Source organism: Phacochoerus africanus, chromosome 14 (genome assembly GCF_016906955.1).
Source record: "Phacochoerus africanus isolate WHEZ1 chromosome 14, ROS_Pafr_v1, whole genome shotgun sequence".
In the NCBI taxonomy this organism is placed as follows: Eukaryota; Metazoa; Chordata; class Mammalia; order Artiodactyla; family Suidae; genus Phacochoerus; species Phacochoerus africanus.
In genome coordinates, this window is record NC_062557.1 from 6,088,631 (window position 1) to 6,209,182 (window position 120,552).

The following is a 120,552-nucleotide window of genomic DNA, read 5'->3' on the forward strand; positions in this document are numbered from 1 at the left end:
TAGCCCTACTACTGTACCTGGTCGCATGCCTTTAAGTTGAGAAATAAAATCATTGTAAGTATGACAAATTATTATTGGAGGAGTTAAAACTCCTAGCCCTGTGATCCTCAAACTTGGTGAACTTCAGAATTATCTAGAGGGCCTTGATAAGCCATTGACTCCTGAGATTTCTCCCCAGAGTTTCTAATTCAGTTGGTCTGTGGTTGTGCCTAGAATTTGTGTTAGAATTTGTACATCTAACAAGTTCCCAAGTTAAGGTGATGTTGTTGCCCAGGGGACCATCCTTGGAGAACCATCCTTTCAACTCTGTCTTCCCTACCTTAGGGTGAGAGTACTCAATCACAAATGGGAGCTTGGGAGTTCCCGCCGTGGCACAGTGGAAACAAATCCGACTGGGAACCATGACATTGCGGGTTCGATCCCTGGCCTTGCTCAGTGGGTTATGGATGTGGCATTGCCCCAAGCTGTGGTGTAGGTTGCAGACAAGGCTCAGATCCTGCGTTGCTGGAGCTGTGGTGTAGGTTGGCAGCTGTAGCTCTGATTCGACCTCTAGCCTGGGAACCTCCATATGCCATGGGTGTAGCCCTAAAAAGAAAAAAATAATAATAAAAATGGGAGCTTGAAGAGTACAGCTATTATCTCTTTTTGGCACAACTGCAACATATAAGCTTTGTTCAGTTTGTTTCTGTTCATTTTATGAAACACACAATCTCACGTCACTGGGCCCTTCTTGAATCTAATAATGGACGGAGGAGGAGAACTGGAGCACTTCATGGGGTTAGATGAACTTGAAATTGTCATCCAGTGTAGAGATTACTTTAACTGGCAGAGTACCTGACAGGAACCCCAGTTTAGGAATTTTAGTTTTGGTATTCTCATGCCAAGTACAGTTGCATCAATAGGGCAATGAACAGTTATCAATCACTAGCTCTCAGGACCTTGTTATTTGCTAAGACTACGAAACTGAAAATGATGCCTCCGCATGACTCGGGTACGGCCCTTTGAGACAAAAGACCAAAAAAAAAAAAAAAAAGATACCTGCCCTCGAAAACCTTATAGGACTACCTTCTAAGTTATGTTTGTGCAATATGTACATTAATATTCAGTGAACGTATTGTGAAATAGAACAATACTTCTCTACATTTCTTTATGGCCATACCTGCAGCACATGAAAGTTCTTAGGTGCTGCGCCTGTGACCTAAGCCACAGCTGTGGCAAAGATGGATCCTTTAACCCACTGTGCTAGGCCTGGGAATTGAACCCTCACCTCAGCAGTGACCCAAACAACTGCAGTTGGATTTTTTTTTTTTTTTTGCTTTTTAGGGCCGAACCCACAGCACATGGAGGTTCCCAGGATAGGGGTCGAATGGGAGCTACAGCTGCTGGCCTATACCACAGCCACTGCAACACAGGATCTGAGCTGTGTCTGTGACCTACACCACAGCTTGAGGACACCGGATCTTTAACCCACTGAGCAGGGCAAGAGATCGAACCCACATCCTCATGGATCCTAGTTGGGTTCGTTAGCTGCTGAGCCACAAAGGGAACTCCTGCAGTGGATTCTTAACCTACTGTTCCACAGAGGGAGCTCCAATATTTCCCTACATTTTATACCTTAGCTGACACACTTAAAGTGAAATGTGCAAGGTTCTTGGCTGCCACTGCTGATGCAAGTCTGGGTCCCATCTTCTTTGCCATGACCCAAGGATAGAAACCTGGGAGTTTTCCACAGCATCACCACTCTGTCTCCAGATTTCCTACAGTGTTCCGAAAGAGTATTCAGGGAGTTCCCATTGTGGCTCAGCGGTAACGAGCCCAACTAGTATCCATGAGGACGAGGGTTCGATCCCTGGCCTTGCTAGAAGGTTAAGGATCCGGCATTGCCCTAAGCTGTGGTGTAGGTCACAGATGTGGCTTGGATCCCATGCTGCTGTGGCTGTGATGTAGGCTGGCAGCTACAGCTGGGATTTGACCCCTAGCCTGGAAACTTCCATATGCTGTGGTATGGCCCTAAAAAGACCAAAAAAAAAGAAAGAAAGAAAGAAAGAAAAAGAAAAAAAAAGACACTAGTATTCAGTACTCCTGCAATACTCAGAGGTTAAGTACTCAAATAACCTTTGTTAGAACAGAAGGAAATTTGGAGTTCCCGTCATGGCGCAGTGGTTAACGAATCCGACTAGGAACCATGAGGTTGCGGGTTCGGTCCCTGCCCTTGCTTAGTGGGTTAACGATCCGGCGTTGCCGTGAGCTGTGGTGTGGGTTGCAGATGCGGCTCGGATCCCGCATTGCTGTGGCTGTGGTGTAGGCCGGTGGCTACAGGTCTGATTAGACCCCTAGCCTGGGAACCTCCATATGCCAAGGGAGCGGCCCAAGAAATAGCAACAGCAACAACAACAACAACTACAACAACAAAAGACAAAAAGACAAAAAAAAAAAAAAAGAACAGAAGGAAATTTGATGGTATAAACTACTTACCAGTTCATTGTCTGTATTATAAATTCAGTTATGTGTTTCTCAGGTATTTTGGCAAGGATTTCAAACTCCAGACTTGCTCTGTGATTCTTGTTTTCCTGCCCCTTTTAGGAATGATGGGTTTTTTTGGCACTTGACCCTAAAGAGTACATTCTGGCTGGTTCCCCCATTGCTACCCTTGACCCACTGATCGAGGCCAGGGATCGAACCTGCATCCTCATGGATCCTAGTCAGGTTCGTTAACTGCTGAGCCGCTACAGGAACTCTGAATTAAGCCCTTATTGTCCCAGCTCCTAGTTACTCCTAATGAAGAAAACTGCTCAATACACAACTCCTTCATTTATTCCTTCACCTGCCCATTCGGATCCAAGAACTGAGCTAGGCACTCAGAATACAACTAAACAATACAGACAAGTCTTTGCTTTATAAGGAACTGCCATTCTGCTGAAGGAGACAACCAAACAAAATTAAATCAACTTGACTAGTGCTCCCAGCACTATTCAAGGATTTTTTTTCCCTGCATATTTTCTGTCTGAGGCCTTCCATAGGAGGCTAGATGCAATCCTATTTATTTATTTATTTGTCTTTTTGCCTTTTCTAGGGCCACTCCCACAGCATATGGAGATTCCCAGGCTAGAGGTCGAATCGGAGCTGTAGCCACTGGCCTACACCAGAGCTACAGCAATGCAGGATCCGAGCCACATCTGCAACCTACACCACAGCTCATGGCAACGCCGGGTCCTCAACCCACTGAGCAAGGCCAGGGATCGAACCCGCAACCTCATGGTTCCTAGTCAGATTCGTTCACCACGGCGCCACAGCGGGAACTCCTGGATGCTGTCCTAGTCATAAAGTTTTACCTCGGCTTTGAGTCAGAAAGCCTGAGTTCCACTGGCTCTGCCACTCCCAGTTGGGTGACAAAGTTACTGGACCTCCCTGTGTCTCAAGTTCTTCATCTGTAAAGTGTAGACAATATGATAGAGGTTTTGTGAGGATTGAAGTCTTAACACAGAATCTTCACATAATAATCAGTCTGTCACTATTCTTCTTTTCTGTATGTACTAGTCCTTACACTTTCATTTTCCAAAGCATCCTCTTCCAGGGCACCCACCCCTGTTTCCACTCCTGTGAATATGATAGAGGGAGAAACTTGATGTTGGGAAATTTCTGTTTCTTCACAATTTTCCCCCTGGACATTGGAGAAACCCTCTGTATACACTCTTAGTAGATTCCCTAGGCTCAGCTCATAGAACTCCAGCTTGTTGTTGGAACATGTATTGCTCACACGTTTGAATGCACTTAACTACTCTTTCTAGAACTCCTCCTTTGTCTGAAGGTGATTTTGAAACTTAGCACAACTTGTGGGGGTGAAGGGAATATTGTAGGACACACTTGTCATCCAGAAGCTAACAACTAAACAACCATTTGCTTGCTGGAGGCCTCCACTTATTACTGAAGGTAAGTTTAGCATGACATGTGCACCTGCAGCATATGGAGGTTCCCAGGCTAGGGGTCGAATCAGAGCTGCAGCTGCCAGCCTACACCACAGCTCACAGCAACATGGGATCCTTAACCCACTGAGCAAGGCCGGGAATTGAACCCACAACCTCATCATTCCTAGTCGGATTTGTTTCCACTGCACCACGATGGGAACTCCAACCTATTCCTCTTTGGTGTTTCTGCAGTCCTAGGACAATACGTGATGGCAACAGAAGACCTAGGTTCAAAAAACAAGCGTAGCATCACTTTTTCTTTCTCTACAGTACCTGTCACAGCACCCAGCATGTTCATTCTCTGGCCTATAGTAGGAGCTCAATCAACACTACTTGCCATCTGTGTGACAATGGGCAAGTTACTTAACTCTCCTGAGCCTCGGTAGTAAATAAATACTAATCCACTTGGAAGGACGTGCATAAGAAGAAAAAGAGCTAATATTAGTGAAACCCCACTCAGTGCCTGACACATAGCAGTTGGTGCTCTTCCCCTTTCAGTTCTTGTATATTTCCTACCCTTCTCCACTGCCGCCCCCACCATCATAAGTTATGTCAGAAAGTGTCTTTACCCTTTTTGGCTGCCTGATACCTAGCACAGGATCCTATGTATAGTGATAGGTTCAATTTACTCAGTCATTCAGTGAATCTTTACACATCTCTAATGCACAAAAGCTTAGAGTAGAGAGGGAGCAGGTGCATTCAGGAAACCCAAGTAAACGTATATGGCTGAAGCAGACTCTTCCAGGAGGAAATGATGAGAAAGAGCTAGACGGTTAGCCCAGATAAGATCTCAAAGGGCTTTGTAGGTCTTATATGAATTTTGGACTTTATCCTGTAAGGCAGAGGATTGCCACTGATCCAAAGACTAGGAGAAACTTCCTTTATTTTATTTTATTCATACATCTGTAAATTTTTTTTGGCCACCCTTGTAGCATGCAGAAGTTCCTGGACCAGGGATCGAACCTACAGTGACTTTAGCAATTGTGGTAACATTGCCAGATACTTAACATGCTGAGCCAAAAGAGAACTCCTGTTTGTTTGTTTGTTTTTTTAACCTTTTCAGGGCCGCACCTGAGGCATATGGAGGTTCCCAGGCTAGGGGTCAAATTGGAGTCGTAGCTTCTGGCCTATGCCCGAGCCACAGCAACTTGGGATGCCACAGCTCACAGCAATGCCGGATCCTTAACCCACTGAGCGAGGCCTGGGATTGAATCCACATCCTCATGGATGCTAGTTGGATTTGTTTCCACTGCGCCATGAGGGGAACTCCAGGCTTTAGTGTGCTTAAGAATCACCAAGGAAGGAGTTCCCGTCGTGGTGCACGAATCCGACTAGGAACCATGAGGTTGTGGGTTCAGTCCCTGCCCTTGCTCAGTGGGTTGACGATCTGGCGTTGTCATGAGCTGTGGTGTAGGTTGCAGACATGGCTCTGGTCCCAAGTTGCTGTGGCTCTGGCGTAGGCTGGCAGCTACAGCTCTGATTCGACCCCTAGCCTGGGAACCTCCATATTCCGCAGGAGCGGCCCAAGAAATAGCAAAAAGAGGAGTTCCCGTCGTGGCGCAGTGGTTAACGAATCCGACTAGGAACCATGAGGTTGCGGGTTCGGTCCCTGCCCTCGCTCAGTGGGTTAACGACCCGGCGTTGCCGTGAGCTGTGGTGTAGGTTGCAGACGCGGCTCGGATCCAGCGTTGCTGTGGCTCTGGCATAGGCCGGTGGCTACAGCGCCGATTCAACCCCTAGCCTGGGAACCTCCATATGCCAAGGGAGCGGCCCAAGAAATAGCAACAACAACAACAAAAAAAAAAAAAAAAAGAAAAAAAGAAAAAAAAAGAAATAGCAAAAAGACCAAAAAAAAAAAAAAAATCACCAATGAAGCTTGTTAAGAAAGAGGGATCCCAGGAGTTCCCGTCGTGGCTCAGTGGTTAACAAATCCAACTAGGAACCATGAGGTTGCAGGTTGGATCCCTGGCCTTGCTCAGTGGGTTAAGGACCCGTCGTTGGAGTTCCCGTCGTGGTGCAGTGGTTAACGAATCCAACTAGGAACCATGAGGTTTCGGGTTAACGATCTGGCGTTGCCGTGAGCTGTGGTGTAGGTCGAAGACTCGGCTTGGATCCTGCGTTGCTCTGGCTCTAGTGTAGGCGGGCGGCTATGGCTCCGATTAGACCCCTAGCCTGGGAACCTCCATATGCCGTGGGAGCGGCCCAAGAAATGGCAAAAAAACAAACAAACAAAAAAAAAGGATCCGGCATTGCCATGAGCTGTGGTGTAGGTTGCAGGTGCAGCTCGGATCCCACATTGCTGTGGCTGTGGTGTAGGCCGGTGGCTACAGCTCCAATTCGACCCCTAGCCTGGGAACCTCCATATGCCGCGGAAGCGGCTCAAGAAATGGCAAAAAGACAAAAAAAAAAAAAAAAGAGGGATCCCAGAGCAAACTGCCTGAGAATATCCATTAAAACCAGCATCTTAGAGATTCTGATTCACTTAAATATTCAGACAGGTGGGGCACACCCTAAAACAAAAAGGTCAGTTACGAGGCTGTTGCAGTAACCCTGGGGTGGAGCTGATTTGAATTTAGACTTCTACTGCCTTCCCTGATCAAGGCCCATCGTACATCTAAGGCCAGAGTTCCCGTTGTGGCTCAGTGGTTAACGAATCCAACTAGGAACCATGAGGTCGCGGGTTCGATCCCTGGCCTTGCTCAGTGGCCATGAGCTATGGTATAGGTGGACTCGTGGCTCGGATCCTGTGTTGCTGTGGTTGTGGTGTAGGCCGGGGGCTATAGCTCCGATTAGACCCCTAGCCTGGGAACCTCCCTGGGAACCTCCATATGCCATGGGTGCAGCCCAAGAAATGGCAAAAAAAAAAAAAAAAAAAGAAAACAGAGTGCAGCCCAGGGACTGAACAGAAGCTAAGGAGAAGTAGACAGATTTGATAGGCATTTATAATTTTTTTTTTGGTCTTTTTGCTATTTCTTGGGCCGATCCCGCAGCATATGGAGGTTCCCAGGCTAGGGGTCGAATCGGAGCTGTAGCCACCGGCCTACGCCAGAGCCACAGCAACGCGGGATCCAAGCCGCGTCTGCAACCTACACCACAGCTCATGGCAACGCCGGATCGTTAACCCACTGAGCAAGGGCAGGGACCGAACCCGCAACCTCATGGTTCCTAGTCGGATTCGTTAACCACTGCGCCACCACAGGAACTCCCTTGATAGGCATTTAAAAGGTAGAATAGGAGTTCCTGTCATGGCTCAGTGGTTAATGAATCTGACTAGGAACCATGAGGTTGCAGGTTGGATCCCTGGCCTTGCTCAGTGGGTTGAGGATCCCGCGTTGCTGTGGCTCTGGTGTAGGCTGGTAGCTACAGCTCTGATTCGACCCCTAGCCTGGGAACCTCCATATGCCATTGGAGCGGCCCTAGAAATGGTAAGACCAAAAAAAAAAAAAAATAAAGTAGAATAGGCAAGATTTGGAGATTGCCTTTATGAGGATCATGTAAAGGGGTCAAGGATTCCCCCTGGCTTTTTTGCTTGGGGCAATGTTGTAATGGCAGGTCATACAGTGAACGAGGAACTTGCAAGAGAAGGGCAAGTTAGGGAAGTAAATCAAGGAATTTTAGTTGATATGTGCTGAGTTTGAGGTGCCTCCTGGGACATCCAAGTGCAGCTGTTCAGAAGTCAGTTGGATTTATAGACTGGACATTCAGAGAAAGATTTGGACTAGTAATCTGGACTTGAGAACCATTAGCAAATATAAAGTAATAGAAGTGAGTGAACTCATTCCAGGAGAGGGAAGAGAATGGAAAGAGATATGGTCTAGAACAAAACCCAAGGAACATTTAAGGGAAGGGCTGAGGAAGAGAAAAAAAAAAGGCAAACTGATGAAGGACAGGACAGAGTCAGCCCAAAGTCACAAGGAGTGATGAACTGGGAAGCATCCTGGATTCAGCAAAGAAGTCTGTGGTGACCTTGCAGAAGGTTTTTGTGGAGCCAGATTGCAGTGGATTGAGGAGTGAGTGGGAGGTGAGGGAGGGGAGACAGCTGGAGTGGACATTTTTCAAGACGTTTGGCCAAGAATGGAGAGAGATATGGTGATAACTTCAGAAGGAACTAGAATTGACAGTCATTTTCTTTTCTTTTTTTTGATCCTTTTTTTTTTTTTTTTGAGGGCTGCACCCGTGGCATATGGAGGTTTCCAGGCCAGGGGTCGAATGGGAGCTACAGCCGCCAGCCTACACCACAGCCACAGCGACTCCGGATCTGAGCCCCATCTTTGACCTACACCACAGTTCGTGGCAACATCCATAGAGCAAGGCCAGGGATCAAACCTGTGTCCACAGGGATGCTAGTCGGGTTTGTTTCTGCCGAGCGAAGATGGGAATTCTCTGAGTCTTTTTCTATCCTAACGTAGGAGTGGAAGAAAATACAAGAGAAAGGAAATAATCGAACTTCTGAGAGGAGCAGGAGAGATCCAAGGCACAAATGTCAGGATTGTTCCTAGGACAGGAAGGACCTACTTCCATTTCTGAGCCAGATGGATGGAGGAAACGATGGCCTGGTTTGGAGCCTTGGTAATGGGTACCTCTCTCTCTGGATTCTGTGGCCCCTTGGAGGTTGGAAGCCAGGCTATGCGTAAGGAGTCTGTAGGAGGAACCTTTTCCCTCAGCTAGTCAAAGTATAAGGTTTCCAGCACGACGGAAGTAGTCACGGCCCTAAGGCAAGAGCCCGGTGGGAAGCGGGTTGAGGCTGAGGATTTAAGATTCGAGGGATGAGAGGCTGACTGGAAGTGGGATGTCCCTCTGACCCTGAGGAAAACTGCATCTGGGCCACCGATTGAGAGGGTTTTTTTTTTTTCCCAGAACTTCATGCTGGGCTCTGATTTAGGCTCCCCTTTCCTCGTCTAGGCAGCCTGCCTTCCCCGGCTTGTGCCTCACGTCTAGGCCTCAAGCCTCCTCGTCCCCACCGAGGACCAGCTGGAAGCCATTTTGATTAAGCTCCACCACAGAAGGAGGACAATACAGCCCCGCCCAGAGCCAGGCGCGCCCCCGCGGCGGGCCGGGTGCGCGTGTCCGCGCCTCTTCCCGCCGGCCTGGCGGGCGCCGGGCTCAGGCCAGGGCGGCGCGGGGCGGGGGGTGGGGGTGGTTATGTAAGCGTTGCGCGCTCCCGCGAGGCGGCAACCAATGAGAAGCTGCGGAGGCTCGTGCTCGCGCACGCAGGGTGGGGGGAGGGAGCGCACGACGTGCGCGCGCCCTCTCCCTCCTCCACCGCTGCCGCCTCCTTCTTCTGCCGCTCCTGGTGCTGCTTGTGTGCTCGTTCGGTGCGGACCTGGTACCTCTTTTGTGAAGCGGCAGCTGAGGAGACTCCGGCGCTCGCCATGGCCGACGAAAAGCCCAAGGTGAGCTCGGCGCCGGCCTCCTCGCCTCGCCGCGCGGCCGGGGTCACGGTGCGGGCCGGGGTCCGGCCCGAGCCCGCCGCGGGCTCCCCGCGCCTTCCCGGGCCCCCCACGGGGCGGCCGCGGCTCAGGCCCCGGCGCTCCGCGCCATTTTCCTCCCTCCCCTCTTCCTCCCTCCCGCGCCGGAGGAGGCCCCGCCGCCCTCCCCCGCCCCCGGCCGCCTCGGAGTGCGCGCCGGGCGCGAGTTGGGCGGGCAAATCGCGGACGCCCGCGGGCCCACCGGCCGCGAGCGGGGCTTCTCGGGCCCGGCCGGGCGGGCGCGCGTGACGAGGGGCGTTAGGGCGCGCGGTGTCCCCACCCTCCGCGGACCCTGCGCCGGGCCGCGGCGGGTGTTGCCGCCTCGGTGGTGGCGGGGAGTTCCCTCCGCCCCGGGCTTCCCCCCTCAGGGGTCGGGGCCGCGGGCATCTGGGGACCCCTGCCCCGGGCCGCCCTGGCCGGGTGAAGGCTCGGGGCGAATCAATGAGCTGCCGATGGGTTGGAAGCCGGATGCCCGTCTGGCCGTCGTGAGGGGCCGGGGGTTGGGGATTCCCGGGGAGTATTTCCCACTTTTTTGGTGAGACTGGGCAGGGGCTTTTCCTTGGGTCCTAGATAACCCCTAAGCTGCCGAGACCATGTGGTTTTGAGAAGTTGGAGGCAGATGTACGAGCAGAGAGACTTTGTAGGGCTTAACTTTTTAAACGCGGGTTTTGAGGCACTGGGAGGCTTCTCCCTGGAGGACTAGGGCACACACTTCTTCCTGGCACACGGGCTACTTTCTTTGAGTTTGTTTTGTGACACCGCCTCCCTTCTGAAGAGATTTAAGGGCAACAGAGTTCCTTCTATACTTGATTTTGGTAAACTTCAGATTGGGTCGAAATCTACAAGGAAGACTTGCATATAACAGCATTTGACTCATGACAACAAAGGGGAGGGGAGAATAAGCTCCCAACTAAAAATAAACAAAAATGAAGCTGCTCGTAGAGGCGAACAATAATAGTGGTTCTGAGTTATTACCGTTGCTTCGAAGAGAATCAAAGGATATTCTTCAATTAAGGTGGTTTTTTTTTTTAATCTACTTTGAGGTTTGTTATTAAACTGAATTTGGTAACTTTTTAACAGAGTCGTCGTAGAGTTTTGAATTGCAAGCTCTAGATTTTTTTCTTGCATTCTGTACTCTTAAGTACTTTGAAGAGAGAGGATGCTTGTTTTTAATCTTTTTAGAGGAAAGGTATATTCTGAGAGAGATGAAATATGTCATTAAAAAAACTCAGATTCAAGAGGGCATTGCAGTAAATTGAGTGGGACCTATCTTCGAAGATCGATTGTTGACAAGGATAGTATTGGATGTAGACTGCTTTTGTGTTTCTCTGACAGCTGTTTAATATTGTTGCTTTGGGATTTCTCATCTTTCAGACTGATTTCAGCAGCTGAAAACAACTGTATTCTTTTATCATAGAGAATGAGAAACCTGTTGATTTCCGAAGCAACTTGGGCTGCTGCTGCTGCTGCTTTGTATGGTGTTTGTTTTCCACATTTTCCAAATTATGCTTTTTTTTTTCTTTCAACAGGAAGGAGTCAAGACTGAGAACAACGATCATATTAATTTGAAGGTGGCGGGGCAGGATGGTTCTGTGGTGCAGTTTAAGATTAAGAGGCATACACCACTTAGTAAACTAATGAAAGCCTATTGTGAACGACAGGTGAGGAATTGACATGTGTACTTCCACTGAATAAAGCTTATTTTAAAAGAACAAACCTTATTTTCTTAAGAATAGAAACTAGATTAGCGTAATATGACAATAGACTGTCTTTGCTAGAATGAATAGGTACCTATATACTTTACCCATCAGTTTTTATCATACACTTGGTTTGCTGATTCTTCATGAAATCCCTTAGGATGTTTTGGTTAATAATCATATATGATGCTGATTCTATGCCAGAATTGGATCAAGTTATTTTCACAACACGTGCTTTGTTCCCAAGGGCATGTAATTTTACTTTTGTGTCATATTTATGTTTGGAGTATTTTAGCCAATTTGGAAATAACGTTAAATGTGAGTTAAGGACATTGCAGTTTTCCTAAAGCATGTAAAACTGTAGTATTTTCTTTTTACACTAGTAGTAGGGATCAAGACATTTAACCACCTGAGCGTGCATAAACATTCCTATATTGTAGGGACATTTGAATTTGACTCAGAAAATAGTAAATTTTTTACATTAAGAGGAAGTAGAAATGAACAGATGCTGGGAGGTAAACATTAGCTATAAGACAAAGATGCTTCCTTTTGTGATGTTGAGTCTAACAATACAAAGACAACTTTAAAGATGAATTTTGCAGGTATAGCAGGAACTCTGGTAGAGGAGTTAATCCAACAGTAACCTGTCAGAAGTATTTTTTTCTTGTTCCGCCCTGACTGTATAATGTATAAAAATTTGGAAAATTATTTTGTTAGATGAAAACAACTTATCTACATTGTAGTTTGTCCTCCTGAAAATAGGTTCAAAATGGAATAAGGTTAAAACCTCTACAAATTGGGGAATTGCGTTTCAGTTGATAATTGTGCTTCCTCCATGAGACTGAAGGGCATTTTAATGAAACTGAAGTTTTAAACTTCTTTTTGAGTTTGAAGCTTTATTTATAACGTAATAAAATAATACTGTGGTTTTAATTTCTTAACGTCATACATAAACTTTTCCTCATAGTTCCTAACAGATACAGTCTTAAGTTGTATCTCTTAAAGAATTTTGATGAAATCCTTTTTAACAGTAAATATGTACTTATTAATTGTGCTAAAGAGTTTCTGTGCTGACATTCACTGTATTTGAACACTAGTGCCCCTTCAGGTTACCGGGGGATTTTAAAACGTGATCATTTTGTGGGATTTTTATGTGGCAAAACCTTATACAAAATAGAAACTGGTGCTTAGATTTGGTGGCTTTTAACAGAATTCTCTGCATATCTTGCTTAACTTTTTTCTAATTGCTACTAAATTTTAGTTTTTCAGTGGTCATATTTTTTGATGTTGACCATGAAAATTTTCAAATTTAGAGCAAAGTTTAAAGAACTTAACATTGAATACCCATGAGTCTGCCTAGATTAACCATTAAACGTTTACTGTACATGTCCATTGATAACCTTCTACCCATCCTAAAATGGTCATATTTCAGACTTCCTATTTCTTGTAGAGGCCCCAAAGGAGCTTTTTAATCATCTGATATTTACCAGATGACTTTGTGCCGGAATATTATACTTGCGCCAGAAAAACAAATAGCATATCTGCTGTATTCCAGATTATCCTTATAGGAAATTTTCCTGTAAGATCTAGTCAGTAAGTCCATTTTTTTTTTTTTTTAGTTTTCCTGCTATGTTAAATTTACTGTATGACCCAGTGTAAATCGCGTCTTCTTTGAATTTTCTCTTTGAATTAGGCATAAGGTTGGGGGATTAGTTGGGCCACTCTTCATTTGCACTAGAGGTAAAACAACATTGGTAATCCAGAAAAAATATAATTCTACTACATATCTGTTGGAATGCAAATATGATTGGAAAATATTATCCAGGAAGAATTTGGGAAGATATTTATTCCTATTTTCCTGTTAAATTGAGGGTAACCTCAGTTTTGAGTGAAACAGATTCCTGTTTACTTTGCAAATAGTTTCTCTGGTTCTGAGGTGGAACCAGTTGAAGTGTCTAATTGGGCTTCCCTCCTTTTTAAGTGTAGGTAAAGCCATTTAAAGCCTAAAATATTTATCTGGCATAATTTGCACAGCTAAAGTTTTTTTGGCAGGTGAGAATTTTTGACAAAGGATTTCCTATCAAGGTTAATTGAATTGCTCGTATTTACTTTCTAATGAACTTATTTTGCATTGATCTCTGGAGAAATTCCAGTGAATGGCTAATAGTCATCTCAAACTAAACTTGAAGAGGATTCTTATTCTACTAGTTAATCTCTCTGGTGTCCGCACTCACTAAATAGCACCATTCTACATCTAGCCGTGAGGTCAAAACCTTAAGAGTCTTTCTTGATGCATCATAACTCATGAAATACATCAAATTCTGTTTTCACTTGTGCTGTCCAGTAAGTAGCCACAAGCCACATGTGGCTGTTTGCCACTTGAAATGTGGTTAGTCCAAATTGAGATACACTGTAAAGTGTAAGATATATCCAGACTTTTGAGAACTGTGTGAAAAAAAATAAACATCTCATTTTTTATTTTTATTTTTTTTGTATTTTTTAGGGCTGCATCCAAGGCATGTGGAAATTCCCCAGGCTAGGGGTCAAATTGGATCTGTAGCTGCTGGCCTACGCCACAGCAAAGCGAGATCTGAGCTGCATCTGTGACTTACACCACAGCTCATGGCAACGCCAGATGTTTAACCCACTGAGCAAGGCCAGGGACCAAACCTGCATCCTCATGGATACTAGTTGGGTTTGTTAACTGCTGCGCCACCACGGGAACTTTGTTTTTTGTTGTTGTTATTGAAATATCTCAGTTTTTAACGTGTCGATTACATGTTCAAATGGTAGTATGTTGTGTTAAAAACGTTTTTATTAGTCATTTAGCTATTTTTAACTTTTTAACATGGCAACTAGGAAAAAAAATTATATGGCTCGCATGTTTTTTTTTTTTTTAAGGGCTGCACCCACAGCATATGGAAGTTCCCAGGCTAGGGGTTGAATTGGAGCTGTAGCCGCTGGCCTACACCACAGCTCACAGCAATGCCGATCTTTAACCCACTGAGTGAGGCCAGGGATCAAACCTGCATCCTCATGGATTCTAGTCAGATTTGTTTCCACTAAGCCACAACGGGAACTCTCTGGCTCGCATATTTTTATCTGATAGTGCTGAGCCATCCGTTTTATTCTGTTTTTGATCAATTATCATCTCACACATCTCTGATTAATTCAAAGTGCCCCTGTTCCCATTACTCAGTCTTCTCACTCTTTGGGGTTTTTTGGTTTGGTTTGGTTTTTGCATTGGTTATTTTCTTTCTGTGCTAAAATGGAAGCTCCACAAGCAATAGGGCCTTTTTATTCACTATTTCTCTAGATCCTAGACCAGTACCCAGGATATAGAATGTGTTCAAACGATTGTAGTTAGAGAACATTCAAACTGGTATCTCCAAAGGTTGGTTTCTCGTTAAGTTTTTCATTCACATGTAGAAATAGTTTGTATTAGTCACACATCCTTCAGTTAGCTGATTGAGACCAAAGTGTTCATTCTAGTGTGGATTTACATTGTTTACTGGAGTGTCACATGGTTTCAGGGAGAAGAGAATAATTGGTTTAGTCCAGTTCATTTTTGTGAAATGAGAAATGGGGACCTGAAGAGATAACCTCATGCAGCTCTTGAGGGGCACAACTCTAAAGCTCAGGGATGAGATTTATCAAAAAGAGGAAACCAGGTACTGCTTTAAGGCAAATTCATTGCTTGAATTTACATAATTTATGGTGTTTTTAAAGGCAAGTTTGCTGAATTTTTGGACTCGATCTCTAATGAAATAAGAGCTTTTATTGATCAAGAAAAGTATAAAAATGAGTAGCAATAAAGGAATACAGTTTGCATGTGTTCTGCGCCCCCCTCATTTTGAATGGCCACACTGTTGACCTTGTGACCTTACCAGTGGATATAGTGAAGGAAGAATCCAGTGTGTAGAAGGTACTTACTAGTATTTTGCTGAAGCAAGGAACCTCCAATGGAGTGTTTGTAAGTATATAATACTTAATATTACCAGGTTGGCATTGAAATCTTTTTTTTTTTTCAGCGATTTAAAAAAATTTTTATTTTTTCACTATAGCTGGTTTGCAGTGTTCTGTCAATTTTCTACTGTACAGCATGTTGACCCAGTTACATATACATAATATAGATTCATCCGAAGTGATTATGATTTTTTTTTTCCCCACTGTACAGCAAGGAGATCAAGTTATCCTTACATGTATACATTTTTCCCCCACCCTTTGTTCTGTTGCAATATGAGTATCTAGACATAGTTCTCAATGCTACTCAGCAGGATCTCATTGTAAATCTATTCTAAGTTGTGCCTGATAACCCCAAGCTCCCGATCCCTCCCACTCCCTCCCTCTCCCATCAGGCAGCCACAAGTCTATTTTCCAAGTCCATGATTTTCTTTTCTGTGGAGATGTTCATTTGTGCTGGATATTAGATTCCAGTTATAAGTGATATCATATGGTATTTGTCTTTGTCTTTCTGGCTCATTTCACTCAGTATGAGATTCTCTAGTTCCATCCATGTTGCTGCAAATGGCATTATGTCATTCTTTTTTATGGCTGAGTAGTATTCCATTGTGTATATATACCACATCTTCCGAATCCAGTCATCTGTTAATGGACATTTGGGTTGTGGCATTGAATTCTTGGTTACTTCGTAATCACAAACTAAATTTGAAAGTCATGAGGAATGAATTAAAGATTATGTATGTCACCTGCCTGGTGGGGGATTGCTTGTATTCCTCAAGACAAGGGCTGGTCTGAAAGTGGTATGTGTCAAGTTTTAAAGGAAAGCAATATGACACTCATGTGATAGGTAGTTTTAAAGACCAAATCAGTAAATCCCTATTAAATAAGGGAATACAAATCTTAAGTGTTTATTGAACACTTTATTTCAATATTTTTAGTCCTAGGAATTCAGTTTAATTTTCTCTTAAATAGCAGTTAAAGCAGGAGTTTGTGTAATAATAATTATAGTTTATAATTTGAGCATGATAAAGGAATGACTAAGATGCTTCATAGGAAGCAGTTTTTCGAGTTAAAATAATTCACAGCATATCTCCAAAGGTACTTTGTTTTACTCTGTTCTCATTTGGCTGCAGTTACCAACAGTTTATGATTGTGCTCCTTTTCCCTTTTTCCCATCCTTTTTTTTTTTTTTTTTCCTTTCTGCCATTTCTTGGGCCTTTCCCGTGGCATATGGAGGTTCCTAGGCTAGGGGTCAAATCGGAGCCATAGCCGCCGGCCTACGCCAGAGCCACAGCAACGCGGGATCCGAGCCACGTCTGCAACCTGCACCACAGCTCACAGGAACACCAGATCCTCAACCCACTGAGCAAGGCCAGGGATCGAACTTGCAACCTCATGGTTCCTAGTTGGATTCGTTAACCACTGTGCCACGATGGGAACTCCCCTTTTTCCCATCCTTATGTGAGGTAGATAATGCTTGATAAATGAAATATTGGCGTCCCTTCTCTACAAGGGCCATATTTAGGCTCATTCGTCTCCTTAAATGCATATAAACATTTCTTGAAACTGTAGTAATAGAATTTTTAAATACCCTTTTTTTTGTAATAAAGCTCCCCAATTTAGCTTTACATTTATTTTCAAATAAAAGTAGAAAATGAACCATAGTTAGATGGATATTGCTTTTCCCATCAGGGCTTAGTACCTATCATGTGCAAGAGGTATAGTATATAACTAAGTCTAGGTTCCTATCCCTCCGAAAACTTATTTTTTAGTGTAAGGTTGACAGATAAATTGCAGGTTTGGGTAAATCCAAAGGAGAAAATGAAAAAGCAAGTGCTTTTGAGCTATTTCAGGATTTTCATGGATGTGGATTGTGGTCTTATCAATGATTTTAGGAACCAGTTATTGCCTTGTACTCTGGTGGAAATGTCCTGACTGCCCAAGGATGAGAATTTTTGAATTTGCCTGTGGTGTGCCGGGTTAGGACAAAGTTTTAGTCATACCTTTTAGGTGACTTCAGTTTTCATTATTATTAAGGGTTTTGTTTTTCTTGGGAGTGCTTTTTAACACGCATTGAGGAATGTTGCTGTGTGCATTTGTTGCTTTTCAAAAGATTAAAGAAAAAACATTATTTTTCCAATGAAAATGAAATACTTTAAATAAAAATTACCCCAAATCATTTAGCAAACATAGAAATGTTAACATTGTTGATGATCATTTATTTAGGACTTTCTTTTAATACATTAATGTTTATGGCCAAATATGCATGTAGTTTTAGTTTCTACTATTTTTTGCATTCTTACTGCTTTTTAAACTTTTTATCCAGGGTTTGTCAATGAGGCAGATCAGATTCCGATTTGACGGGCAGCCAATCAATGAAACAGACACACCTGCACAGGTAAAAATCTCTTTGTGCTAATTAAAACCAATGTTTTTTAATAGTTTTTTCAATAGCTTTGTTAATTTGTGAACTCCTAGTCATTGGAATATAGTTCTTTGCCATAGTTCAAAGCTGTGTAAAATATGGCCAAAAGGGAATAGAAAGAAAAAAATAGAAATAGATTCAGGGAAGTGCCAGTGGTTTTTATTTATTTATTTTTTGTTTTGTTTTGTCTTTTTAGGGCCACACCAGCAGCATTTGGAGGTTCCCAGGCCATGGGTTGAATCGGAGCTGCAGCTGCCGGCCTACACCAGAGCCACAGCAACACCAGATCTGAGCTGCGTCTGTGACCTACACCACAGCTCACGGTAATGCCGGATCCTTAAACTGAGCAAGGCCAGGAATCGAACTCGAATCCTCATGGTTGCTGGTTGGTTTCATTAACCACTGAGTCACAATAGGAACTCCACTAGTGGTTTTTAAATATCTGGTTATAACTTAGTAAAACTAGTAGGTCACTTTACTTTAAGCCATATTTTTTCTCTTGTGAGCATTATTTGGATAAAAAAATTCTTGTCTGTTGTTTTAGGATATTGTTTTCCTTTTGTTTTCATTACAGTAACTTTAATCATGCTCAAAGTTCCCCACAAGCGATTTGTGGCTGTTTTGCTTTTGTTTCTGTTTTTTTTTTTTAGGGTCGCACTGGAGGCATATGGACGTTCCCAGGCTGGGGTTGAATCAGAGCTATAGCTGCTGGCTTACGCTACAGCCACAACAGCGCTGGATCCTTGACACACTGAGTGAGGCCAGGGATCAAACCTGCATCCTCACGGATACTAATTGGATTCATTTCCACTGTGCCACAAGGGAACTCCCCAGTTGGCTGTTATCCTGATCATTTTAGCTCTTCACACTGAATTCTCTTTTACCTGTACTTCTGAACGGAAGGGAACTCGTGATTGCAGCTGCAAGTCTCTTGATAGTTTATGTTTGACAGGGCTGTTGATAATAGGTAACTTTCCAAACCCTTACTATAAAAGATGTTGCCCAAAAAAAAAAGAGTTCCCATCATGGCCCAGTGGTTAATGAATCTGACAACTAGGAACCATGAGGTTGCAGGTTCCATCTGTGGCCTTGCTCAGTGGGTTAAGGATCCGGCATTTCGGTGATCTGTGGTGTAGGCTGGCAGCTACAGCTCTGATTAGACCCTAGCCTGGGAACCTCCATATGCCGTGGGTACGGGCCTAGAAAAGTAAAAAAAAAAAAAAAGATGTTGCCTGATCCCTTAATCTCCTTACATATCTCTTCAGTTGTTTGTTCACTTTGTAAGGGACCCACTGAGCTACCTTCTTTTTTTTTTTTTTTTTGTCTTTCTTCAAAAGGGCTGCCCTCAGGCATGTGGAGGTTCCCAGACTAGGGGTCTAATCAGACTACAGCTGCCAGCCTACACCACACCCATAGCAACACAGAATCTGAGCCACGTCTGCGACAAACACCATAGCTCACAGCAGTGCCAGATCCTTAATCCACTGAGCGAAGCCAGGGATCAAACCCACAACCTCACGGTTCCTAGTTGGATTCATTTCCATTGCGCCATGATGGGAACTCCTGAACTACCTTCTATAGCAGAAGCTTTTTGTTTCTTTTTACCTTCTGAAGTTCCCTTTAAGGCTTCCAGTTTTGAAAAATACATATTTTGATAGCAGAAATTTATTTTATTTCTTCTTTTTAGGGCCACACCTGTGGCATATGGAATTTCCCAGGCTAGGGGTTGAATCAGTCAGCTATAGCTGCCAGTGTGTACTACAGCTACAGCAACACAGGATCCACACCTTACATGTGACCTTCACAACAGCTCTTGGCAACACTGGATCCTTAACCCACTGATCAAGGCTGGAGATTGAATCCGTATCCTTGTGGATACTAGTTGGGTTTATTAACACTGAGCCACAGGGGAACCCTTTGGTAGCAGAAATTTAAATTGGAACCCTCGTACTTTTAAATTTGATTTATCATCCGATAAAAACTAAAAAGTGGAGTTCCCGTCGTGGCACAGTGGTTAACGAATCCGACTAGGAACTATGAGGTTGCGGGTTCGGTCCCTGCCCTTGCTCAGTGGGTTAAGGATCCGGCATTGCCGTGAGCTGTGGTGTAGGTTGCAGACTCGGCTTGGATCCCGCGTTGCTGTGGCTCTGGCGTAGGCCGGTGGCTACAGCGCCGATTCAACCCCTAGCCTGGGAACCTCCATATGCCAAGGGAGCGGCCCAAGAAATAGCAACAACAACAACAAAAAAAAGACAAAAGACAAAAAAAAACTAAAAAGTGATTGAAGTTCTCCACTGGCCTAGGGGTTAAAGGATTTGGTGTTGTCACTGCTGTGCTTTGGGTTCGATCTCTGAACCGGGAGCTTCTGCATGCTATGAGCACAGCCAAAAACTACCCAGAAAACTAGAAATGTGATAAATATAGTAGAAGGGAAGCAAAACATCCAAATTATGTTGTTGATAATCTTCAAAATTTTGAGATGTGTGTGTTATACTTGAGGGAAGAATACTGTAAAGAAAATTCCCTTAGCCAGTCTCTAAGAAGCAGTTATAATATGTGGCCACAAGGAGGAGCTGAATTCTCACAGTGAATGGGAGAGAGCTCTCTTATCCTTTGATGGCATTTTAAGTTTCACTATAAAACAACTCTCCAGTAGTTTAATTTCTCAATGAATAGGCTGAAGACCAGAATTGATGCTTTTAAAATATTAAAGAAAAGCCAGTATGTAAAACTCTGATGATCAAAATGTATGCATTTTCTGTCTTTTGAAGCCTTAACCTATCACCAAAAAAAGTTTTGGGACTTGTCTGTTATATTAGCTACAAATAAAGTATGAGGAGGATTTGTTCAGAACGGCATTGATTAAAATCTAACCAAATTTGTAATTGAACGCATTTTATTATTATCACTATTATTGTTATTGCTTTTTAGGGCTGCACCTGCGGCATATGGAGGTTCCCAGGCTAAGGGTCTAATCGGAGCTACAGCTGCCGGCCTACTCTACAGCAACACCAGATCGGAGCCACATCTGTGACCTACACCACACCTCGAGGCAAGGCAAGGGATGGAACCTGCAACCTCATGGTTCCTAGTTGAATTTGTTTCTGCTGCACCAGGACAGGAACTCCTAAAAATCTGTTTTTGCTCATCACCCTTTCCTTACTGCATAGTGGTAACCACTGTCTTGTGCATAGGCAGGGATATCTTCATGTACAAATACACACAAATCTTTTTTTTTTTTTTTTTTTTAGGGCCTCACCCTTGGAATTTGGAGATTCCAGGCTGGGGTTCAAATCGGAGCTGCAGCTGCTGGCCTACACCACAGCCACAGCAACACCAGATCCATAACCCACTGAGTAATGCCAGGGATCAAACCCAGGTCCTCATGGATATTAGTTGGGTTTGTTACTGCTGAGCCACGCTTGGGAATTCCCACAGACTTTTTAAAAAAGTGATCGTATGTATTTATTTTTGTAGGTGCGGAATAGATATGTTAATATAGGTTGCTTGTGAAGGATATAAGCAGGTAGGCATGAGGGCTCTGCCCTGAGAACTAAATGGGCTACATTTTCATAATCAGAGGAAAGGTGAGGGAGGGAAGACCACTTTCTCCCTCTTCCTTTGTAAAGATGTTGCAGGAAAGTGGGGCGTGAGAAGATGGTCATGTCCCAGGTCTCATTCAGGTTTTATGGACAGGCCGCAAGAAAGGATTTAAAAAAGCAAGCCAAAAATAAAAAATAAAAGAGCAAGCCATGGGAAGTTCCATCACGGCTCAGCAGTAATGAACCTGAGTATCCGTGAGGATGCGGGTTTGATCCATGGCCTTGCTCAGTAGGTTAAGGATCCAGCTTCAGACCCTGCTTTGCTGTGGCTATGGCATAGACTGGCAACTACAAGACCCCTAGCCTGGGAACTTTCATATGCCTCAAATGCAGCCCTAAAAAGACCAAAAAAAAAAAACCAAAACAAAAGAAGAACAAGCCATAGTAAAGTGAAAGCAAGTTTATTTAGAGAGATACCATTCCACAGGCAGAATGCAGTCCATCTCAGAGGGCAAAAGCAGTCTGCTACCTAGTTTTTAGATTATGTTTTTAGCCTAATACTGTATTTCCATTTCTGTATATATAAATCTACTTGTTCTCTAATAATAGCTACATATATTCCATGTATGCCTTGCTATATTTCTTTGAGGTTTTGATAGGTTATTTTCACATTTTGCTCATCTAAACATTGCAAGGAGAGCCTTTGTCTATATCGCTCTTACTTTCAGTAGTTAAAATTGTGATGATTTGACTCTTGGCCATCCTCAGCTTTTTAACTTAAAAACTCAGTTTTCTGTAATCTTCAAAAAAGACAGAGGAGTTCCAGTTGTGGTGCAGCAGAAACAAATCTGACTAGTAACCATGAGGTTGCGGGTTTGATCCCTGGGCTCTCTCAGTGGGTTAAGGATCCAGTGAGATGTGGTGTGGGTCACAGACTCGGCTCAGATCTTACGTTGGTGTGGCTGTGGCACAGGTCGGAGGCTATAGCTCTGATTAGACCCCTAACCTGGGAACCTTCATATGCTGTAGGTGTGGCCCAAAAAAGCAGAAAAGAAAAGAAAAAAAAGATGAAACCTAGGTCTGGTGCTACTTTAAGCTGTGGGACATCTAAAGCAATGAGCACTGGGATTTCTCCTTGTGGCACAGTGGAAATGAATCCCACTAGTATCCGTGAGGATGTGGGTTCAATCCCTGTCCTTGCTCAGTGCGTTAAGTATCTCATCTTGCCATGAGCTTTGACCCCTAGCCTGGGAATTTCCATATGCCACAGGTGCCTAGAAAAGCAAAAAATTAAAATAAAATAATGAACACTGGATTGGGTGGAACTTGTGCAGTTTCTGTTTAAGTCTCAGTTATAAATTTTAAGAGCTGAATAAACAATGGCTGATTTGGTTTTTTTCTCATGCTAGTTGGAAATGGAGGATGAAGATACAATTGATGTGTTCCAGCAGCAGACAGGAGGTGTCTACTAAAAAGGGAACCTGCTACTTTACTCCAGAATTCTGTTCCTCCAGACCAAGAAGACATTCTCAATTAGAAAAACACAATTTGGTTCTACCACATCCTGACTACTACAGTATAGTTTTCTCTATTCTTTCATTTTCCCCTTCCCCATTCCTTTATTGTACATAAAGTAACTGGTGTATGTGCACAAGCATATTGCATTTTTTTTTTAAACTAAATGGCCAATGGTATGTTTTGATTGACATCAAATGGAGATGGGATGGGGAAAAATACTGGTTCTGTGAAAATACCCCCTTTCTCCATTAGTGGCATGCTCATTCATTTCTTATCTTTATATTCCAGTAAGTTATTTTGCTCTCACTGTTTAACAAAAAAAAAAAAAAAAAAAAAGAACAACATAAAAATCCTTGCATATCTTGTTCGATTGGAGAATTTTAATGTTTTTCATTTATCATTGTAAAACCAAGGACAATTTTATAACTTTTTTGTACGTAGCTGTTACATGTAGGGCAATCTGTCTTTAAGTAGGGATAAATTACTCTAAAAGAAATGAATCCTAGATAGTTTTCCCTTCAAGTCAAGCGTCTTGTTGTTTAAATAAACTTCTTGTTTAAAATGAGCTGTTTTCTTTATTCGGAAGAATATCAAGTAGAAAGTTGGAGCTTAGAAAAAACATGAAATAGGCCTGCTGAAAGTAACATTTCAAGAAAAAAGAAGCTACATTGCGTTTCTGATAAGCTAATATAAAAGAATAATGAGGTTATTGAAATAACAAGGGATGTTTCAGCCTTTTTTTTTTCCAAAAAATTTAGGCAGTCCCAAACATGCAACTTTATTAGCAAAATAATTGGGTCATTATGTGGATTTATTCCCAAGTTCTATGAGTTTTTTTAATCTTTTTAGGGCTGAACCTGCAGCACATGTACGTTCCCAGGCCAAGGGTTGAATTGGAGCTACAGCTGCTGGCCTACACCACAGCCACACCAGGTCCAGGCTGAGTTGGCAACCTACACCATAGCCTTATCCTTAACCCACTGAACAAGGCCTGGGGTTGAACCCATGTCCTCATGGATGCTAGTCAGATTCGTTTCCACTGAGCCATGACAGGAGCTCCCTTGAAATGATTTTTTTGAGGTGGAAAAAGAGGTCTTGTGCTTGAAAAAAATTTTGAGAAAGATTATTCTTAGGCAGTGGTTTCCTTTGGCTGTGGGCAAGTCAATTTACCTTTCTGGGCCTCATTGTAAAATGATAGTTGGATTAGGTCAGTCCTTCCTAACCTTACATGTATCATGAAACATTTAAAAATGTGTATATTGCGGGAGTTCCCAACCTTGCTCAGTGGGTTAAGAATCCAGCATTGGCACGAGCTGTGATGTAGGCCAACAGGAGCATCTCCAGTTTGACCCCTAGGCTGAAAATGCAGATGCCGTAAAGACAAAAAAAAAAACAATGCATATATAGCAGTTTCCACCATGGCGCAGTGGAGACTAATCTGACTAGGAACCATGAGGTTAGAGGTTTGATCCCTGTCCTTGCTAGATGGGTTAAGGATCCGGCATTGCCATGAGCTGTGGTATAGGTCAGCTTGGATCCCGCGTTACTGTGGCTCTGGCGTAGGCCGGTGGCTACAGCTCCGATTAGACCCCTAGCCTGAGAACGTCCATATGCCGCGGGAAGCGGCCCTAGAAAAGGCAAAAAGACAAAAAAATAAATAAAAATAAAAAAACCTTGAATTTCCACCCTTATTACCAGTGTGGCATTTTTGGATCTAGTCCCCATGAACCATCCTGTGTTGTCATTGATTTAATTCACTCTGAGTCTGTTGCAATATGGTTTTTTTTTGGCTTTTTTGTTTTGTTTTTTGTTTTTTAAGGCCACACCTGCTGCATATAGAAGTTCCTAGGCTAGGGGTTGAATTGGAATTGTAGCCTTCAGCCTCTGCCACAGGCACAGCAACGCAAAATCTGAGCTGAGTCTGCAACCTACACCACAGCTCACGACAACACCAGATCCGTAACCCACTGGCCAGGGATCCAACCCAAGTCATGGATACTGGTTGGATTTGTTCTGATGCACCGCAATGGGAACTCCTTATATTTCCTGTTTCTATAATGAAAGCTTCCCTAGAAACAGCAAGAATTGTGTAGGTTTTTGGCTCTGTGTGTATATGAGTTAATCTTGAATCAACTAAAGTTTTATTTTCCTATATGTATAGCACTACCAACCTATTTTTACAATTTATATTGTGAAATAGTGTGAGAAGCCTGCCCCCAGAAATTCTTAGAAGAGATCAGGTAAGTATATTTCTCTTGACTTGTTGATCTATGTTCTGTTTTTTTGTTTTTTGGGGGTTTTTTTTTGTCTTTTGTCTTTTCTAGGGCCGCACCCATGGCATATGGAGGTTCCCAGGCTAGGGGTTGAATCAGAGCTGTAACTGCTGGCATACCCCACAGCCACAGCAATGCCATATCTGAGCCACGTCTGCGAGCTACATCACATCACACAGCAAAACCGGATCCTTAACCCACTGAGTAAGGCCAAGGATCAAACCTGCAACCTCATGTTTCCTAGTTGGGTTCGTTTCCATTGTGCCATGACGGGAACTCCCTGATCTATGTACTGTTAAGTAATAGAATTTTGAGTCCCGAAAATGAAAGTTAGGATTGAAATTCAAGGCAGAGAACTTTATCATGAAAAGATTTTTATTTTATTTTATTTTCGTATTTTTTAGGGCCACACCTGGGGCATGTGGAGGTTCCCAGGTTAGGGGTCAAATCGGAGCTCCAGCTGCATGCCCCAGCCACAGCAACAGGGGATCCGAGCTGCATCTGCAACCTATGTCACACCTCCATCCAGATCCTTAATCCACTAAGCGAGGCCGGGGATGGAACCTGCATCCTCATGGATACTAGTCAGGATCATTACCACTGAGCCACGATGGGAACCGCATATAATGGAAAGATTTTTGAATTTTTTTGGTGTTTAATCAGAAGAATTTAAAATACTTTAAAAATGCTGAAAGTAATTTTAGTATTTGAAGTTTTTTGGCTTGAGAGGAGAGTTTCAAATGATGGGAGTTAAACTGCTGTTTTGGTTAAGTATAACAATTTAGCTAAATTCTTTCAGACTGAGCTTACACACCCCACATGTTTATATACTGAAAAGAGCAAATAGTATCTAAGCAAACAGTGTCTGTATAGGGAGATAATTTTTATTCTCTTTTTTTTTGGTCTTTTTTTGTCCTATTTAGGGCCACACCCGGGGCATATGGAGGTACCCAGGCTAGGGGTCAAATAGGAACTGCAGCTGCCATCCTGCACCACAGCCACAGCAACACATGTTCTGAGCCTCGTCTGTGACCTACACCACAGCTTATGGCAAAGTGGGATCCTTAACCCACTGAGCAAGGCCTGCAATCAAAACTAGTCGAGTTCATTAGTGATAAACTGAGCCACACGGGGAACTCCCAGCTTGTACCTTTTATTCTATTCATTTTTTTTGTTTTTGTCTTTTTGTCTTTTCTAGGCCCACACCTGCAGCATATGGAGGTTCCCAGGCTAGGGGTCTAATCAGAGCTGTAGCCGCTGGCGTACACCACAGCCACAGCAACGCCAAATCCAAGCTGCGTCTGTGACCTACACCACAGCTCACGGCAACGCAGGATCCTTAACCCGCTGAGCGAGGCCAGGGATCGAACCTGCAACCTTGTGGTTCCTAGTTGGATTGGTTAACCACCGCACCATGACAGGAGCTATGATGCTTCAGCATTTTGATTATTCAAGTGATGATTTGAGAGTTAGTCCTGGCTGTATTAAGAAATATATGTGTTGGAGTTTCTGTTGTGGCTCAGCAATTGACGAACCCGACTAGCATCCATGAGGACAAGGGTTCAATCCCTGGCCTTGCTCAGTGGGTTAAGGATCCAGTGTTGCCACGAGCTGTGGTGTAGTTGCAGATGTGGCTCAGATCCCTCGTTCCTGTGGCTCTGGCATAGGCCAGCGGCCACAGCTCCAATTGGACCCCTGGCCTGGGAACTTTCATATGCCACAGGTGTGGCCCTAAAAAAAGGCCAAAAAAAATATATGTGTGTGTTTTATGTGACTTTGGTCTGTGTAGTGGTTAACTAATGCAACAAGTTCCTCATAGTGAAACATAGAGTGTATATAAATAAGTTAAGAATTTTATCTTTTATTTGGAAAGTGGAGTGTTATTTCCCTGTAAACAATGACATGTGTGTAGGTATGAGATCATTTCAAAGTTTCCTACAACCTTAGGCCCTCTGTGAAAGTTTAAAGTTCAAGAATTTTCATGTAACATTTATTTTCTTTGCAATTGGTGCTTTTTCTTTCTTTCTTTTTTTTTTTATGGCCACACCCTCAGCATTGGGAAGTTCCCCTGCCAGGGACTGAATCTGAGGTAGCAGCTGTGCAAGGCCAGAATCTTTAACCCACTGCCCCAGGCCTGGGAATAGAACCTGGCCCTCTGCATTGACCCGAGCTGCTGCAGTCCGATCCTTAACCCACCGAGCTACAACCGGAACTCCTGTAATGGATACTTTGAAGACATATTATGTGGCTTACATTGCAACAAGTTACAGAATTTGGAATACAAGAGAATTTTCCCATTCTTTTCTGGGATGCCCTTTTAAGTTACTTGATGTGATTTTAGCAGTTATTTTTGCAAAAGTGGCTAAATTCACCCAGAACAGGACAGATAGATTAGATTTTTTCCCCCACTTGTTTGTTAAATAGAGAAATAGCTTGGAATTGGGGAAAGAAGACAGACTTAAACCAAATGATCTCATTCAGCCCCTAGTCTGAGAGGAGGAGGAAAGTATAGACAGATGAATGAAGTTCTCCCTGTGTAATTCAGGAGTGACCAGAGGAGTCCATCAGACCTTAGTGTGTCATAGAGTGTATGTGCCATTTTGTGTAACTTTGGTTTATATATATATATATATATATAAAATGATTTTTAGTTTTTTCATTATAGCTGGTTTACAGTGTTCTGTCAATTTTCTACTGTACAGCATGGTGACCCAGTTACACATACATGTACAGATTCTTTTTTCTCACATTGTCATGCTCCATCATAAGTGACTAGATATGGTTTCCAGAGCTACACAGCAGGATCTCATTGGTTATCCATTAACCAAAGGCAGTATTCTTTTTTTTTTTTTCTCTTTTTCCTGTCTTTTTGCCTTTTCTAGGGCCACTCCCGTGGCATGTGGAGGTTCCCAGGCTAGGGGCCAAATCAGAGCTACAACTGCCGGCCTACACCACAGCTCATGGCAACGCCAGATCCTTAACCCACTAAGTGAGGCCAGGGATCGAACCCGCAACCTCATGGTTCCTAGTCGGATTCATTAACTACTGAGCCATGACAGGAACTCCCCAAAGGCAATATTCTGCATTGATTAACCCCAAGTTCCCAATTCATCTCACTCCCTCCCCCTCCCCCTTGGCAACTAGACCTCTATTCTCCAAGTCCATGATTTTCTTTTCTGTGGAAAGGTTCATTTGTGCCGTATGTTAGATTCCAGATAGAAGTGATATCATATGGTATTTGTCTTTCTCTTTTTGACTTACTTCACTCAGTATGAGAGTCTCTAGTTCCGTCCGTGTTGCTGCAAATGGCATTATTTTGTTCTTTTCTATGGCTTGGTAGTATTCTGCTGTGTATATATACACACACATCTTCTTAATCCAATCATCTGTCGATGGACATTTAGGTTGTTTCCCATTTTGTTTAACTTTGAATAAAGAGAAGACAAGAATACGAAGTCAGAGTTCCCATTGTGGCGCAGGGGAAACGAATGCGACTGGCGTCCGTGAGGATGCGGGTTTGATTCTTGACATCACTCACTGGGTTGGGGATCCAGTGTTGCTGTGAGCTGCTGTGTAGGTTGCAGATGCAGCTTGGATCCCACATGGCTGTGGCTGTGGTGCAGGCCAGCAGCTGTAGCTCCAGTTTGTCCCCTAGCCTGGGAACTTCCATGTGCCTCAAGTGTGGCCCTAAAAAGCAGAAAAAAAAAAAAAAAACAAGAGTATGACAAAGTCATTTCTTATATATGAGACCTCGAGTTTGGTTCATTTGTTTTATTTAATGGCAAGTGAGTTTTAAGAGGAAATAAACTCCTTGCCCTGTCTCTGTCAGTGGCGTTGATCTTTTTTTTGGTGAGGATACAGCTAAGAAAAGAATGGACAGATGCACGCTAAATTTGGCTCTAGGAGTGACGGATGCAGAATGTATGTGTGAGTGATATACTTATGGGGCACCCGGCGGTACTGGGGTCGAGAAGTGAAACTTGTTCGAAATATTTGTTGGGCCGTTCATTAATTAAGTCGCTTAACCAAGTTCAGAAGCACATGACTAGTATTTTCTTTTAATAATAAGGAATGGAGGAGTTCCCGTTGTGGCTCAGTGGTTAACAAATCCGACTAGGAACCATGAGGTTGCTGGTTTGATCCCTGGCATCACTCAGTGGGTTAAGGATCCGGCATTGCTATGAGCTGTGGTGTAAGTTGCAGACTCGGCTCGGATCCCGTGTTGCTGTGGCTCTAGTGTAGGCCGGTGGCTACAGCTCCCGTTAGACCCCGGGAACCTCCATGTGCCATGGGAATGGCCCTAGAAAAGGCAGAGACAATAATAAAAATAATGAGTAGAAAATGTTAAAAATATGTATTAAACTATGGCTGAACATAAGCAGTTGCTATTCGTGTAAGTGAAAAGTAGTCAAATATCTGCAATTTTATAGGGTTCAACCTTATATGTGTGTATTGGATCACAATGAAAGATGCTATTCTAAGAGATTGGTTCCAACTGCGTTGTAGAAATCTAGACATAGTAAATCCCAGTAAGGTGGCCATTGTAGATTGCCTGTTTCCTCTGGAATTTTGGAATAAATAGGGTAGGTTGAAATTACGGGGAACTGGAGTTCCCGTCATGGCTCAGTAGTTAACGAATCTGACTAGGAACCATGAGGTTGCGGGTTCAATCCCTGGCCTTGCTCAGTGGGTTAAGGACCTGGTGTTGCCGTGAGCTGTGGAGTAGGTTGCAGATGTGGCTCAGATCTCATGTTGCTGTGGCTCTGGCATAGGCCAGCAGCTACAGCTCTGATTCGACCCCTAGCCTGGGAACCTCCATATGCTGCAGGAGGGGCCCAAGAAGTGGCAGAAAGACAAAAAAAAAAAAAAGAAATTATGGGAAACTTAAAACACTTTGTCCTGTAGTAGGAAAGCTGGTACCGCTCAAGACAGAAATAGTTGCTTGGGAGCTAAGAGATGCTGCGTTAGGGAGTTCCCTGGTGATCCAGTGGTTAGGACTAGGTGCTTTCACCTCTGGGGTCTAGGTTTGATCCCTGATCTGGGAACCGAGATCCCATATCAAACTGCTGCATGCCGTGACCAAAAAAAAAAAAGAAAGAAAGGAAGAGATGCGTTAGTGCATATTATTAGTAGGCACAAGTGGTGGATAAAAACTTACAGATTGTTCTGAGTAAGTTGTACATTGCATTCTTGAATAAAACTGTCCACACAGTCTGCAACAAATGTAAAACCAACAGAATTCCTGTCTCTATTAAAGCAAAATTAATTAGGGCTTTAAACATTTCCTGACATCTTTTAAATAGTAAAGTGTTTTTGCCACTTGCTTGAGAACAATAGATTATGTTCTGAGGAACTTTGAGAATATCGGGTTTACAAAAACCTCTTGGGAAAGCTGATTACGAAGCTTTCTGAATTATAAATGGAAGAGTAATACTTTGAATATAGTAGGCAAGTGGCAGTGTGGGACTAAAGGAAGTTGAAGAGGATCTATTGCTTTTATTTATTTTGCTTCTTTTTTTTTTAGGGCCGCACCCACAGCATGGAGAGGTTTCCAGGCTAGGGGTCCAATCCGCGCTACGAATGCTGGCTTCCGCCATAGCCACAGCAATGCCAGATCCGAGCCTCATCTGTGATATACACCACAGCTTATGGCAATGCTGGATCCTTAACCCACTGAGTGAGGCCAGGGAGCGAACCTACAACCTCATGGTTCCTAGTCAGATTCATTTCTGCTGTGCCACTCCGGGAACTCCTGCTTTTATTTTTTAATTTTTATTTTTGTCTTTTTAGGGCCACACAAGCAGTGTATGGAAGTCCCCCGTCTAGGGGTCGAATCAGAGCTACAGTTGCTGGCCTCAGCAACACCAGATCTGGGCTGTGTTTGCAATCTATAACACAGCTCTTGCGGCAACCCTGGATCCTTAACCCACTGAGCGAGGCCAGGGATCCAACCCCCAAGTCCTCATCGATACTAGTTGTGTTTGTTTCTGCGGAGCCACAATGGGAACTTCCAGGAAAAGCACTTTACATCCGTTACCTCGTCCACTCCTCACAACTATGATGTCCAGACATTAGTCTATCCTTATTTTACAAATGAGGGAACTAGTGCTCAGAAAAAAAGTTAAGAGTGGAGATTAAAACCTGGGTTTCTCTTTGAGGACACTGAGCGAGCAACCACCATACTCTACTACCTCCTAGTTAGTAATTATGTGACTTTTTTTTTTTTTTTTTAGGCCTGCAGGTGTGGCATATGAAAGTTCCCAGGCTAGGGGTCGAATCAGAGTTTCAGCTGCTGGCCTGTACCACAGTCATGACAATGAGGGATCTAAGCCATGTCTGCCACCTAAACCGAAGCTCACGGCAACACTGGATCCTTAAATTACTGAGTGAGGCCAGGGATTGAACTCTCTTCCTCGTGGATGCTAGTCGGGGTCTTAACCTGCTGAGCCACAAGAGGAACTCCCAATAATGATATGATTTTTGAGCCGGGGATGCATGCTGGGTTGGCCTGAAGAGGTTTGTTTTGTTTGTTTGTTTTAAGGTTTTGGAAATTTAGGCTTAGCCTTTAACAAGGGGGAGATTTTAATCCAAACAAGTGTGTGCTTCAAGCTTTTGTGGTAAGCCCTTAAAGACATGATCCTGCCTTATAGAAGAGAAGAACTTGTCTTTGGCTTTTCATGAACGTCTAGGAGTGGGTAACCAATACAGACTGCCTGAAAGGAGGCGGCCACACAAAAAGGAATGTAGTTCACTTATGGAAATACTGAAATAGAATAGAGATCTGCCTTGAGTAATCGGCATGACGGGGAAGGCCTACCCCCTTGTTTGCCCAAGACTTTCCTATTATGATCTTGTAAACAGTCATTCCTGAACCCTCCAAGTGTGTCTGCATTTGTTGCAGGGATAGATTTAGCCAGACAGGTGGAAGAGTCATGACTTAAGGGTTATAAACAGCTGCAGAGGCCTGGGGTGCTTCCATAGTCTTAGCAGTAAGGGATGTGGCCATTCCCCAAAGCCGGGCGTTAACCAGACTTATTAAGCACAGGTCCTCAGATCAGAACGACTGTAATTTTGGTCTAGTGTATGCACCACCCATTACAGCTAAAGAGTAACAGTAAAATGTAAAGAATTTCCAATCGTTTTAGAAGGGATCATCTTCGCGTGCTTTCTGTTGCTGACTCATAGTGCTGCTGCTTTGGGACTGTCAGGTTTCCAAACAGGACACTTAGTAGGTATTCAATTGTATACATGTCAATGTGTAGCAGTAATTTTCATCCCTTGGGGAGCATGACCTTGCTACCCACCTTGAGAAAGGCAAATAAAAGATAAAGATAAATTTGCCCTCGGCTTGCGGATTTCAACTCGCACACAGCGAGCTTTTCGCTTTATCAGGTAACTTTTTTAAGTGACAGGGAGCACAACTTGTACCGTGCGCGGGGCAGGTTTGTCCTTTATCCAATCATCACCGAGATTTGGGGGTGGGGGAGGGGAAACGTCCCTAGCTCTTCTCTGGCCAGGAAGGAGGCGGGTTTAGGCTGAGCAGGAGCAGCCTCGGCCTGTCGGGACGCCGCAGGGTGTTTGGCACTCCCAGGGACCAATGGAAGCTTACAGGTCCATTTGAATCGGCCAATGATGTCGGGGAAGGGGCGGGGCTTGGAGGCCCTATAAAGGCGGCGGCCCAGCGGGCTGTCGGTGGCGGAGGTTCCTGCAGCGGTTGCCGGCTTTGGGCTGGCGAGCTGCCCTACGCTCCTCAGACCTGACCCTTTCGGCATTCTGCTCTCTCGCTCGCTACCTCGCTCCTTGGCGCCATGACCACCACCACCACCTTCAAGGGCGTCGACCCCAACAGCAGGAATAGCTCCCGGTGAGGCGGCGGGGCTCATTGGGCTGGAGGGCCGCTGCCCAAGGGGGCCGGGCGGGTCTGGCGGCCGGTCGTTGGCTGTAACGTGCCCCAGGCGTTGCGCTCCTTCCCAGCTCGGCGGTGGGGCTCAGGCTACCGGCGCCGCCTTTGTGCCTCCGGCGAGTCCAGCGCGCCGGCCCCGCCCGATTCCTGCTCCTCTCCCATTCATTCCTCCCCCGGAGCGAGGGGCTGTGAAGGGCTGGGGCCGCTCGCGCTCGGAGCGCGGAGGTTTTTTTTGCCAATACGAACGTGCCGAGAGGGTTCGCTTTTTCCTCTTTGCGGCGTGGCCTGCCTGGCCCCGGGGAGGTGGTCTTGGGCTCCGGGTGCCTGGGTAGCCCGCGGGGCACCTCGATCCGTGCCCATTGTCCCATTCCTGGCCACGCGCTCGTGACTCTGGCCCAGGGCAGGTGGCGGCCCTGCGCCCGGCGTGATGGTCAGATCCGCAGCCGCAGTGATCGGGTCTGTCGAGCTCCTACCCACTCGGGTCCGCATGGCATGTAGCATTTGTGTTCGGGCGGGGCCGGTCATCGCGACCGCCACCTCTATTCAGGACCCAGCCGTCAGCCCTCCGCGAAGTGCCTCTCCTTTGCTAACAAAGAAAAGACCCCTGCTCCTTCCCCTCGCGCGCCCACCTCTGAACGGGAGGGGGAGCGAGTCGCTCCGAGTGGGTTTTCTGCGCTCAAACCTTCGGACCTCGGTCTTTGCATCCCACCTCTTTGCCTTCCCCGTTTGACGTTTGCCAAATGAGTTCATCTCTGGCCCTGGTTTGCTTGCAGGAAGAGGTTTCCTGTTCTTGGGCGGGGCCGGAGACATCCATTGTCTCTTCCGTACTATCTCCACCTGCGTATCTGGGGCCTTTCTGGTCACTCTTGCCACTGTATTTGTCGAAGAGGGCCCTGGGCACGGTGTTTGAACTGGGACCCTTTTCCAAGCCCTTGCCTAACTTGGCGGAAGGGTTTGGATGCGGTGGGGGTTATCCACATTGTCTTGGCTAATTGCATGCACGCTGTTCTTTAAGGTGGGATAAAGGCATCTCTGGGATCCTGCTCAAGGCATGGAGGAAGCTTAGATTCCACTTTTTCTGAGCATCTCTTTATTGATCATGACTCGCAGTCATGTGCGGCCAGCTTTGGGGTCCTGGGCAGGTGGCACAAAGGGAGCCATTTTGTGGGGCTAAGAAGACAGCCGTGAAATAGCAGTGTCTCACAGGAGTTGGACAGCTTGGGGACAAAAAGCAGGCTCTTCAGTGAGTCTTAGGAAGGAGAGTTGGAAATGACATCCCTTTTCAACTCATTCCTTTCAAAATGCAGAAAAGAATGGGACAGATTTAAAAAACTCAATTAGTGGGTTACTGGGAGGAAGGGGAACTTGAGCAGGATAGACCTACGAAAATACTGGTCACTCCCTCTTCTGTTGTCATCCTTCCAATGAGATCATTTTTTTTTTTCAGAGGACACTGGAACACATTGAATCTTGGGTTTTTTTTTCGTTTTGTGCCAAGAGGTCAACTCTATGCTGGTCAGACTAGCGATTGGAATGTGAAAATTTACACATTATATTAAAAAAAACCTTGAGTTTTTTTAATCCTTTGGGATTGTGTACAGTTTAGTGTTTCACAAAGAATTTAACCAGGTCGAATGAATTCTCATACAAATTTTTTTTGATCTGTGTTTTTGACGTGTAAGACTGAAATGGTTTTTGGTTCTGCAAAAAAAATGTTTCAAGTTGCCTTTTGTCATCAATTTCCTCCAGTATTGTGATCTCAAGACTGTGGCATTGTCCTTTTATTTACTTCCTACCTTTCCTTGTATAATCTCACCTCATTCTGCTAAACTTCTTTTCTTCAGTAACATTTTCCTGGCTCCAAAAACACCTTATAAATTTAGTCTGGTAGGGAATGATCTGCAAAGATCATATGGGAGCTCTAGGATTTAAAGAGAGAAGAGAAGAAGAGTAATATTTTGAAAATTGCTCTCCTCGGTACCTAGACATATTTTTGTGGCGTCTCAGATAATGTAATCCTGATTTAGTTGTCATACGCATGGTCCAGAAAAAAAATAGCAGAATCTTAAAAAATAAAATTGAAATAATTTCTGTCTTAGGATCCAAGTCCTTTGTTTGGGGATGTCTCGCTGTTATGGGCTCTAAAACACTGACGTCATCCGAGTAGGTAGTACCTGCTATTGCGGGAGGAACACAGACCTTTAAAAAGTTGGGCTGGTCAGAGCTTCGACTTTCTTTTATGCTGGTGACTGGGTTCTAGTGTCTTTTCTTTTTTTAAGGCCAAAAAATATTTCCTGGCTCTTGAGGGTTCTCAAGATTTCCAGCTGACTAAAATAATTCATGAGAGTTTAATTATCGTAGTAAGGAAAATCATTCAGTCTCTAGGGAATGAGGGAATGACAGTGAAGCCAGTTACTTTTGATTATAATATTTCAAATATCTGTTGATTTGAGGCATTAAATGCTAAAAACCCAGTGGCTTCCAACTTTAACATGAAAGCCTATTAAGTATTTATAACGTACCTTTAATTAGGAGTTAAGCAATTTAATTAGCAAACCTAAAATTATCTTTATAAGGGGTATGCCTGAACACATTTTTTTTTTTTTAATTGGCTCTGCCCGCAGCATGTGGAAGTTGCCCGGTCAGGGATCAAACCTGCGCCATAGCAGTGACAGCATTGGATCCTTAACCCTCTGAGCTACTGGGAAACACCCTAACACTTTTATCTTAATTCATATAATAAATTTAATCTGAGTGGATATTTAAAACCTGAGACTTACAAACAGTGGGGGTTTTAAATGTTTTACGTTATAAAAGCATCCACAGTGGGGCTTCTCCCTTACAGGGAAAATAATGAAATTTTAATCTAGTGTAAATTGAGTATTGAATTTTACTATGAATAGACATGAATTATTAGGTTTAGGGGAGGATGAGAACCTGTATAAGAAATATATTCAGGGAGTTCCTGTTGTGGCTCAGTGGAAACCAATCTGACTAGTATCCATGAGGACGCAGGTTCGATCTCTGGCCTTGCTCAGTAGGTTAAGGATCACGTTGCCATGAGCTGTGGTGTAGGTTGAAGATGTGGCTCGGTTCCCGAGTTGCTCTGGATGTGGTGTAAATGTTCTTCAGCGCTGATTCAACACCTAGCCTGGGAACCTCCATATGCCGTTAGTGTGACCCTAAAATGCAAAAAAAAAAAAAAAAAAACCCAGAAAGAAATATATTCAGGAGTTCCCATCATGGCTCAGAGGTAACGAACCCCACTAGTATCCATAAGGACTCACGTTTGATCTCTGGCCTTGCTCTGTGGGTTAAGGATCAGGTTGCCATAAGCTGTGGTCTCAGGCATGGCTCGGATCTGGCATTGCTGTGGCTGTGGTGTGGACTGGCAGCTGCAGCTCCGATTGGACCTCTAGCCTGGGAACTTCCATAACAAGAAAAAAAAAAAAAGAAGAAGAAATATAGTCAGTCTAAGACTAAAAAGTAAGAAGAGTAATCAAAGCACCAACCACATAATAGCTTAAAGAGAAAAATGGGATTGAGTGGTTTTCCTGTTTCAGCACTTATGTGCCTGCCAGGGACTGGAGGATTTGGGTTTTGGCCCCATTTCTGTCACTTAACTCATGTTGAGTAGTTTTTTTAGAGCTTCTCACGGCCTGACTTTGTTCTCCTAAAAAATAAGGCTGTTGAACTAGACAGAACAGAGCCCAGCATACTATCTATCGCCCAAGAACCAAGCCCAGCTGGCACCTGATTTTCACATTTAGTTTTTTTTTTTAATGAAGTATTTGTTAAGAATAGTTGATTTACAATGTTTCTTCAATGTCTGTTCTACAGCAGAGTGACCCAGAACACACAGTTCCCCGTGTTGCACAGTAGGACCCCATTGCACATCCATTCCAAGGGTAACAGTTTGCCTCCATCAACCCCAAACTCCCCGTCCGTCCCACTCCCTCCCACCTCGTCTCTAGGTTTTTTACATTTCTAAATGGGCAGAAGAAGAAAGAAGAATCTTTTTCATGACACAAAAATAAGATTTTAGTGTCCATAAATAAAGTTTTATTGGAACACAGCTGCACTCATTCATTTTCATGTTGTCTTTGCACTAGTGGCTGCCTTTGCACTAGGTGACAGAGCTGAATAGTTGCAAAAATGACCCACGAGCCAAAAATACTTCCTCCTTGGCTTTTACAGGAAGAGCTGGTGACCAGGAGAGGGTGTCTAACATGCTTTCCTCTAAATATCCTACGTTTTAGTTGTTCAAGATCCAGGAGGGCTTCATGGAAGAGGCGGAGGTTTAAGAAATGGGCTGGAGTTTGACATAGCCACCGAGGAAAGGGTGGAGAGTCCTCTGGGCAGGAGGAAATATGGGAGTAAATACTCTGAGAGTGGAGATAAGCCAGAACAGTTCCTGGAACAGTGAATGAAGTTGCCTGACTAGGTTGGAGAAGATGCTAAGAACTGGATACAGCTGAGAAGTGAAGTTTGATTTCCTTCAGTTCTGCTTATTTTGCTTAAGCTTAACCAAGCCTTTCATCTGCAAGTATCCTTGTACATATATATCTGATTTCCTACTTAGGATAAGTTCTAGAAGCAGAAAGGTTGGTTCATATAAGATGCAAACATGGGAGTTCCCGTCGTGGCGCAGTGGTTAATGAATCCGACTAGGAACCATGAGGTTGTGGGTTTGATCCCTGGCCTTGCTCAGTGGGTTGAGGATCCGGCGTTGCCGTGAGCTGTGGTGTAGGTTACAGATACGGCTCAGATCCCGCGTTGCTGTGGCTCTGGCATAGGCCAGTGAGTGGCTACAGCTCCGATTAGACCCCTAGCCTGGGAACCTCCATATGCCTAGGGAGCGGCTCTAGAAAAGGCAAAAAGACAAAAAAAAAAAAAGATGCAAACATGAATACTTGATATATTTCATCAAAAGGTTCTTTAGAAAGTTTGTGCAAATTTATATTCCCACACTTTAATTCATAGTAGAAATTGGCATTTTTTTCATCTTTACTAGTCTAATAGGCAAAAAAAAAAAAAAATCCTTTTGCTTCAAACTTCATTTATTTGCTAATTTGAATTTTTAATGTGGAGAGACTATCCATAGTTTTAAATTGTCCATTAGTACCTTTTGTCTATTTTTCTCTTGTGATTCTTTTAATAATTTTTTTATTTTGGTCACACCCATGGCATGTGGAAGTTCCCAGGCCAAGGACTGAGCCCTAGCCACAGCAGCAACCTGGGTCGCTGCAGTGACAACACCAGATCCTTAACCTGCTGTGCCACAAGGGAACTCCTCTTTTGTTTTTAAAAGCATTTGTATTATCCTTTGTCAAAATGTGTGTTTTTGTCAGTTTTAATCTGTCCATTTTTCATGGTTTCTGGCTTTCATCTTGTACTCAGAAGGAAAGCCCTTTTCTTTAAGACTAAGACTATATTCGTACATGTTTTCTTACAGTATTTTGAAATATTTGATCTACCTAGTCTTTAGCTTGAAAAAAAAATTATTGGAGTGTAGTTGGTTTATAATGTTGTATTAGGGAGTTCCCATGTTGGCACAGCAGAAGCAATCCGACTAGTAACCAAGTGGTTGCATTTTCGACCTCTGGCCTCAATCAGTGGGTGAAGGATCTGGCGTTGCCGTGAGCTGTGGTGTAGGTCGCAGACATGGTTTGGATCCTGCGTGGCTGTGGCTATGGCTCAGGCCAGTGGCTGCAGCTCTGATTCGACCCCTAGCCTGGGAATCTCTTATGCCACAGGTGCAGCCTTAAACCCCCCCCCCCCAAAAAAAAGTTGTATTAGTTTCAGGTTTTAAATTTAAGTATTTGGCCTAGCTGGAACTTATTTTGGTAAATGAAATGAGTTGGGAATATATGTTTTGTTTAATCAAAATGACTAGCCAGTTAAACCATGCAGTTCTGAACTGAATAAAATACTCCAATGGTGGAGTTCCCTTTGTGGCTCAGCGGAAACGAATCCAACTAGGAACCATGAGGTTGAGGGTTCGATCCCTGGCCTCGCTCAGTGGGTTAAGGATCCAGCCCTAAAAAGCAACAAAACAAAACAAAAAACTCCAGTGGTAGTCTTTCTGAGATCGAACTCTATCTTGACAAAATCCTAAGGAGAAAACCCCCATTGTATAATAGAGTTGGTAACAGAATCTCAGTAATCGATAAAACATATTTATAAATGAGTAGGTTTGATGGAGCTCCTGTTGTGGCTCAGCTGGTTAAGAACCTGACATAGTGTCCATGAGGATGCAGGTTTGATCCCTGGCCTTGCTCAGTGGCTTAAGGATCCGCCGTTGCCATGGCCTGTGGTGTAGGTTGCAGACTCAGCTCAGATCCCGAGTGGCTGTAGCTGTGGTGTAGCCTGGCAGCTACAGCTCCAATTTGACCCCTAGCCTGGGAACCTCCATATGCCATGGGTGTGGCTCTAAAAAGACCCCCCAAAAACAATCTATGGTGTAGGTCGGAGACTTGACTCGGATCCTGAGTTGCTGTGGCTGTGGTGTTAGGCCTCAGCTGCAGCTCTGATCCGACCCCTAGTCCGGGAACTTCCATATGCCCCTTAAAAAAAGGGAAAGAAAAAAAAGTAGATTTGAACAACTCAATTAACAGCCTTCATCTAATAGACATATAGAGCATTGGCAAATACCCATTCTCTTCAAGTACATTTTCAAGGAGTTTTACAAAATTGACCACATAAAGCACATCTTATCAAATATCAAAGGAACAATGTCGTACAGACTTTGTTGTCTGTGTTATAATGAAAACCTGGAAATCAGTGAAATAGAAACATCTTAGGTTCGGAAAATTACAAACTTTTAAGTTATTTATGGGTCAAAGAAGGAAATAATGGAAATAAAATATTTAGAATGGAAATATGGTGAAATATCAAAATGGGAAGGCCTCTGGAGGGGTTCTCTGAAGAGAATTTATACCCGAAGTGTTTAATTTTTCCTTTTTTTCCTAATATAGGGATCTGAGTTTACAAGTGACAACCACATTTATTTGGAAACTTGAATGAAATGGACACCTTCCTGGAAAAATGTTTCTTACTCAAAATGATTTAAGAAATCCTTTAAGAAAAACAGACCAGTCCCATCACCGATGAAGGAAGTGAATCTGTAGTTGGAAAATCTTCCCATGAAACCATCTCCATTTTCTGTGTTTTGAGTGGTGTTGGGACAGATTAAATTGAGTTTTTCCAAGGAGGGGAGAGGTTGGTTGACCTGTGGCGGGAAGACTGGAAACGCGAGAGTGCTCTATTTCCCTGGAAAAAAGCCATAGATGGGGAGTCCCCGTCATGGCTCGGTGGTTATGAACCCAACTAGTGTGCATGAGGACATGGGTTCGATCCCTGGCCTCTATCAGTGGGGTAAGGATCCAGCGTTGCCGTGAGCTCCAGTGTAGGTCGTAGACAAGGCTCGGATCTGGCGTTGCTGCGGCTGTGGCGTAGGCCGAAAGCCTAAGCTCCAATTCGACCCCTAGCCTGGGAAATTCTATATGCCTCAGGTGCGGGGGGGGCCCTCCCCCCAAAAAAGGAAAAAAAGCTATAGATGGTGCCTGAAGCTGCATGGGTACAGCGCGTGCTGCGGAGTCCTGCACTTTGTGTCTTGTGGCCTCCTCCCCGGCCAGTCACTCATGGTCATCACCGAGCATGATGAGACAACTGCATAAAAGGCTTGTGAGTGATGTGGAGACAGGAGAGACACCAGCAGCCTTCCCTGGACTTCTGAATTGATCAAGTTAACTTTCTGTGTATATTCTTCCTTATGTATGTATGTATGTCTTTTGGGGGGCTGCACCCTGGCATATGGAAGTTCCTAGGCTGGGGGTTGAATTGGAGCTGCAGCTGCTGGCCTGCACCACAGCCACAGCAGTGCCAGATCCAAGTCACGTCTGTAACCTATGCCGCAGTTTGCGGCGGCGCCGGACCCTTAACCCAGTGATTGAGGCCAGAGATTGAACCCACATCCTCATGGATACTAGCTGGGTTCTTGACCTGCTGAGCCACAATGGGATCTCTGTATTCTTCCATTTTTATTTTTTTGCTTTTTTAGGGCCACCCCTGTGGCATATGGAAGTTCCCAGGCTAGGGGTACCATTGGAGCTATAGCTACTGGCCTGTGCCACAGTCACAGCAATGTCAGATCTGAGCCACGTCTGTGACCTACTCCTCAGCTCATAGCAATGCCAGATCCTTAAACCCACTGAGTGAGGCCAGGGATCGAACCTGTGTCTTTATGGATACTAGTCAGGTTCGTTACCACTGAGCCACCATGGGGACTCCCATATTCTTCTGTTTTTAAAATTTCGTTGAAAATTGGAGTTCTCTCGTGGCACAGTGGGTTAAGGATCGGCATCACTACAGTGGCTTGGGTTACTACTGTGGCGCAGGTTCAGTCCCTGGCCCAGGAACTTATACATGCTCAGAGCACAGCCAAGGAAAATTATTTTTCTTTGAAAATAAAAATGTATATCCCTTCATGGTGCAGCAGAAACGAATCCGACTAGGAACCATGAGGTTGAGTGCAGCCCTAAAAATGCAAAAGACAAAATAAATAAATAAATGGGGGTTCTCTTTGTGGCTCAGCGGTTAACGAACCCAAGATCCATGAGGATGTGGGTTTGATCCCTGGCCTCACTCAGTTGGTTAGGGATCTGGCGTTGCCATGAGCTGTGGTGTAGGTTGCAGACATGGCTCCGATCTGGTGTTGCTGTGGCTGTGGTGTAGGTCAGCGGCTACAGCTCTGATTTGACCCTTAGCCTGGGAACCTCCATATGCAGTGATTGTAACCCTAGTGCGACCCTAAAACGCAAAAGCAAAAAAAAAAAGATCCAATTCTTAGTTATTTACTTTTGGCCATGGCATGTGGGTGTTCCTGGGCCAGGAATTGAACCCGAAGCACAGCAGTGACCAGAGACTAGTTACAACATTGGATCCTTAACCCACTGAACCATAAGGGAATCCTGGAACCACTTTTTTTTTTTTTTTTTTTGCTTTTTAGGGCCACACCCGTGGCATATGGAGGTTCCAGGCTAGGAGTCGTATGGGAGCTGTAGCTGCCGGCCTACACCACAGCCACAACAACACAGGATCTGAGCCACATCTGCGACCTATACCACAGCTCATGGCAAGGCCAGATCCTTAAGCCACTGAGTAAAGCCAGGGATCGAACCTGCGTCCTCATGGATGCTAGTCAGATTTGTTAACTGCTGAGCCACAATGGGAACTCCCCGAACCATTTTTTAAATAAATAACAAGACGTGCTTCTAAACTTCGTAGATGTGTCCAGCTGAGCCCGGTAGACAAGCTCCACTAGCCTTTGCCATTTCTTCAGAGGGGATGCCAGCAGCCTGTTACTGGTGTGATACACAGCCTCACCACAGATGGAAACCAGCATTTCATGTCTTCACACCCAGCGCTGAATCTATACCATGATAGACTCAATTGCTAATTTTCCCACTCTCAGCTCTTTCAGAGGGGGCAGGTGGACTCAACGGGCGAGGGAATGAAACGAAAGGTGTTTGAAAACATTTATGCCAAGAAATGCTTTGACAGGATCTGAAATTGATGTCTTGCCATCATTCCTAGGGTTTTGCGGCCTCCAGGCGGAGGATCCAATTTTTCATTAGGTTTTGATGAACCAACAGAACAACCTGTGAGGAGGAACAAAATGGCCTCTAGCATCTTCGGGACACCTGAGGACAATCCCCCTTCCTGGGCCAAGTCGGCAGGTACTGCTTGTGTCTGATCACTGGTCAAAGGGATGGACCCAGCAGAGCAACCCGACAGCTGCTTTTGTTCTGATGAGCAAAATCTAGCTTAATGACGAGATAAATGACCATTAAAGCTTGTCACTGGCGGGAAGGCCGGGACTAAGGAATGGGACATTCCGGGAGTGTGTGCGATGGGACAGAATAAGGACTGCCATCAGGTCGGGTTATTTAGCCCCACTCTCGAATTTTTAAGCCATCACTTTACCTCCCTAACACTGCTCATTTTGTAATATGAGACTAACTTATTAAATAGTGTTTTGCTGCAAGTCTTTCCATTATATTCGTCAAAAAAGTCTGTTCTGATTCAGGTGCCAAGTCTAGCGGTGGCAGGGAAGATTCTGAGTCATCTGGACCCCAGAGAAGGAACTCTTCTGAAGCAAACTCTGGAGACTTCTTAGAGCTGAAGGTCAGTGTCACGGTTTTGATCACATGTCTCTCCTGCTATTAGGATTAGTCTCTGTCCTCGAGTATTGATTTTTGAAACTGGATCATACCCACTTCCTATGTATCTCATACATAACACGTCTGAGCTCAAGGACTGTTTTAGTTGTTGGCAAATGTTGCCCAGCTGTTTTGAGCTGAACTCCAGGCGGCTGCAGCACAGGTGTTACCATTGCTTGTCTGCAGGTGGCAGTGGCCCCTGAGTCCCAGATGTGTCTGGAAAGCCTGGCAGGGTGTCCTCCTGAGTAGGGATCTCAGGGCACGTGAAGGCATCAGTCCTCTGAGTGAGGAGGCTTGTAGAAGGGCTTTGGAATTGATGGAGGCCCTTCAACAGCTCGGTTTGAACAAAGGAGGTGGGGGTGGAAGTACAGGTGTTCCAGTTTCCCTTCTGATGGTCAAAGATCCTCTGAAGTGCTCATTGATATCAGGTCATCAGCGTAAACGTCAAGGTTTTTGGTGTATTTGGAATGTTACTGGCACTGGGGCAATTTGTCCAGCAGCATTTTTGCGTAGCATTGTCCCAAGTGAAATAAAGGTTGCTTATTGTAATGGCAGCCTGGCCCTGAACCTCACTGCATCAAAATGGAATTTCAGGATATCCCACTGTGGCTCACTGGGTTAAGAATCCAACTGCAGGGAGTTCCCATTGTGGTTCAGTGGTTAAGGAACCTGACTAATAATGAGGACACGGGTTCGAGCCCTGGCCTCCATTAGTGGGTTAAGGGTCCGGTGTTGCCGTGAGCTGTGGTGTAGATCACAGAAGTGGCTTGGAGCCTGCATTGCTGTGGCTGTGGTGTAGGCTGGCAGCTGCAGCTCCAGTTTGACCCCTAGCCTGGGAACCTCCATGTGCTGCAGGTGAGATCCAAAAAGACAGAAAATGACAAAAAAAAAAAAATCCAACTGCAGTGGCTTGGGTTGCTGCAGAGATACAGGTTCAATCCCCAGCCCAGCACAGTGAGTTAAGGATCTGGCATTGCCGCAGCTGTGGTGTAGGTCACAGCTGCAGCTCAGATTGAATCCCTGGCCCAGGAACTTCCATATGCTGTGGGTGTGGCTGGTGGGGGGCGGGACACACACAGTTTCACCTTTGGCTTCAAATAGACAGTAGTGTGTCTGAACTTTGACTCGTTTATTTGTGTGCTGCAAAATTAAAACCTGAAGTAAATTGAATTTTTTTCCCCCCCCAGGGAGAAGGTGACATTCACGGTAAGTACTTTTGAAAGTGTTACAGTTTCTGGTCTGTAAATGGTTTTAGAATAGATTGGAACTTCAATTCAAATCATGTCTGAGGAAAGAGACTGAGGAGTGAACCTGGCTTTGCCCCAAGTGCCAGCAGCCTCTGGGTGGAGAGGAAGGGGAAAGGGTCTGGAAAGCTCCTGGGTATGGCCACCCTTGGCATTGGCCTGCAGCGAGGGCAATGCTAGAAACAGGCTCACAAGGAAAGCCACCAGGGAATCCTTGAAGGGCACAGGCGGTCGGTCAGGTTGGTATTTGTTATACTCATCGATAAGGTTTTAGTAAAAGTCTCTGGCATTTCAGGCTCAGCCCACAGCATGTAATTTACAATGCGCGTTTCATTTAATACCCGAGGTGCTTAGTCAGCGCCACACCGGTATCCCTGTGACGTCGCGAGTGCCCTCTGCGGGCAGGTGTGCATTTTCAGTGAGCACCCGCATCGCCACGTATGTGTGCAAATGAGCCGCAACCATTTATTTAATTATTTCAAATCTCAGACACTTCTTTAACAAGTGCTAGAGAATTGCTGTGGGTGCGAGAGGTCTGTGTTTGTTGGCCAGTAGCAGTCAGGGCAAGACGGATGCAGTGAAGCAGCGTCCGGGGCTCTGGTCCAGGAGGACGAGGCTGCTTCCTCAGGACGTTTTTCTGCCATTACCATTTGTGAGTCATTCTTCCAGGGAGGCAGAATGTTTAATAAGAACCACTCCTGTCCTCTCAGCGTCTGTTGATGGACACGGTGGGAGGAAAATCCGTGGACCTTCCGTGAGCGTCGCCTGGGCTTTCTGCCCACGGACAGGTTATATTCTCATGGAGGAAGGTGTATTAGTTATTGTTCCTGCACCGTTTGTCCCATTTTATTTTTTGTGTTTTTAGGTCCACATCTATGGCATGTGGAAGTCCCCAGGCTAGGGGTTGAATTGGAGCTACAGCTGCTGGCCTACACCACAGCCACAGCAACATAGGATCCGAGCCGTGTCTGTGACCTACACCGCAGCTCACGGCAATGCCGGATCCTTAACCCACTGAGCGAGGCCGGGGGTTCTCACGGACCCTATGTTCTTAACTTGCTGAGCCACAGTGGGTACTCCTGTCCCATTTTGAAAGACTGTTCTGGGAGTTCCTGCTGTGTCTTTTAAGGGGGTCGGAGGCTTCTCTGGAGTTCTGGAACGCACGTTCAGTCCCCGGCCTGGCACAGTGGGTTAAGGACCTGGCATTGCCACTGAGGCATAGGTTGCAACTGTGACTTGGATCTGATCCCTGGCCTGGAATGCCGTATATTGAGGGGCAGCCAAAAAAGGGGAAATAAAAAAGACTGTTCTGGAGGTTTTAAAAAAAAGTCTAGGCTTTTTGATTCCACTGCTTTTTGCATTCTGAAATATTTCCACCATCAGACCTTTTTTAGCAAGAATCAGCTAATCATTATGCACTAATTTTGGCCAATGGATATAATTAGAAATTGGGGGACACAGAGAAGTGTGAAAGCCCTGAAGTTATGAACAGACGTGTCATTTGTCCTAATGGTTAGTCCTGTCTCCCAGCCCCAGCTCAGGGTGTTATAGATTCTTCAGGTGAACTCTAAGGTGACTGATACTAAAGTCCTTTTTTTAAAAGATCATCAGTTTTGCCACCTGATTATTCTGTGGTCCTGACTGCTGCTGTTAGTTGATCTGTCATGAAATGACAGGGGGAATAAGCATTCAGGACTCATCTGCTGAGTGAACGTCAACTCCAGTTCTGTGGCCAACTTCACTGTAAAGCCAAGCTGCTCTGCTCAGCTGAAGTAAAACAGATTTGGGGAGCTTCTGCCGTGGCGCAGTGGATTAAGAACCCAGCTGCAGTGGCTCGGGTCACTTTGGAGGCATGGGTCCGACTTCCAGCCTTGCACCATGTTTTGAAGGATCTGACATTGTCATTGCTGTGGTAGGTTGCAGTTGTGGCTGGGATTCAGCCACTGGCCTGGGAATTTCCATGTGCTGAGTGTGGCTGAAAAAGAAAAAAAGAAGAAGAGATGGTTTGGGTATATTGCCTTCATCTTTGGGGTAATTAAGCAGGGGTGGCTACAGGGAGGACTTTGGAAATCTTTCAGAAGGAAGAAGGTCCAGGAAGTTCAGGCACAAGTCGTTGCCTCCCTTTGGGCAGCTTCCAAGGTCTGCTCTGGTTTCTAGAGGCTCTGCTTCTCTGACCCTGATGACAAGTCATTTTTTCTTTTCTGACATTGGTGTCTGTTGGGTTGCATTATCGATGTGCCAAAGACAGATAAGTCAGGAATATATAGAATGTATGTTATGGTGGATGTGTCTTTGTTTAAGCCCCACTTTTTTTTGATGATACAGTCACTGCTATTTTTATGCATCTTTATAGGGCCACACTCATGGCATATGGAGATTCCCAGGCTGCTGGCTTATACCATGGCTCATGGATCCTTAACCCACTGAGCAATGCCAGGGATCGAACCTGCAGCCTCGTGGTTCCTCATGGTCAGATTTGTTTCCGCTGAGCCACAAGAACTCCAAGCCCCACTTTTTAATTATTCAATTGACAAACGCTTTCTCAAGTCCTAGAGAAGTTTCTACCCTTACTCTCAATTCCTGTACTTATTTCAGACGAATGAGATGATGTATGAGAGAAAGCTCCATTTCTCTGGCTGGAGTGTTTCTGACGGGACAAGTGAGCGTTTAAGTCAAGGCCTGCTGTCTAGTCTCCACGTGTGCCTTTTTCCCTCCCCGTTTTCTTTTTTGGTGTGTTATCTAGTTGTGAAAGACAAAACAGTTCTGTTAATAATGAGAGACAAATGCAAGACTGGTGAGAATGAGCTTATTTATGTAGAAATCGTTTTATGGAAATAAACTACCACGTTAGAGCCACAAGGTAATCTTGGGTCCTTTAGAAGGACTCATTAGCTACTCAGTCCAGACTGGAGAGGTCAGTTAGACCCTGTGCCGTGGGGGCTGTGTCCTCGCAGCAGGAATGAAACAGTTGATATACTGGTTCCGGCTGAGTTCATGGTCTGTATCCGTCTATCTTGGGTTGCTTTAAAATGTGGGTTCTTGGGTTTTGTTTGTATTTGCAGTAAATTGGACATACTTCCCTAGGTTTTGTAAGGACTTGGGTATTTAATGTTGATGCATTCGATCCTATTTCTTATGTAACAGGAAGCTGAGAGGCTACCCTTTCTCTCCAAGCTTTGCTTCGTAACCTTGAGTGCTGTCATTTTGGAAAACTGCACACTAGGTTTTTACTTGCAGCTGCTCAGTACCAGGACATTACATGCCTTAGACGGCAGTACTTTCAGAGTTCTCTTGTGGCGCAGTGGGTTAAGGATCTGGTGTTGTCACTATACCAGCTTCGGTTGCTGTTGTGGCATGCGGCATGGGTTTGACCCCTGGAGGAAGAGCCTGTGTATGCCACCGATGGCCCCCCAAAAAAAGTCAGTTCTATCAAATGTTCCAAAAATTCATAAAATGAAATGTTAAAAGCAGCAGTAAGCACAGTAGAAAATTGACGGAACACTGTAAATCAGCTATAATAGAAAAACTAAAAATCCTTAAAAAAAAGGCGGGGGGCAGCAGTAGCGTAGTTCTGAGATCTGTGTTTCTGATCTAAGACTTCCCCCTTGGACTTCTCCCTTTGGGTTGGCTAAATCAAAACTTGCTGCAAGTGGTTTTAGGAATGTAGACTTCTAAGGTTTAGTCTTTGAGGAACTTTAAGAAAGTACATGTTTTCGAAATGAGTACGTTAAGTCAGTGTCCAGTGTAGTCTGTACAAAGCTCGTATATACCACATGTCACAACCAGTATCTCTGCTTTGCTACTTCCTGGGTTTGGGGGCTTCTAAGTTAGAGAAGGGCATAAATGTCTTTAAACCTTAAGGTAGTTTTCCTTCCAAGTCTTATAAATTAGTATTTCATTTTTTATACTAAAAATGCCTGTGTGTGTGTTGGGAGGGTGGAGTTAGTCTAAGGCAGGTGTTAGAATATGCAGCTAAATTTACATTGATGATTTAACAATGAAATGAGACCTGGCATTTTTTTTTTTTTTTTAATTAAGTCTAACATGCCTTGGAGTTCCCGTTGTGGCACAGCGGAAACGAATAGAACTAGGAACCGTGAGGTTGTGGGTTTGCTCCGTGGCCTCGCTCAGTGGGTTAAGGATCCGGCGTTGCTGTGAGCAGTGGTGTAGGCCGGCAGCTACAGCTCCAATTAGACCCCAAGCCTGGGAACCTCCATATTTAGCGGGGGCAGCCATATATTAAAAAAAAAAAAAAAAAAAGTATATCCTGCCTTAAGCTATTAAGCTCTTCAAAGAAATTACTTTTCACAGAAAATCCAGTTTTGTTTTGTTTTTGTTTTTTTGTACTAAGTCACTCTTGACTTTGAATCAATGGAAACTACCTGGTTAAGACTATATGCTTGTTGGGAATTTCACAAATCAGTCCATGAATCAATCAAGCAATATTTAGGATATTGGATAAGATAATAATATACTAATTAAGGTTTTAATGTGGAAAGTGCCAAGTTAATACAACGGAAGTGAGAGGATTAAGCTGTCATTACAAATCAGTAGGGAAAGGTAGATTCCTCAATAAATGCCTGTGTAGAGAGTTCCCATCGTGGCTCGGTGGTTAACCAACCAGAGTAGTGTCCATAAGGCGTTGCCATGAGCTATGGTGTAGGTCGCAGATGCAGCTTGGATCTGGAGTGGCTGTGGCTGTGGTGTAGGCTGACGGGTACAGCTCCGATTGGACCCCTAGCCTGGGCACCTCCATATGCCGTGGGTGTGGCCCTAAAAAGACAATAAGTAAACAAACAGACAAATAAACAAACGTAGAACTGCTTATCTGTACAGTTTAACAAACAAATCAACCTCACCCCGTAATCATGGAAGTGTAACATAAAACAGGAATGAAATACTTTTCTTCTGTCAGCTTGGCAAATATTAAGGTGCCGTGGCGATCAGTGGGGGAAAGGGCAAGCTGCGAGGCGAACATACGGTGACCCGGGCAGCAGGGCAGGACTTGGCACAGCCACTGGGGAAGGTGGTGTGTGATATCTGTTCAAATTGAACAAGACAGCTCCTGTCCACATGGGCACATGTTCCAGAGTATCTGTTACGGTTCTGGAATGGCTGGGTTGGTTCTAATTTTTTGTAGTCAGTAGAGAATTAATCATATATACTCTCTATATACTGTAAGGCAATTCATAAAGCAAGGTGAATTATAACCATGTGTGCTTAAATAGAGGTAAGTTTCCAAAGGTTTAAAAAAAATTTTTTTTGAGGAGTACCCTGGTGGCGCAGGGGTTAAGGATCCGGCATTGTCACTGCTGTGGTGCAGGTTCAGTTCCTGGGCCGGAACTTCTGCATGCTGTGGGCACGGCTTAAAACAAAGTTGATATCCTTTATGTTAAATACAACAGAAACAGTAGTCTCTGTTACTTGCTGGGAATAAAATACACAAATTATGAAACAAACGGACTAGAGGAACGCACCCAGCTGGTGGCAGCGCCTCTGGGAATTGGAGACCCACACAGAGGTGGGTTGGTCAGGAGCCTGGCGCTTACCTGTAACGTTCGCATTTAACATATTTATGTCTTCACATATTTATGTCATTTAGAAAAGAATATACACAGCAAAAGACCTGGGGCAAATATGGCAAAACATTAACAGTGGTGAATTCTGGATAGTGGCCACATGGTTGGTGATTGTTGGTTTCTTCTTTGTAGCTCTAGGTATGGTATGAACTCTCCTCAAAACAAAAACAAAACAGAAACAGGGAGTTCTCTGGTGGCCTAGTGGGTCAGGCCTGGGTCTTGTCACTGCTGTAGCGCAGGTTCCATCCCTGGCCCGGGATCTTCTGCCTGGCACGGGCACAGCCAAAAAAAACCCCCCCAAAACCCATCTTAGACTTTTCATCTTCCCTGGGAACAGTTATTAGCCTTGATTTCATTCTGTTTCCCTAGAAAACGTGGACATGGACTTGCAGGCCAGCCTGGGGCAGAGCGAGGAAAAGCCCGTGCCCGCCGCCCCTGTGCCCAGCCCGGTGGCACCGGCCCCCGTGCCGTCCCGGAGAAACCCCCCTGGCGGCAAGTCCAGCCTCGTCCTGGGTTAGCTCCGTCTGCCCAGAACGCTGTCGTTTTGTTTCTTTGTTTTCTCCATGCTTGTGAACTGCACAACTTGAGCCTGACTGTACATCTTTTGGATTTGTTTCATTAAAAAAGAAGCACTTTATGTACTGCTGTCTTTTTTTTTGTTTGTTTTTTGGAAGAACAGGTTCTCTGTCTGTCCTGATTCCTCTGGGTCCATAGGCCATGGCATGAGTGTTTTCTAGTAGTAGACTGGAGGGAAAGCTTTGTGACACTTAGTACCGTGTTTTTAAGAACAAACAATTGGGTTTCAAATGTGTTAGAGGATCTTTTGTACTGAGGTTTTAAAAACCCTTTTCTTGTCAGCTTTACTTGGGTTGACCAAGCCTGGATTGGACAGACCAGTAAACAGTCCCCAAGCGCTGTCCCTTCAGGCCCCCAAACGAGGTGGTCCTGATGCCCACCCTACCTGGGGTTGCCCTCTGTGCCAGCGCCCTTTGCGCAAAGCCTCTTCCTGTGCCATATGGAGCGATAGCGGCCTGCCTCTCATGCCTTGCTGCCTGCAAAGCAAAAACAAACAAAAAAAAGATTGCCTTTTATTTCTGAACCTTAAGAAATCTTGAAGCCAGATACTAACTTGACTGGCTGAGCAGAGCCTGCTGCTCCCACGCAGAGCATGGCTCCCGTGTTCACTCAAACTTACGCGTTCCGGGCGGTGAAGCAAGGGCAGGACCACGCGGAAGGAGGTGGGTCCTCTCAGCAAAAGGACCGCCGCGGGCAGTGCTCTTCTTAGATAACCTTGAAGCTGTGTGCATGATGCTGGTGCTTGACCACGAGTCGAAAGTCTCATCCTTACAATGTGTGTTGTATTTCCGATCCTGGACTGTTGCTTAAAGTAAACAATGTACACATTTTGAAACACTGTGTCCTGTGTCATCTTTCTGGGATTGTTTCAGCAGTTCTGCCTCTTGAGTTGCCTTCTGCTTTGTGACTGTCAGCCCTGCCGCCCAGTGATCTGATGAGCCATTCAAGTTCAAACAGACTAATGAAGGCCCAGAGGGAAGTAGGCTCCTCTCTAAAGGAACAGGTTCAAAGTCAGAGCACAGGAGTTCCCATCATGGCTCAGTGGTTAATGAATCCAACTAGGAACCATGAGGTTGCGGGTTCGATCCCTGGCCTTGCTCAGTGGGTTAAGGATCCCACGTTGCTGCGCCTCGACGGCTACAGTTCCAATTCGACCCCTAGCCTGGGAACCTCCATATACCATGGCAGCGGCCCAAGAAATGGCAAAAAGAAAGTCAGAGCATAGTTCAAAATGCCAAAATGATAATTAATGGATACATGGTAATAAAATATAGGGATAATATGGATAATTGGTATCCAAAATAATGATTAGCCAGCACACTTGCAACTCTTCGACCACCTCCCCTCCTGTGCTGGGCAGTAACATTCAGGATCTGAAGTCCTCTCATGCTTAGAAGGTGCTTCTCAGTGGTGGGTGGTCAAAGAAGAGGACTCCAGAGAAAGGGCCCATGTAAATAGAAGGGGATAGGAGCATCTGAGTCCCCTCAGGTAATTCAGCAGACAGAAGATGGGAGAAAGCTCCTTGGGTTCTAGGCAGAAAGTTCCAGATCAGCATGCTATATTTAATGTCCAGATTGAGCAATGCAAGACCTACTTTCTTGGCTTTTTAGGGCCACACCTGTGGCATATGGAGGTTCCCAGGCTAGGGGTCGAATCAGAGCTGCCGCTGCCAGCCTACCACAGCCACGCCAGATCTGAGCTAATGGCCACGCCAGATCCCTGACCCACAGGGATGGAGCGCACATCCTCAAGGATACTAGTCAGATTCATTTCTGCTGCACCGCAATGGGAACCTGCAGACCTGGTTTTAGTCTAGCTGTACTCCTTGACCAGCCAGCCACATTCCTTGGGCTTGTCATTTGTGAACTCAGTGTCCTAAATGAAACTTCTGGAACTCGCCTATGCTGCTGGTGGGAATGTAAATTGGTGCAGCCACTGTGGAAAACAGTATGGAGGTTCCTGAACTAAAAACAGAGTTGCCACTCCTGGGCATATAGCCAGAAAAGGCTGTGTAATTCAAAAAGATACATGCATCCCTATGTTCATAGCAGGACTATTCACAATAGCCAGGACATGGAAACAACTTAAACATCTATTGACAGAAGAACTGATAAAGGTGGTGTACATATACACAATGGAATACTACTCACCCATAAAAAGGAATGAAAATAATGCCATTTGCAGCCACATGGATGGACCTCTAGACTATCATACTAAGTCAAGTATATCAGAAAAAGACAAATACCATATGATATCACTTATATGTGGAATCTAAAATAAAACACAGCAAGTTCCCTGTGGCACCGAGGGTTTAAGAATCCAACTTTGGGAGTTCCCATCGTGGCGCACTGGAAACTAAGCCGACTAGGAGACATGAGCTTGCAGGTTCAATCCCTGGCCTCACTCAGTGGGTTAAGGGTCTGGCGTTGCCGTGAGCTGTGGTGTAGGTAGAAGATTCAGCTTGGATCTGGAGTGGCTGTGGCTGTGGTGTAGGCTGACGGGTACAGCTCTGATTCGACCCCTAGCCTGGGAACCTCCATATGCCACAGATACGGCCCTAAAGAGACCAAAAAAAAAAAAAAAAAATCCAACTTTGCCACAACTGTAGCACAGGCTGCAACTGGGGGTGGGTTTGATCCCTGGTCTAGGAACTTATACATGCAGCCAGTGTGGCAAAAAAGACACAAATGAACTTATTTATGAAACAGCAACACACTCACAGACAATGGAGGACAGACTTGTGGTTGCCAAGGGGGTGAGAGGAGGGAAGAACTGGGTGTTTGGGATTAGCAGATACAAACTATTATTTGTAGGATGGCTGAACAACAAGGTCCTACTTACCGTATAGCACAGGGAACTATATTCAGTATCTGGTGCTAAACCATAATGGAAAAGATGGAATTCCCTGCGCTGCAGCAGGTTAAAGATCCAGCACTGTCACTGCAGCAGCTCGGGTTGCTACTGTGGTGAGGGTTCTTCTCAGGAACTTCCAGGCTCCACAGATGCAGCCACAAGACAAATACTACAAAAGAATATGAAAAGATATCTATAACTGGGTTAATTCCTGTACAGCAGGAATTAACACACATTTGAAATCAACTGTACTTCAATAAAAATGTTTTTAGGAGTTCCCGTCGTGGCGCAGTGGTTAACGAATCCGACTAGGAACCATGAGGTTGCGGGTTCAGTCCCTGCCCTTGCTCAGTGGGTTAAGGATCCGGCGTTGCCGTGAGCTGTGGTGTAGGTTGCAGACGCGGCTCGGATCCCGCGTTGCTGTGGCTCTGGCGTAGGCCGGTGGCTACAGCTCTGATTCGACCCCTAGCCTGGGAACCTCCATATGCCACGGGAGCGGCCCAAGAAATAGCAACAACAACAACAAAAGACCAAAAAAAAAAAATGTTTTTAAAAGAAAAGGAACTTTGAACGAGGTCACCTCTCAAAACCCCGCCCGTGATTGAAATGACTCAAGCATAATGTCTAACCACCAGCTCATTTGACCTATGGCCATTCCTTTGGGAAGAATGAGGGTAATCACAGATTACTGGGCTAAGTTTTTCTTCCTTATTGTGTAAAGCGTTTGCAAAATGGAGAATTAATTGCTGTGCTACAGAACGCTTCCAGTTTCACTAAGACAGGTTAGCCCTACACATAGCCTGAGTTGCGGTTTCAGTTAGGAGTTCAGAGGTGGAGCACCTGCACCCTTCTAACAATGGAGCTCTGGGAAAGAGATGTCCCCCATTTGTGTTACAACTTGTAAACTTGGCTTTTGTCTTTATTCCATGAAGGTAAATGCCTAGTCCAAATGTGCTCTGAGGGACAGTTCTGCCAGTCATTTTGGTACTATTTCACATTTCAGAAAATTCTATATAAACATGTTTGCTAAGGGTGTTGAACTTTCCCCTTAGAAGGCTTAGGGTTTGGGGTTCCCTTCCTGGCTCAGCGGTTAATGAACTCCACTAAGATCCATGAGGATGCGGGCTCTGGTCTGGTGTTGCTGTGTTGCTGTGGGTGTGGCACAGGCCAGGGGGTACAGCTCTGATTTGACCCCTAGCCTGGGAACTTCCATATCCTGCGGGTGCAGCCCTGAAAAGCAAAAAAAAAAAAAAAAAAAAGCTTAGGATTTACAAAGTGACGTTCAATGATCTTAAAATGATGACAGCAGGAGAATCAGCATTTTGTGGACTTTTTACACAATTGTGTGACCTCAGTGGCTTTGTATTTATTGCTAATGCCCATTGTAGAATTTTAAAATTGATCACCAGGTTCTCCTTCCTAAAGCTTCTTCTGTTCCATTTGGAAGTACTGGGGTGCTCAATTGGGAAACTACAGGAAGATGGGTGACTTACTCAAATCTGAATCTAGTTTGTAGGTAAATACATTTATACGTAGTCAGGAAATTTACACGTGAAATCTACAAAAAGGATAATCAATAACATACGGTCGTTCAGCATTTTCTAGAGGAGGATATAACTCCGATTCTAGAAGAGTGTCAGTTCCACAAAAAGGAGGATGGTCTGGGTTACCTGAGTCTCCTCCTCCAGGTGAACCGGATGCTTAAAGCAGATGCTCCCATGTTTCAAGCCAGCTCTGGTTTATGAATTGGTGTCTGAGGAGCTCTGTTCACAAGAGCCTGCTGTCTTCAGCAGATTCATTCACTTCGATCACTGGGAGTCCCCATGATTTGAGCCTTGGGTTGGTGCTGCCTTGACGTGGCGGGAGCTCTGCTCCAGAGTCCCCACAAGCAGGGAGGACAGGGATGGATTCTTAAAAGGGGGCGTCAGCTCACGGGTTTAAGAAGCCTTGGCTCCGTCTCAGAAGCCGTTGATCAGTATTTAGGAGAGACCTTCTGCCGGGCCCCTGGAAGGTCTGCCCCAAGAAACGTCTGAGGTGAGCGAGGACGTCTGCGACCGAGCGCTGGGTGGCTGGGATGCACGTAGGTGCGTCCTCAGACCAGAAGAGCAGCTCAGGCCACCTCCACGCCGGGTGCTGGGGAACTGGGGGAGGCCTGGGGCTTCCGGGGGGCGGGGCAACCCCGGCGTCCATGCAAATTAGCCCCGCCCCGCCCCGCCCCCCTCCCGGAAGCCGAAGTCCCGGCGCGGAGCTCAACTCGGCTCCTGCCCGGGTTTCCGCGCGCGTCCACGCTTCCGGCCCGTGCCTCGCGGTGATGGCGGCAAGGTACGCGCGGCCCGTGCGGGTGCTGGTGGACATGGACGGCGTGCTGGCGGACTTCGAGGCCGGCCTGCTGCGGGGCTTCCAGCGAAACTTCCCCAGGGAGCCGTACGTGCCGCTGGAGGAGCGCCGCGGCTTCTTCGCCCGGGAGCAGTACCGAGCCCTGCGCCCCGACCTGGCGGTAGGTGGGGGGAGAGGCGAGGATCAGGGGGAACCGGGAGCCCCGACCCCAGCGTCCCAAACGGGAAGCCCCAACCTCCTGGGCACCTGGGAGTGGGAGTGGGGCGCCTTCCCCCTTTGGGTCAGGACCGCCTGTGCTCCACGTCCAGAGACAGAGCTTTCACTTCAGAATCCACACTTCGTCCCAGGACAAGACAGTCTGGAGGAGTACTTACCCCTAAACAAAGTCCCCTACCTGAGGCTCTGATGCGGGGATCGAGGCGCCCCCCTTCCCCCAGGAATCTTGAGAGTCCTCGCTGGGGCTGGCGAGATCGGCTGGGAGCAGAGCCAGGACAGGAACACTGTATCTTTCAGGACAAAGTGGCCAGTGTGTATGAAGCCCCAGGCTTCTTCCTAAACTTGGAGCCCATCCCTGGAGCCTTGGAAGCCATGCGGGAGATGAATGACATGCAGGAGTGAGGAAGGGTCGGGAGGGAGGTGGGGGGGAGCAGGGGCTGGCACCACCCTGTCTGACCCGCGCCCCTTCCCGCAGCACTGAGGTCTTCATCTGCACCAGCCCGCTGCTCAAGTATGACCACTGCGTGCGCGAGAAGGTGCGGCACTGGCGGCACACCCAGGATCCTAAGGCCCCGGTCTTTGAAAGAAACCAGCAGAAACACACAAAGTCGGGGGTGGGGGTGGGGGGAGAGGAACGATAGCTTCAAGGGCGGCAGACCCTCCCACCTACTTGCTCGCTGGCCTTGAATTCCGGGGTCCGTCCGGCCCCCCTGACAGACTTGTGCCCACCACACAGTACGGCTGGGTGGAGAAGCACCTGGGGCCCCAGTTTGTGGAGCGCATTATCTTGACGAGGGACAAGACCATGGTCTTGGGGGACCTGCTCATTGATGACAAGGACACCATTCAAGGTAGGAGCCATTTTCCCTGGCACCCTCCGGGCACTGGGCCTGCTGGGATACGAGGGAGGGGGTAGAGATCACCACGTCACCCACTGCGTCCCCTGCCTTCCTCTGCGTCCTGTCACAGGCCAAGAGGAGACCCCAAGCTGGGAGCACATCTTGTTCACCTGCTGCCACAACCAGCACCTGGCCCTGCCCCCGGCCAGGAGGCGGCTACTCTCCTGGAGTGACAACTGGAAGGAGATTATAGAAAGCAAGCGGGAAGCCCTGCGGCGGGGCCCGCCCGGCCTGGGTCTGCCGCATGCATGAGCCAAGGGGCAGTGGCAGTGGACAGGATCTGGAGGAAGGGGAGGCAGGCCAGCAGGGAACCCCGGCACAACTGGGTGCCAGGGCAGCATGGTGGCAGGGACCCCTCAGCACTGCCCCCTGGAACCTCCCGGGGTAGCTGCATGGCCACCTAGTGGGAAATCAGGAACCTTTTAAATAAAGCACTACTCACTGCTCTTAAGGCCTTTTATTTGGGAAGCGAAGGGGCAGGAGCCCTACGGGGGCTGGAACAGGCTGAGGGGGTGGCCCTCGCCTCCCTCCTCGCCTCCTTAGTCCCTTAGTCCCATTCCTCTCGAACCCGCCTTTCCTTGGCCATGTACAAGGTCAACCTTGAAGGCGTGCTGAAGGGGGGGCCAGGACCTTCCACTGGTCCCGAAGCCCACTTTCCATGAGGGCCTGTGCCTCTTCCCTGGGCTGAGCCGCATGCACTGGCCTCAGCCTCATGCTTTTGTCAGAATCCAGCCCCGTCCCCTGGAGCACGGAGCATCCCTGAAGCCAGGGGCGGGGACTCGCCCTCGCTAACCCTGACGGCAGAGGCGGGCAAGGGCTTCCAGGCAGGGGCCTTGGGGTGGGGAAGGGAGAGGACACAGCTCTGGGAGTTTGTGCCTGTATTCTGATGTGCCACCGGCCTCAGGGCCTCCGTCTTCATGCCCAATGGCCAGGTTTGCAGTCAGGCGGCTGCAGCACCCAAGAGCAGGGACCATGTCTCAGTCTTCGAAGCCCCCAGCATGGTGGCTGGCTGACAGGCCTGTGTGGATAAACAGTTAACTCTGGGCCTTAGAGCTCCAGGTCAGCATCCATGTGCCCAGCCTGGCAAGCTTGTGGGGCAGGTACCTGGCCTCCAGCACTGGGCGCAACCCCTCCCCAGCTTCCCAGGGCCCTGAAATACTTTGGACAATAAAGCTTCCATTATGGAAAAATGCCTGGTTCCTTACGCTGGGAAGTGCTAAGCCCCAGGCCCAGCTGCTCCTCAGGAGAGACGCCTTCTGCAGAGCCTCTGGATCTAGGGACACAAGGTGAGAGCTGGCAGTGGGGTGGCCAGGAGGCAGGACCTTCGCCTCCAGCTGGTCAGAGTGGCAGCCGGTGAAAATGGCGCCTTCAAGTTCCTTCTTCATGTGTCTCGGGGTCTGTCTGGCTTCCTCACTCATCTCCTGATGCCTTTCATCAGAGTATAAATAAATACGCTCACCTTTAGCTGAAAAGTGCCAGGCGGGGAGAAGGTGCTCAAGGGAGCTCTGCTGCTCCTGCTCCCTGGCCCCCGGGGCACCGCCCTGTCTCCAGCACGGTGGGTGCTGTGGCCTGACCTCCCCTTGCATCAGGGCTGCTGTGGGGCCTCCGTCCTCGGCAGTGGGATCCCCAGGGCAGAGTGAGCCTGCCAGCTGCGGGCTTCAGCCACCTGGCTCGGGGAGCAGAAGTCTTCCAGGAAGATCTGGGCCAGGTTCCGCAGCCTGGTGCTGGCTGAGATGGAGAAGCGCAGCATGCACTGCACCACGGGCACGGCGGTCAGCTCCGGCTGGGGGCCCAAGCCTGGTGAGCTCAGCAGGTACATGATCGTGGTGACGGCGGACAGCACAGTCTCCTCGTTGGGACTGGACAGGCAGTTGATGATGAGTGGGACGCCCCCTGTCTGCAGAATGTGCTCCTTGTTGGCCCTGTCCGAGCACAGGTTGCAGAGGCCTCCTGGGGAAGAGCAAGGTGAGGGATGCCTCAGCCCCGGGCCTCCCCCCATCCCTCCTCTGCCCACTGAGGCCCAGGCCCGTGAGAAGGTGGCCCAGGGACAAGGGATCTGAAATCTATTCTCATCTCCAGCCCTCCCTTTTCAAGGTTCCAGAAAGGCCTGCCTGCCACTGCCCAGCCGTCTGCAAGTAGGCACTGATCCCTCTTGGTTTAGCCAGTTTAATAGCTGATAAGCTTTCTTTTTTTTCTTTTTTGTAGGGCTGCCCTGCCCCCCGCCCTGCCCTAATTGGAGCTACAGCTGCCAGCCTACACCACAGCAACACCAGATCCGAGCCACACTGGTGACCTACACCACAGCTCAAGGCAACGCTGGATCCTTAACCCAGAGTGGGGCCAGGGATTGAACCTGCATCCTCACGGATACTAGTTGGGTTCATTAATGCTAAGCCACAACAGGAGTTTCCATGCTTTCCTTTTTTAAAAGTAAAAAAAAAAAATTTTTTTTTTTTGGTCTTTTTGCCATTTCTTGGGCCGCTCCCGAGGCATATGGAGGTTCCCAGGCTAGGGGTCGAATTGGAGCTGTAGCCGCCGGCCTACGCCAGAGCCACAGCAACTCGGGATCCGAGCCGCGTCTGCGACCTGCACCACAGCTTATGGCAACGCCGGGTCGTTAACCCACTGAGCAAGGGCAGGGACCGAACCTGCAACCTCATGGTTCCTAGTCGGATTCGTTAACCCCTGCGTCACGACGGGAACTCCAAAAGTAAAAAAATTAAAAAAAAATCCCACAATATATCATCACTTTACAAGAATTAAGAAATAAATATAGGTAAGGTGACAGTGTCACGGGTGTATATTTATGTCAAAACTTATCAAATTGGGAGTTCCCACTGTGGCATAATGGGATCAGCAGCATCTCTGCAGACTGGGACAGTGAGTTAATCAATCAAGTCTCAGCCTAGCACAGTGAGTTAAGGATCCGGCATTGCCACAGTGTAACATAGGTTGCAACTGCAGACAGGATCTGATCCCTGCCTGGACACTCCATATGTCAAGGTGTGGCAAAAAAGAGAAAAAAAAAAACAAAAAACTTTCAAACTACCTTTTTTGGTTTGTCTTTTATCACTTGTAGGGCCGCACCTACGGCATATGGAGGTCCCCAGGCTAGGGGTTTAATTAGAGCTGTTGCTGCTGGCTTACGCCAGAGCCATAGCAATGCCAGATCCGAGCCACACCTGTGACCTACACCACAGTTCACGGCAATGCCAGATCCTTAACCCACTGAGCGAGGCCAGGGATCGAACCCACAACCTTGTGGTTCCTAGTCGGATTCATTTCCGCTGTGCCATGACGGGAACTCCCCAAACTGTACCCTTTAAATATGTAGTTTATTATATATTAATTATAGCTCAATAACGCTGTTGAAAATATCAGAAGCCAAAACAAACTATCTTAAGTTCACCACACAGACATTCAACATTTGCTTTTCATCCCACCAACTTAAATGTGTAACTACATTTAAACATTTAATGAAAAATGTAATCCTCTCCTTACTGTTGCGTAAGCCAGCTCCTTTCATTTAACAAGGCACTGTGAACGACTCTCCATGCCAACGAATGTACAGGCATGGCATCATTTACTAGCTACATACTTTATTAAGGGGTTAGAGCATTTCAGCATCATTCCCACATCACTGAGAGTAGGATTCTGGGGACAAAAGAAAAGGCCAGAGAGAGAAGAGACACTCGTGGTTCTGCTCAGGTAGTGTGGCAGCCCTCCCCATTCTCTTACTCCACGTGGGAAGCTGACTTCTGTGGGTCCTGCCTGAGCTTCCTGCCACCAGGGTATCCCCAGCCTTAGTTCCTACTCCAAGCCCAGAAAGGGCTTCTCGCTCATTTGCATAACATGGCCGAACAGTCCTGAGGGGCCAATCAGGAGTGAGTTCCAGCCCACCCGCTTCCCCTGCATCTCCAGAGAAACTAGCAGAGGAAGGGCTCGAACCCTTCTAGGGCATCCTTCCCAGCAAGAGGGGGCAGGTGCTGGGAGGTGGGGGCCAGGCCTGGCAAAAAACATTCCTCCTCCTCCAGGCACAGCCCCCATCCCTAGCGGTACCTAGGTCAGTTAGAGTCCTGCTGTAGGGAAACATTTATAAAGGTTTTATCCAGTCAGCCTCCAGGGACTTCTCACTGCATTTGGAATAAAATCCAAACTGCCCTCCAGGACTTTCATTTGGTGCCACCCTCTTACTGGTAACCAGCACTTCCCTGCTCCTTGCCCAGTGAGGTTTCCCTGGAATACCCCCGTCAGCCACTCCCTGCCACATCCAGGCACTTCCCTCATCACGCTGTTTCATTTTCTTCATGTGCTTAGGACTTTGAGAAATCACTTACGTGGATTTTTCCTGCTTACTGCCTGCTGAGTCCCAACAGAAGGTACACGCCCTGAGGCTGAGACCTACGCTGCCTTATTCCCACCATGTCCACGGTGCCAGGCACAGGGGGCACTTCGCAAATATTTGTTGCAAGGATTTGAAAGCAGTGAGGAGGGGGGAAGGGTGGCCCTGCAGAGGGCTCGGGGGCTGGATGGGCTAGCTCCCTGAGACCTGCCCTCCTTGGACTTCTCTGGCTTTGGGATCTCAGACAGGGCATCTCTGAGGGATGGAAGGGGCTGAGTGGTGTTCCTGGAGTCAGAGGAAGATGAGCAGCAGGAGAGGGACACAAGGCACTGATGGAGAGGCCCTTCCCTGTGGGACACGCAGGGGGCTTCCCACCAAGCTCCAACTCAACATGCGTTCACCCCAGTGGAGCCCTCAGCACAAGCTGGGGGCATTCAGCCGACTATCTTTACTTGCTGTCTGTCCCCATCTCTGGGTGTGACATGGCAGTGATTTACTTGTGTATCCCAGAAGGCTGCAACTGTGGATTCTCACCGAACACATGCTGGGGACATGACTGCACCCCACGATTGACTCCATTTCAGGAAAAGAAGCTGAGGCTATTGAGTAACTTGCCCAAAGTTCCAGAACATGGGAGCCTTCTGCCACTCCCTCCCTGGGAAAGGGTGTGCCTCTGAAGCCAGGAGGACACTAATCCTACCAGGGACAGATGCCAGGCTCAGCCAGGAACAAGGACAAGTGGAAGTGCACTGGCTCCTCAAAACACTTGACACCATCTCTTCTGAGCTGAGAGTGGACAACCAGCCTCCTACCCACACTGCAGACACTCAATTCAGGGGCGGGGTGGGGGGGACGACTTACCTCTGCCGTCAAGTGTGATAAGATAAAGCCTGAGTCATTCTCTGGCTGGTGAGTTGCCACCCCACCCAGGTATGCCTGGGCAGGGCACTGCCACAGGTCAGAGGAAAATCAGGTGGCATCTGCTAGAGAATGGGGGCAGAAGGTGGCCTCAGGACAGCCAGCACCCCCTGCTCCCTGTTTGCAGGCCTGGGAAGCCTCCAAGGATGGATCAGGTGCCTGCCAGAGCTCACCCACCTGCGCCCCTTCCACCCAAGAGCACCCCTATAGGAGGCTGGGGAACTCCTTTAGCCCCTCTGGCTTGCTGGCAGCCACCCTCAGAGGCAAGCCTGCAAAGAGAAGTGCCTCGGGGGGTAAACGGCTGAGCAAGAGCACCCAAGATGGACCCAGAGGAACCACGAGCAGCTGAAGGGACGCCACAGCTGCTTTGTACTCTCCTGAGCCACCTCTGTGGACCTACCCTGAAGAACTAACGAGGGCTGTCGAAAAAGCAACAGAACACCTGGACACTTCCTAAATAAAGCTCAACAGCAGCACAGTGATCAAATAAATTACAGTACATTTGTATAATGAAAACCTATACAGTTCTAAAAATCATGTTCTCAAAGCACATTTAATAGAGGAAAACGCCCGCAATATAAGGTTAAGAAGAAAAAAAGGACAAAGAAAAATAGAGAAAAAAAGGACAAATTGCTTAATAAAACTGCAATTAAAAAAATACATCCAAGAGTTCCTGCTATGGCTCAGCGCATTAAGAACCCAACATAATATCCGTGAGGATGTGGCTTCGATCCCTGGCCTTGCTCAATGGGTTAAGGATCTTTCATTGCCACAAGCAGCGGGATAGGTCTCAGATGCGGCTCGGATCTGGTGTTGCTGTGTTGTAGGCCGGCAGCTGCGGCCCCGATTCCACCCCTAGTCTGGGAACTTCCTTATGCCGCAAGTGTGGCCATAAAAAAAAAGAAGAAAAAAAAAAAAAGATCCAAAACAACGAAGTCCTACTACATATAGCACAGGGAACTACAGTCAATAACCTGTAATAAACCATAATAGAAAAGAATATGAAAGAAAGGAGTTCCCGCCGTGGCACGGTGGGTTAAGAACCAAACTGCAGCAGCTTGGGTCTCTGTGGAGGCACAGGTTTGATTCCTAACCCAGTGCAGTGGGTTAAAGCTGCAGATGTGGCTCATATTCAATCCCTGGCCCAGGAACTTCCATATGACATGGGGTGGCCAAAAAAGGAAAAAAAAAAAAAAAAAGAGAGAGACAGACTGGAAACACACCAAAATGGTACTAATAGTTGGTTATCTCTGTGCAGTAACACTATAGGAAATTTTTTTTTTTTTTTATGTCTTTTCTAGGCCTGCTTCCTGTGGCACATGGAGATTCCCAGGCTAGGGGTCAAATCAGAGCTGTAGTCACCGGCCTACGCCAGAGCCACATCAATGCGGGATCTGAGCCACATCTGCAACCCACACCACAGCTCACGGCAATGCTGGATCCTTAACCCACTGAGCAAGGCCAGGGATCGAACCCATAAGCTCACGGTTCCCAGTCGGATTCGTTTACCACTGCGCCACGACGGGAACTCCTATAGGTAATTTTTATTTTCTTTATTCTTTTTTTTTTTTTTTTTTTTTTAAGGGCTAAACCTATGGCATAAGTTCCCAAGCCAGGGGTTGAAACAGCTGCAGCTGCCAGCCTACACCACAGCAACTTGGGATCCAAGCCACGTCTGCGACCTACATCGAAGCTCACGAAAACACTGGATCCTTAACCCACTGTGCTGGGCTGGGGATCAAACCTGCATCACTACAGAGACAATGCTGGATCCTTAACCCACTGCACCACAGCAGGAATGCCAAGCTATTCTCTTTAAAAAATTTCTTTCAGAACAACTTACCAAATCACACCACCAAAAAAAGTAAAAAAGCAAAGAAAATGTTCACAGCTGACAGAGGACTCACATCCAAAATATATAAGGAACTCCTGCAGATCAGTAAAAGATGAATAGGAGTCCCTGTTGCGGCTCAGCGGAAACGAACCTGACTAGGGTTCAATCCCTGGCTCTGCTCAGTGGTTAAGGATCTGGTGTTGCCGTGAGCTGTGGTTTAGGTCACAGATGGGGTTCAGATCCTGCATTGCTATGGCTGTGGTGTAGGCCGGCAGCTGCAGCTCTGATTTTAACCCCTAGCCTGGGAACTTCCATATGCCATGGGTGCAGCCCTTAAAAAAAAAAAACAAAAAAAAAAAAACGGAGAAATAAACAATAAAAAGAAAATGAGTAAAAGACTTGGATGTTCTTTTTTTTTTTTTCTCCCCCCCTTTTCAGGTATACCTGTGGCATATGGAAGTTTTCAGGCCAGGGATCAAATCTGAGCTGCAACTGCAACCTATGCCACAGCTGCAGCAATGCTGGATCCTTAACCCACCATTGTGGGTCGGGGCTCAAACCTGCAATAAGCCTGCACCTTGGATAAACTCTGCACAAAAGGGCCAATATATGAACACATGCTCAACATTCCTTAGTAGAGAAACAAAAATTAAAACCACGATAAGAGGTTACTACATACCCATCAGAATAGCCAAAAGAAAGAAACAAAAATACAACAGTAGGTGCTGGCTAGAGGTGGAGCTACTGGAACTCAGGCTGGTGGTGAGGAGTGCACAGTGGCGTAGTTATGCGGGAAAGCGATTTGGCAGCTTCTAATAAAGTTCAGTGTGGAGTTCTCTTGTGGCACAGTGGGTTAAGGATCCATTGCTGTGGCTTGGATTCAGTCCATGTCCTGGCAACTTTTGCATGCTGTGGGCACAGCCTCCCTCCCCACAAAAGGTAAGCACATTATCTACCCCACGACTCAGCAATTCCACTCCTTTTTTTTTTTCTTTTTAATTTTCTTTTTAGGGCCACACCTGCGGCATATGGAGGTTCCCAGGCTAGGGGTCAAATTGGAGCTGCAGCTGCTGGCCTACACCACCGCCACAGCAATGGCAACACTGGATCTGACCTGCATCTGTGCCCTGTGCTGCAGCTTGTGGCAATGCCAGATCCTTAACCCACTGGGCAAGGCCAGGGAGCGAACCCACATCCTCATGGATACTATGTCGGGTTCTTAATCCTCTGAGCCACAACCGGAACTCTAGCACGTTCACTCCTAATCCAAAGCTATCTGAGAAAAATGAGTACATACTGTACAAGAAGACTTGTATCAAAATTATGACAGCTTTACTCACAAAGCCTCCAAACTAAAAACAACTCAAATCTCCATCAACAGGTGAATAGATAACAAGTTGTGGCAATGTTCATACAAAGACAAGAACTACTGATGGTGCAGCATTTTTTTTTGTCTTTTTTGTCATTTTCTTGGGCCGCTGCCACAGCATATGGAGGTTCCCAGGCTAGGGGTCTAATCGGAGCTGTAGCCGCCGGCCTACACCACAGCCACAGCAACGTGGGATCTGAGTCGCGTCTGCAACCTACACCACAGCTCATGGCAATGGCCGGATGCTTAACCCACTGAGCGAGGCCAGGGATCGAACCTGAAACTTCATGGTTCCTAGTGGGATTTGTTAACCACTGAGCCACAAAGGGAACTCCCCGATACTGCAGCAATTTGGATGTGTCTCAAAACCATGTTGAAAGAAAGCAACCAGACACAAGGGTATATCCTGTAGGATTCTATTTATACGAAGTTCAAGTATAGGCAGAACTGATCCATGGGGATAGAGGTTAGAACAGTGATTACTGAGAGGTGGAAGCCACCAATTGGCAGAGGGCGTGACCTTCTGGGGGAGAGGGAACGATTCTGGTTTTGGTCCATGTTGTTTGCCACAGCATGTGGCGGCTTGATGTGCGCTCTCGGTTCCCAGACCTGGGATTGAACCCTGGCCACGATGGCAAAAATGCCAAATCCTAACCACTCCCAGAAATATTCTTTATCTCTTTTTTTTTTGTCTTTTTTGTTGTTGTTGTTGCTATTTCTTGGGCCGCTCCCGCGGCATATGGAGGTTCCCAGGCTAGGGGTCGAATCGGAGCTGTAGCCACCGGCCTATGCCAGAGCCACAGCAACGCGGGATCCGAGCCGCGTCTGCAACCTACACCACAGCTCACGGCAACGCCGGATCGTTAACCCACTGAGCAAGGGCAGGGACCGAACCCGCAACCTCATGGTTCCTAGTCAGATTCGTCAACCACTGCGCCACGACGGGAACTCCTCTTTATCTTAATTTAAGTGCTGGTTACACATATGTATGTACACCTTAGTGAGTTTAAAAATTCATCAAACTGACACCTAAGCTATGTGCATTTCACTGGATGCTGATCATGCTGCAATTTAACAACTGGTTACCAAACGAAAGGGAGAACAAGTTCTGACTGGCGGGTGAACATGTTTTGCACAAACCAGGCAAGACCGAGAGAAAGAGAACGAGAGGCAAAGGCAGGGCCCTTCCAGACGCAGAAGCCACAGAACCCCCCGGGGAGATGCAAAAGAAAAAACCGCCAACGCAGCCTGGGATGAGAAAGCTGGCGGCTCAGAGAGGTCAGGGAGGTGACTGCAGGTCACACAGCACATAGGGCATCATGCCAGAAGGGACAGGAGGGTCTAAGCATTGTCCCAGGGATTAAGTTAAGTCATGCTGACAAGTGCTTAGCCAGCACCTGGCGCCTCGCAGGGCTGGGCGAGTCCTCAGAGACAGAGGCTCAAGACTTATCCTCCAAGGACCTGCCCACCTCAGAGGGGTACTGGGCTGGCCGCGGTCAATGCCAGGTCAAAATCTTTGTTTGGGACTCTCTTTTCTTTAGTATCTTGAAAATGGTTCTCTCTGAAATTTCAGGACTGAAATTTGAGGGACAGAATGGCATACAGAGAAAGCTCCTATTAGGTGTAAGAAGGTGGGGGGCGGATTGAGAAACAGGTAAATGCTCCCGTTTGCTTGTTCCATTTGAACGGTGGGCCTAGAGTGGAAGACACAGGAGTGGAAGTGACTTCTCTGAAAATACACTGTAGTCCGGTTTTGTATAATGTAAAAAAAATAAATAAAAGGAAAAAAAAAAAGCATGGCTTTTCACTCTTCGGACCTGTATTTCATTCTAGAATTTGATGCTATAGGTGTACTCCCATGAGTGAGAAAAGACGTACAAGTAAGGGTGTCCACTCAGCACTGCTCGCGAGCACAGAAGGGAAACAACCTAAATGGCCATCCTCGGGGGCTGGCTTCACCCAGTCCCCTCCCTCCTCGGACATCATGCAGCCTTTCCAAAGAATGAGGCAGCTCTTCCTTTATGAGCTGATACTGCAGCTCTGCCAAGACATGGTGCCAAATTAAGGGGGGGGGGGCAGGGAGTTCCCTTGTGGCATTGGGGGTTAAGGACCAGGTATTGTCCATTTGATCCCTGGCCCAGGAACTGCCATATACCTCCTACGAGGCCAAAAAAAAAAAAGGGTGGGGGCAGAATACAAATAAAGTATACAACAACACGTACAGGACATGAAAAAAGGCACACACAGTATACATATAAATATACACATATTTGTAAATCCTGAAAATCTCTCTGGAGTTACCTCTAGGAAATCCACAGAGGGACTTCTGTACGATGTCAATCAATCATGTATTCACATAAATTAATAAAACACGCAGGCACACTTGCCTGTGTCTAGAACCAAGAGGAAGAGGGACTGGTCTCTGCAGGTCGGGGGTGGGGAGACGGCGGAAGTGCCTGGAGCCAGCCTTCTGAGCTAGTGTGGAAGCCAGCAGTCGGCTGAGAACCTTGACTCCTCCCTTTCCTATTAGGGGACTCCTGCCACAGGTGGATGGCTGAGGAATTTCTTTTTAAACAGAAAGATGTGTGACCCCAGGGCCCAGAATGACCAGTGAAAGGAGGAGGTACAGGGGAACCCCAGAGCACAGAGGATGGAGCGAGGGCTCTGCGGCGGGTACATCCGGCTGGAAGCCCTGGGGTGCCTCTGAGGACCTAGGTGAGTGCAGCAAGCGACTCCATCTCTTTAGGCCTCTATCTCTTGGGGCAGAAAGAAGGAAATGAGGTAAGACCCCTCCCCCATCCCCGGCACACAGATGTGGACCAAGCACACATCTGTTTACAGCTGCAGAAGCTGGCCCTGGGAGTACCTGCAACTGACACACACAGAAATGGCTGGCACATCCAGGCAGGGGAAGCAAACGCTCTCGTAACCAGCACTGAGGTCAAGGTCTGAAACGCTGTCAGCAGCCCAGAAGCCTCTGCCTCTTCCTTCCTGATTCAATTCTCTCCCCGCTGCAGAGGTCAACACCTTCCTGACTGGTAACAATTTAATAATTTTAAGTCAATAAGCAAGTCCTCTCAAGTTTTTGTCTTATTTTGTTTTTTTTTGCTTTTTAGGGCCGAACCCACGGCATATGGAGGTTTCCAGGCTAGGGGTCCAATCGGAGCTGTAGCTGCCGGCCTACACCACAGCCACAGCAACGCTGGATCCTTAACCCACTGAGCGAGGCCAGGGATCGAACCCGCAACCTCATGGTTCCTAGTTGGATTCGTTTCCGCTGCACTGCGATGAGAACTCCCAAGTTTTTTAATAAAAAGAACTTTCTACCACCCACAGCCCCCTATAAATACTAGAATTCAGTTCTGCCTCTTTTTGGACTTTATAGAAATGGAATCACACCATACATATTATTATGTGTCCAGCATCATTTGCTTAACATGATGTAAGATTATCGGAGGCATATAGGGAGGTAGGAACCTCCCTGTAGATGGTTCATTTGCCTTGCTAAGTAGTGTAAATATCCGTAACGTGGTTATTCATTCCACTGCTGACTGTTTCCAATTGGAATGTTACTGACAATGCTGTTAGTGGCATTTCTGCATATCTGTCTGGATGAATGTCACTGCTGGGTCACCGGGCATGCCTAACTTCAATTTTACAAAATACTATTTTCCAAAAAGAGGCGGCTCAGGAGTCATCTACCAGCCTTTTTCTGTACACCACCACCATCTGGTGGCAGCTACAAGTATTGCAGGAAATAGAACCCAGGAAGGCCATTTAACCTGAACTGTTGGGGGTCACCTACTTGAACTGTTTTTTTTTTTTGTTTTTCGGTTTTGTTTCTTTTTTTTTTTGCCTTTTTGCCTTTTCTAGGGCTGCTCCCACAGCATATGAAGGTTCCCAGGCTAGGGGTCGAATCGGAGCTGTAGACGCTGGCTTATGCCATAGCCACAGCAATGCCAGATCCGAGTCGAGTCTGTGACCTACATACACCACAGCTCACGGCAACGCCAGGTCCTTAACCCACTGAGCAAGGCCAGGGACCAAACCCAAAACCTCATGGTTCCTAGTCATATTCGTTAACCACTGCACCACGACGGGAACTCCTTGAACTGTTTTGGTAACAAAACTGCCAAGCATTCTGCGATATGTTATGATTCAGTCTGTTTCGCATGAAAGCAGAGAATTACCTCCTGGTTTTGTTTTTGTTTTTGTCTTTTCTAGGGCTGCTTCCTGTGGCATATGGAGGTTCCCAGGCTAGGGGTCGAATCGGAACTGTAGCCACTGGCCTACGCCAGAGCCACAGCAACTCGGGATCCGAGACGCGACTGCAACATACACCACAGCTCACGGCAACGCCGGATCGTTAACCCACTCAGTGAGGGCAGGGACCGAACCCTCAACCTCATGGTTTCTAGTTGGATTGGTTAACCACTGCACCACGACGGGAACTCCTTTCGTTTTTTTTTTTTTTTAAGACTGCACCCACAGCATATGGAAGTTCCCAGGCTAGGGGTGGAATCAAGAGCTACAGCTGCCAGCTTACGCCACCGCCACCGCCACGCACAGTCTGAGCTGCATCTACAACCTACAAAACCACAGCTCACGGCAATGCCAGATCCTTAACCCACTGAGCGAGGACAGGGATAGAACCTGCATCCTCATAGATACTAGTTGGGTTCATTATCGCTGAGCCACGATGGGAACTCCTCCCGATTCCCTTACCTCTCCCTAGAGTATCTAGAACAGTGCAGGTGTGCACACACAGCAGAAAGGAGGCCACAGAATCAACCACTGGGGATTCAGGCCAACATTCCCAAGTTAATGCCAAAGCCCGCCAGAGTATTTGCTTGTGCCATGACCTCTGAATTCTTTCACTCACTCGAAAATTTACTGAGATCCTGGCTTTATATCTGGTTCCTGATAACCCACCCACTTCCCATCCCGAACAATGGCAGTTCTGGCCTGACCAGCGCCTGTCTGCCAGGGGTCCTTCCCCCTAATACCGCGCAGACACCCACTGCGAGGCCAGGGATCAACTTCCATACCTTTTCCTATCATTCAATGATGTTTTTCCAGAAGGCAAAACTCCCTGGAGCAGATGGGTGATTAAGACACCATCCCATTCCACCCCACCTCTCTGGGAGAGGAGCGCACTGTTTATCTCAAAGGGGTCGGGCGAGCTAGGGGCCAGCTGCAGACACTTCATCTCATCTCATTCTCTTGACAACTCCGTGAGGCAGATGCTGACCCTGCCCCACCTGAGCCTTGGTGGGAGAAGGGAAATCTCGCGCCCAGAGTTAAGTGGGGGAGTGAGAACTTGAAACCAGGGCTGCCCGACCTCAAAGCTCTTACCAAAGTCACTCTATTACTTTTTTTTCTATTCTTTTTTTTTTTTTTTTTGCTGCACCCACGGCATGTGGAAGTTCCCAGACTAGGAATCAAACCTGCACCACAGCAGTGACAACGCTGGATCTTTAACATGCTGTGCCACAAAGGAACTGCCACATTCACTCTATTCCTTGCCAACAAATCGACAGTGGTTTTGGTTCTGCCAGGTCAAGGCCATGGGCAATCTAACCCAGCAGTTATTCCAGAAGCAACCCCACTCAGGGCTGCAGCACCAAGTCATGGCCAGTAGCCTGAGCCTTCCCTTCACCCCTATTCTCTGCCCCAGACTGAAAGGCCCAAGCATTCCAGACATAACAAAGATAAGCCAGGCCCTCTGACCTCATGAAGATCAGAATCTCAGACCTGCCACCAGAGGTAAAAGATTCAAAGCTACAAAGCGCAGCACAGGATAAGCACCAACAGTGTTTTCCATTTAGTGCCACAGACCTTAACAGAAAAACAAACGCCAGCAGTAATAAAACAGGCTTCTAAGCACCACTGGGCCCTGCCTTTTAAGTTGATGCACAATAAATAGAGGAGAAATTTAATCTGCAGAGGATCCCACGGAGGGATTCAGTGCTGAGAAAGCTGTTGCTCTTGGGATTGGGGACCTTAGGGAGGAGAAAAAGAGAAGGAAAAAGTGGTTGTGAAAAGTAAAACCCGTGATAAAGACACTAACAGTTCTAAAAAGTAACTTCCCGGAGACAGGGACATGCGCACAAGCTTCTGCTCCCCCACAGTCCTGCGAGGCTGGCAAGGCTCAGGTGAGCAAAGGAGGCTCAGAGAAGGGACAGGACTCACCCACAGGAACCTGCCACGAAGGGGAGAAGTGGGGACCGTGGACTCCTGGGCCAGGGTTTGGCCACCCACTCTGGGAAGCTGCCCAGGGGAGCAAGGCTCTGCCCTCGTCTCTGGCAAGGCTCCCAGCTCGGCGGGCCGGGATCTCAGAGCACGTCTGCCTTGGGAAAGCTGCTTCTGGATCCTCTAAAACCCTGTCTTTGGGTGACGGCTCTCTTTGCTGGTTTTCTCGAGTTAAAAGCTTGAGTTGGAGGAGCTCTATCCCTCCCAGGTAGAGGGTTAGCCACGGGCATCTGCAGGGGCCACTGTCACCCCTCAGATGCCAGAAGCTGTGGAGCAGAGTCCCAAGAAGGGAGGGATGGAGGCCTTACGCTGGAGAATAGCTTTCCTTTTTTTTTTTTTAAGGGCCGCACCTGTGGCGTATGGAAACTACACGGGTCAGATCAGAGCTACAGCTGTGGCCAACACTATAGCCATGGCAACACCGGATCTGGATCCAAGCCACATTTGTGAACCATGCAGCAGCTTGCGGCAACACCGGATCCTTAACCCACTGAATGAGGCCAGGGATCGAACCCACATCCTCAGAGAGACAACGCCGGGTTCTTGACCTGCTTAGCCACAACAGGAACTCCAAATGGTTTTTATTTCCTTTAATTTTTTTTTTTTTTGTCTTTTTGCCATTTCTTGGGCCGCTCCCGTGGCATATGGAGGTTCCCAGGCTAGGGGTCGAATCGGAGCTGTAGCCGCCGGCCTACACCACAGCCACAGCAATGTGGGATCCGAGCTGTGCCTGCAACCTACACCACAGCTCACGGCAACGCTGGATCCTTAACCCACTCAGCAAGGCCAGGGATCGAACCCGCAACCTCATGGTTCCTAGTTGGATCTGTTAACCACTGAGCCATAACAGGAACTCCTACTTCCTTTAATGTTTATTTATTTAGTCTGTGCCCACGGCATACAGAAACTCCTGGGCCAGGGACTGAACCCAAGCCACAGCAGTGACCAACACCAGATCCTTAACCTGCTAGGCCACCAGAGAACTGGAGAATATTTTAAAGTAACCAGCCTTTCACAATATTTATTTAGCATGACAATCATCCAGAGGGGCAGAGACATGAACTAGCACCACTCTTAGACCTGGGCAATTGGGCTCCTGCCCCAGCCCGGCTTTAGAGGGCCTCACTTTGGCCTCTCCACAGGCTGAAGAGTCCAGGGAGCCCACCCAAAGCCCATCCGCCTGCCCCCATCCCCTGAGCTCCAGGCCCTAAACCTGCCCCCATAATTGCATGACCTCTTTCCTGCATCCTGACTCCCTGGAGTGAACCCCACTGTTGGTGTGCACACCAAGTCCAATGACTGGCCCCTGGGCAAGTGTTTGTGGGGCTGTGAACACAGCTGGGATGTCCACGCATGTGTGCGAGGCCTGTCCCAAGAGGAGGAGTCCCAGATACCATAAGTTATGGGCAGACCTGGATGGTCTTTCAAGGTAAGAGTGGAGTTCCCGTCGTGGCTCAGCAGTGAATGAATCTGACTAGCATCCATGAGGATGCAGGTTCGATCCCTGGTCTTGCTCAGTGGGTTAAGGATTCGGTGTTTTGTGTCTTTTTGCCATTTCTTGAGCCACTCCCAAGGCATATGGAGGTTCCCGGGCTAGGGGTCGAATCGGAGCTGTAGCTGCCAGCCTAGGCCAGAGCCACAGCAACGCACGATCCGAACCGTGACTGCGACCTACACCACAGCTCACAGCAACGCCGGAACCTTGACCCACTGAGCAGGGGCAGGGATCAAACCTGCAACCTCATGGTTCCTAGTCGGATTCGTTAACCACTGCGCCACGACAGGAACTCCTGGTTACTTGATTCTATCGAGGCTTTCATTCTAATTTCTAGGTCATGGGAAATAAAGGGGATACAGGAATGAATGAACTAACACCATAAAGAAGCAACCAGAGAATTCCAAGGCTGTGACATTCTGCAGGGTTGGTCTGGATCCTTCCACAATTATTGGTGGAGAAAGAAACGTCAATTAGTGATGAAAAGAGACAGACGCTTAGGTATGTCGTTACTTCCTCCCAAAGAGCACAATACGGAAAGGCTGGGGTGGGGGATAAAGAGCATCATTACAGTGGAGAAACCTGGCACAGCCTCCTTCAGCCAGGTGATCCGGGTTGCTATCGACAGGGATGTCGATAATACAACAAGCCGTGTCGGAGTTCCCATCACGGCTCGGCAGTTAACGAGCCCGACTAGTGTCCATGAGGACGCAGGTTCGATCCCTGGCCTCGTTCAGTGGGTTAAGGATCCAGCACTGCCGTGAGCTGTGGTGTGGGCCGCAGATGCAGCTGGATCTGGCGTGGCTGTGGCTGTGGCTGTGGTGTAGGCCGGCAGCTGTAGCTCTGATTTGATTCCTAGCCTGAGAACTTCTATATGTCTCAGGTGCAGCCCTCAAAAGACTTAAAAAAAAAAAAAAACCCAACTAAGTCATGTTGACAGCATACACCCTTGATATGATATAAATGAAAAGGACCCTTTACCTCTGTGGTCGTTCTCCCCCCCCCCAAACCCACATCCCCGTCTAACCATGAGAAAAACACCAGAAATCCCACTTGGGGGAAAAGCTACAAGACACCTGACCAGTGTTCCTGAAAACTGCCAAGGTCCTCTGAAACGGGGGAAAGTCTCAGAGAATGGCTCAGCCCAGAGGAGCCGAAGGAGACATGACAACGACACATACTATAGTGTCCTGGGCGGAATCTTGGATCAGTAAAAGGCTATCAGGGAAAAAGTAAGGAAACGTGAATAACTATGGCCTTGAGTAAATAATAATGGTTTATTAACTGTAACAAACGTATCTTAAACGAATGGAAGACATGAACGACAAGGTAACCAACTGCGGGTGGCACACGTGCAAACTCTGCCCTATCTTTGCACTTCTTCTAAAATACAAAGTTTGCTTAAGGAGAGACAGAGGAGTTCTGGCTGTGGTGCAGAAGGATCAGTGGCATCTCTGGAGCACTAAAACGTGGGTTCAATCCCCAGCCTGGCACAATGAGATAAGGATTGGGTGCTACCACAGCTGCGGTGTAGATTGAAACTGTGGCTCAGATCCGATCCCTGGCCAGCGAACCCCATATGCCAAGAGGCGGTCAAAAAGAAAGAAAGAAAGAAAAAAAAAGAGAGAGAGGTCAAGAGCTAAGGATCATAACAACCACGTTAAGTGCGTGGATCCTGGCGTGCATTCTGGTTTAAACAAAGCAAAAAAAATTGCACCCTTCTGGTAACTAAAAAGAAATTTGCATAACTGGGTATTTGGTGATAATCTATGTTGATGAGATTCCTCTCACTATACAGAAAAATGTTTCTTCAAAGATACATGTGGGAGTTCCCTTCATGGCTCAGCGGTTAGCAAACCCCACTAGCAACCACAAGGACGCGGTTCAATCCCTGACCTCAATCAATGGGTTGAGGATCCCGCGTTGCAGGGAGCTGTGGTGTGGGTCACAGATATGGCTCGGATCCTGTGATGCTGGATGCTGTGGCTGTGGTGTAGGCCAGGAGCTATAGCTCTGATTCGACCCCTAGCCTGGAACCACCATATGCCCTAAAAAGACAACAACAACAAAACAAAGATACGTGCTGAATAAAGAACGTCTGTCCTCAGAATAAACTCCAAACTCTTTCCTACCACCTAGATCTGAGTCGAGGAGCTGCCTCGAGCTCTTGGACCTCATTTGGTACCTCTCTCAGCTTCATTCACCACAGTCCCACATCAGCCTTTCCTTCTGCCTCCTCCCGCTTAAGGGTCTGGGCCCATGCTGTGTCTCCGCCGAGAACGCCTTCCCACGATGGCCAAAACAGAAGGAGCGTCTACCTCCCCTTGCTCCACCTCATCAGCCTGTTTATTTTCTTCAGAGCCTCAGCTTTTGTTCAAACACCTGTCTCCCCCTACCAGAGTGTAAATTCCTCGAGGGCAAAGACCTTTTCCCCAACCTGCCTGCCATCTTCCCAGCATTTAGAACAATACCTTATTCACACAGTACGTGCCCCATAATACCTGTCCAGCGAATAGTTCGATAGGTCCTAGGCATAAGCCATTCCAAGTCACCTCTACTTCTCTGGATATTAAAACATGAAGATAAAGCTGTTTAAAAAGAGCACTCCACTCCCCCCCTCCCGACCCCACCGGCCTTCAATCCATTTCCTCATTTATGCCCACACCTGTAAGCAAGCAGCGGGCAGACAGGCACGCAGAATGAGTGCTTCGCAGCTGAGGGACTGCTTAAGATTCCTTTCCCCCAAACTCACTTCTAACTCACTGATCTCATTAAAGCCCATCACACATCTAGGAGTTGCACCCCATCCTTACCAATAGCAAACTCCACCAGGGTTTCATTCTCTTCCGACAGTGAATCAAGGAATAAATCCAGGACCTGCAGCTGCCGCAGATACTGGTAATTACTGGGGTCATAGGCGAAGTTAGCGAGGTTGGCCAGTACTTGCTCCTTGGCGTCTGCAGTGGAAAAGCAGCATTGGAACCAGGTCTGGGGCGGCGGCGGTGGCCGGACCCCTGCCCCCCGCCCTGCTCCCCACCCTGCCGCTCTCACCTTGGCTCTCTGTCTCCTGGAATTCCGTGACCAGCGCCTGAAGATATCCTAGCCGGCCGACGTGAGGGTCTACCTTAGGCTTCTGGGCCATGGTCGGGCGGCGGAGGGCCCCCGAGGGAACGGCAGGAGTGTGGAAGGTGAGGCCGGAAAGCGGGGCGAGAATCTTACCCGGGGCTCCACCGGCCCGGGGAGGGGAGGACCGGGGCGGGAAACGGGCTCCTCTCCTGGCTTCAGGCTCTGCGGTAATTTGCAGCTGAAATTGGGGTGTGGGAAATGGGATGGGGATTCAGGACTCGGTAAGAGTTAGGAGTGGAAAAATCTAAGGACGGGCGCAGGAGACAAGCACACAACTGCCCGCTGTGGAAGAGAGGAGCAGGAGCAGCACCCGGCAGAGCTCGGTTTTCTTCCAGGTTCCGGATTTCCGGGAGAAGCCGCGCCTAGCCCCGCCCCTGGGCGGAAGGGGCGGGTCGAAGGGGCCAGGGGAGGGGCCCTCGCAGAGCTTAGAGGGCTTGCGCGGAACGCTTGCTGCTTCTCAGCTCTAGCTGCTGGCGATCCGCCTGGCCGGCGATCCTGGAAGGTTGTGGAAGCACTGAGGAACGCGGCCAGAGCCTTTAAGAGCTCAGAGGTGGCGGGGGGGTAGGGACACCCACGGGAGAACTGTCGAGGCAGAAGCACTTCCAGATACTTCTGCACTTGAGGGGGGGCGCAGCCCAGCCTTCTTGAGCAAGGGACGCTCCTCTGGAACTTGGGTGTCCTCTGCAACTCTGGCTCCCAGTGTCCTCCATGTAGGTCCTTTAACACTACCTTGTGGCCGGCTTTTTCTGGCACCCTCTGCTTTCCAAACTCGTGCTAAGTCTGCCACCTCTGGCCAGAAACCTCAGGAACTGGGTAATGTCCTAAGGCATTTTGTCAGCCAAGTGGACGGGGAGCACCAGGGGCAGCACCATCAGACCCTAGAAGGAGCCTCAGTGCACCGCTCTGGCGGCTTTCTGGGTTGTGGAGCCAGACAGATCTCACAGGCGCAGAGGACAGAGCACCAGGGAGGAAGGTGGCTTCTCGCACTCAAGTCATGCTTGAAAATGGGTGGATAAAAGAGGCTTGGGCTGTGCGCTGTTTTGTTTTGCTTTTAAGAAAAAAAAAATTTTTTTTGCTTTTTTTTATATTTTAGGGCCACACTCGAGGCATATGGAGTTTCCCAGGCTAGGGGTACAATCAGAGCTACAGCTGCCAACCTACACCACAGCTCTCTGCAACGCCAGATCCTTAACCCACTGAGCAAGGGCAGGGATGGAACCCGAAACCTCATAGTTCCTAGTTTCTGCTGCGCCATGAAGGGAACTCCCAAGCTGGCTTTTTTTTTTTTTTTTTGGATGGAACCTGCGCCACAGCAGCAACCCAAGCCATGATAACACTGGGTCATTAACTAGCTGAGCCACTTGGGAACTCTTCTGTGAGCTTCCTGAGGGCAAGGGCCATGGGCCTTTGGCCCTGGGCCTGGCATGAGGGCAGAGTGGCTGCCATACTCCAGCCTGCCACAGCCCCACTGGGAGCCCCTCTGTGGTCTCAGGTCCTTGTGATAAGCCCCTGCCCTATGCACACACCCCAGGCCAGGAGTTTTGACCGTAGTATGGATGCTTGGGCCCCCGCTCCTTCTTGAAGGGTGGTGGTCCCAGGCCACTCAGCTTGTGAAGGAAGCTGATGCGGCCCAGAGAAGTGCATGTTAGCCCAGGGCGGCCAAGGGGGCTTCTTTGCTTCTGGCTGGACAGAGGAGTAAAAGCCTGGGAACAGTGGGCTTCACCCTATGCAGGTTAGGAACGGCTCTGCCCACTCTCTAAAAGAATCCCAGATCAGCTAAGAGTGAGTTCTGGAATCAGATAGAAACTTCCGCCATCACCTGTCCCCTCCTAAGGCTTCAGGGGCCCTCATCTTTTGGGGAAGAATTCTTAGTCCTTGGTTTTGTGCTGAGGGCAGCGATCTGGTCTTACTCCTCTCAGCCCAGTTCCTGACACACAGTAGATGCTCAATAATATTTGTGGGAGGAATTCTGCTCAGAGATTATTGCCACTCTTGCCCAGTGGGCAGAGAAGGTGGAAGTTGCCTATGCTAAATATTTACTGATCTCTTTTTTCCTTGAGAGAAACAAGTTTTCAAGAAATGGACCTAACGGGACACATGTTTCAAAGCCTTGCAGCTACTAGCACCAGAAGCATTCATCTACCGGTCCCAGCGCGCTTTCTTTCCATTGAGATGGAGAGGAGACAGGACCTGGTGAAGTGTGTCCAGCGGTGCATTCTCCCTTCAGTGCTCAAGCTGTGGATGGTGACCACGTACAGGACAGGGATGGGAACAGGGACACCAGGGGTCTTCAGGGTCAGACCTTTCAAACTGGAAGAGACTTTAGCTTTTCAAGGCCCAGGGATGGTGAACAATTTGCCCAAAGTCACACAGCAAATTGTGGCAGAGTTGAACTTGAATTCCACGCTCTATCCCAGCCCAGAGCCCTTTGCTTCATTTCTATACTACCGCCTTTGGCCAGAAGGGGGCACTCATGGGTCCTGGAGAAGGATGTTCCCAAGGGCATTTACTCGTGCCAGCTGGAGCGCGCAGGAGGAAGGCAGGAGTTGGGTCACAGAAGAAAATCGATTCTCCTGATAAGGTTTTCTTGTTGGAGCCTGGGTGCGCTTGAATCAACAAACAAGGTCCTGGGTGAGAGTAGCCCTGAAGGGGAACGAGGAAAAACTGACTCCAGGCCTATTTTCCAGCTTCAGGGGTCACAGGGTTTATTACCTGCTGCAGAAAATGTTTTCGTGTGCAATGCAAACAAACCTTGTTTTTCATTCCCTCAGTTGGTCGGTATTCTGTTGGGACAAGTCTGGGCTGATGACAGCCAGCCCTCGGGTGATGACCTCGGGGAAGGCACCAGCCCAGAAAGCATATGGGAGAAGCTGTGACCTCCAGGGCAGCAGCACAAGCCAATGGGGAGCAGGGGTGGCTTGGAGTAGGCCCAGCCGGCTACTTACCCCAAGGGTTGACATCTCTGACACAGCAGGGGGGACAGGATGACAGGAGGGGCTGTGAAAGGGATTCTGCTGCTAAAACAGCTCCATTTTCAGAGATCCTGGGGCCCTGCCCTGATTTCTGCCCTACCCACAACTCCTCTTCCCAGCCAAGATACAGGTTGGGGCCAAGGAAGGAGGAGACCCTAGGGCAGACGCCACTCATTCTGGGACCCCAGCCAGGGGTCCCTGCACAGATGCCAGGACAGGTACTCCAGCAACATTTAATCTGTCCAAATCCTGCATCCAGGTTGGCCCTTCAGCCTGGCCCCCAGCACCGTGACTCAATTGCTCACAGGCCCTTCTTCCTAAGGTTCCAGCCAGCACGAGGCTGAGGCCTAGCAATCTGTGCTGGGGGCAGCTGTCAGGCAGAGGTGGGGCCAGCTGGGAAGGGGTGGGGGACTCGGGGGAAGGGTAGGCTCTTTGGCATTGTCTGGAGGGTGAAGGACAAAGAGATCACATCGGAGGCATCCAGGCTGGACTTGAAGGTCCAGTGTGTTGAGCTGTAGCAGCAGCGGTAGGCAGCCAGCTGAGCCGGGCCGGCTGTGACAGACCCGAGCCGGGCTCAGACCCACTGTCCCAGGCCCCAGGTACTCTGGTGCCCAAGGAAAAAGCCAGGAGGACCCGCTCCTGGAGTCTGGAAGGTTGGAAGGAACCCTGGGTCTTTGGAGGTCAGCCTCTGGGGGCCCAGCTCCTGGCTGAGTCCAGACGTGCAGAGCCCGGGTGGCCTTTGGTTCAGGCTTCCTGGGCAGCCCTTCACCCCAGCCCCTGGCCAAGCAGCCAGACACCCCATTCCCGGGCTGAGGCAGGACCCCCTGACTTCGGAGCAGAGTCTGGTCACACGTGTGAGTGACCCTGGGGCTCAGACGCTGGTCACATACATGATCTCCACGCGTGGCTGCTTCTTGGGACCGTCTGTGTCCCCTCCAGTGAGGCCCTGCTCTTTAGTGGCCTCCGGGATGGCCTCTTCAGCCTCAGCCCTCTGGCCGTGCCTCTCCTTCTTCCCCAGGGCCCAGAAGCTGCCACCCATGAAAAGGGCGGCAGAGATGAGGAAGAAACTCGACATGTAGAAAACGTAGCTGAAGTTGGTGGTGGTGTCCAGGAGGAGTCCTGGGGGACAGAGAGCAAGTTAGGCCACTGCCTGGGGCTACGAGGCCTCCCCTGACCCCCACTGATCTGTGAGCCCTGTGACCTCAGGGGGTTTGTGTCTTGGCTGCACCCCTGGTACCAGGACCTGTGGCTGGCATCCGGTAGGCCCTCGATGGGTGTTTGTTGAATGAAAAAGAAGGCAACACTAAACCAGTCCTGGCCCGGGTCTGGGAGAGTCCTTGGGCTGAAAATGCATTTAAGGTCATGTCTCCCTCACCCTTAGTGGCAGGAAGCCAAGGACTCAAGGGCCAGTGGCGCTAAGATATCTGCTCAGCCACACCCCAGCCGCCCGTACCCCCCTCCTGGAGAGCTCGCCCCACTTGCTGGCCTGGAGAGCTCCCTTGGAAACTGGGACTTCCAGGGCCACCCTCGGAGTCCCCACCGTCCTAGTGAAATAACCACCGGCCTGTTGACGCCCGCACCCCCACCCCCACCCAGGGCCATGGGCTTCACACGCCTTCCCCTTTACTCTGAATGTCACACTCTCAGCTGCCCAGCGAGTCCCCTCCCGGCACAAATCACCATCGTGATCACAAAGGGGCCCCTTTGCTTTAACCCCCAACTCTCACCAGAAGGTGAGCCCCGAGTGGGGGGACTAGAACTCTGTATTCAGCCCCGCCCACCCCGCTACCTGTGCGGGTGTATATCGGTGGTTATGACAGGTAACCACCTGTCAACCACAGCGGTGATGACGCCGCTGTGGCTCAGAGAAGGAAAAGGACTTCCCTGGGTCCCACACACAGCAGGTGAGAGAACCAGAATTTTAATAACACCAAACACGTGCATCACACTTACCATGGGCCAGGCTCTCTACTAAGCTTGTATTTTTTTTTTTAGGGCTGCACCCACGGCATATGGAGGTTCCCAGGCTAAGGGCTGAATCGGAGCTGCAGCTGCCGGCCTGCGCCACAGCCACGGCAATGTCAGGTCCAAACCCCACCTGTGACCTACACCACAGCTCATGGCCACGCTGCATCCTTAACCCATTCAGCAAGGCCAGGGATCGAACCCACATCCTCATGGATATTAGTTGGGTTCTTAATCTGCTGAGCCACAACGGGAACTCCTCCACTAAGCTTTTTGCTCTATCACTTGTGGTCCTCACAGCAAGCCTCTGAGGTAGATTCTGTTATCATCCCCACAGAGGTACAGAGGGGGAGGGCTCGGGTAAGTCTGGTGTGAAAATCCTTATTATTTTTGTTTTGTTTTGTTTTGTTTTTGTCTTTTTGCCTTTTCTAGGGCCGCTCCTGCGGCATATGGAGGTTCCCAGGCTAGGGGTCCAATCAGAGCTGTAGCCGCCGGCCTATGCCAGAGCCACAGCAACGTGGGATCCGAGCTGCATCTGCGACCTACACCACAGCTCACGGCAATGCCGGATCGTTAACCCACTGAGCAAGGGCAGGGACTGAACCCGCAACCTCATGGTTCCTAGTCGGATTTGCTTAACAACTTAGCCACGACGGGAACTCCTGAAAATCCTTTTTTTTTTTTTTTTTGGTCTTTTTTGCTATTTCTTGGGCCGCTCCCACAGCATATAGACGTTCCCAGGCTAGGAGTCGAATCAGAGCTTGTAGCCACCAGCCTACACCAGAGCCACAGCAACGCGGGATCTGAGCCGCGTCTGCAACCTACACCACAGGTCACGGCAACGCCAGATCGTTAACCCACTGAGCAAGGGCAGGGACCGAGCCCGCAACCTCATGGTTCCTAGTCGGATTCGTTAACCACTGCTCCACGACGGGAACTCCTGAAAACCCTTATTTTTAACTGTTTCTACCTTGAGCGTCAGTTCCCCGAGGTGCCTGAGAAGATCCCAGATCCCAATTCTCTATGCCTGGAGACCCAGACAGGGCCCCCGTCTCCGGACGGTTCCCGTGTGCCTCCCGCCCCGGGCTCACCAGCCAGTGGCGGGGAGATGAGGATGGAGATGCTTTCGAGGATGGTGAAGAGGCCCAGGGCGCTGGAGAAGCGGTCCATGGGGACGATGTCCATGAGCACCTGGAAGAGGAGGGCCCCGATGCCGCTCATGGACACGCTGTACACCAGGCAGTAGCCGACCAGCACCCGGAAGTCGGCGGATGCCGCGCACACCAGGTTGGTGAGCCCGTTGAGCAGGGCTGCCAGGCTGAACAGGTACTTGCGGTGACCGGCAAAGACCTGCCGGCCCGCCACCAGCCCGGCCAGGGGCCGCAGGAAGATGTTGCTGAAGCCGATGATGGAGATGAGCAGGGCCGCCCTGTGTTCGTCCAGCCCGTGCCGGATGGCGTACGGCACCAAGAAGACGTGTGGCAGCGGGAAACCCATGATCATCCACACGACGCCCAGCGTGAACACGCGGTAGCCCGCGTTCTGCCGCAGGACGTCGAAGGCCAGGTGGCGCTGGATGGCCCGATCGCACGCTGCCCGGCAGCTGTTCGCGGGTCTCGTGGAAGGTGGAGGGGGGCCTTCCCTGGTCTCAGGGGTCACGCTGGTGGCCACGGGCCGCAGGATGGCCCCACACACGCAGCAGTGGAGGAAAACCCCGCCGAAGATGAGAAAGGTGCCCCTCCAGCCCAGGTCCTCCAGGAGGTAGCGGGAGAGCAGGGGCCACAGCGTGATGCCCAGGGAGACGCCTGTCGAGGCCAGCGAGTTGGCCAGCACCCGCCAGCGGGTGAAGTAGAGCCCCAGCACGGTGATGCTCGACTGAAAACTGAAGCACATGCCCAGACCTGCGGAGAGAGGGGGGGACCAGCTCCAGGGGGGCACGCAGCGGGCGACCCCAGGGTCAGGTCCCACGTCTGTTCTTCCGTTGCAGCCCAGACCCACTTCCAGGTCCCCGGGGACTGAAGGTGGAATCAGCCTTTCTTGCTAACTCCCTAGAGGCATTTCACTCTCCAACCTGCCCTCCAGGGGCGGGGCTGTGCACCCCCGTTCCCGCTGGCACAGCACCAGGGGATGGTCAGAAACCCACATCAGGTTAAGTCTCCCTTGCTTAACACTTTCCAAAGATTTCCCATCACGCCTAGAAAAAAAAGCCAGAGTACTTACTGGGCCCTGCAAGGTTCTGCACGGTCTGGCCTCTGGTCTCCTTCTCAGGCCCCGCTCCCTGTCACTCACCAAAATCAAGTCCCATCAGTTTCCTTCTCATCCTCCGGACACCAAGCTGCCCACCTCTGTGGACCTTTGTAGCTGGAATATGCTTCCCCCAGACTTTCCTGACAGCTCAGACGCCACCTCCCACTCCGTGCACAGCCGAACATGCTGGAGAGAAAGTGCACAGCCACACCATGACCACTGGCCTCAGGGGTGGCCTTGGGCCACCCAAGTGCCACTACGGTTCCCTCGACCATCCACTCTCCCACCCTCTCAGATGAGCACCAGGCCTTGGTCCTCTGTGCACCTGGCACCGCCCCCCGTCCCAGCTGACCTCCTGCCTTCCCGCCCGTGACAATGGACAGTCCGGGACCACCCCTTCACCCCTGCCCTGCATGCTGTCTACTCAAAGGCACATCCTTCCAACTATGTCCCTCTCCCGCAGCACCCATCTTCTCTTTTTCTGGACCATTCTCCTGCTTATTTCTCCCATTAAAATGAAACAAAGCTCTTTTTGACCCCAGTTTCTTCCAAGCAGCCAGCCCATTTCTCTGCTCCCCTTATGTCAAAATTTTTTGTAAATATTGGCGCTCCCATCGTGGCTCAGCGGTTAACGAACCCGACTAGCATCCAAGAGGACACAGGTTTGATCCCTGGCCTCGCTCAGTGGGTTAAGGATCTGGCATTGCCATGAGCTATGGTGTAGGTTGCAGATGCAGCTCGGATCCCGAGTTGCTGTGGCTGTGGCGTAGCCCGGCAGCTATGGCTCCGATTCGACCCCTAGCCTGGGAACCTTCCATATGCCCCGGGTGTGGCCCCAAAAAGACAAAAAAAAAATTTTTTTTGTAAATATTGTTTATCTCCACTGTCTCCAATTTCCCCCCTCCCATTCTCCTTTGAACCTATTCCAATCAGACTTTCATCTGTACCTCTACTCCAGAATTCCTCCTGTCAAGGTCACCAACCTCCACTCTGCCAAGCCAAAGATGGGGTCTGGTCCCCACTTGGTCTGATCCAACAGTGGCTTGACAGTCCCTCACTTCCTTTCCCAAGAAACGTCACTTTCCTGGTTTTCCCTCTGTCAATTCCTTCCCAGGCTACTAATCACTGGAGTGCCCGAGTTCTGGGCCTCAGGCTCCTTCAGCCATCCTCTGCCATCCCATGTGGGGGCAGCAGACCATACCTCTGCTCGGCCATCGCAGGAGTCTCCAGCTGCCTGCTCCAGCTCAGGGTCTGTTCCCTGCACTCCAGACGGGGTAGGTCCAAACCTGCTCCTCCCCTAGGTTCCCCATCCTAGTTAGAAGCTCCTCCATCCTCCAGCAACACTGGGCAAAAAAACCTCAGAGTCGGCCGTCTTGGCTCTTGGCACCATGAGCCATCCTTGTCTGTCCTTCTCTGTGCCTCACCGGGCCATCCTGGACCCCAACCCCTCCACCACGCCCCCCTGGGTTTGAGTGTGGCGCCTCCAGCCTGGGAGATGACCACCCCCCTACCTGTTCTCTGCCGCTCCCCCAGCCCCAAAGCCAGAGTAGTGGCGGCTGGATGACATCATCCCCCCTCTGCCCAAGCCCCCGATGGCTTCCCATCTCACTACAAAACCTTTTAGGGGAGTTCCCGTTGTGGCAGAGTGGAAGCGAACCCGACTAGTATCCATGGAGACGTGGGTTCCATCCCTGGCCTCACTCAGTGGCTTGGATCCCGCATTGCTGTGGCTGTGGCTGTGGCTGTTGCTGGCAGCTGTAGGTCACGATTTGACCCCTAGGCTGGGAATTTCCATTTGCTGCAGGTGTGGACCTAAAAAGCAAAAAGCAAACAGACAAAACCTTTTAGGAACTAAACCCCCGCTCCGGCCTCCCCCTCACCGCTTTGAGCCCTTGCTCATGCCCCTCTACCCTCTGGACCACCTCATCGCTCCTTGAGCCCTTGCGGGCCTTTGCTCTGGCTGTTCCTGCTGCCTGGAATGAGAGCCTGGTAGCAACTCCCTCACTTCCCTAAGCCGGAGTGTCACCTTCTCTGCGAGGCCTTCCCTGACTGGCGTGTTGAAAGCAGTGACCTCTTCCAACCCTGCTTTGTCTTCGCAATTGGCTGGTCTAGTTTTTCTACCTCTTGTCTCCTCTCTGCCACCCCTGCCCGAGCCAAGACACTATCGCATCAGCTGTCCTGTCTTCTTAGGCGTTTGCCGCCATAAGATACAGTCCTTCTCATTGAATCCTCCACTGTTCCTCTCTCCCACGTGACGGTAAAGCAGCCACAGATCAGGAGCTTTGCCTGCTCTCTTCAGTCCTGCTTCCCCGGTACCTTTTGTAATTCTCGAAACGGAATGACAGTCACCTGTGATGAATCCTGCCGTGAGGTAGAGCTGGCCAAGGGTGCGGCAGAAGGAGCCCGCCACCATGCCCAGGCTGGCCAGCACGCCTCCCAGCATCATCGTCGCTCGGCAGCCAAAGCGTCCCACCAGGATGCTGCACAGGGGTCCTGTGGGGAGGAGGCATCTGGCAGGTGGCAGCTGAATGAGGAGGTCGGAGGGAGGAGGGGAGTGGGTTTGAGGGAGGGGTTCCACAGGAAGAAGCCTGTGGTGGTTTTTTTCCTTTTTAGGGCCGAACCTGTAGCATATGGAAGTTCCCAGGCTAGGGGTTGAATCGGAGCTACAGCTGCCGGCCTACACCACAGCCACAGCTACGTGGGATCCGAGCCACATCTGCGACCTACACCACAGCTCAGGGTAACGCTGGATCCTTAACCCACTGAGCGAGGCCAGGGATCGAACGCACATCCTCATGGATCCTAGTTGGGCTAACCGCTGAGCCATGAAGGGCTTCCCTAGCAGTGGTTTAAAGGGCACAAGCCTGGAGCCTACAGGCCTGGGTTCTGATCCTCACCCTGCCACAGATGGGCTACGGGCCAAGCAAAGGCCATCCCTCTCATGCCTGGACTGCCCCAGAGAACGAGGGTTCAGACTGGGTGATGTCTGGCCAGCTGTGAGGTGCGGTGCTGCAAATACCCTTGACCCTGACAGGGAGGCCCAGAGGTAGACTGAGGCCCTTGACTGCACTGACCCAGGCCGCTTCCATCCAGGTGAAAGAGGCTTGGCTCATGACCTGGGATGCCCCTCACGGGGGTCTGTCTCGATGGGCGAGGGTCCCAGGGCAGCTAAATCATGGTGAGCCCCCCCAGCCCCTGCTCCCCGCATCCTCAAGAAGACTGGCCCAGTCTTCCCGCCACCCTCCGACCTGTCCAGTGTGGGCCAACTGGGCCTCTGGGCTGCTCTGGAGAAAAGCTGGGGATCCTGCTCCCGCCTCTCACCACCCCCAGCCACCACCAAAGTCTTGACTCAGACGTCTGGCTCCTGGCGGAGAGGGCCCTGTTCTCCTCTACCCCACCCCCGCCCCGAGCTGCCTTCCTTCCAGCCCAGACCCAGAGCAGACATAAAGCCAGTCCTGGCCGGCTGCTCCTTGACACCTGGCAGGCCCCGTGTGCCAGGCGCCCTGCTCCCATGTTTCTCTAGAGCTGCCCTCCCAGAGTGCAGCCAAAGGGACAGGGCGAGGGCACGCACAGGGGTGTGTTTGCGTGTTTAGGGGTGGAGAGGGGATGTGTGGTGTGTGAGCCAGGAGCAGTAAGGGAACAACAGGGAGTGAGCGGTCCATCCTCAGAGGGAATCAAGGAGAGGCGGCCACAGAGGGGAGGCCAGGCCTGGAAGTGGACATGACCACCCACCCACATATCTTTCTCACCTGCACTTTGGCCTGACTTTGGGAAGCGACACTGGGGAAAGGCCTGAGTCACTGCACTGGGATATGCACCAGCTGCGCTAAAACAGCAGAGGGGGCTGGGCTGGGGCGCCGGGAGGCAGGGCTGCCGCCTCCACCCTGAACTCACTCTGCAGCCTTGGCAGGGCCTTTGTACTTGTTTGCTTCCCTCATCTCTCAAACGTGAGGGGGCCAGGGTACCTCGGAACAGGGACAACCTTCAACTTTCTACACTACTCTGAAGGCGTGAGGGCTGAAGGTCTGCGTGTATGTGAGACTGACAGACAGACAGGACTCCCGGGCCAACTGAGGTGGTGGTATGCCTGCTAGGCCTGAGTCTAAAGCTGGTTGCAGAGTGTGGGGTCCCCAACCAGTCACCTGGTCCCCAGCCCCTGGCCCAGACCCCTCTGAGTGACAGGGAAGGAACCATCTGAGAGTTCACTTCCGCCCAACCTTACAGGCAAAAAAGGTTATGCGGTCTGGGCCAGGCCTTGCTCCGTGCCCGGAGCCCATGCCCCAAGCAGCCGCTTTAGGGGTCATGCCAGCCTTCCCAATTTGAACGAAGGACCTGGAATAACAAGCAGGCTGCTGGTGCCAGGTGGAGGGAGGGGCAGGAGGTAAGCAGGGAGACCAGCGGCCTGGGGAGAGCCCCCTCCCCTGCTCCTCCCCTCGCCAAGTCACTGCCCCTGGCGTCTCCCTGCAGAGCTTCCAGGAGCGGAGTGGGCCTGGGGCCCAAGGCTGTTGTGGAGAACCCTCCTGGGCAGCCCCCCGTCCTTTTCCTGGGGTCAGGGTGAGGCGGTCACGTTCCCAGAGGAGCCAAGCAGGACTCCCCCTCCACAGGTCCGGCAACAATCCCCCCGTTTCCTGGTGAAAGAAGGGGCTCTTGCCCTGCCCCCGTCTTGCTCCCGCTATCTTCCTGCCCGCCCCCTTCCTGTCCTGAAGCCCTGAGGAGGGTCTCAAAGTCCTCATCACTCACAGCCAGTTCCATCGCCCGAGCTCGCAGACCTCTCTCTCCAAGCCCGTGTGGGAGGTGGGCAGGATGGGATGCTGGGTGTCACCCGCATGGTGCAGAGGAAAAAACTGAGGTTCAGGGTGCCCCTCCCCCCAGCGGGACACCAAGTTGCTCCTCCTCCCGTTGGTGCTGAGTGCCTGGCAATTGGGATGTCACCGTCACCTGAGGGGACCTGTGACTGGGGCTTCATAGCCTAGAGGCCTTCCCACCCTCAGCCCCGCCCCAGCTCAGCGGGGATGCCAGGCAGGGGAACTGGCCCTGTTGAAATCGGATGAAATCTGAGGAATTCACAGCTCAGCGTGAAACCTGTGGCCCCAGGGAGAAGGACCCAGGAGGCCAGGGTGGCTGTGGCTTCCTCTCCCCCGCCCCCAGGGCACCTCCATCCCTCCCGCCTCTGTCTCCCCCAGGTTGCTCACCCCCTGCGTGGAGCATGGCCGTCAGGATGGAGGGGAACCAGGAGGTCTCGCTGTTGCTGGCCTGGAACTCATGCTGCAGTTCGGTGAAGAAGATGCCGATGCAGGTGGGGAAGCCCAGGGTGAGGCCCTGACTCACCACGGAGGCCAGCAGCACCATCCAGGCCCAGCAGCTCTCCGCGCGCTCCAGGGCCTGGGGCATCCTCCGCTATGAATGCTGCTGGCCCGGCCTCACCACCACCGCCACCACTGCCCGGGGTGCCTGGGGAAGGGACAGAATGGAGCTGCCAGTCCTTTCCTGCCTCACCTGGGCAGCTGAACCCGTCCCTTCCTCTTGCCTCAGTACCAGGTATCAGAGAAGGGCACCGCCTCCCGGGAGGCGGCTAGAGGCCCACGCGTTGGCCTTGGCATCTCCTCTCACCTACTTCCCAGAGCAAGCCTGGCAGGAGGGACCAGCAGGGGATGGATCAGCGCGATGAGGCAGGTGGATGGAATTCCTTTTGGTTTGACTTGACTTGGGTCAGCAGGTGGCACTTCCTGGTCCAGCCCTGCCCCTCCCTGCTCAAGCAAGCACTCAGAATGGACTAGAAGTGTCCTGTCAGTGTAGTCCCAAGGTCCCTGCAGGCACCCCTGGATACCTTTTCACATGTTCACAAGCAGGCTTCCTGCTCACAGCAGGGACTGCCACACGAACTGCCAGGGTCACTGTCAGTGCTGCTCTGGTGGCCAAAGCAAGCAAGCTGGTGCCGAGGTAGCGGAGGAGGGTACACAGCATGGCCAAACGAGGGCACCGCCCAGGCAGCTTTCCAGGGGAAGTCCCCCCCCCCATATCACCCTATGACGCTCCTGGCACAAGGGGCTCGGGGCCAAGAGGCGAGTGCTACAGCCGTGTGGAATAATGGCTGAATAATGGAGCAAGGGGTTCCGGGCTCCTCCACCACACACGTGCAACACACCCACACATTGCACACACACTGTACACACACATGTAACACACACAATATGCAACACACACGGACTATACATACCACACATACATGCAACACACAGCAGAACACACATGCAACACAATGAACACACATATCCAACACATGACACAAACATATAAAGCACATACACAACACACACAATTCATAGCACAATGCACAGGAACACCATATTCAGGCCCCTCCATCCTGGTCCTCCCCTGCCACCCAGGGCCCACACCTCACCCATACTCAGGGCTGGGGCTGCAGGCACTGGGAGCAGCCTTGGTCTCGATGAAGCCAAAGGGTCCCAGGAGCTCCTGTCCCCACAGCCTCCCTCCTTTGACACACACAGTCACCCACAGAGGTGTGCATAAACACATACAGACTCACACACACAGTCAGATATACATACACATATAACATACATACCATGTACCATATACACATACAACACATGCATGTATGTCAAGATACACACTCACACAGACAAGCACAGCTACACACACCCACACGCAGACACGCACTTACAAAGACACACACGCAGACACACACAGGCAGAAAGAAACACAGAGCCACCCAGGCACACAGACTTATATGCAGACACATGCTTATAAAGACACATGCACAGAGGGAGTTCCCATCGTGGCACAGTGGTTAACGAATCCGACAAGGAACCATGAGGTTGCAGGTTCGATCCCTGGCCTTGCTCAGTGGGTTAAGGATCTGGCATTGCCGTGAGCTGGGGTGTAGGTCGCAGATGTGGCTCGGATCCCGTGTTGCTGTGGCTCTGGCGTAGGCCGGTGGCTACAGGTCTGATTAGACCCCTAGCCTGGGAACCTCCACATGCTGTGGGAGCGGCCCTAGAAAAGGCAAAAAGTCACACAAAAAAAGACACACACACAGAAAAGTCCAGAGACACACACAGTCACCCACAGAGGTGTGCATAAACACATACAGACTCACACACACACTCAGACATACATATATGCAGATACACACTTACAGAATCATGCTCAGACAAGCCCAGAGACATACAGTTAAATGAACACAGACATGCTACACAGATATACAGACACACACACACACACACACAGTCACACGCTATGCAGACAGATGCACTCACACCCTTGCATCTTTGACTTAGTTCCTTGCCTGTAGCCACCCGGGCCACTCCTCCCTTCATAGAAGCTGCCTTAAGCAGGCCTCAGAAATTAAAAAAAAAAAAAAGGAGGCCTCGGAGCCCCATGCGCTCCCCAAATTCAGGCCCCTCCATCCTGGTCCTCCCCTGCCACCCAGGGCCCACACCTCACCCATACTCAGGGCTGGGGCTGCAGGCACTGGGAGCAGCCTTGGTCTCGATGAAGCCAAAGGGTCCCAGGAGCTCCTGTCCCCACAGCCTCCCTCCTTTTAGCCTCAGGTCCTGAAGATCCAGGGAAACTCAGGAAACTATCAGAAATATGAAACCCTCTTCCTGCCAAGCCCAGCACCCCACACGTTCCCCCAGGCCCAGGAGCTTGACACCACACACACACACACACACACACACACACACACACACACACACACACACACACACACACCTCAGCGGGATCCACCCTGACTGCCTCCTTCCCCTTTTCAGGGCACAAGGCCCCCTCCCCAGAGGACCGCAAGGTGAGCAGCTCGTCCATCCTCGCCTCAGTGTGTGTGTGTGTGTGTGTGTGTGCGCGCGCACGCATGCTGCACGTGGCACTGGCCCTAGAGGTCCCCCAGCCCATCCTCCGGGCTCAGCCCCAGGCTTGGGGCAAACCTCAGATCCCAGCTCCTCCAGCAAACTGGCTCTCCCCCGTTCCAGGATTTCTGTCCCCTCAGCAAACGGAAAGGCCACCGGCGCCACCTGATCCTCTCTGTGAATGTCAAGTCTCTCCACCCTGCTCGCGAGTCCACCCCTCCTCCCCGCCCATGGCGGCCCCTCCGTCTTTCTGGACCTGCCTGTTTCTTCCCCTCGTCCCAGAAGGGCCACCAGCCTTCCTCCTCTGTCCTCACTTCCTCCTGATTGTCCCCTCAAGGCGCCCCACCCCGAGCACTCCCAAGCCCCGGAGCCCTGATGGTTTCCCCTCAGGGCAGCACGCGGTCCCTGACCAGAGGGGGCGGGGTGGGGCAAGGAGACACGTGGGGGACCCCAGCCCCTTCCCCTGCTCTGGGCCCCGCTCCTGCGCCCTTGTCCTACCCTCTATGGAGAGGTCTCTAGCGCCCTTAGCAGCAGCTACTTCTCAAGGTCCGATTCTGCCCTTGACTCTGTACCTACCTTCCTTCTGAACCTTTCAGTGGAGCCGGCTCTTCTCAGCTTCTCCTCCCTCCACGCCTCCTGCCTCCCGGGACAGTCAGAACCCAGGAAACCCTAAGCACCTTTGCTCCCTGCCCTGTAGACTCCGGCTTTCCACCTGGAGGCTGTCCCCTCCCATCCGCCCCCAACTCCCAGGTGACACCCACAGGCTTTAAGTCCTGTTGGCCCTGAAGCCCCCTCCCCCAGCAAGCTGGTTCCTCCTCAGGAGCTTGGCTGCTGAGAATTCCAAAATCCTTAGCGAGGGAGAAGTCCGGTTGGTCCTTCGAGATTGAGCAGAGATTCCAAAATTCTTAGTCAGAGAGAAGTCAGGTGGGTCCTTCAAGATTTGGCCCCACCAGCACCTGGCAGAATCTATTCTGACCTCCACCCCAGGCTGGTCTAGGCCCTTTCTCCCCCCACCTTTTTTTTTTTTTGTCTTTTTAGGGCCACCCCCGCAGCATATGGAGGTTCCCAGGCTAGGGGTCGAATTGGAGCTGTAGCTGCCGGCCTACCTCACAGCCACAGCAACTCAGGATCCGAGTCGAGTCTGCGACTTATACCCCCTGCTCATGGCAACTCTGCATCCTTAAGTCACTGACCGAGGCCAGGGATCGAACCTGTGTCCTCCTGGATGCTAGTCAGATTCATTTCCGCTGAGCTACAACGGGAACTCCTAGGCCCTTTCTCCTTAATAGAATTCCTCTCCTTAACAGTAGTTTTCGCATCACATTGGAGTGGATCCTTCCCCTGGTTTCTCATGGTCACCCAGCCCCTCCTCCCCGCTTCTACACTCGGAGCGGGGACCTGGTCACAGGCCAGCACCGGGCCTCAGCTGAGCTCAGAAGTTAATATTCATGGGACCCACCTGTGTTCCCGTGAGGGCAGGCAAGTCCAGAACCTGGCAAGGGTGACCTGGCTTCCTGGCAGGTAGGTCCATTCCAGAAAACTCAAGGGGAGCAGAGATGAGACGAGGGCTCTGGTTCCATCTCCGCCCCAGCAGAGAAGTGGTCTTCCCTTTGAACTGGGAACCATGAGTCCCGATCACTGCCTGGTGCGTGGTTGGGACAAGGGGGGAGAGGCAGCTGCAGTCTCTTCACTGGCACTTCCCGGGACTGGAGGTGAGCAGCTGTTGCCAGGGGCTGCCGACTTCAGCCCTCAGGGACTCCCTGCCCCGAGTGAGATCAGCTTCACGGCCAGGTGGCCTGAAGCCGGGTCGGTAGGCAGGGCAGATGTTCAGATGACATCTCTTGTCCTTCTCCCATCACACGCAGCCCCTCTGGCTGTTTTTAGGGCTTCCCATCTGACCACAGAGGCCCAGCTAGGCCCTCAGAATCCGCTCCCTGTCCCTTGGAGCTGGCAGGTACCAGTAAAAGGGTTGAGCAGCAGCTCTTCTGCAGGGGTTGGGGTTAGGAGGCTGGTGTGCAGGATGGAGGGGCCGCTTCCGCTCCTTCCAGCAGTGGTAGGAGAGCTGGTGAGAGGAAAAGGAGGAACCACTAGCCTCACCAGAAGCAGAAGGATGGCCAAACCCTGGAGACCCCCTCTCTCCCCAGGCTCCATATGAGGCAGGATCCCGGGCCTGAAGCCCAGGACACAGGGTCGGCAGCTGCAGTGTTCCCGCGGGGCGGGCGAGCGGCAGGAGCCAGCCTGAGCTTGGGGTTGACAAGCCCTCGAACCCCCGCACCCGGCAGGGGCCTCGGAAGGAAGGAGGCCGTTCCGGAGGTGGGCGCGCTGGGGCAAGACACCCTCCTCCTTTCTCTGCCTCCAAACGCGTCCCCACACCCCACGGCCTGGGCCAGCTGACCACAGCCTGAGGGGGGATGGGCTAGGCGACAGGAACCTCAAGACCTCTTGTCCCCGGGGCGCAATCCCTGACGTCCGGATCTAGTTTCCACTCGGCTTCCCACCCTCCCCAAACGTATCTCCTCTGCGTGGGGCTTCTGGGACGTCGAGGCGGCGCCCGCCCGGGGAGATGTCAGGCCAGGCCTCGGAGAGTGCCTATCCCCTAACCCCTCACGCCTTGGGGGTCCCCAGCCCTCCCAGGCTGGGGCGGCCCAGGACCCGGACTAGAGGCTTTTCTGGATCCTCACCCTCCCAGGAGGGAAGGGGCCCGGGAGGCTCACGGCGGGGCGGGTCTGCGACGGCACTGACTGAGACCCCGATGGGGGAGGACGCCTCTGGGGCTGTGGGGGCCCCGGGGAGCCCGCTCACCGGTTCGCACGGGCCCGGCAGAGGGGAGACTCCACTCCCACCGGGCGAGACTTCCTGCGGCCCGGCCCGCCCGCGGTGGAGGCGGCCGGACGCCGGGGCGGGCGGCAGCGGGGACCCGGAGGGGCGGGCCGCAGGGCGCCGGTGGGCGGGGCCACCTTCGCGTCGCCTGGGAGCCCGGCCTGGGGGGCGGGGGGAGGCAGGAAGGCGTGGCCAGGGCCCGAACCCCTTATCTCCACCTCACCCAGTTCTACAAGCGGCCCCGACCGCCCTCAGGACGGGGATGGACTCTCGACGCCACCGGCTAGGCGAGTTTACTTGCAGTTTGCAGAGCCCACTTGTTCCCTTTCAAGCTTCTCGATTTTCCGCCCACTCTGGGCTCTAGGGCCCCAGGAGTGGAAGGGAAGCAGCGTGTGATTAAGAAACTCCACCTCCTAGCGCGAGTGAGGTTGGAGGCCAGGTGGAGGATCCCTGCTTTGGCGGCTTTAGCTGCCCAGGGGTCCTTCCAAGGAAAACCTAGAGCTTTGAGGGCCACACCGGAGGAGCCCAGGCAGGCAGCTGTCAGGGAGTGGAGAAGAGGGTGGACCCCTGGGAGCAGGTTAGAGGACGCCCACCACCCCTGCATGTGCCCGTTGGAAATGCAGGCCTCATGCCCACCTAGCCAGCCCTTGGTGTGCCTTGTTTAAAATACTCAATTATTATAAAGTTACAGGCATCAAGACGGTGTGGTACTGACATAAGGGTAGACATATAGATCAGTGGAATAGAATTGAGAATAAACCCGGACATTTATGGTCAGCTGATTTTCCATAAGGATGCTGAGACAATCCAGGGCGGGAAGAATCGTCTTTTCAGTAAATGTTGCAAAACTGGGTATCTGCACCTAAAAGAATGAGGATGGGCAGTTACCGTTGTGGGTTAAGAACACAATAGAGTGTCCATAGGACGGAGCTTCCATCCCGGTCTGCCCAGCCGTTAAGGAGCTGTCTTTGCTGCAAGTAGGTCACAGATGCAGCACGGATCTGGTGTTGCTGGGGCTGTGGCATGGGCTTCAGCTGCAGCACCGATTCCACTCCTAGCGGGGGAACTTCCATACACTGCAGGTGTGGCCTTCAAAAGAAAAAAAAGAGGTTGGACTTCAACCTTAGGCCATTAAAAAAGAAAGAAAGAGATCACAGTTGTAAACGCAAAAAGTAAAACAACAGAAGTCTTAGGAAAATACACGGGAGTAAATTTTCATGACCTTGGAATAGGCAATGGATTCTTCGACACCACACCAAAAGCTCAACTGACAAAGGAAAAAACACATATATTGGATGTCGTCAAAATTAAAACCTTTTAGAAGTTCCTGAGTAGTACAGGGAGTTAAGGATCTGGATTGCTACAGCTGTGTTTGATCCCTGGTCAGGGAACTTCCACATGCCCTGGTTGTGCCAAAAAAATAAAAACATAAAAACGTTTGTGCACCAGAAGACACCATCAGGAAAGTGAAAAGATAACCCGCGGAATGGGAGAAAATATTTGCTAATCATATATCTGATAAGGGGCTTGTATTGAGAATATATAAAGAACTCTCACAACTCAACAGTAAGAAGACAAATAACCTCATTAAAGATGGGCAAAAGGGAGGTTCCCACTGTGGGGCCATGGGTTAGGAATCCAACTGCAGTGCCTTGGGCACAGCTGCACTTGGGATTCAATCCCTGGCCCCAGGAACGTCTATATGCCGCAGGTGTGGCCATAAAATTAAAAAAAAAAAAAAAGGAGTTCCCGTCGTGGCGTAGTGGTTAACGAATCCGACTAGGAACCATGAGGTTGCGGGTTCGGTCCCTGCCCTTGCTCAGTGGGTTAACGACCAGGCGTTGCCGTGAGCTGTGGTGTAGGTTGCAGACGCGGCTCGGACCCTGCGTTGCTGTGGCTCTGGCGTAGGCCGGTGGCTACAGCTCCGATTCAGCCCCTAGCCTGGGAACCTCCATATGCCGTGGGAGCAGCCCAAGAAATAGCAACAACAACAACAACAATAACAAAAAAAAAAGACAAAAAAAAAGGCAAAGGATCTGAATAGATATTTCTCCAAAGAAAATATGCAAATAGGAGTTTCCGTCGTGGCGCAGTGGTTAACGAATCCGACTAGGAACCATGAGGTTGCGGGTTCGATCCCTGGCCTTGCTCAGTGGGTTAAGGATCTGGCATTGCCGTGGGCTGTGGTATAGGTTGCAGACACGGCTTGGATCCCGCGTTGCTGTGGCTCTGGCGTAGGCCGGTGGCTACAGCTCCGATTGGACCCCTAGCCTGGGAATCTCCATATGCCGCGGGAGCGGCCCAAGAAATAGCAAAAAAGACCAAAAAAAAAAAAAAGAAAAGAAAATATGCGAATAGCTAATGTCATTGTTCACTGGGGAAATGCAAATCAAACCCACAATGCACTACCACTTCCCACGCACTAGGATGGCTTAACTTCTGGGTGAATCATGTGAATTGTATCAAGTTGTACCGCACATCTTAGATGTCAGTCATTGATGTGCTCGTGGTTCACTTTCCTGCGACAATCTCCGGGCTGGGCTTGGCTCTGACTGCCTAGCCTGAGTTTCCCAGAATACAAACGTTGGGAGGAGGGGATTAAGTTTATCCCATGGTCCTGAAGGGATGGTCCCAGGCCTTGGGAGGTCCTGTGTTGGGGACAGAGGGGATCATACTCTGGGGTCTGCACCATCTAAGCACCTCTTATCTCACGGTGGCCCAGTACTGTGAGTGGCAGTTCCTGCCCCACGTACTCAGAACAGGCTGGATGCCGCCCTCCACTGCATCCCTGGCTACTCTAGCAGAACCCAGGCATTCAATAATTGGGGGCTTCCCGGAGGCTCTTACCTGCTCTGAAAAAAATCAAGCAGGGAGGTTTTCCAGGACCTCACTGTCTTTTGGGGCACCCCACCCCCAGTAACCTCAAAGGTTAGTTTGACTTCTGCTTCATCAAGATGAAATCAATAGAGCTACAGGGACACCCCTTCCACCGTCCTGCACTCTAGGCACTTCTCCAGAACGAGGCTCCCACCGGGCTGGAGCATGATCACCACGGCTGCAGAGCTCAGAGCCAGGGTCTGTGGCTCCCTCAGTCAGGCCCCACAGCCCCCACAGCCTTCCCCAGCCTTCCTCTGTGACTCTGTTCCCTAAATGTAGGTCTGAGTGCACAGCCTGGTCACCAGGCCCAGTTCCGTTGAGCCTATGACAGCTGTCAAGGAAGGGTGGCGGACCAGGGACTCAGAGTTGGAGTTGCTATAGATAAGGGAACTGACGCATCTGCTCAAAACCATAAATCTTTGGGAATTAATCATAATTAGTAGTTAACAGCACAGTTGCCATTATCACTAGTGATCACATCCACGACCACATTCTGCTGCTGGTCTGCCAACCCCCCTGAGACCTCTGCACACACGTGGTGGTTCCCTTTCCCCAAACACTCTGTCCTGGTGATCCTTCTTTTTTTGTTTTTTGTTTTTGGTTTTTTTTTAATCTGGTTGGCCCCTGGTTGGCCTTGAGAGGTCCATATAGAAGCCTCTTCCTCCAGGAAGTCCTCCCAGAACTCCCATGTTGAGGCATCGATGTTGCCGAGTGTTGTGTGTCTCCCCCACCAAGCTCCCTGAGGCTTGGGAGCGTCCTTGCCAGGCTGATCAACACTTGCTTCCCCAGCATTCAGGGCCATGCGTAGCACAAGCTAATACCCGCCATAATAATACGGGTCAACAGACACGGTGCGAGGCCCTAAGTCCCGCCCAGCTACCGCCCCTTTGGCTGAAGGAAAAGAATGGAGTATTGCCCATCAAAGTCACTCCATCTTGGGTCTTGTCACCCCAAGCCCAGGGCCTGGGATTTTTTTTTTTTTTGGTCTTTTTAGGGCCGCACCTGCGGCATATAGAAGTTCCCAGGCTAAGGGTCCAATTGGAATGGCAGCTGCCAGCCTACGCCACAGTCACAGCAACACCAGGTCCAAGCCATGTCTTTGACCCACACCACAGCTCACGGCAACTTTGGATCCTTAACCCACTGAGTAAGGCCAGGAATTGAACTTGCGTCCTCCTGGATACTAGTCGGGTTCATTACTGCTGAGCCACAATGGGAACTCCTTTTTTTCCCCTGGGATCCTTTTAAAATATTTTAATTACTCAAAAGCTCCAGGATGGGCTCCTGGGCCCTCTGCCCCTCTCCTCAGGTTTGGCCTCTGGCTGTGACCCCGTGGTGTCCCTGGCATGGCATGGCCGGAGTGCCCTCTGCTGGGACAAAAAGCACACAGTGTGTCCGGGCTCTTCTGGATGCTGCTGGGACCCGGCCCCCGGGCGCCTTCTTGTTCACAGGCCCCTTTCCTTCTCCACTAGCTCCAGGGAGCACCTCTATCCTTCCTCATGTCACCCCAACCCCTGTGCCTGTTTGGCCTATCCTTCCAGGGCCGGTGGCAGCTTGCCAGCTGGAGGCCATGCCACTCAGCTGGCTATTTCCCCAGAAGACCCCCTGACCTCAGATCTGAGGTACACAGTCTCTCTCCCAGGGCTGGCTGTAGCTGTGGGCCTGACATTGGGGGTACCCTGGCCCCCCTCCGCTCCAGCCCCCACCTCCAGGGGGGGCAGCATAGATGTCCTGATCACTCCCCTTCAGGGGCAGCAGTCTGGCTAACGCTGGGGCCAGCCTGGGGAGCAGGAGCAGAGACACCGCAGGGTGGCTCATACCCCCTGATTTGGGAGTGTCCCTGTCCAGGGCCTTGTCCTGATAGCGGGTCTGTGGGAAGGGGCGATGCTCGTAAACCAGACAGGCAGCCGCTGCCAGACCCTGGACGCTGTCGCCTCTCCTCCTCCCGCCCACTGGCTCTCCTCCGTGGAGCTCCAAGCCCTTCTCTTCCAGATGTTCTCATTGTCACCTGCCTCAGCCTGTCCCCACACGGCCCACACCATCTTCCTCTTCCAACCAGGCCCCTTCTTTGTTCTCTGACTTGATTGGGGGGGTTCTCCCCACCCCCCCACCCCTTTGCCTTCATCTTCCCATCCGGCCCATTGTCAGCTCCACTGCCTCTTCCCTTTGCCATCTTGCTCACCTGCCTTGTCTCTTCCTGGCGTTGGGGCCACTTGAGCCTGCGTGGCCCAGACTCAGCCTTGGTAGGTCTCTCTGCTCAGCTCCTTGCCCGGATCGCCAGATTCATCTTGCAAAAGCACCCTGCTTTTCAAGGCTGCGCTGGAAGACCTTCCCCCTTTGAGTTCACAGACCAATATGCCAACACCTTGGCAGGGCTCTCCTCTGCCACTTGTTTCCCAATACTCCCTGTGCCTGCACCTGACAGCAGACTCACCCCACGTGCATTTCTGCCCTCTTGCCGCCCCCCCCGGTGCCCTCACCTCACCTCCAGCACCCTTCTCCTCCCTCCTAGTCAGCCTGACTCTGGCACCCAGACTGCACATAGTTCTCCCCACCCTGGCCGCCCTGATGTCCTCAAAACTGTCCATTTAAAACAAACTGGGGAGTTCCCGTAGTGGCTCAGTGGAGAGGAACCTGACTAGTACCCATGAGGATGCAGGTTCAATCCCTGGCCTCCCTCAGTGGGTTAAGGATCCCGTGTTGCTGTGAGCTATGGTGTAGGTCACAGACACAACTCGGATCTGACGTTGCTGTGGCTGTGGTGTAGGCTGGCAGCTGTAGCTCCAACTTGACCCCTAGCCTGGGAACTTCCATATGCTGCAGGTGCAGCCCTAAAAAGCAAAAATAAAAAAAAAACAAAGTGGATCATGCCAGAGCACACCAGAACCAAGTTCACATTTCTCCCAGCCCCTCATTACCTGGTCCCATCCCTTCCGTAGCGCCAGCCACCTCCCTGCTTTCTCACAGATGCTACCACGTCACCCTGGATGAGCCCTACTGCTCACGGTGATGAAGGCCAAGTGCCACCTCCTCTGGAGAGTCTTCCCTGGTGGCCCCTGATGGCTCAGCTTCCTAGAACCAGGATCACCTGGGGGAATTGTCTGCTTTGGTGTCTCCATCACCTAGAAAAGCACCTAGCACAACACTCAACAGGTGACACCGTTAGAAAGGACCACAGCTGGAGCGGGTCTGGGGTGGGGCTAAGATATCAGAGATTTCTACTCTCATAGTTCTGGAGGCCAGAAATCTGAGATCAAGACGTTGGCAGGGTTGGTTTCTTCTGGAGGCTCTTAGAATCCGTTCCAGGCCTCCCTCCCCGCCCCCTGGCTGCCGGCAATCCTTGGCTTGTGGACGCATCATCCCTACCTTTGCTTCATCTGCTCTCTGGGTCTGTGTCTCCAGGGCTCTGTTTTCTCTTTCCTCTCTCTTTTTTCTTTTTCTTTTTTTTGGCCACACCCACAGCATGTGGAAGTTCCCAGGCCAGGGATCAAACCCTCACCGAATGCCGAATCCTTAACCCAGTGAACCACCAGAGAACTTCTGGTTTCTTTTTATTTTTCTCTTTGTCTTTCTAGGGCCGCACCCGCAGCATATGGAGGTTCCCAGGCTTGGGGTCGAATTGGAGCTGTAACTGCCGGCCTACACCACAGCCACAGAAACGTCAGATCTGAGCTGCATCTGTGACCTACACCCAGCTCATGGCAACGCTGGATCCTTAACCCATGGAGCAAGGCCAGGGATCGAATTTGCATCTTCATGGATGCTAGTCAGATTTGTTTCCGCTGAGCCACGGCAGGAACTCCAGGAACTCCCTGTTTTCTTATGAAGACACCATTCATTGCTTTAGGGTCCGCCCTACGCCAGTGTGACCTTGTCGTAACCAATGACACTTGCAAAAACCCTGTTTCCAAATAAAGTCACGTTCTGAGGTTCAGGGTGGCCATGAATTTTGGGGGACACTAAACACAGCAGAGGTGCGCAATGCAGTTGTGGTCTGATGGGGCCACGCACCGTGCAGGGCAGCCCAGGCCCGCCTTCTCTGGGGTCTTCCCTGGTGCCCCTGGGCTGCCCCTTGCCTCCTTAGACTCCTTCCCTTGGGGACTGTAGGGGTTTTTTTTGTTTTTTTTTTTGTCTTTTGGGGCAGAACCTGAGGCATATGGAGACTCACAGGCTAGGGGTTGAATCAGAGCCATAGCCACTGGCCTACACCATAGCCACAGCAACACCAGATCCGAGCTGTGTCTTAGACCTACACCGCAGCTCATAGCAATGCCAGATCCTTAACCCACTGAGTGAGGCCAGGGAACGAACCTGCCTCCTCATGGATACTGGTCAGATTCGTTTCCCCTGAGCCACCACGGGAACTCCATCTGGGTTTTTTTTTTTTTTACATTTCCTGCTAAATCTGAAATTTCTCCAGGGCACAAATTTACCCAGAGAAATTCCAAACCAACGCGGGCAGGCTGTTGTGGGAGACTGGTATTTAAACCCAGCTTGGGTCGCTCCTAAGATGAACCAGGAACAAAACTCCACCTCCCTTCACATCTTTCTCAGCTCCCACCCCTCCGCCCTACACAGCCTGACTTGGTGGGGGATCGAACCGACATCCCAGGGCTCCCGAGATGCCACTGATCCTGTTGAGCCACACTCACCCCTCCGCCTTCTAAACCAAACTTCTGCCCCTCTGGTCGTTCCCATGTTACCGCATCCAATAGGCTTTTTTTTTTTTTTTGTCTTTTTACGGCTGCACCCGAGGCATTTGGAGGTTCCCAGGCTAGGGGTTGAATTGGAGCTGCAGCCGCCGGCCTACACCACCGCCACAGCAACTCGGGATCCACACCACATCTGTGACCTTCATCACAGCTCACAGCAACACCAGATCTGTAACCCACTGAGCGAGGCCAGAGATCGAACCTGCATCCTGATGGATACTAGTCGGGTTCATAACCCGCTGAGGCACAACAGGAACTTCCCCAGTGAGCATTTTTAGTTCCTATCCGCCTCAAGCATCTGGCCCCATTGGCCCCTCTGTCCTTGAAATTTGCTTTTTCCTCAGCTTACAGAACGTCATTCTCTCCTGGATTTCCTCCTGTGGCTGTGGCCAGTCTATTTTTTTTTTTTTTGTCTTTTTAGGGCCGCACCCATGGCATACGGAGGTTCCCAGGCTAGGGGTCTAATCGAAGCTGTAGCCACCAGCCTGGCGCCAGAGCCACGGCAACACCAGATCTGAGCCGTGTCTGTGACCTACACCACAGCTCATGACAACGCCGGATCCTTAACCCACTGAGCAAGGCCAGGGATTGAACCCACAACCTCATGATGCCTAGTCAGATTCGTTAACCACTGAGCAGCGACGGGAACTCTGTGGCCACTCTTGTTTCTTGCTCTTAACCTTTGAGTGGCAGAGTCCCACAGGCCCCGGCCTTCACCCCATCCTTTTCTCACTCCACACCTGCAGCTCTAACCATCGCTTTTATACCCATCACTCCAGACTTTCCATGTCCAGCCCAGGGATCCAACCTGGCACCTTCCCTTGTGTGACTCAACCTCCCCCAAACGCAACATCAGCTGGAACCTGCCAGTGACGACGGCCTCTGCTGCCCCCGGTGTGGCCACAAGGTCCCTTGAAGCCTGGCCCTTGCCTTCCCTTCCTGTCCCCAATCGCTCTCCCTCACTGGCCACCCTCCCAACACCCCAGCTTTCTTTCCGCTTGTCGTGCTCCCCCAGCTTCGGGGACTCTGCTGCTGCAGTCCACCCCCCACTGCCCCCACCTGGAGCACCCTCTTTGCCGGCTGTCTTCTGTCATCTCAGATAGAAGTTCAAGCAGCACCTCCTTTGGAAAGCCCTCCCTGATCGTCCTGGCAAGGCTGGCCCCCTTGGCTCTCTCTCTTCCTAGCTCACCTGCTTCTCCTTTTGGCCCTGCCCACTGTGGGGTGAACACACTCCTTCAGGGCCAAGTGGTAAATATGTTAGCTTCGCAAGCCAGAGAGTCTCTGTTCCAACTATGTAACTCTGCCATCATGGGCAAAGGCAGCCACAGACAAAAAGGAAAACAAATGAGTATGGCTGTGCTCCCATGGAGCTTTATTTTTGGACACTGAACTTTGTCATATAATTTTTTTCATGTGTCACCAAATATTATACTTCCTCTCTCTCTCTCTCTCTCTCTCTTTTGTTTTTTCTGAGGCATGAGGAACTTCCTAGGTCAAGGATCAAACCCTCACCTCAGTAGTAACCAGACCCACAGCAGTGATAATGCTAGATCCTTAACCCACTGAGCCACCAGGGAACTCCAATATCATCCTTCATTTGATTATTTTTTCCCAATTAAAAAAATGTCACAGGAATTCCCATTGTGGCTCAAGCAGTGGTTAACAAACCCAATTAGCAGCCGTGAGGACGCGGGTTCAATCCCTGGCCTCGCTCAGTGGATTAAGGATCTGGCGTTGCCGTGATCAGACGCGGCTCAGATCTGGTGTTGCTGTGGCTGTGGCATAGGCCAGTGGATACAGCTCCAACTGGATCCTTAGCCTGGGATCCTCCACACGCTGCGGGTGCAGCCCTAAAAAAGCAAAAAAAAAAAAAAAAAGGTTACAATTTTATTAGCTTACAAGCTATACAGAAACAGGCAATGGGCTTAGTGTACTGACTCCTGATTTAAATGATTGTGACTAATCTCTCTCTTGCCATCACTGGAGGGCAGGGACCGAGTCTGTCTGAGCTCATCACTTTGTCCCCACTGTCTGTAGGAAGAATATTCTTCCCTCTTTTTCTATCACCTCTCACCCCAAGTGGATATTGTTGAATGAGTAGAAAGAGTCAGGTATGTAGGTTAACTCACTAAGTCCTCTGTGAGGTGAGCATTATTGTTAATTTGCCTTTTTTTTCAGAGGATGAATCTAAGGCACAGAGAGGTTAAGTAACCTGTCCAGGGTCACACAGTTTGAAGCGGCAGAGCCAGGATTTGAACCTGGGACATCTGGCTTTGGGGTTGATATGCTTAAACACCCGCATCATGGTTGCTGAGAACTGTCGCAGTGGGAGCTCAGTGTGTGTGAGGGGGAAACAACCTGTCTCCACCCCAACAGCCACCCCACCCACCAGCTGCCCCACTCTCCACGTCTCAGGTCAACCTCTCTTCCTTAGGGACACCTAAGGATGTATCACATGGGCTGGCTCCTTTGTCTCTTCCCCTGAAGAGTCTTTATCTCAGCAGGTGGCTGGATATACTCACCGCTGTGACAGATGTTAGGGTCTGTCCCTCCAAGCCCTCTGAGCTGCATCAGGATGGAGACTGGGCGTCTCTTGTATGGGACACATTTAAGGAACACTGCAGCAAACTGGGCAGGAACCTAACCGCTGGTGTCATCTCCGATTGCCTGTGAAACACAAAAGCACCACGGCACGTGTCCTCCAGGCAGGAAGAATCTGTAGCCATAAATGAGGAAGATTCAGCTTTCAGAAACATTTGACAGGGGCCCAAAAGCCTTTTAATGGCTGCCCCTGGGCGTCTGACACTTGGTGACTTGTTTTGGCAAGCCGAGTGGCTCAGCGAACGTTATATAACTTGTCACTGGAAGCACTGGTTACATACGCATCACTAACAACAGGGTGTTATAGGCATTTGGGGTGTGAGCGACCCGAGCTTGCAGAACTGTTGGTATCCATGCCACCTCCCCCGGGTCCAGCTACTAAATTCGAGACATGGGACACCCCTGCCTGGAGTGAGATGAGTGGAGTGCTTGCCTGGAGCTCAAAATTTACAGGGATACCAGCAAAACTCAAGTAATCAAGGTCCATAATTTAACGACAATTTAAAGGTAATATTTTTAGAAAGGCAGACCAGTGAATCCTGGCCAGTGGAGTGATCCCTTGGTTTCACGAATAAAATTTGGTTGGAACCAGGGCTGCAATTCGTGTGGTGGGCATGGGGCCAGGAGGGCAAGCAACAGGTCAGGTCAGAAAAGACGGGTTTTCGTTTACAATTTTGATAATCTGTCCAACATGGATTTTTGCATTCATTTTGATTTGGGGAAATATTGCCTTAAAATATTGTCTTGATTCCTGATTTTTTTGGCTCCTCCCCTTAAATTTTGTGCCCTTGGTGAGGCCCCACTGGGCTTCGCCTGATCCTGGATCTACCTGAAATGCACCAGGTTTCCTAACGCCTGGTTTGAGAAGCAGTGGGAGTGGTATAATCTTCAGCAAATATGAGTGCTATGCTTATCCATGCCTTTTCTTCCCCCCCTGAGCCTGCGGAAGTTCCCAGACCAGGGATCAAACCTGCACCACAGCAGCGATCTGGGCTACTGCAGTGACAACACTGGATCCCTAAGGGAAACTCCAATGCCAAAGGGAACTCCAATGCCTTTTTTTTTTTTTCTTACTTTCCAAAGGGAACTCCAATGCCTTTTATTTTCTTACTCTCTTTCTTTCTTTCTAGGGCGGCACCCTCAGCCTATGGAGGTTCCCAGGCTAGGGGTCCAATTGGAGCCGTAGCTGCCAGTATCTACCATAGCCACAACAACACCAGATCTGAACTGTGTCCGTGACCTACACCACAACTCATGGCAACGCTGGATCCTTAACCCACTGAGTGAGGCCAGGGATCGAACCTGTATCCGCATGGATCCTAGTCGGGTTCATTAACCACTGAGCCACAACGGGAACTCCTTATGCCTTTTTATAAATCAGGAAACAGAGGCTGGAGAAGTATGTGTCTCTCCCCTTACATATCTTCTAGAAGGTCCCAGCCTCAAAGACTCTTCAGGCCTGAGGGGAGGTTGAGATGGAAAGAGAGGGGGAGTAGGCAGGTACTTTGCATCTATCTGGACGCGTTGGGCATATGGACCCAGCATGGGGGGGGGAGCAAATGGAGAGGTTAGTAAGTGAGCAGCTGTGCCTGGAGCACTCACACCCAGTCCATCCTGACCCAGGCAAGGATCTGAGCAGCCTCCTGCCCTCCAGCCTCTGGAGGGTCTCCTTCAGTCCTTGGCTCAGTGTCTGTTAAGCACCTGCTATGTGGCAGACACGTGTTCAGCAACAGAGACAGAAATGAAATACCCAGCCTGCCGCCAGTCTGGTGGAGAATCCACACGGGAACAAGGTGGGTGCCAGGAGGGGGTACACAGAAGCTGTTATGAAAGGGGAGAGGAGGTAACCCCACCTGGCTTAGGGAGAGGCGTGTTTAGGAGTGGCTTCCTGCGAGTCCTCCCTGTGGCCCAGTGGATTAGTGATCCTGCTTGTCTCTGTGGAGGTGCTGGTTCAATCCCCGGCCTGGAGCAGTGGGTTAAGGATCTGGTGTTGCTTAACACAGGCCGGCAGCTGCAGCTCTGTTTGAGCCCTAGCCCAGGAACTTCTGTATATCATGGGCGTGGCCAAAAAAAAAAAAAAAAAGGTGGCTTCCTGGGACACAGCACATCTTCGCTGAGTCTTTTTTTGGCCTCACCTGCCGCATACAGAAGTTTCCAGGCCAGGGATCGAACCCATGCCACAGCAGTGACAACACCAGATCCACTAGGCCACCAGGGAACTCCTGAGCTGAGGAGGAGAAGGTAATACTTACTTAATGAGGAGGAGCAAAGGAGGGAAGAGGGAGGAATGGCCTCCTGGCAGAGGGGTCGGCATGAGCAAAGGCCAGAACTGAGTCGCTTTGGAGGGCAGAATGGAGGGGGCGCTGGTGATGAAGCCCATGAGAAGTACTGGAGACGGGTGTTTGTGGCCAGAAGCTGGAGTGGGGCGGGGCTGGGATTGGGCCAGCTGGGAGGGGAGGCTGGAGATGGCCCACCTCTCCCGGGCCAGGTCACCGCCAGGCGCCTTCCTCGCTGGAGGAGTGCAGAGTTGAGCAAAAGCTCTCTGGGGCGAGATGCTCCTGACAGCCACCAGGTAGCCACTGCATGCCAGGCCGGGCCTCTGCCAGAGACTCCCACAAACATTCTCTCCCTTCCACCTCCAGCCTGAACAAACCCTCTCTTGGGGGAGGCGGGGTTAAGACTCCTTCCCAAGCTGCCTGCCTCTGGTCCTGCCTCCCGCTCTCCCCTCACCTGTGAGATGGGATGATGAGACAGATGCAAACCATTGGGGCAGCCGCCTCCCGCGCTCCATACGTTACTCTTCTCCCTTCCTGAGTCTGGGTCAAAGAGGCAGTAACAGCCAGGAAGCAACGTCTGCGGCTTTGGCTTGGCTGCCGCTTGCCAGCACCTCTAAGGGGGAATCAGAAAAGGAGTTAAAAGACGAAAGCAAGCTATAGGACCGATTTGTAGGTCCTGTAACATTATGCAGCCAGTGAGCGAACAAGTCGTTTTTACATTTTGAAAGTCACTTTGGAAAATGCATGATATGAGGGTTTTTTAAATTTAAAAACATTTTTTTATTTTATGATTTTTATTTTTTCCATTAGTTGATTTACATGATGTGAGCTGTAACTGTCTTCTAGCTATCTAGATTTTCAGCTGACCCATAGCTTTATCTGAACCAGAAAAGAAGACTGCAAGGAAATTCTCCAGGAGAGGTTATCTCTGGAGGGAGGTGGTAGGATTATGGCAGGAATATTTTATTTTCTTCTATGTTCCTTTATTGTGTAAATTTTCTATAATGAACATGTTATAGGAGAGGTGGTGTGTCATAGTGATTTAAATAGCAGGCTGCCTGACACAACTTTGTAAATCAACTATACGCCAATAAATTTTAGAAAAATAAAATAGGGGTTGCCTTCGTGGCTCAGCAGTTAATGAACCCCACTAGGGTCCATGAGGATGCAGGTTTGATCCCTGGCCCCACTCGGTTAAGGATCTGGCATTGCTGTGAGCTGTGGTGTAGGTCGCAGACACAGCTAGCGTTGCTGTAACTCTGGCGGAGGCTGGCAGCCATAGCTCTGATAGACCTTAGCCTGGAACCTTCATATGCCAAGCGTGCGGCCCTAGAAAAGACAAAAAAGAAAATAAAAGAACTGTTAAAGCAAAGACGACACCTCTGATCTGGATTTCCCAGCAACGTGTGCTAAAACCAAGTGGCCTCCGGAGCCAGAGGGGGAAGGCCCGAGATCCATGCAGCTGGCCTGCTGTCCCCTGCGGTCACATATACACCTCAACGTTCCTTCACCTCAGCTCATAGGTCGGGAAGCCTGCAGCCTCCTGGCTGGGAGGAAGAGACTTGGGTTGTGGGGGGAGAAGGCAAGAATTAGGCATTTTGGTGCGAAGGCTTTCTCTCAACTGTAGAGGAAAGATTTAGATTTCATGCCTACCGGTCAACACAGGTAGCAGGCACCAAAGGGCACCCTGCCCTTTCGAGGCCAGCAGGGCACACCCTGCACCCGTCTCGCCTCTGCCTCTGAATGAGAAGCTAGGGTCACTAATTGCTCCGAGAGCAAGCCAGGCGGGGATGGAATTCAGGCACACCCCGGTTCTAGACTGCATTGCCTCAGGGGTTCCCGCCCCGCACCCCCCATCATTTCCCCTTTGGAGCCAATCATTAACCTGAGTGGGGCCCCCTGTGTGAGAAGCCACAAGTGGCCGGTTGAGGCTAGAAATGCCCAGGTCGCTTCCCCAGAGGGGCCAGGTCCCCAGTCATTGCTCCTGACAGGGTCACAGGACAAGGGGCCCAGCCAGGGCCTCTCCCGCACACTTCTCCACACCCCACTGGGCAGGTCAGAGGGCAGAGGCCTGGATGTGCATGGTAGGGGCCTGGGCTTATGGCTGGGGATGGGAAGGCAGTTTTCATGAACCCCGGGGAGGGTGCAGAGTGGTTAAGCCCCCGCAGCCTTACTTCCATATCTGCTCCTGGCTGTAAAACCCCAGCTGTGGAGAAACCGCTGGGCAGCAGGGGCAGCAGCACCCGACGGGCCTGGATCGAAGCCCTCAGCTTTGTGGGAGGGGGTCTGACATAGTCACAGGCTCCCTGGTTTAACTTCCCAGCCCCCAATTAAGCCACTAACCCAGAGGGAACACCTCTACCCCAGTGGGTCAGGTGCCAACCCTCGGTCTGGTCCCCTGCGAGGGAGGAGCCAGAGAGAAGCCCCATGGTCCAAGCCCTGACCGTTCTAGGGGAACCAGGCCCCTGGTGCTGAGTTCCCAAATCCCATCAGAGATGGGGCAGGGGCGGCCGTGACCCTGGGCAGGAATCCCCGCTCTGGAGGCCACAGGGCGGTCCCAGCCCTGAGGGATCTCTAGCCTCCTTCAGAGCCTTCTCTGGTGACAGTGGGAACAGAGAGGTGGGTCTGTTTTCTGGGGCCTCCCAGGACTCCCGGGACCCCTGGGACGGCGCCGCGGGAGGTGAAGTGCCGGCAGCGGGTGGGAGGCCGCTTCGCCGCCCACCCCTCAACCCTCGCGGGCCCCGCTCCCCGGCGCGCGCCTCCCCACGGGCCCAGGCAGCGCTCGAGTCCAGCTTTATTTGCCGCCGTCTACGACTCCGGGTGCTGCTTGAGCGTGACCGAGGCGCCGCTGCTGACCATGACCGCGGGGTAGAGCGGCTCCAGGAAGGCGGCGAGGAAGCGGTAGATGAGGCTCACGCCGCCCGCCACGGCCACGCCGTAGAAGGACAGGCAGCCGGTGCCGCAGTCGAGCGCCACGCCGAGCGTGCGGTGGTAGCCGCCGTGCAGCACCGTCTGCGTGTTGTTGTGCCACACGGAGAACTTGAGCGAGTCCCACTCCAGGCACCACGAGTAGGGGTTGCGGCCCAGCAGGTAGACGATGTTGCGGCAAGGGCGGCTGTTGAGCGGGGGGCTGCGGCGGTAGGTGACGCCCAGGCACACCCAGGAGTTGGACACCTCCGCTTCCCAGTAGTGGCGGCCCGCGGCCAGGCCGCGCGAGCACAGCACCTGCGGCCACTGCTTGAAGCCCGGGAAGGGGCCGCCCGCCGCGAAGGGCTCCAGGAGGATGCCCAGGTTCAGCACCGAGTGGGTCTCCTTGAACAGGAAGAGCTCCTCGCTGGCTGTGGTGGGGTCGAAGCTCAGGTTGCAGTAACCTGGGGCGGGGGCATGGGAAAGGGAGCCAGGGTCATCGGGCTCCAGGGACAGAGATCTGGAGGCCTGTGAAGCCACACGGCCTTTTTTTTTAATTAAAAAATTTTTTTGTCTTTTTTTTTTTAGGACCTCACCCACCAGCAGATGGAAGGTCCCAGGCTAGGGGTTGAATTTGAGCCGCAGCTGCCAGCCTATGCCACAGCAACAACGGATCCAAGCCATGTCTGTGACCCACACCACAGCTTAAGGCAATGCCAGATTCTTAACCTGCTGGGTCAGGTTTGTTACCGCTGAGCCATGACGGGGAGCTCCGCACATGGCTTTGGCGTGAAGTCACCAAGTGCTTCCATCCCCGGCTGCTGGGGGGGGCCCTCTATCCCCTCTCTTTGTGTTTCCAACTCTGGCCCTGGGGGTGCTGGCATAGTCTGGAGGAATCATGAGCTGGGTGCTGTCCAAAGATCCGCCTTTCTAGAGAAGCTGAGAACCACGCCCCACCCCCACCCCACCCCCAACCCTAATATAATCTCCTTTTTTGTTCAAGACACAGGATTGAGTGGGACTGAGGGAGAGGCAAGGGCTCCTGGAGGAGGTTACTCAGAAAGGTTCATCAAAGGCGATACCACCGACCCTGGAGATCTCGGAGAAATAACCAGTGATTTCTCAGTGAATCACTTGGCCCTGGCCCAGCCTAGGAGTGCAGCTGCAGGGACATCCAACAAAAGGGGAAATGAACAGGGCCACCCACGCGGGCTTGGCTAAAGTCCAGGGGAGGTTGGCAGGCACCCAGGTGAGGGCAAAGGTTGTGCCACATCAGGGCCAGGAAGGGCTGCAGAGTTAGCCTCTGGGTAGCAGGTGAGGCCTTGCCCACTCGTGAGGATGGGACAGGATGGCCTTCTCCCCTTCTTCTCAGGGCCTTGGAGTCACAGGCCATCTCTAGCCCAGGCATGAACGGAGGGGGGACTGGGGGGACAGGCACTCCAGGGCCCTGTTCCTTTCCTTCCCACCCCGGGGCTGGACCCCAGTACTGAGCACTCACACTGGAGAAGTGTTTTCCGGTCCACGGCTGGGGGCAGCACCTCATAGGCGTTCATCTTAATGCCTGGGGAAGATGGAGGAGCTTTGCTGAGGACACGTTCACAGCCCAGCATCCTTCCAGAGAGAGGCCTGGGCTTCCAGGAGGCTGGGTCACCTGGGGAAGGTGCACACAGACAGGCAGCGCTCTCTACCAGTGCTGGGAATCCCAACCGCTGCCCTGCAGGGCAGTCCCACCCCCAGAATGCAGGTGAGTCTCTGGTAGCCCCAGGCAACCAGGTACTAACGAACCCTTCAGGAGGATCTGGTTGATGAAGCTGAGACCCACGTCCACCAGCCGGGTCCGGAGCTCAGCCAAGGTCTCTGGGAGCTGGAGGAAGCTCTGCTTCTCCTCACAGCTGGTGCCCATCAGGGGCTCCAAGCAGGCCGGGAAGTGCTTCAGCCTGGAGAAGTCCTGCGTGCAGGGAGAACGGGCTTGTTAGCCGGGGCCCAGCAGACGCTGCAGACCCCTGCCTGTGCCTAGTGGTCCTGCTGTCAACCGTGGACATCTCTCTCCCCTCCTCCTGGTTTGTTTTGGTTTTTGTACATCTCAGCTTAGGGATGCCAAAGGCACAGCCACTGTGGCCTGGTGCAGGTTGTGACGGGCCTGGGGCCGCGGTGGGGGCGAGGTGGGGCGGGGCCTGGCCTGCAGAAACTGCTGGTCGCTGCGGCTGCTGAGCAGGGTGCGGAGCCAGATGCTGTCCCCCTCCAGTTTCAGGAGCCGGTTGTGGCTCTGCTGGATGGAGCTGCCCAGCTTCCCCAGGGCAGCGGCCTCCTCTTTCTCCACGAAATCCAAGACCTTCATCTGCAGCTGTTTGATCTCTTGAATGATCTCCGAGAAGCAGGTGTTGACCTCATCCCGAGTTGTCTGGGTCAATTTCTGGGGGTGGGGTGGGGAGGGTGTGTTGAGAGACATCTTTGAGCCCCACTCTCATATCCCATTGTCATGGCTGGGAGCAGACCTAGCATCCCGTCACTGTCTGCCTGGCCCGGCACCATCCACTCCAAGCGCCGAGAGGTCCCCTCGGCCTGATGCAGGCTGCTGGGGAAGCCTGGGCCTGGGATGGGGGTGGGCTCAACCTTACCGAGAGGAAGGCCATCTGCCCCCGGTGCTTCTGGCTGTCGGAGGTGACAATCAGCATCTGGTTTTCCACGTTGGCCTGGACCTTCCGAACCTCGACCTAGGATGAGAGGTGGGGTGGAGGAGGCAAGGGCCCCTGATTCAGAGAGGTTCCCTAGGAGAAGGCCTTCTGCACCAGCCCCTTGTCAAATCCCACAAGATACACACCGACACACCTCTTATATCCTTACGACATTTGGATGGGGATGAGGATGAGCAGAGCTGGAGGGCGGATGGCCCAGGGCCACCCCTCTGCTCTTGGTCTCTCACTCCCTGAGAGATGCCCCATTTTTTAAAATTTTTTGCTTTTTAGGGCTGCACCCATGGCATATGTAAGTTCCCAGGCTAGGAGTCAAATTGGAGCTGCAGCTGCTGGCCTACACCACAGCCACAGCAATGCTGGATCTGAGATGCATCTGTGACCTACACCTCAGCTCTCGGCAATGCCGAGTCCCTAACCCACGGAGCAAAGCCAGGGATTGAACCTGCATCCTCATGGATACTAGTCAGATTGGTTTCCGGTGCACCACGATGGGAACTCCTCTCTCCCCATTCTTAGGAATCAGGTTTTCTGCTCCTGACGGTGATGACCATAGGGTTTCAGACACAAGAAGTGGCTGTGGAGGGAGTTCAGCCACAGCTTGTGGCAATGTCGGATCCCTAACCCACTGAGCAAGGCTGAGGATTGAACCCACCTCCTGACAGACATTATGTTGGGTTCTTAACCTGCTGAGGCACGACAGGAACTCCTTAGGCATCTTCATGTATTATTCTGCTCTATAGGACAGTGCTGTTCCAAGTGCCTGTCTATGAACTGCTGCTGACCCACAACAAAACAAGTGCCAGATTGTAAATTCACACACTGCTGTTTTGTACAGAAAGTCTTGCCATAAAAAAAGTATCAGCTGAATGGAAACAGTGTGATGAGCTGGCTAACATTTGGCCACGAGCTCCTTTCTTGCCAGGGACCATCAACAGGTGGTTAGGTTGGAATAACACGGTTCTAGAATATACACAATAGAATGTCTGGAATATAGGTGTTCCATTCTAGAAAGCAATAGAAATATAGTAAACAAAATTTGAAAATAGTAAAAAGGGATTTCCCCAACCTAACATGACGTATTTGTATTTTGTTATGTTCTCTTTCAGCCTTTCCTTTTTCTGTGCAAAAAAAAAAAAAAAAAAAAAATTAAACAGGACTCAGGACCAATGATCTCGGCTCCTTATTCAGTCAACTGGCCAGCACTTTTTTTTTTTCCGGTCAGGGCAGGAGCCTCGTGACCACTTTAATGGCTGCATAACCTTCCCCCAAGGGAAGATGCCCGGGGCTTCTTCGGAAAGACCTTCCCTTTCCCCGCGCCCCGGCCCCTCCCCGCCAGCTCGGGCCTCGCCTCCTTGCGCGCGCGCTCCTCCTCCAGGGGGATGGTGTCGTGGTTCTTGTGCTCCTCCAGCAGGCAGGCCCCGCACACGCAGCTGCCTTCCGTGCGGCAGTACAGCCGCCGCAGCTTGCGGTGCTTGCGGCACAGCCGGCTCTTGAGATCCCACACGGGCTCCAGCAGCTGGTGGCCCTGGAACACCTGGTCCTCAAAGTGGCTGCGCAGGTGCTTCTCGCACAGGGAGGCCATGCACTGCAGGCACGACTTGACGGACTTGAGCTTCTGTGGGGAGCAGAAGTCACAGGGCACATCCCTGGGCCCCGCCAGGTTCGGCGAGGACCCCAAGGCCTGGCCCTTGGCCTGGGTGAGGCAGGTCACCATCTCCTCTAGGATGACGTTCTTGCAGAGGCGAGGCCTGGAGGGGACGCGCTCCCGGCACTGCGGGCAGTAGAGTGCCTCGCCCAGGGTGGCCTGGTGGTCCCAGAAGCCTTGGAGGCAGGTCATGCAGAAGTTGTGTCCGCAGGCGGTGGTGACTGGGTGGCGGAACACCTCCAGACAAATGGGACAGAGGACTTGATCCTCAAACATTTGGAGGTGATTCATCAGGAACTGGCCTTGGGGACGTCTTGAGGGCTGGGGAGAGGGCTGTGGGGCTGGGATGTGGTCCTGGACTGGCCCTGTGAAGACAGAGCAGAGCCATGTTGAAGCCAAGGCTGGAGCGGAGGGGCCTTAGAGGGGGACAGCAGTCCTTCTCTTGGAAGCAGCTGTCTGTCCTTGTGGTACAGGGGCTGTGACGTCGGTCAATCCACATGTGGGCGTACTCTGGGGCTCGTGTTCTCCTTGCCCCAGCCTTAATTCCTGGAACAAGTCCTGGACAAGAAGGCAGATGGGCTGGAAGAAGACACATCGTGACAAGGGAAAGGGCCGCTTCCGTGGCCATTGGGAAGAAGGTCACAGCACCACTACTTACGTGAAACCCTCTGCATGTCAAGGAGACCAGAGGCGTGGCTGCCCTGTGGAGGGAGGGAAAGAACCTTAAGCACTCGGGCTCCGGGGCCTCGCCCACCTCACGAGCTGCCGCCAGGAGGACCGCCAGTGGCCCAGCGCGTCCCCACCCAGCCCTTCACCTCTCTGGAGATCTGACTACTGCCTTCTCACCTTTCCCTTTGGCTGCTGTTTTGCGGTCTCCCTATCAAGTTGGCCCCCCTCTTCCAGACTGCCTGCAAGTGTGCTGCTCCCTGATGTCACAGTTCAGGCGTGAGGAGCCCCAGCAATCTGCTTGTGAGGTCAGCGGGGCAAAAGCTGTGCCCCTGGCAGTGCTGATGTGTTCTGCCCTGCCAGGTGATTCTTGGCTCCAGGGCCTTCATCCCAGGAGGCAGGGTTGCTGCTGAACCCGGGGTCCCCAGCAATGGACCTGGGGGGCTCAAATTACCAACCAGAGAGGGAAAATGGCAACCAAGCAGCAGTGGGATCTCGGGCAGCTCTTTTGTTTTGTTTTACTCTTCTTATGGCTACACCTGCAGCATAGGGAAGTTCTCAGGCTGGGGTTTGAATTAGAACTGCAGTTGCCAGCCTATACCACAGCCCCAGCAACGCCAGATCTGAGCTGCATCTGTGGGCTACACTGCAGCTTGCAGCAATGCCAGATCCTTAACCCACTGAGAGAGGCTGCAGATCGAACCTGCATCCTCGCAGAAACTATGTCAGGCTCTTAACCCACTGAGCTACATGGGAACTCCTTGGGCAACGTGTTTAATCTCTCGGGACCATGGTTCTTCTCCTGAGAATCAACAGGGTTGCTGTAGAAGATGATATTTCAAGACCCTTTCTTGGTCTAAAGTTGTGTGAGCCAGGGAGTTCCCTGGTGACCCAGTGGTTGAGGATCTGGCATTGTCACTGCTGTGGCTCAGGTTTGATCCCTGGCTTGGGAACTTCTGCATGCTGCAGGTGTGGCCAAAAAGATAAAAAGTTGAGGGAGTTCCCATCACGGCTCAGTGGAAGCGAATCTGACCCGCATCCATGAGGACACAGGTGTGGTCCCTGGCCTCACTCAGTGGGTTATGGAACCGCGTTGCCGTGAGCTATGGTGTAGGTTGCAGACGTGGCTCCAATCTGGCGTTGCTGTGGCTGTGGTGTAGGCTGGCAGCTACAGTTCTGACTGGACCCCTAGCCTGGGAACCTCCATATGCTATGGGTGTGACCCTAAAAAGACAAAAAATAAATAAATAAAAAATTAAAAAGTTCAGTGATTTAAACATTATCTGTTGGGTGATCCTAAGGATTGCGGCTTTCCACTCTGGTTCTGACCCTCAGAAGGAAAAAAGGGATGAATGAGGCTGAAGAAAAGCTTTTTTTGGCGGGGGTGGGGTCTTCTTAGGGCTGCACCTGCGGCACATGGAAGTTCCCAGGCTAGGGGTTGAATTGGAGCTGCAGCTGCCGGCCTACCTCACAGCCACAGCAACGCCAGATCCGAACAATGTCTGCGACCTACCACAGCTCATGGCAACAGATCCTTAACCCACTGAGCGAGGCCAGGGATCAATCGCACATCCTCATGGGTACTAGTCGGGTTCGTTACCCCTGCGCCGTGACGGGAACTCCTGAGGAGAGACTCTTATCACTGTGAGAGCTTCTTGTCAGTGTTGGGTTCCCGTTCCTCCCTACCCAACAGGGTACATGCCCTCAAAAGTTTGCGATTTCTCTCTTTTGCTCCAAAAAGTTACCTTGGCCTACTTATTGGATAGCAATGGTAAATAGAAGGCATTCTTTTCTCATTTCCCCATCTCAGAGGAACCATTTTCAGCATTTCTCCATTTTGTATGATGTTTGCTATAAGTTTTTTGTAGATGCCTATGTCAGATTCTGTAGATTCTTCATGGCTTGCTAAGAATTTTTCTTTGTCTGTATAGGGCTGCACCTGGGGCATATGGAGGCTCCCAGGCTAGGGGTCAAATTGGAGCTGTAGCTGCTGGCCTTCACCACAGCCACAGCCACGCCAGATCTGAGCTGCATCTGTGACCTATACCACAGCTCACAGCAACGCTGGATCCTTAACCCACTGAGTAAGGCCAGGAATTGAACACATTTTTTTGCGGGGGGAGGGGGGCTCTCTTTTAACAGTTACTGAGAAATGTGAAAAAATTCCTACTACTACTCTGGATTTGCCTATTTCTCCTTTTAGTTCTATCAATTTTGAGGCTAGAGCATTAGATGCACACAAATTTATGTTTTCCTTGTGACTTGTAGTTTTATCATTATTGACTTTTTTTGTCTTCCTAGGGCCAAGCCTGCGGCATATGGAGGTTCCCAGGTTAGGGGTTGAATTGGAGCTGTAGATGCCAGCCTACACCACAGCCACAGCAATGTAGGATCTGAGCCGGGCCTGTGACCTACACCAAAGCTCACGGCAACGGCAGATCCTTAACCCACTGAGAGAGGCCAGGGATCGAACCTTTGTCCTCATGGATACTAGTTAGGTTTGTTTCTGTTGAGCCACGATGGGAATTCCTCATTACTGACTTTTATTAAATTTCCTCCTTCCTCCTATCTTGGTAGTTACACTTTCATTGTTTGGGGAGCAGTTACATGAAGAATTATTATTATTATTATTATTATTTTGTCTTTTTGCCATTTCTTGGGCCGCTCTCGCAGCATATGGAGGTTCCCAGGCTAGGGGTCTAATCGGAGCTGTAGCCACTAGCCTATGCCAGAGCCACAGCAACGCGGGATCTGAGCTGCATCTGTGATCTACACCACAGCTCACGGCAACACCGGATCCTAAACCCACTGAGCAAGGGCAGGGACCGAACCCGCAACCTCATGGTTCCCAGTCGGATTCGTTAACCACTGCGCCACGACGGGAACTCCTTTTTTTTTTTTTTTTTTTTTTAACGTGAAGAATTATAACCTGCGTCCATGGCTTATCAATTCTAAAAGAAAGTGTTATTTTACTCTTAGATGATGGAAACCCTTAAAATACCTCAGCTTCATTCACCTCATCCCAACATTTACTATTTGGGGGCATATCTATTCTCTTTATATTCTCAAAAACTATAAGGCGCTAATAATGTTTAAATGGTCAATATTTACATAAATTACAACCCTCATGATATATGTAAATATTGACCATTTAAGCATTCCTTCCTATGTCTCTAGCTTCTAGGGTCATTTCCTTCTTCCTAAGGAATGCCTTTTAGTATTTCCCTTAGCACACCTTCTGCTGGTGATAAATATTCTCAAGTTTTACTTGTCAAAGATGTTTTTATATCATTGTTATTCTTCACTGTTTTTTGTCTTTTTAGGGCCACAGGTATGGCATATGGAGGTGCCCAGGCTAGGAGTCGAACCAGAGCTACAGCTGCTGGCCTACGCCACAGCTACAGCAACGTGAGATCCAAGCCGTGTCTGCGACCTGCACCACAGCTCACAGCGACACCAGATCCTTAACCCACTGGGCAAGGCCAGGGATTGAACTCGCATCCTCATGGATACCAGTTGGGTTCATTTCTGCTGAGCCACGACTGGAACTCCTTTTCATTCTTGAGGGATATTTTCACTGAGTATAGAATTCTAGGTTGGCAGCTATTTTCTTTTCAGCACTTTGGAGATTGAATTCCAGTCTTCTGGTTTACGTATTTTTGCTGAGAAGCTGTCAGTCTTAATGCTGTTCCTTTGAAAGTGAATTTTTCCTCTCCGTCTGGTGACTTTTAAGACTTTCTCCATATTTGCATTCATCCATTTTATTATTTCTACGTGTGTTTTTATTTATCCTGCTTAGGATTTGTGGTTTCTTTGACACGTGGCTGCCTTTAAGTATCTCAAAGAGTCTTGATTCTGGCTTAACATTTCCGCTCCATCTCGGCCCAGGTTCTGATGAATCTCCCCTGGCCACTACTATGCTTGGCTGTCCCCCCGCCCCTGCCTCCAGCGTTCCCCTTCCCACTCTGTGACTCAGCTTTGATTGTCAGTGCTTGGCACACATCCAGGCACAGTGGCTGTGCAGCACATGGCAGAAAATAAGTGGACTTTTGCTCGAGCCCTGAGAGAAGTGAGGCTAACCATCCTTTCTGCACCTGCCAACCACATTCTTCTCCAGCTTCAGGGTTTAGTTCAAGAACTCAGGGGAGCCTTCCAAATCCTTCCCCCCCAACCAAATATGTGCTTATTGGCTATCCATACTAACTGCACAAAGCAGGACATATTTTGAGGAGGTTTTGCTCTTTGATTTGCCAACTGTGTAGCTGGTGCATGTGCAAAGGTTGTCAGAATGAAATGTGAGAAGCGATCGCTCAAACTCAGACATAAAGCAATCGAAGAACAGCCAAGGGAATCTGCTCACAATTTCCTTCCAAGAAAGCTAAGAAATACAAACTATTAGTCTTCTATCCATTTTGTGAGTGTTTTGTTAGAAATAATTAACAGAAAACTGACATCTGTTAAAGATACTCAAATTTAGATATGAGACCTAGGTTTCTTTTTGGCCGAGCCAGCAGCATGCAGGTTTCGGGCCAGGGGTTGAACCCCTGCCACAGCTGTGATCTGAGCCCCAGCAGTGACGTCAGATCCTTAACCCACTGTGCCACCAAGATAAACCACTTTTTTTTTTTTTTGGTGAGACCCAGATTTTGAGCTGCCAAATTTGACTCAGGAAAAATAAACACGGAGGAGGTAATAACCACAAAAGCAAGCTCACAAGGGCAAAAGCTGGAACTGGTTAAACTGAATTAAATTTCTGCCACAAAATCTCATAGAAAACAATGATCTTAGTGAAATTTTTTTTTTTTTTTTTTTTAGGACACCTGCAGCATACAGAAGTTCCCAGGCGAGGGGTTGAATCAGAGCTATAGTTGCTGGCCTACACCACAGCCACAGCAACGCGGGATCCGAGCCCCATCTGCGACCTACACCACAGCTTGTGGCAACGCCAGATCCTTAACCCACTGATGAGGCCAGGGATGGAACACACATCCTCATGGATACTAATCAGGTTTGTTTCTGCTGAGCCCCAATGGAAACTCCTTAATGAAAATGTTTTTAAGTTAAAAAAATGGAAAACTTGGCTAACAATTTAATTGAATTGGATAGAAAACCGACCAAGGAATTAAACTGGCTTAAGAGAGTAAAAGTTCAGTCAAGGGCAAATTAACCAATGGAAAAATCCTTCTGTGTGATATGATTCTTATTAAAACTTTAGCTCTGGGCTGCCACCTGGGCTTTATGACAGAGCAAACTCAGAGACACTCAAATGCTCTCCTGCAAATGACGCCGACTGGAGCCTCCAGCAAACCCCAGTGGGAGACTTACCATGTAGACTCCAGGGCTTTGGAATAGATCCATGACTCCTTTTCCAGGCAACTCTTCTCCTTTTGAGAAACATGCCTGCTCCCTATTCGAGGGGAACCAAGCGACCGTGACCATGTGGCCGGAGCTGCTCATCACGAACTGGATGTCCCCCCACCACGCCAAGCTGAAGAGTAATTAGCATGGCTGAGAAACAGGTGTGACCGTCTCTCAGACCTGGGGACAATGACTGTCTGCCCAGTGTCTTATGTTGGAACGAGGGTAAGAACATCTTTGTGTAGAGTAGTTGCATCTTGCTACATGGAGACAAAATTCTTCTCATCGTTGTATGAAGTTCCTATACAGAAGCATGTTTATGGATGCTGAGCAGCCACGGAGGTGGCGGAGCTGGTTATTGCTATAACCTCTCAGCCCCACCCCAGCCAGACTGCCCTGTGCTGCTGGGGCTTGGAAGCTGTTGTAGGGAACATGAGAGGGAAACTGCAAGGCCAGAGGGAAAAAGGAGACCTGCCCCTTCCTGGGATCAGAGAAACCCCAGCAGTATAGCTGGCAGCAGTAGCTGGTTCCAGCGGTGTGGTTCATTTGCAGCTTTCCACACTTCCAGAACCAGCCTCACTGCACCCCGAGACGGCAGCCTCTCTGCACAGGGACCCTCCTCTGAGCTTCCACCTTTTTTTTTTTTTTTTTGTCTTTTTAGGGCCGAGCCCACAGCATATGATGGTTCCCAGGCTAGGAGTCTAAATGGAGCTGTAGCCACCGGCCTACGCCACAGCCACAGTGACATGGGATCTGAGCCGCAGCTGCAACCCACACCACAGCTCATGGTAACACCAGATCCTTAACCCACTGAGTAAGGCCAGGGATCGAACCCGTGTCCTCATGGAAACTAGTCAGAATCGTTTCTGCTGAGCCATGAAGGGAACCCCTTCACCTTTAGCGACGCCAACCTCTTCCCTTTGCT

At 49.9% G+C, this 120,552-nt stretch overlaps 6 protein-coding genes across 13 annotated transcripts; 3 read left to right on the forward strand and 3 right to left on the reverse strand.

Annotated features, from left to right (window-relative positions):
- Nucleotides 1-9,168: 9,168 nt before the first annotated feature.
- On the forward strand, nt 9,169-23,143 carry SUMO2 (small ubiquitin like modifier 2). The gene is made up of 4 exons (XM_047757638.1): nt 9,169-9,358; nt 10,963-11,094; nt 17,420-17,491; nt 22,470-23,143. Exons 1-4 carry the CDS (start codon nt 9,338-9,340, stop codon nt 22,530-22,532), a joined length of 288 nt encoding a protein of 95 aa, XP_047613594.1. The 5' UTR covers nt 9,169-9,337; the 3' UTR covers nt 22,533-23,143.
- A 9,382-nt stretch (nt 23,144-32,525) lies between these two features.
- JPT1 (Jupiter microtubule associated homolog 1) lies at nt 32,526-50,437 on the forward strand. Its single transcript, XM_047757636.1, has 5 exons — nt 32,526-32,715; nt 42,352-42,494; nt 42,845-42,942; nt 44,165-44,183; nt 50,170-50,437. Exons 1-5 carry the CDS (start codon nt 32,660-32,662, stop codon nt 50,316-50,318), a joined length of 465 nt encoding a protein of 154 aa, XP_047613592.1. The 5' UTR covers nt 32,526-32,659; the 3' UTR covers nt 50,319-50,437.
- On the reverse strand, nt 48,676-77,028 carry ARMC7 (armadillo repeat containing 7). Of its 2 annotated transcripts, XM_047757633.1 has the most exons (7): nt 75,943-77,026; nt 75,705-75,848; nt 55,961-58,631; nt 54,900-55,720; nt 53,218-53,398; nt 50,996-51,181; nt 48,676-50,852 (listed from the first exon to the last, which is right to left on the reverse strand). In XM_047757633.1, the coding sequence occupies exons 1-3, from the start codon at nt 76,031-76,033 to the stop codon at nt 58,267-58,269; spliced, it is 600 nt and encodes a 199-aa protein (XP_047613589.1). In that variant the 5' UTR covers nt 76,034-77,026; the 3' UTR covers nt 48,676-50,852; nt 50,996-51,181; nt 53,218-53,398; nt 54,900-55,720; nt 55,961-58,266. The 2 variants fall into 2 exon arrangements, with proteins under 2 accessions (XP_047613589.1, XP_047613590.1); XM_047757634.1 differs by lacking the exons at nt 48,676-50,852; nt 50,996-51,181; nt 53,218-53,398; nt 54,900-55,720; nt 55,961-58,631 and adding an exon at nt 74,919-75,453 and having other exon boundaries at nt 75,943-77,028.
- On the forward strand, nt 55,541-57,127 carry NT5C (5', 3'-nucleotidase, cytosolic). Its single transcript, XM_047757625.1, has 5 exons — nt 55,541-55,726; nt 56,080-56,180; nt 56,258-56,318; nt 56,519-56,633; nt 56,752-57,127. The coding sequence occupies exons 1-5, from the start codon at nt 55,541-55,543 to the stop codon at nt 56,931-56,933; spliced, it is 645 nt and encodes a 214-aa protein (XP_047613581.1). The 3' UTR covers nt 56,934-57,127.
- A 2,180-nt stretch (nt 77,029-79,208) lies between the features above and the next one.
- On the reverse strand, nt 79,209-93,996 carry SLC16A5 (solute carrier family 16 member 5). Of its 7 annotated transcripts, XM_047757612.1 has the most exons (6): nt 93,872-93,996; nt 92,529-93,131; nt 88,394-88,652; nt 85,551-85,694; nt 82,046-82,855; nt 79,209-80,108 (listed from the first exon to the last, which is right to left on the reverse strand). In XM_047757612.1, the coding sequence occupies exons 3-6, from the start codon at nt 88,590-88,592 to the stop codon at nt 79,861-79,863; spliced, it is 1,401 nt and encodes a 466-aa protein (XP_047613568.1). In that variant the 5' UTR covers nt 88,593-88,652; nt 92,529-93,131; nt 93,872-93,996; the 3' UTR covers nt 79,209-79,860. The 7 variants fall into 7 exon arrangements, with proteins under 7 accessions (XP_047613568.1, XP_047613570.1, XP_047613569.1 ...); XM_047757614.1 differs by lacking the exons at nt 92,529-93,131; nt 93,872-93,996 and adding an exon at nt 91,646-91,745; XM_047757613.1 differs by lacking the exons at nt 92,529-93,131; nt 93,872-93,996 and adding an exon at nt 88,812-89,333.
- Nucleotides 93,997-109,127: 15,131 nt separating this feature from the next.
- Nucleotides 109,128-115,969, reverse strand: LOC125115001 (E3 ubiquitin/ISG15 ligase TRIM25-like). The gene is made up of 9 exons (XM_047758699.1): nt 115,956-115,969; nt 114,262-114,304; nt 114,075-114,182; nt 113,307-114,020; nt 111,881-111,976; nt 111,442-111,675; nt 111,048-111,210; nt 110,761-110,823; nt 109,128-109,726 (listed from the first exon to the last, which is right to left on the reverse strand). Exons 1-9 carry the CDS (start codon nt 115,967-115,969, stop codon nt 109,164-109,166), a joined length of 1,998 nt encoding a protein of 665 aa, XP_047614655.1. The 3' UTR covers nt 109,128-109,163.
- Nucleotides 115,970-120,552: the final 4,583 nt, after the last annotated feature.

What these genes read in the sequence shown, in the direction of transcription:
- SUMO2 (XM_047757638.1), top strand. Translation starts at nt 9,338, where the DNA reads ATGGCCGACGAAAAGCCCAAG. An exon ending in TGGCCGACGAAAAGCCCAAG is followed by an intron (nt 9,359 to 10,962) that starts GTGAGCTCGGCG and finishes TTCTTTCAACAG; the next exon opens with GAAGGAGTCAAGACTGAGAA. An exon ending in AAGCCTATTGTGAACGACAG is followed by an intron (nt 11,095 to 17,419) that starts GTGAGGAATTGA and finishes CTTTTTATCCAG; the next exon opens with GGTTTGTCAATGAGGCAGAT.
- JPT1 (XM_047757636.1), top strand. Translation starts at nt 32,660, where the DNA reads ATGACCACCACCACCACCTTCAAGGGCGTCGACCCCAACAGCAGGAAT. An exon ending in AACAGCAGGAATAGCTCCCG is followed by an intron (nt 32,716 to 42,351) that starts GTGAGGCGGCGG and finishes CATCATTCCTAG; the next exon opens with GGTTTTGCGGCCTCCAGGCG. An exon ending in TTCCTGGGCCAAGTCGGCAG is followed by an intron (nt 42,495 to 42,844) that starts GTACTGCTTGTG and finishes GTTCTGATTCAG; the next exon opens with GTGCCAAGTCTAGCGGTGGC.
- NT5C (XM_047757625.1), top strand. Translation starts at nt 55,541, where the DNA reads ATGGCGGCAAGGTACGCGCGGCCCGTGCGGGTGCTGGTGGACATGGAC. An exon ending in GAGATGAATGACATGCAGGA is followed by an intron (nt 56,181 to 56,257) that starts GTGAGGAAGGGT and finishes CCCTTCCCGCAG; the next exon opens with CACTGAGGTCTTCATCTGCA. An exon ending in TGACAAGGACACCATTCAAG is followed by an intron (nt 56,634 to 56,751) that starts GTAGGAGCCATT and finishes GTCCTGTCACAG; the next exon opens with GCCAAGAGGAGACCCCAAGC.
- ARMC7 (XM_047757633.1), bottom strand. Translation starts at nt 76,033, where the DNA reads ATGGCCCAGAAGCCTAAGGTAGACCCTCACGTCGGCCGGCTAGGATAT. An exon ending in CCAGGAGACAGAGAGCCAAG is followed by an intron (nt 75,849 to 75,942) that starts GTGAGAGCGGCA and finishes TTTCCACTGCAG; the next exon opens with ACGCCAAGGAGCAAGTACTG. An exon ending in CCTGGTGGAGTTTGCTATTG is followed by an intron (nt 58,632 to 75,704) that starts GTAAGGATGGGG and finishes GCTCTTCCCCAG; the next exon opens with GAGGCCTCTGCAACCTGTGC.
- SLC16A5 (XM_047757612.1), bottom strand. Translation starts at nt 88,592, where the DNA reads ATGCCCCAGGCCCTGGAGCGCGCGGAGAGCTGCTGGGCCTGGATGGTG. An exon ending in CACGGCAGGATTCATCACAG is followed by an intron (nt 82,856 to 85,550) that starts GTGACTGTCATT and finishes CTCTCTCCGCAG; the next exon opens with GTCTGGGCATGTGCTTCAGT. An exon ending in CATCTCCCCGCCACTGGCTG is followed by an intron (nt 80,109 to 82,045) that starts GTGAGCCCGGGG and finishes TCTGTCCCCCAG; the next exon opens with GACTCCTCCTGGACACCACC.
- LOC125115001 (XM_047758699.1), bottom strand. An exon ending in TGACATGCAGAGGGTTTCAC is followed by an intron (nt 114,183 to 114,261) that starts GTAAGTAGTGGT and finishes GTCTTCTTCCAG; the next exon opens with CCCATCTGCCTTCTTGTCCA. An exon ending in AGGAGCGCGCGCGCAAGGAG is followed by an intron (nt 111,977 to 113,306) that starts GCGAGGCCCGAG and finishes CTCTCATCCTAG; the next exon opens with GTCGAGGTTCGGAAGGTCCA.